Source organism: Anolis sagrei, chromosome 3 (assembly GCF_037176765.1).
Source record: "Anolis sagrei isolate rAnoSag1 chromosome 3, rAnoSag1.mat, whole genome shotgun sequence".
Taxonomy (NCBI): domain Eukaryota; kingdom Metazoa; phylum Chordata; class Lepidosauria; order Squamata; family Dactyloidae; genus Anolis; species Anolis sagrei.
This window is the reverse complement of record NC_090023.1, coordinates 142,106,537-142,250,715: the sequence shown is the minus strand read 5'-3', so window position 1 is coordinate 142,250,715 and position 144,179 is coordinate 142,106,537. Positions and strand designations below refer to the sequence as shown.

The following is a 144,179-nucleotide window of genomic DNA, read 5'->3' as shown; positions in this document are numbered from 1 at the left end:
AGGACTTTAATGGTCAATAAACAACATTTTATACTTTGCCCGGAAACTAATTGGCAGCCAGTGGAGTGACTTTAGAATAGGTGCAATAGGTTCACTCCTAGATGTTCCTGTAATCAATCTGGCTGCCATATTTCAAGCCAAATGGAGTTTCTGAACTTGGTACAAAGGTAGCCCAATGTAAAGCACATTGCAGAAATCCAACCAGTGCATGCACCACCATCTTAAGGTAGGACATTTTCAGTGTTCTGCCATTGAAATGAAATGGACTGCCTGCAACTTGAGTTTGTCTGACAGTGTTCTCCCAATGAAATGAAATGACTGTCTGCTACTTGATAAAGTGTTTCTGACAAAGCATTCTGCCAATCAAAGGTGGTGGAGTGAGAGAAGATGATTTTCCAGAAGCAGAAGTACAGCTAGTGAGTGCCTGGCTGAACTTGCGAAAGTTTTTCTGACAGTGTTCTACCAATGAAATGAAATGAAATGAGTGCCTGCCAGACTCATTTCAGCTTGAGGTCCAGCTCTGGGAAGCCCAGAAGGGGGAGATGGGCCTGCTCGGGGTCCTCAGTGTGAATGTGGGTATAAAGTGGTGGCTCTTAGGCTGATCTCACAGCTGGCACCAGCTCAGCCTTCCAGCATGCAGCCGAGTTGCCGAGACTAATGGTGCCTTTCATGAGCAGATCATGGACTTCTGCAATGTCATGCTACCTCTCTATTCTGCCTTGGTCAGACCACAACTAGAATACTGTGTCTAATTCTGGGCACTGCAATTGAAGCTGGAAAGTGTCTAGAGAAGGGTGGCTAAAATGATCAAGGGTTTGGAGAACAAGCCCTATGAGGAGTGACTTAAAAAGCTGGGTGTGTTAGCCTAAAGAAGAGAAGGCTGAGAGGAGACATGATGAGAGCCATGTATAAATCTGTGAGGGGAAGTCATTGGAAGGAGGGAGCAAGCTTGTTCTCTGCTGCTCTGGAAAATAGGATGCGGAACAATGACTTCAAACTACAGGAAACGAGATTCCATCTGAACATTAGGAAGAACTTACTGACTGTTAGAGCTGTTCAGCAGTGCAACTCTTTGCCCTGGAGTACGATGGAGGCTCCTTCTTTGGAGGCCTTTAAACAGAGGCTGGATAGCCATCTGCCGGGGGTGCTTTGAATGTGAAGGTGGTGGTTAATGCCTCCCTTCGGGAGGGCAAAATTCCAGCCAGCTTAAAGCAAGCTGTGATAAAACCGCTGTTGAAGAAACCATCACTGGACCCCACTCAATTCGTCAACTATCGGCCTGTTTCCAATCTCCCCTTTTTGGGCAAAGTCATGGAACGTGTGGTGGCCTCACAACTCCAGGCATTCTTGGTAGACACGGATTATCTGGATCCGGCACAGTCTGGCTTTAGGCCGGGGCATGGTACTGAGACAGCTTTGGTCGCCTTAGTGGATGATCTGCGTCGGGAGCTCGACAGGGGGAGTGTGTCCCTGTTGGTGCTGCTCGACCTCTCAGCGGCCTTCGATACCGTCGACCACGGTATCCTTCTGGGACGCCTCGCGGGGATGGGTCTTGGAGGTACTGTTTTGCAGTGGCTCCGCTCATTCCTCGAGGGTCGGTCTCAGAAGGTGTTACTGGGAGACTCCTGTTCAACCCCACAACCTTTGTCTTGTGGGGTTCCTCAGGGTTCAATACTGTCTCCCATGTTGTTTAACATCTACATGAAGCCGCTGGGCGAGATCATCCGGAGTTTCGGATTGCGATGTCATCTGTACGCAGATGATGTCCAACTCTGTCACTCCTTTCCACCTGCTACTAAGGAGGCTGTCGAGGTCCTGAACCGGTGCTTGGCCGCTGTGACGGTCTGGATGGGGCGAACAAATTGAAATTGAATCCAGACAAGACAGAGGTACTCCTGGTTAGTCGCAAGGCCGAATAGGGTATAGGGTTACAGCCTGTGTTAGACGGGGTCGCACTCCCCCTGAAGACGCAGGTTCGCAGTTTGGGTGTGATCCTGGACTCATCGCTGAGCCTGGAACCCCAGGTTTCGGCGGTGACCAGGGGAGCATTCGCACAGTTAAAACTTGTGCGCCAACTGCGACCGTACCTTGGGAAGTCTGACTTAGCCACGGTAGTCCACGCTCTGGTTACATCCCGCCTTGACTACTGCAACGCTCTCTACGTGGGGTTGCCTTTGAAGACAGCCCGGAAGCTCCAATTAGTCCAACGGGCGGCAGCCATGATACTAACAGGAGCGGGGCGCAGGGAGCACACAACTCCTCTGCTGCACCAGCTCCACTGGCTGCCGATATGCCACCGGGCTCAATTCAAAGTGCTGGCATTGGCCTTTAAAGCCCTAAACGGTTCTGGCCCAACTTATCTATCCGAACGTATCTCAGCCTATCAGCCCACCAGGACCCTAAGATCTTCTGGAGAGTCCCTGCTCTCTATCCCGCCGGCTTCACAAGTGCGGCTGGCGGGAACGAGAGACAGGGCCTTCTCTGTGGTGGCCCCTCGGCTTTGGAACACCCTCCCTATAGAGGTACGATCAGCCTCCTCGCTGATGGTGTTTCGGAAGAGACTGAAGACATGGATGTTTAAACAAGCATTCGGTTAATCCGTTGCAACGAATTTTGATGACTAAAGGCTGGTAATCATGGACGACGAATTTTGGATTGTGATTTTAGTTACGAGATGCATGGGATTATTATTGGTGGCCCAATAATTTGTATTGTATATGTGTTTCATGTTTTAAATTGAATACTGTTTTTAATTGTTTTTAACTTTTTAGTTGTTGTAAATTGCAATGAGTCGCCGACTTAGGCTGAGATATTAGCGATATACAAGCGCATAAATAAATAAATAAATAAATAAATAAATAAATAAAATTTTCCTGCTTCTTGGCAGGGGGTTGTACTCGATGTCCCATGAGGTCTTTTCCAACTCAAGGATTCTATGATTCTATGCATGTCAGCCAGTATGTGTGTCCGGCTGATGAAGAGTGGCTCCAGGTGTTTTGTGACAGCGCCAGTCAAGCATGTCACCACCACCCGCACCTGGTGTGTCAGCGTCTCAGATAGGTTGGAAAGAGTACTGCGCTCCCCTAGCCCTTCCCAGTGCACCTTCAGTCCCAGCACCCACTTGAACCAAAGAAATTTTTATGCGGCCCCAAGCTTATACGTATGTGCGTATTTCTTTCTCAAATGCTTCTATATGGCTTGGTGGATGTGGAACAAACCTGGTAAAAATATCAACCCTGACAGCATTTTAAGCTGGATAATGAACGGTATGCTAAATTATGTTCAGATAATTGGAGAATAATTGTAGTGCAATAGATGAATACGGTATATGTACAATGGCTACTGGAATGGTTTCAGATTAAGATTGTGGATGGCATGGTTTTAATAGTGAATGTAATGTTTTAAAATGTTTTAATGTGTATTAATTTTAATTTTAATGTTTATTTTAATTGTATGTTGTTTTTAAGGCATTGAATAGTTGCCTATGTGTAAAGCTGCCTTGAGTCCCCTTTGCAGTTGAGAAGGGCAGGGTATAAACATGGTACATAAATGAATACAGATCTATCAAGCCATATAGAAGCGTTTGAGGAAGAAATATGCATGCACACACACAAGCTTGGGACCGCATAAACGTTTACTGGGTTGCAAGTGGGAAGAGTTTGAAAGCCCTGCTCTAGAGAAGGGATGCTAATTTCAACTCTGCTGCCAACTTACGAAAAGTCTTTTCTGTTTCAAAAATATGTGCAGCTACAAAAGAAGTATTTTATACCATTAACTAGTTGTTAGTTACAATTAGAAGATACTTTATTGGGGGATTTGTTACAATGTTAGGGTAAGGGGGAAGAAGCAACTCAAAAGTGGTTCCTTTAGTTGAGCTGCTACTGTGGCCAAAGTCCCTTTGTTGCTGGGCCAACTGGACATCCAGGAACTGTGGAACTCCCTGCTGCAGTTCAGATCAGCTTGAAGGCAGGGGTCTGTGTGTTGCCCAGTATCCGTTGCTTTCAAGTCTCATGAAAGTGTTTGGGTGTCTTGTAAGCTGTCCTCTCTCTTTTCATTTTTTCACCTCTATGCATTTCACATAAATTACTCTTAGCACTTGTTTCCTACGATTGAACATAAGAGAAATTTGAGCCCTGATTCAATTGTACTTCATACTAAGGAAGGCATTAGCCAAACTGACAGCACCGTGTACACCTAAAGCATATCATTTGTCTTCATTATGTTCTACCTTCCTTCAGTACCTTGACAGGAATTTCTCATTTAAAGATGATAAGAATCATTATTGTTGAGAGAGAAAATAATGCATCACAGGCCCCACATGGAGACTTTGGGAGCAATCTGTATTCATTAATGTTCTCACAAATTATCTTTCCCTGATTAAAATGTGTGTGAGAGGCATCACAGCTGGACTGCTTAATTTGGCTTGATGAGTCCACTTGCATCTCTCCAGGTTGTCATTAAAGGCGGCTAATAGAAGGTAAGCACTACACATTTTTCACAAGTTCGTCAATCTGAAACTTCAAAAGAAGTGTTTTTTTTTGTATCTATATTTGGGAGGGGCAGGGGTGGGGAAGAGAAAATAATCACAATCATGATCATAATACACGTTATTTATATTCCACTTTATCTCCCCGGAGGGACTCAGAGCGGATTACAATATACACATATGAGACAAACATTCTATGCCTTTTACACACTGTGAACAACAACATACAACACAGACAAAGATAAAGGCCTTCCCCTTTTTCCATCTCTGGCATCTGGAGGTGATGCTCAACTCCAGCTATGGGGAGGTGCTCTTGTTCCATTTTTCCATGCCAAGGAGCCTGTTGTCCATAGACATCTCTGATTGTGTTGCCGGCATGTCTGCATATCTGCATGGGGCACCCTTTTACCTTCCCAATGAGGGAGTACCTATTGATCTACTCGCATTGCATACTTTAGAACTGCTAGGTTGGCAGAAGGTAGGGCTGACAGTTGGGAACTCACCCTGACTTGCGGCTTTGAACTGCTGACTTTCCGGTCAGCAGATTTCCTGCAGCTAGCGGTTTAACCCACTGTGCTACCGTGGCCCCTGGGTTTCTTATAGTGACATTTCCTAGAGATGCTATCTATGTTTCATTAAAAATATACAAAGATTTTTAGGCCCAACATCTGGAAACATTTTATATTTCTAGGCTTCTGTGTGCCCTCCACATTGTTGTTCAAGTTGTAAAATTGTCACAAACGAGGTTGGCGGGGACGAGAGACAGGGCCTTCTCAGTGGTGGCCCCCCGCCTGTGGAATTCACTCCTTGGGGAAATTAGATCATTGTCATCCCTCCTCTCTTTCAGAAGGAAATTAAAAACATGGATATGGGACCAGGCCTTTGGATAATCTGGCAGACTGACAATGGACAATGACGACTAAAGCTTTGGAAATGGACTATGATAAGCAGAATGAATTTATTAATTACAGACTTGGCAAAACGATGGCCACCAGGCTGGCATTTTATTGTATTTTTATTGTATTAATGTAATGTTTTAACTGTTATAATTTATTGTTACTATGTATTTTACTGTGTGAATTGTAGGCATCAACGTATGCCAGTTGGAAGCCGCCCTGTGTCCTCCTTCGGGGATTGAGAAGGGCGGGGTAGAAATACCTGAAATAAATAAATAATAAATAATTTTAGACTGGTAAATAGGAAGCATCCCTGTTAAATGAATGTGAAGGCTAATTTTTCTTCTCAGTATATCAACATGTCTTCATTCTACTTCTCTGAGAGCTGCTGCATGAGTTTGTGGATGGAATGTGTGAAATGGAAAAGATCTTCATATTTTGAATATAAAGTCTGGGCACTGGGCCAGGACAGAGATATGGCAGGTGCCAAGTTTTTGTAATCTTGGTGCAATTAGACCAACTGCTGCTTTCTCCAGCAAAAAAAGCACTGAACTTGGATGGAAGGCTATTTTCAGAGAATCTGTCAAAAGGGGTCATAAGGACTCAAGTGGTGATAGTGGAAATTCTCTCTCCCAGTGAGCAGAGGCAGAAGCATTTATTTATTTACTTACTTCATTTATATCCAGTCCTTCTCAACCACACAGGGGACTCAGGGAGGCTTACAACAACCTGTTTATTGAATCTTATGTTTTTATTTCCAAATGTTCTAACTGTCATGTCCCTGCCATCTGTCAGGGATATTTTGACTGTGCCTTTCCTGCATGGCAGGGGTTGGACTAGATTACCCATGTGGTCTCTTCCAACTCTATTATTCTATTATTCTATGTACAGGCATATGTCAGTTCAGGAAACAAGGCTATCAAAATCTGAGAATATGGATGCAGTGGTACCTATGGTATGATATAGTTAAAATTAAAGCTAACTTTACTAATAATTATGTTAGACAAACTGCTCACTGGAGGGAAAGATACTAGAGACAAAGTTGAAGTACTTTGGCCACATCATGAGGAGACAGGAAAGCCTAGAGAAGACAATTATGCTGGGGAAAGTGGAAGGCAAAAGGAAGAGGGGCCGACCAAGGGCAAGATGGATGGATGGCATCCTTGAAGTGACTGGACTGACCTTGAGGGAGCTGGGGATGGTGACGGCCGACAGGGAGCTCTGGCGTGGACTGGTCCATGAAGTCACGAAGAGTCGGAGACGACTGAACGAATGAACAACAACATGTTAGACAAAGTGTTTTTAGCATTCAAAGTTTCAGAAGTGCTCAGGAGTGCATTTGCACAACTAAAACCAGAGGCGGCCCTAGATAATTTTCAACGGTAAGCAAACAGTATTTTGCCCCCCCCCCCCCAAAACCAATCACTGATATATATTTTCTGTTCGTGGTGGGAGTTATGTGTGCCATATTTGGTTCAATTCCATCATTGGTGGAGTTCAGAATGCTCTTTGATTGTAGGTGAACTATACATCCCAGTAACTACAACTTGCATATGTCAAGGCTTTTTTCCCCCCTCAAGAGCGCCTCATGAGCGCCCCTGGGCAAAATCAACTATACTGCAAATGCTTACTTTGCGTAATGGGTTGAGCCGCCCCTGGCTAAAACTAATGTGCCAGTGATGCCTACTCCTTAAGACATCAGAGCTGGCTACAGTGACACGTGCCTGGATTGTATTCTCTTTGGAGCAATATAATGTGCTCCACATGGGTTGTCTTTGAAAACTGTTCAGAAACTTCAGCAGGTCCAAAGTATTGCTGCCAGAATGATGGCTGTGGTCAGTTATACGGAGCATATAATTCCCTTGTTAAAACAGTTGCACTGGTCATCAGTTCATTTCTGGGCCCAATTCATAGTGTTGATCAAGACCTATAAAATCCTCTGTGGCTTAGATCAAGACTAGTGAAAAAAATATGTCTCCTCACACAAGTCTACTATGGTTCTGACGAAGGTTTGCGCTCAGTCTCCCAACATTGCACACTCGCTTGGTGAGGACAAAATAGTCTTCTCAGTGGCTGCTGCCATCTTCTGCAGGAAGCTAGGTTTGCCCTTTCATTGTTTTTCTTTTCCCAGCAGGCAAAGGCCTTTTCGTTTAAGCAGATTTGAAATATATAAGCCAGGAAGTTTTTTTTTAGTAAGAGCTTTTATTTGTCTTTTTAAACTTTGTATGTTTTTTTACATTATTTTATTGTTTTATGTAGTGATTTAAATAGTTTTAAAATTTATTCTGGGAGAAGACATACAAAGGCATACAAATGAAGCTGATACACACATACAAACAGGCATCCATAATAATGTTGTTTGTTATATAGAGCTAAAAAAGATCTCCAAAGTAAGGGTGGCTTGTATCATATGAAATCAGGAAGATTCATAGATACATAAACCTCACTTGCCTAGTTTCCAACAGACCTCACAAACTCTGAGGATGCCTACCATAGATAATAATAATAATAATAATAATAATAATAATAATAATACTTTATTTATACCCCGCCACCATCTCCCCAAGGGACTTGGAGTGGCTTACATGAGGCCAAGCCCAACAACACATCAGTAAAAATAACAAGCAATAAGCAAATAAACAATACAATTAATATAACTCACATATAGACAATAATACAAAAAGATTTAAAAACCTATGGCCGGGCCAGACGTAATAGTTAAAATTTTAAAAATAACTAGCTGTGCCCTGCCACGCGTTGCTGTGGCCTATAGTAAAACTTATCAAAGTTGAGGTAGATATCTGGACTATTATGAAAGAGAGGTCCCTACCTATTCCTTCCCCCTTTTCCTCCCCCTTTCTCTCCTTTCTTCCTTCTCTACCTCTTTCTTTCTTTCCTTCTTTCACTACTTGGTTTCATCCTTCTCTCTTTCCTTCATTCCTTCCCCCTTTCTTCCTTTGCCTTTCTTCCCTCCCTGTTTGCTTCCTTCTTTCACTTTTTATTTCCTTTTATTTCACCACCATCATAACAATAACAATAATGCAATGCATTGCCTCCGGGACCTGACACCTCTCCCATCATTCCCCCTAAAAGGGTCTCATAGGAACAATAGCATAATAATAATAATAGAAATAACAACCTTTACCCGCCACGTGTTGCTGTGGCCAATCTTCCCTCCTTCTCTCCTTCTTTCCCTCCCTCCCTCCCTCCCTCCCTCCCTCCCTCCTTCCTTCCTTCCTTCCTTCCTTCCCATCTTTCCTTCTCCTCTTCTTTCTCTATCTCTTTCCTTAGTTCCCCCTTTTTCTTTCTCTTCTGCTGTCTCTCTTTTCTTTCCTTCCATCTTTCCTTTTCTTTCCTTTTCTTCTTCCTCTAACTTTCCTTCCTTCCCCCTTTTTGTTTACCTCCCTTTCTCTTTCTTCCTTCTTTCCTTCCTTCCTGTCTTTCCTAGATTTTGACAGGGCGGGAAGGGGCGGGGTGGGGTTTGGAGGTGGCGTGAAGTAAAAGGCGGTAAGATTGGGGCAGGGGAGTGATGGAGCGTGGGGTTGCGTGTGTGTGTGCGGCAGCGGGGGAAGTGATGGAGCGTGGGGTTGTGTGTGTGTGCGGCGGTGGGGGGAGTGATGGAGCGTGGGGTTGCGTGTGTGTGTGTGTGGCGACGGGGGGAGTTGGGTTGCGTGTGTGTATGCGGCGGCGGGGGGAGTGATGGAGCGTGGGGTTGCGTGTGTGTGTGCGGCAGGGTGTGTGTGTGTGCGGGAAGCGGCACGGCGGGGCTTGGAGTGGGAATGGTTTCCGCAGAGGGAACGTTGGCCGGAAGGCCATGTGCGCGCGCCAGGGAACTTGTGGCTGGGCGCCAATGCGCATGCTCAGTTGTTTTGCCGTTTTGTGAGTGTGTTGTTGTGTTGTTTTTCATTTTGAGTAGATATGTTTGTACCTTGTGGGGTGTGTTATGGGCACGGGAATTTTGGTTAAGTTTCGTTGGGGGATTTTTGAGTTTTGTTGTTTTGCTGTTTTGTGAGTGTGTGTTTTTCATTTTGAGTAGATATGTTTGTACCTTGTGGGTTGTGTTATGGGCACGGGGATTTTGGTTAAGTTTCGTTGGGGGATTTTTGAGTTTTGTTGTTTTGCCGTTTTGTGAGTGTGTTGTTGTGTTGTTTTTCATTTTGAGTAGGTATGTTTGTACCTTGTGGGTTGGGTTATGGGCACGGGGATTTTGGTTAAGTTTTATTGGGGGATTTTTGAGTTTTGTTGTTTTGCCGTTTTGTGAGTGTGTTGTTGTGTTGTTTTTCATTTTGAGTAGATATGTTTGTACCTTGTGGGTTGTGTTATGGGCACGGGGATTTTGGTTAAGTTTCGTTGGGGTTTTTTTGAGTTTTGTTGTTTTGCCGTTTTGTGAGTGTGTTGTTGTGTTGTTTTTCATTTTGAGTAGATATGTTTGTACCTTGTGGGTTGTGTTATGGGCATGGGAATTTTGGTTAAGTTTCGTTGGGGGGTTTTTGAGTTTTGTTTCCTCGTTGGATGCCCCTAACAAATTTATATATATAGATGTGGGAAAATTTTCAGGAGAGAATGCTTCTGGAACATGGCCATAGAGCCATGTTCCAGAAGCAACCCAATCAGCAACCCGATCAGCAACCTGATTGGGTTGCAACTCATAGCAACCCGATCAGACTCCCCTCCCCCCCCACAAACAACAGCAAGTCACTTGACTGAGAAATGAAAATATTTAAACGTTTATTTAACAATAATGGGATTATTTCTTGCCACAATAAAGCTCCTACATATGTGACTTTTTGAATGGTATGTCAAGATATTTTAGAACAGGTATTATTTCTTTCTTTTTATCTTAATTCTGTATGCTGTGGGAAACAAGAGGAAACTTCGTCCTAATGCCTTCCCCCAGACATCTTAAAATGAATATTGTTTGCTGGCAAGAAAATGATAAAGGAACATAATTAGGCAATGGTGACCGCAAAGAGGAACATGGATTCTTTTCTGGGTGCTATGTGCTTCTACCGACCATATGTACTTGTCTTATGTTTACAGAATATTCATTAGTGAAGAGCGCGGATAGATAAGAGACTGTGGTCAAGATAAGGGCAAGTGTATGGCCAATCTGCTTGATGATTCACAAGGGGCTAGCACTGGAAAAAACACGGCTGCAATGCAGCTTGAGAAAGTGGTCAGCCATTGGCATTCTGTGTTTGCATTTCAGACTTCAGTCAGCCTGCTCCCCTGGATCCTTACTGTATTATACCCTCGTTTAAAACAGGATTCATGAAAAATGTATTATTTCGGGGCCTTCACTCTTCTAAACATCATGATACCTTTGACAAGTGGGAAACCCATGGAAGCCCGGGACAGATTACTTACAACCCCAAACTCCCATGAATATTCTGGTGACATTGGGAGCGTGGAGGGAGAAGCCCAATTTGACTTTAAATCGTTTCTGGAGACTTTGAAAGCTGATTTCCTGAGGAACTTGAACTTGTCAGAAGTACCTTCAGAAGAGAAGATGAAAGAGGAACCACCACAATTCATGATTGATTTGTATAATAGATATAGCAAGGACAAGTCTACCAGCCCCATATCCAATATTGTGCGCAGCTTCAGTCCTGAAGGTAGGAGTTTTGGCTTTCCCCCACCCTCAACCCAAACATCTAGGCTAAGATCTTCCCCAGGCATCTTAGTGCCTTGTGTTCCCAGGAAATCTTAATTGTTTTTTTTAAATGCTCTACTAACAATTTTGTGTCATCTGTTTTCTTATATTATTTGTGAAATAGCCATTTAAAAAATCTTAAGGAGTTGGATGCATGAAACTAAGGAAAATAATATTTTTGACCTTATTTCTCCTCCAGCTCATTTAGATAGAAAGAAATTAATAGAAAAGAAAAAAAATCTGTGTAAAAACCATTTTCTCAGACTGGAACAATCTCCACATATTAGGAAAATGTCTAGTCCATATTAAATGACATAAAAGGAATCAATGTAATTTTCAGATGTTACAAAGGGAAATGTGAGAAAAGTTCTGCCTCAGTGGCCATAGAATAGAATAGGAATGAAGGCCAACCTTTCTGAGCTTTATGGCAGATAACAATGATCCCACCTCCAAACCAAAGAGTTATACTTTCAGCAGTGACCAAATTGAGATGCATCAAAAAGTTCATAATTAGTACAACTTATCAAGAAAGTACTCTTAGCTATTGGTAATTCTCTTTTGCAAACCACAGGAGGCAACTAGAAATATTTTCATTGCTTCACCTATGTGAATAGGAATACTTAAAAAAAAAACTCCAAGGGAATTCCACTTGAACATTAGGAAAAACTTCCTGATTGTGAGAGCTGTTCAGCAGTGGAACTCTCTGCCCCAGAGTGTGGTGGAGGCTCCTCCTTTGGAGGCTTTTAAACAGAGGCTGGATGGCCATCTGTCAGGGGTGCTTTGAATATGATTTTCCTGCTTCTTGGCAGGGGGTTGCTCTGGATGGCCCACGAGGTCTCTTCCATGATTCTATGAATATACCTTAATAATATCAGTATTAATCACAATCTAGGAAGAAGTGGAATAAATCAAAATTAGATGGCAGAACAATCAAAATATTATGGATTTAGCAATATTATGGATTTAGCAAGTATGCCTGCTGACAGAGAAAGGCCAGGAAGTCTTGAGGAAGGCAAGCAGGGACAGAGCTATCTTGGTCTCTCTTGGGAGGGGGTTCCACAGTATAAAAGCAGCCACCGAAAAGGCCCTCTCCTGTGTTCCCACCAAACACACTTGAGCAGGTGATGGTACAGAGAGAAGGTTGTCGCGTGTTGATTGTAGATGCCTCAGAGGTTCATAGAAAGAGATACAGTCCTTCAGATAACCTAAGACATATAAGGCTTTATAGGTCAAAACCTGCAATTTGAATGTATTAGCAGCCATAAGACCTGTTGTAACAGTGGAGTTGTACACTGCCTGTAGACAGTCCCAGTTAGCAGTCTCCCTCAGATAGCAGCGTTTAAAGCCCTCCTGGTCAGGTTTGTGTATTTCTTCACAAAAATCTTCCTGCTAATCTCTCTGAGGCACAAGCCATTCCTTGACAGAAGCTCAATGCAAGTAAACCATAGACCATGGACTCAGAAGCCAAACAGTTCCATCATCTGAGGATAAGGTTATTCACGTCTATTATCCTTTCCCTTCCTGGGTTGTTTCCTTAAAGTGGGAGGAAGATGAACTGGGATTCAAGGCCCATCCAACTTACTTCCTATGGCCTCATAATCCCATGTGATCTCTCAAAGGCTATTTCTTGTAGTGTCATTGGTTCCCACATGAACCAAAAGGAAGGAGTAATGGTCTGTAGGCTTTACAAGCCTTATCATCCTTTTGGTTACATCTTGGATTTTTTATCTAGGAAGACAGCACACTCTTGGGTCATCCTGTCACATCTGCAAACCACTGTTTCTGGTCCGCTATCACCATCACACATCTTTTGGCAGGGGTCATTGCATGTGCTGACTCTTCCAGGGGCATCCTGAGGAAATTGGTTGCTTCCACTATATTGGGTATTGCTGCAAGTAATGACAGTGTGAATAAATTGTCGAAATTTGCTTGAGATAGTGCTTGCAGTTCTGGAGGAACTCATTTAATTGTTGACAATGAAAGGGGGTTGCATTTTACATAAGCACAATATATCCCATCAGTGAGACTTGGGTACTCCAGGCTTGCATACATTACCCGTTTAGCCCACTTCCTGTCCCAAGGACTGAGATTAATTAAGTCTTTTTATATAGATTTGCAGTTCCAGATATACTTTAAGGGTTGATTTCATTTGATATAAGTCATACAATTTCATAAAAGTTGATTTCATACACAAGAGGAGATATAGCTGCCTGGACTTTTCCAGAGTTGAGGTGGAGAGGCATTTTGGAATTGCAAAATTGGTAAAATAAAAAATAAAATAAATTCATGTTTAATTCATCTCTGTTCATTTGTGTTTAATAAATTTCTCAATAACATTGTGACTTCCTTGGTGAAGTCTACTCATCTGAGAGACTATCTCTTTTTGTACTGCCCTCCCCTTTATCAAGCATTATTGTCTCTTCTTGTGGATCATGTCTTCTCAAAATATTTTATTTTAACCTGCTTCCTCCCAGGTTTTAAGTAAGTGTAGAAGGGCCCTAAGTCTCACTTTGGGATTTTTATTGTGCTTCAGCAGAGGTGGGTGTCTACAATGCATCCTACATTTTGCAGAACTATATTGCCCTGGATCCTGGATACATAAGGATCAGTTTCAGCATATTTTTTTGACTGAACACAAATTTCACTGGGACTTTTAAAGTGCTGTATCGCCTTTACAAATTGTAGCACACATTGCTATTTTAAGGTCATCGCAGCCTCAAGTTAGCTTCAAACCACATTATATGTTCAGTGCAAAGCACCCTAAGTTCTACCACTCTCATAGGTATCGTTGGTGAGGCCATAACAAAAAGCTTTCTCATACTATGGAAAGCTTCTAGCCTGGGTTCAACTCTGCTCTCCTACTGGCAGATAAACACCTTATGTGAAGAGTCTTGTGGGAGTACTGTTGATGGTGTTTTAATTCTTCTTTTGATGTTAATATGGCAATCGCTTTTTCCGGTGGAATAACCTATTGGTTATTACATTTATTCCCTTTGGTTTCTATTTACTTTATTATCTTCTATTTTCTATTGCTGTTCTAACTTACCATGGATCATAATCCCAGAGAAAAGTGGATAAAAAACAAATGAAACTAAATAATATTTAAATTAAAACAGCAAGCTATTGATCAAGGCACTGAAGATTCAAGACTAACATATACTTCCTGAGAAATTTCACATTATGGCAAGTAGTCATGATAATAGTGTTTATCGGTTTTCTTCTCCAGATATTACTTCTCTTTCTCCTCTGGAAATGAATCCATTTCAGAAATACATTTTGCTGTTCAATGTCTCCATCCCATGGCATGAAGATGTCACCAGAGCCGAATTCAGAATCCACACTGACTGTCAAAAGGGCACAAAGAGTTTGGTGAACTTTAAAGGAAATATAGCTGTGTATGATGTCCTTGAAGGAAACAACTGGGAGGAACCAAATAATGTCAAATCCGTCCTAGTCTCCAAAGAAATCCAAGAATGTGGTTGGACGATGTTTGATGTGTCTAGCACTGTGAAAAGATGGACTAAGGCAGACAAAACAATGAGTACTAATCAGCTGGAGATTGATATAGAGAGCGATGTTCAAAGTGATCTTACCTGTGGGAATGTACATACCGGTGTAACACCGAACTCTAACCATTTACCCTTGCTGGTTGTGTTTTCTAATGATCCCAATAACAGAATCAAAGAGAACTATATGGAACTTCAAGAAATGATTGTGCATGAACAGGAAAGCATGCTTAAGAATTTGGTAAAGAACAACACTGCCCATAAAGAGAACGCTTTACCTGTTAATGGAATCCATCATCTTCTGTCCAGAGGGAAACGAAGTGCCGAACATAATCACTGCAGGAGAACCTCTCTCCGAGTAAATTTCAAAGAAATTGGCTGGAATTGGATCATTGCTCCTCAAGATTATGATGCGTTTGAATGCAAAGGAGGTTGCTTCTTTCCTCTGACGGATAATGTCACACCAACCAAGCATGCTATTGTCCAGACCTTGGTGCACTACAAAAATCCCAAGAAAGCTGCCAAAGCCTGTTGCGTCCCAACGAAGCTTGATGCAATTTCCATGCTTTACAAAGATAATGCAGGGACCCCCACACTGAAATATCAATATGAGGGGATGAAAGTGGCAGAATGTGGCTGTAGATAGAGAATATCAGGGACCGCTCCATCACGTAAATATGAAATCATGCATGCAGAAAAATGTTACTTGTTTGTAAATAAATGTTTGATTATAAAGGGTGCTGGATTGCAGCTTCACTTCCTACTGGGCTTTCTCTTTTCTCTTCCCCATCCTACCTCCCCCACTACTTATGTTATATACTAACATATATACCCAGCACTGCCGGGTGTGCATATTGTTTGTGGCTCTTTCTCTTCTTCCTTCCTTTTCCTCATACACCTTGTCGCTCTCTTTTTTATTCCTTTCTTTTCTTCTTACCTTGCTTTCCCTCACTTTCTCTTCCTTCCTTCCTTCCTTCCTTCCTTCCTTCCTTCCTTCCTTCCTTTGTCTTCCCATGTTTTTTCTTTCATCCCTTTCCCCACTTCCTTTCAATTTCATTGTTTATCTTTCTTTTATTTCTTTCCCTCGTAGTGTTCCCCCCTTCCTTTCTCTTCCTTTATCCAGGCTTTTCTTGGAAGTCTCTCAGCCTCAGAGCAAGGTGCAGGAACACACACATACATATAGACATCTTCCAAAATATAAATATTATGAAATTTCTTTCTTATGGGGTCGATTATGGTCCTCAGGGCTGTGTTGTAGATTTCATGATGCAACCATTTTATCTATCAGTAGCTAATCCCTCTTGTGGTTGCATCCCAGCACTGCATACAGACAACCTGTAGGTCAGTAGTTAATCTTTTCTATCTATATACTACCATTTTTAACTTTTAAATAATGGTTGAAACTCTTCCATTATTTTAAGTTGGGTAACAAAGGATACATGTGCCAAGTTTGGTCCAGATCGATCAAGCCATGAAAGAGCCTTTGTGGGACAAGCAAATAAACAAGCATATATAGTAAAGGTTTCCCCTGACATTAAGTCTAGTTGAGTTCGACTCCAGGGTGGTGGTGCTAATCTCCATTTCTAGGCCGAAGAGCTGGCGTTGTCTGTAGACACCTCCAAGGTCATGTGGCCGGCATGACTGCATGGAGTGCTGTTATCTTCCCGCAGAAGAGATACCTATAGTTCTACTCACATTTGCATGTGTTTGAACTGCTAGATTGGCAGAAGCTGGGGCTAACAGCAGAAGCTCACCCCGCTCCCTGGATTTGAACCACCAACCTTTCGGTCAGCAAGTTCAGCAGCTCAGCGGTTTAACCCACTGCACTACTAAGGGGCCCACTATATTTGTACCATATATACGTATATATATAGCTCCAGATGAATAACCCCCCTCTAAACTTATTCTTGTTACAATCAAACATATGTAATTGTTCATATTAATAATGTAATATTACAGAATAAAACATTGCTGGAACTCTGGGCTTTATTGCTCAGGAAATTGCCTATTGGTCTCTTTAATTTAATTGTTCCCAAACTTTAATATATTTGAGAAGTCATTTCCCAAAGGGTAGGGAGGGTTTCTTGGTGTTTTCAATCAGTTTCAATCACAAAACTGAAAATTTGTGGTGAGGGGGTCGTATGAAACATTTCCTTCTCAAAAAGAGTAGCAAAATGGCATCATTGAAAAAAATGTGGAAATATGAACATATTTATTCGCTTTCATTGCTACATAATACATAGAACTACACGATATAATCTTATTTAATTCATAACTGGTACATATATTTGGATTATTTAAATAAATGTGTAAAATTTAACAATTAGTACATTTTTATTATATCAGCTCAATGAAACTGTAAATTGAAGTTTGCTTTTTTAAGATTTTGAAACACCTTTATTTGCATATTGAGTGAGAGATGGGGACAGGGGAGGGCGACCATATGTCTAGCTCAGTTCATCCTCAGCAGACACTCAAGACTCGGCTTACATAAGGGCTCTATAAAAAGCAGACACCTCAGACACTTCTTCAACTCTCAATACACTTCCTGCTTTTTAAACCAAGTATCTGAAGGGCTGCATATAGACAATGGCCAATACTTGCCCACTGGAAGCTGTTTCCAGGGAACCCGTCCCACTATATGCCACCGTTGGTTGGCTAGAGGACAAACGTGGAAGTGTCTGAAGCGCCTACCTTTTTTGGGGTTTTGTGTAAATGGTGTTCTCTTCTGCTTCCTCCTTTTTCCTCCCTCAGGGCTCCTTGAGGAAAACTTAGTTGGTGCTAAGTGTGTGACTAGCCCTCTTTCCCCAAAATAAAAGTGGGAATCTGGTGGAAAAACATTTGAGTTCTGGAGTATTCTCAATTTCAGATTATTTATTTATTTTATTTACAGTATTTATACCCCACCCTTCTCAACCCCAAAGGGGACTCAGAGCGGCCTTACAAAGGCAACAGTTCAATGCCATATACACAACAGACATAAACTAAACATATTTATGTCTGTTGATTAAGACACATTATTAAGCACATTATTAAAACAACACAATCTGAGATCATAGTCAAAAAGCTGTTCCAATTGTCATTGCACATTTTCCATCATCACTTATTGCAGTGTAAAATTAGCCAAAGGCAGGGTCTTAAAGTCATGTTTTTACATGCTTTCTGAAAGTCAGGAGCTGACCTGATTTCGCTGGGGGGGGGGGGGGAGTTCCATAGCCTGCAAAAGAGGTGGGACCGAGAGCAGGGCCTCCCCAAAAGATCTTAACCTCTGAGTTGGTTCATAGAGGAAGATGCATTTGGACAGATAAGTTGGGACAGAACCATTTAGGGCTTTATAGGCTAAAGCTAGCACTTTGAATAATGCTCAGTAGCAGATGGGCAGCCAGTGGAGCTGACGCAATGGGGTGGTATGCCGCTCTAATGAGAAATCTGGCTGCCACCCATTGGACCACTTGGAGCTTCCGAACAGTCTTCAAAGGCAACCCCATGTACAGAATGTTGCTGTAGTCTATTCAGGATGTAACAAGAGTGTGGACTACCCTGGCCAAGTCTGACTTCCCAAGGTATGGGTGCAAGTGGCGCACAAGTTTTAATTGTGCAAGAGCTCCCCTGGCCAGCGCCAAAACCTGGGGTTCTGGGTTCAGCTATGAGTCCAGGAGAACTCCCAAGCTGAAAACCTATGTCTTCAGGGGTAGCATAACCCTGCCCGGCACAGGCTGTATCCCTATGCCATGTTCTGCCTTGCAACTTATTAGGAATACCTCTCTCTTGTCTGGATTTAATTTCAATTTGTTCGCCCTCATCCAGACTGTCACAGCAGCCAAGCACTGGTTCAGGACCTGAACAGCCTCCTTAGCAGTAGGTGGAAAGGAGTGATAGAACTGAACGTTATATGCATACAGGTGTCATTGAACTCCAAATTCTGGATGATCTCTCCCAGTGCCTTCGTGTAGATGTTAAACAACATCTACAAGATTTCCAGATAAGAAAGACTTTACCTATGTAAGGTAGTGAGGTTGCTGTGAGTTTTCCAGGCTGTATGGCCATGTTCCAGAAGCATTCTCTCCCTATATTTAATTTTAAAAAGGAGAGAATGCTTCTGGAACATGGCCATACAGCCTGGAAAACTCACATTAACATATTTGTGATAGTAATAATAAAAACGTAACACTTTATTTATATTCTGCCCTTCTCATCCCGAAGGGGACTCAGGGCGGATCACAAGTACACATACACGGCAAACATTAAATGCTGTTTGTATAGACAGTATACAGACAGACAGAACAGAAGGAGGTGTTTCGATGCCATGGGTGGTTAGGCTCGAGTCCACATGTGTGCTGTCACTCCATCCTCTATGATGAAGAGCCATCAGGACATCCTCATTCCAGCATTTTCTAATCTTTTTTTATGGTGTTGTAAAACACCCCCCTCTCCACTTTTAGCAGTACCTAATTTCTCTAATTACAGCTAAAGCTGTTTTCAAACTGCTTAGGTAAACAGTGAGTAGGGCTGACGGTCGGCTGCTCACGCCGACGGTCGGCTGCTCACGCTGACTTGCCACCTTTTGGTTGATAGATCTTATAGTTGCTGATGATTTACCAGCTGTGCTAAAACCTCCGGCCCTAGTGAAGAGGATTCTAGGTGTGTCAGAATGAAACAGGATAAGGACACAACAGGAGGCATTTTTCCAAGTGGCTAGAAACAAATATTCAACAAAATGTCTCAAAGCTCAGCATTTCTCAATGGTCTCGTTTGCAGGAAATCCAGTGCAACTTCTCCAGTTCTCTGACCCTGCGTGTTTCTATTTTTAGCCCTTTGTAAGACATATTTGAGTGATAACAAACAGAGCCAGCCACTCCTTAAGAGAATGATTTCCTGTGAGGAGAAGCACTGACCTTCTGTACATCCTACAGAATGAAAGATGTCAGAGTGGGAAACGGCCCCAGGGAAACGCACTTGAGACAAAGGACTGGGAAGTATAGATTTACAGACAGCTAATTTCACATAGAATTAAATCCTACAAAAAATTGCAGACAAGATATATTCAGATAGCATTCTTTCACCAAAAATGTGCAGTCCAGGCAATGGTCACACTCAATTGACAACTGGTCACTGTCAATATTCATTGTTTGGTGCCTTTAGCTGAGTGGCATTCTGCTGCTTGAAATTCCCAGCTGTCCAAAGACATCTCTCCCTTCCACTTTCTCAACACTGTGCGTTCTTACTGGGCATTTGTGCTTATTGAGAGTGAATGAAAACAGTCCAGAGTCAATCACTGCCAGGCAGTCTCTTTCTTTCTACCTATGCTTGCATGGCTTGTTCTTTTGCGAATCAACGGCAGCAGCAAAACAGAAGAGAGAACTACAAATTGATTCAAGTCCTGTTAGGTCAGCTCGTTTTACTAAAAGCAGTAAAGTTGCCATATAACGCAGTTTCGGAATACATTTTAACCACATTGAACTGGATTATATAAGTCTACGCTGCCATATAATACAGTTCAATGCAGTTCTGAAACTGCATTATATGGCAGGGGAGACACCATGATCACATTATGTGGCAGTGTAAATCCAGCCTAAGATATTGAAACTGTTTCCCTCTGAATCTGATTGTTGAGTGATGTGGACAGGATATGAGATTTTTCACCCCAGTTACTTGATTGCGGAAATACCAGTACCTCCCAATGTGTTGATTTAAAAACTGGGAAGAGTGTAGTGGTGTTCATAAAGCTCCCCCATGCAAGGGACAGGGGTGTGATTTCAAGAAGTAAAAGGCTGGAATGTGGCTTACATTTTTTTCTAATTGCATGTGTGTGGTTTCAATCAGGAAGACAGAGGGTAATTGCAATAGACTTGCACACCTCTTAGGGAAAAGTAGAAGAAACAATAGGGATGTGCACAATGCCCCAAAACCATACTGTTTTCAGTTCCATTTTCGGATGCCCCCCTCTCCGTTTTCCAAAATTGGGAGGGGGGGGGTACCGTTTTTGTTTTGGTAAGATTCATTCCATTGGTGTCAATGGAGAAATTTGAAAGGCTCGTTTATCCATAATTTTATTTATTTATTTATTTATTTACCACCTTTGTATGCTGCCTTTCTCAGCCAGCGGCGACTCAAGGCGGTTCACAGTCGGCAGCAATTTGATGCCCTAACAAATATCAAAATACAGTTAAAACAATTATATAAAAACTATTCAACATTTAAAATGTAATATAAAAAGCAAATATATCTGTAAAACAAGATCCTCAGCATCTCCTTACTAAAACCGTTGTCCAGTTGCATTGTCAGTCATTCCATATATTCGTTTACGTCTAATTATGCTCCAGTAGAAAAAGCTTGCTCAAAGAGTCAGGTTTTAACCATTTTGTGGAATGTTAGAAGGGAGGGAGCTGATCTTATATCCCCGGGGAGGGAGTTCCATAGCCGAGGGGCAACCACTGAGAAGGCCCTGTCTCTCGTCCCTGTCAAACATCTGCGAGGAAGGCGGAATCGAGAGCAGGGCCTACCCAGACGATCTTAAAGTATGGGGACTTTAGGCCTATTTTAGGCCTATCGGAATCAAACTCACTTCATTGTAGGCCACATTTACAACTACAAACCTGCCAAGTTTCAGAATGTTTCACCAAATTCACTGATTTTTGGGAATTTTAAGAAAGTTTTTACCATAACTTTAAAAAGCCACAAGAGGGGGTTCTGGAAATTGAAGTCCCAACCAGTGCGTGCCACAAGAGGGGAGGAGAATGGACACAGTCAACCGGGTCTCTGATGGGCTGAGTAAGAAATGTGAGAAACACACAGAGAGAAAAACCTCAACTTCCATCATGCTCTGGGAAGGAGCGCAGAAGCTCCTTCAATGTCCAGACCTCACAAAGTGCAGCTGTGAAAGTGAGTTCCCAGTGGGGCCCTAGAGGAGAGACCTAGGAAAGCCTTCTCTCTCTCTCCCCCCCCCCCCCTTTCTTTCTTTGTTTCTGGTCTTATTTACCTCAAGTGGGGTAAATGTAACAGTTTTTGTCCCTGATTGATTCTATCATAAAATCATGGAAAAGGTTAATTAAACTGCCAAAAAAAATTGTTTTCCGGGACATCCTACAGCACATTTTGCTATAGTTTTTCAAAGAATATCAGATAAGAGTCTCAACTAATTTAACGTATTTTTGTGGCAATCACAAAAACAAAGCTTCTGGAGTATAACAACTACTTTCAAAGTAAGTACCACACAATTAAATAAGAAATAACACTATCAAACCAGGAACAGAACATTTTAAACATTTTGTTACATAGTGCGATACTTGAATTCCGATTTTACCGAATTCTGGTTTGTCTGAATTGTATCCTCGCTGGAAAATTATGTATTTCTTTAATTCCCATTGATTTCATTCCTCCTGATTTCTTAACCTCAGTTCTGCCAAAATTTGGATTAATCCAATTGGTTCAGAATAATCTACTCAGTTCCCTCAGAAGCCATTTGCCTTAGAGTTATTTGGTTTTCAATTAATCTGAAATATCAGTTATTTCCTTACATTGGTTTCACTTAAACACACAATTGCAGCAATATGAATTTGTTCTAGTTCCCCTATGGGGTACAGGTATTTACTTCTTGTTAGTTAATCCCCTCATAAAAAGTTTTATTATTGTGGTTGAACTCAGGGTGGCAGTAGAGCACACTTTCTCTCTTTCTGTGTTGTTTTTAAATTACTGTTGTTTTTAAATTACTGTTGTTAGTAACTCTCCCCAAAAGAAGGGAGGCATTATACTCAAAAAAGTTCAAATGTGTATTTCCTGTATGTCTTTATTCTGAGAAATTTCCATTGTTTTTGCTTCAAAGCAAAAAAGGCTGTAACACTTTATTGGGAGTGTAAACTTTTAACTGTTGCAACCATCCAATTGCACAAAATGTATTAGCATTGTCATTTCTCAAGAGTCTTTCTTAAGAGTCCAACAGCTCTGTGGGGGAGTTTGCAGTGGCTGTTTCTGATAGCAGCATTCCATTTAACTGCAGATAATAAATTTAAATTATTCACATCTCCAACAGTAGAAGATAATGAAATTGGGAGGTTAATTATTCAATAGACAGGAGTGAATTTCATCAGATAAAACTTTCAATTTCCTCTTAAAACCCATAATGGGACATTTCATGACTCTTTTCTAACCTTTGTGCTGCTGAGGCAAAATAAGTGCCTTGGCAAAGTATCAGAGACAGAAACTGGATAGGTATTGGCGTGCTGCATTTTTTGTGTTTGCAAATTTGAGCTTTAAATAAAAAGCAATTGATTTTCTTTTTTAAATGGATCAAAGTAGGCACATGTTGTCCTTTGGCATGAATAATAATATAAATGGCAGCTCCCAGCATCCCCTAGACCAAACCCTTTAGGATAGAAGAATGATCCAAATGCACTGCTTCCAATATGCAAACTTTCTTCTCCTTGGATTTCTTTGAGAGCACCCCAATCCCAGCATACTTCCAATTTCCTATTCCTGGACTGCAACTCCCAGCAATCCTCCAGATAGATAGATTAGGTAGAGATAGGTAGGTAGGTAGGTAGGTAGGTAGGTAGGTAGAGTGATCAGGAGGACTTCTGGGAGTTGCAGTCCAAGACTAATTAGAGAAGGATGAAAGGGGAGAAAGAGGAATTTAAGAAAAGGGGGGGGGGTAAGGAAGGGAAGAGGAAGAGAAGGAAGGAAGGAGAGAAGGAAAGAAAAGAAAGGGAAGGAAGGAGAGAAAGAAAGAAGGAGAGAAAGAAGGAGGGAAGGTTGGCCACAGCAACGTGTGGTGGGTGCAACTAGTAAATAAATAAATTTGAATGAATTTTAATTGACTTTTTTGTTCTATTTTATTTTTTTTTTTGCGCTGGAAAAATCAGGATGCAACTGACAAAACAGATTTTAGAGTTGGTATGAAATTTTGCTTCACTGTCACTCTAAAGTGTAACATGGCTCAGAATCAATTTTCTGTTTCTGGAAACTTGGAGAGCAACACACGGCCAAAAATGACCCCAGCGTGTCCATATAGACAGTCAATTCTTGTGTTGCCTGTAGAATGTGTTTGTGATGAAGAAAACACAACATTGAGTTAGTGAGTCTTTTGTTTCATTTCTTGATCCTAGTCCAATTTTTTTTGCTACAAGCTTTTGTTCTGTTTCCTATTTTTGCATTCTGTTGCCTATAGTGAACAAGAAGTCCTTTGAACAAAAATAGGAAGGATGTGATCAGTTTCCTCCTGGACTCCAACACAGACTTTTTCAATTTCTTTTTCTTCGGCCTTTGTAGTTGGAGCATAAATTTGGATTGAGGTTATATCTTGATGTCTTTTTTTGATATGATCAATTTCTTTTGCTGCATCTTTCCTCACGACAACCACATCTATTTCTTCTTAGATTTTCATTTCCTGAGTAAAAATCTGAGTCAAAATGTCCCAGTTCTAACCACTTTTGCTCACTCACGCCAAGTATTGCAATGTTTATACATTCCATTTCTTGTTTTACTGTGTCTAGTATCTCATGATTTGTGTTGTTCATATAACATGTGTTGTGCAGCTTCAGACTTTCCTTTCACCTCTGAGCATGTCAACAACTAAACTTTTTGGCTTGAGTCCTGTTACATCATTTCTGTAATGCTATTCATTAGGGCTGTGCAAAACTATTGTTACTCCTCGTAAGTTGTTAGTAATTCATTAGATTTTTGGAAATGAATTGCTATGAAGAAACATGTAGGAAAGAGGGAGAAAAAAAATAAGATTCAAAACACTCACAAATAATTTTCATTAAAATTCTGTAACATTCGGAAGCCTTCCAAAGTCAGTATAAGCATTAAGCAACTTTGACAAAGCCAAAGAGGCCATTGCTAGTGTCTAAATTAAGACTAAGGCTGCTTGCCGGTCACCATAAGGAAGGGCATTTGGGGTGAGAGATTGACAGCACCACATTCTGGGAACTGTAGTTTGGGAAGGCGAGGCTCCCTCTGTCAGGAAATTCAAAAGGCCCTGCCCTAAACTACATTTCCCAAAATGCAGTGTTCAGAATCAGAAAACCCCAATGAAGGCTGCAGCCAGCTGTTTAGAGTCAGTCTAACAATAATAAATAAAATTATTGAATCTGCAAAGAGGACTAAAGTAAGCAAGTAACAGTATAACTCTTTGCTAATTTGAAGTTCTATGGTTCATTGTGTGTCATATAGACACACTGTTATACAGACATTCAAGGGGATTGCTGTTGTGGCTCTTTGGGGGATAAATGTTTTTGTCTAAACTTTTAAAAATCCCCCCAAATCAGTAGATGTGTGACTCTTCCTGAAACTTTGGGGGGATTGAAGCCCTGGTTATCTTGTGTATTGAATTTGAAATTAAAGTAGCTTGTTCTTGTAGTTTTTTAAAAAATATTGTTTGTAATTTTTTTTCAAATATTAGTGGATGAGTGTAACATTCTGAAACTTGGTGAGCTAACAATGGACAATGTGTGATACAATTGTAGCAATTTTCTTTATGGCAGTTCTAAAAATGAGGGAGAAATGAGCCCCTGATGTTTCCCCGCTTGCTCAATTACTTAACAAATAAGTAACAGAAAATTTGTTACTTTGTTATAGTTACAAAAAAAATAGGCCCATAATTTCAGAAACACCCTCAAAAACAATTCATCCCCCCTCCCCAATTTTGTAATGAGTATTGAAACTTTTTTTCATTTATCACATAGGCCTACTACTCATACTAATCCTTTGCTGTATCCCGGGAACTTATTGAGTGACATCCAGCCTGAGATTTTGTTTAGACACAGCTGGAATCAGAGAGTGTTTCTGACGAGGATGATGGGACTCAGGTTCACTGCTATAGACAGTGAAGAAGAAGTGCAGTTTCCCACACCAAGGCACGAGAGTGTTGATACTGAAGATAGCAGCCAGGTTCAGATTGACTTCGAGAAGGAGGATAGCTCTTTGGCTGAAGCTAATGAGCAGATTGGCCTTGATGATATGGGAACTTGAGATAGGGCCGCCCAGTTGGAATTCCGTGTTTGAAGGAGTAAAAGGATAGCTAACAAGAGGGAGGCCAGAGGCCAAAGAAACGCCTTCATGTTTTGCAAAGGTCTTTGTCATCTTTGTCAAAGCAACTTTTGTGTTTACCTAAGGAGCTTGCCTGAGCTAGGCTGGATTTACCTTGCAGTCTTGGTGTTTATGGTTCCATGGTTCCAGGACTTTGTCATGTTCTCTTTGGTCTTGCTTTGCTGATGCCTATTGGATTAAGCTTCAAGTGCTATGTTATCCTGATCTTTTGAAACATTACCTTTATTTTTAAGAACTTTTTACCTTTTATTTTTAATAAACCATAAAGACTTTTGGCTGTGTGCAATTTGGTGTTCTTCAGCAAGGTGATTCTACTCTGGCTCTATTATTTCATTTTGGATGGCCTCATCATAGGATTTTTGTGGTAAATTATCTTTGAAAGGAGAGTGACTGTGCCTTCTTTTTTGTGCATTAGTAACAAGTGTTACTATGGGTCCACTGTTTTTATGCTATTTTAATATGTTATTTCTGTTTTTAATTGTATGTTGCCTTGGGGAGATGGAGGCAGGGTAGAAAAATAAAGTACTTCTCCTTCTCCTTCTCCTTCTCCTTCTCCTTCTCCTTCTCCTTCTCCTTCTCCTTCTCCTTCTCCTTCTCCTTCTCCTTCTCCTTCTCCTTCTCCTTCTCCTTCTCCTTCTCCTCCTCCTCCTCCTCCTCCTCCTCCTCCTCCTCCTCCTCCTCCTCCTCCTCCTCCTCCTCTTAGCTGCTGTTGTCTCTGAGGGATTGTCGACCAGTGTCACCCTTCACTAATGCTGTTTCCCAGTAGAGATGTGACACACTTAGTCTGCTCCTTCAGCAAAAGTCAGTCTGATTCTACCAGAAGCAATAGCGCCATCAGCATAGCCTCTTACCTCACAGGAGCATGCAATGCCATCACTATAGAAAGGCGGGCAAAGCAGGCTTACAACGTATTTAAAAGATGATCCTGGATACTTTTAACTGAGAATTACCCTCTTTATTTCCAGCCAGAAAAATGGCAGACCTAGTAATCTGGAGGTTTATCAATTTTAAAAACAGCTCTGGGAGCCTTATGTGATACCTATGTTATACCTGGCCCACTATGCTCTGTTTCTTTATCTTCACTGAAACTATATTCCATTGAAATAACTCAGTTTTTAATAACTGTTAGTGAATGATGGCACTGTCAGAACTGTTCTAACTGTTCTAACAACATGAATAACATCTCAAGTAAAGAAGACAGCCAAGGAACAACGAAGTGTATTTACGCCTGTGTGCATCACACACACACACACACACATTCTATTTCAGTCTATGAGATTAATTTCTCTTGCCTGGAAGCAGGGACCATATGTTCTATAGTGGTATTACAAGTAAATCCTAATTGATTGCAAATTATGAAGATTAAAGTCACCTTGGATTTAGCCCAATTCTAGCAAGTAGATATAGGTGTGCCATCCCGAAGCAAACATTAATGAATCACCAGTGTAAACAGTACAAGTGTTTTACTGTTAAGAAAAGTTTTAGAAATCCAAACTGCCAAATGCAAATTGACTGCAAGCTCACTGAAACATTGGAAGGACAAAAGTCATTCTGAAAGAGAGAGAGCTTAGTCATAAAAACATAGCCTCCACATCCTGAAGCAGAACCCCAATCCCAGACCAAGATCTTGGTGAGTACCCCTACCTACCACTAAGGTTAAGGTAGGAGTTAGGATTAAATAAATCAGTGTAAATGATGATTCAAAAGTAATACATACAATTATTATTATTATTATTATTATTATTATTATCCTATCATTATTTTACTGACACAAAAACACAGTATGTCACAGCAAATGAGATATATATGCTGGATTTCGTATCACAAAATCACATGTCGAACACTTCCCAAGTGTCTAGGACTGTGTGATGTTATTATTATTATTATTATTATTATTATTATTATTTACTGTACTTATACCCCACCCTTCTCACTCCGAAGGGGGACTCAGGGCAGCATACAAACTATGGCAATAATTCAATGCCAGATTCAGATAATAACAATATCAATAGAATACAATATTATAAAACTGTAAAAAAAAACACATACATATTAATTAAAATAGTAATTTATTTTAAATATATGGATTTATGTAATATGAACTTAGAATAATATCAAAAATTATGCTAAAATATATTTCCTAGCTTTTGTTAATGCAACCCTGCCCCCCCCCCCCCCCCCGCAATCTGTGGCCCCCAGGTTAGGAATCCTTGTGCAGAAAAATGTAGCTTAAGTGGATCTTTATGACCCCTTAGAATCATAGCCTCATAGAGTTGGAAGAAACCACAAAGGCCATCCAGTCCAACTCCTTGCTATACAGGATAAGTACAATCAAAGCAGCACACACACCCCACCAACAGATGGCCACCTAGTCTCTATTTAAAAGCCTCCAAAAAGGAGTCGCCTCCAAACTCTGAGACAGTGAGTTCCACTCCTGAACAGCTCTTATGGTAAGAAAGTTCTTACTAATGTTCAGGTTATAAGTAGTTTTCAATACCATTGACCATAATTAATTTCTGGGGTGGTGTCTGCGACGAACCTGCAGGTACTGTTCCAATCCTCCTTGGAGGGGCAAAATCAGAAGGCGGTGCTGGGAAAATTACTTTTCTATCCATTGGTCTGCTTAACACAGGAGTTCTCGAACTAAGGCCCAAGGGCTGGATACGGCCCTCCAAGGTCATTTACCCGGCCCTCGCTCAGGGTCAGCCTAAGTCTGAAACGACTTGAAAGTACACAACAACAACAACAATCCTATCTCATCAGCCAAAAGCAGGACCACACTTCCCATTGAAATACCAATAAGTTTATATTTGTTAAAATTGTTCTTCATTTTAATTATTATATTGTTTTTAAGTGTTATTTGCACTACAAATAAGATATGTGAAGTGTGCATAGGAATTCATTCAATTTTCCCCCAAATTATAATCTAGCCCTCCAACAGTTTGAGGGACTGTGACCTGACCCTCTGTTTAAAAAGTTTGAGGACCCCTGGCTTAACATGAAGATGCAAGGAGGAGTCATCCAGAATTTTGGAGTGTCACCAGCATGTTGTTGACGGCAAACTCTATCTCTCCTTTACAGTGCTAAAACAATATCTGTTCTTAGTAATTCACTTGATCAAGATAAACCAAATGAAGCTTAATCTAGAAAAGAATTGGTTGTGGCAACACATGCTTCCATGACATCCTAGTTGAATTTTGTAACACACTTTATGTGGTTTAGCTTTGGAAACTGTTGAGAAAGTAAAGCAATTCCAAAATGCTGTACTTAGTCTATTGTTCAGGGCAGTTACAGGGAACCTCCACGTTGAAATAGCTTCTCTGGCTACCAATCCTTTCCAAACAGAAATAAAAGTAATATTTATGACCTTTGAAGTCCTATGCATCTTTGTTCCACATTATTTGAAAGATTGTATCTTTCTAAATGAGCCTACTCAAATTTCTCTCAGATCTTTGGGGGAACGTTTTCTTTCTGAGTCCTTCTACACATGGCTAAAAACCCAAACATAAACGGTTAAAAGGGGGGGGAGGCGAAATAAGACTAACAGCTGAAAAACAAATGTTAAAAAGGTGCTTTAAACCCTTATTCTGCCCAAAAATGTGCACCTTTGCATGACTTTATATCTCCGCAGTCATGCGAAACACATGCTTCCCGTCCCTTCCCCCTATGGGGACTGCTCCAGTTCTTATGCACTTTTTAAAAGCCCGAAACAGCTGATCAGCTGATTGGGCTGTCAACACATGGAGCCAAGGACACACTGGTGGCTCAAGAGAAGCACAACTGGAAAGCAAACCTTTTCTTTTAAACTTGATAAGGGAGCTTGAATTAACAATTGGACAAAGAGAGAGATCGAACTTAAGTTTTTAAAAAAATCACTCATTATGTGCTGGACCTCATATGTGCACATACAAATCTACTTGTGTTTACATTAAGGTATTTGCACGTGCACATATGAGGTCCAGCACATAATGAGTGATTTTTTTTAAATGGCCCCATATGAACCTGCCCCAGATGTTCCCCTTCTGCCCTCCATCTTGATCTGCTACAAAGGAAAGCTGTGAGGGACCATTTCTTGGGACTGACAGGTCTGCGCGTGAACCTGCTGTCCAGTTCCAGGATTTTTTGTCTTAGATTTAAAACACGCATTTTGCCACTGTCTGGAAGTGCCCTCGGCCTTACTGCTACTACAGGCATCTTTTTGTGAGGACATAGGAGGCAGCCCGGCAACTCTCAGGTTATGGAATTCACTCCCATGGAAAGTTCAGTTCCCCCCTCTTTATGGCTCTTTCACCACAAAGCAAATAACTTTTTAACCAAGCAAAACATTGACTTCTTATATATGTGACAAAAACATTTAATGGGTGGTTTAGTCTCTTTTTAAGCCTGTTTTTGTCCTGTTTACTATATTTTAATACTGTAATAATATTGTTTTAATGATGTGTTGACATTAAAAAACTTAAAAGAATAACTTTAATGAAACTGTACCCCTTTTATGTATTTATAAACTGCCTTGGATTCTACAAAATGAGTAAGGTAAGATTTAATTTAAACAATTAAACAAATAAGTTAGTTCCAAATTATTTATCTCAAGCATTTAGTGTGAAGAAAAATATTATCAATTTGCAGTAGGCATGATATTAGGAAGTAGTGGCCTGTAGTCTTGTAAGGAACAGAAAATGCCTTATACATTATCGGGTTTACTAAGGTCTATTAAGAAGGTTTTGTAAGATGGCTGTTGCAACCAAGAAAAAACTGCACTTTATCTGTACTCTGGATGATGCCCTCCCATTTAATGAGATTAAAGAGTTACAGTAAGATTAAGTGTTAGTGTTAGATAAAAGGGATATTCTGTTTTCAGATTTAACGCTCGGCACTCAGCACTGATTCAGACAGTCCAGTGAGGTCAGCAGGAAGTTAAGCTCCTCTCAGTCTGCAACTCCTTGAGATTTTTCTCATGCTGCATTTCAGAGTGCACTTTCTTAACTGAATAAAAATGACGAGAAAGTGTTTATTGCTGTCAATAGTCCTGGTGTGTTGCAGCATCTATGCTGGCAGTGTGTTACAATCCACACTGGTGTTGGATATGGCCAAGCTTCTGTTGGATAATTACTGCTTTCCTGAAAACCTGGTGGGAATGCAAGAAGCCATTGAACAAGCCATCAAGAATGGAGAGATCTTGGACATCTCCGATCCGAAGCTTTTAGCAACTGTTCTGACAGCTGGGGTGCAAGGAGCCCTGAATGACCCACGGCTGGTGATCTCTTACGAACCCACAGCTTCCGCTGCTCCCAAGGAAGGAATTGAGACTTCTCTAACATCAGAGCAACTCTTAAGTCTTATCCAACATACAGTGAAGTATGAAGTGCTGGATGACAATGTGGGTTACCTAAGGATTGACTACATAATGGGCCAGGAAATTGTGCAGAAGATTGGTTCTTTCCTAGTAGAAAAGGTATGGAAGAGCTTATTGGGGACATCTGCTCTGATATTAGATCTGCGTTACACTACTGGAGGGCATGTTTCAGGCATTCCTTTCATTATTTCTTATTTGTACAATGGGGACAAGGTGCTGCATGTGGATACTGTTTACAATCGGCCTTCTAATACTACTGTGGAAATCTTGACTTTGCCAAAAGTCCTGGGTGTGAGGTACAGCAAAGACAAGGACGTAATTTTGCTGATAAGCAAACACACTATTGGTGTGGCTGAAGATGTGGCCTACATCCTCAAACAAATGCATAGGGCAATAATAGTGGGAGAAAAATCAGCAGGAGGCTCCTTGGATACCCAGAAAATGCAGATTGGCAGTTCCCAATTTTATATGACAGTACCTCTATCATGTTCTGTGAGTCCCTTAAGTGGCAGTGGGCAAAGCTGGGAAATCAGTGGGGTAATGCCATGTGTAGTCATCCCAGCAGAACAAGCTCTGGATAAAGCCCTGGCCATTCTATCTCTACGCAAAGCTATTCCTAGCAGTATGAGCTATTTGATGGGTGTTATAAAGAACAATTACTCCATGTTAGAACAAGTCCCCGTATTGCTGCAACACCTCTCCACTTTTGACTCTTCTTCTGTCTTATCAGTAAAGGACCTGGCCTCCAAACTCAATGCTGAACTACAGACCATATCTGAAGACCCACGTCTCTTAATACGAGTCCCTGCCTCAGATGAAGTTGTAAGTGCGCAAACTGATGAGCAGGTTGCAATGGCAACTGATTTGCCTAACAACGAACAGCTCATGAAAGCCCTAGTAATGACTGTATTCAAGGTGTCTGTACTACCAGGCAATGTGGGTTACATGCGCTTTGATGAGTTTGCTGATGCTACAGTACTGGTAAAGTTAGGACCATACCTCCTGCAGCACGTCTGGGAGCCACTGCAAGCAACTGATAATTTGATCATAGATCTGCGCTACAACATTGGTGGCCCGTCATCAACTGCTGTGCCAATCTTGCTGTCCTACTTCCAAGAGCCCTCTGCTGGCCCTGTGCACTTTTTTACCACCTACAACAGGCACACAAACCAGACCGGGGTTTATAGCAGTAATGCTGAAATGTTAGGCAAGCCCTATGGGGCACGGCGTGGTGTCTACTTACTCACTAGCCACAACACAGCGACAGCAGCCGAAGAATTTGCATACCTTATGCAGTCCCTTGGCCGTGCCACCCTGGTTGGTGAGATTACTGCTGGTAGCTTATCACACACACACACGTTCTGCATTTTAGAACTAGGAGGGGGTTGTGGCCTCCTTATTAATGTGCCTGTCATTACTCTCATTGACAACAATGGAGAGACCTGGCTTGGAGGTGGGGTGGTACCTGATTCAATTGTACTAGCCGATGAGGCTCTGGAGAAGGCAAGAGAAGTGTTGGAGTTCCATAAAGGCATGGGGTCACTTATTGAAAGAGTTGGACAATTGCTTGAAGCTCACTATGCTATCCCTGAAATGGCTAGACGGGTCAGTAGCGCACTGAATTCCAAACTGGCCCAAGGTGGATATCGTACAGCCGTGGATTTTGAGACACTTGCCTCTCAGCTGACGAATGACCTTCAGGAAACCTCTGGGGATCACCAGCTGCATGTCTTTCACAGTCATGTTGAGCCTTCTTTAGAGGAACAGTCCCCTTACAAGACACTCACTCCCGAGGAGCTGAATTTTATAATTGAAGCTCTCTTCAAGGTGGATGTGTTACCAGGCAATGTGGGATATCTACGCTTTGACATGATGGCCGAGGCAGAGTCTGTGAAGACCATTGAACCACAAATACTTAACATGGTTTGGGAAAAACTAGTCGAAACGCAGGCTATGATTGTTGACATGCGCTACAATACTGGCAGTTACTCTACTGCCGTGCCCATCTTTTGCTCCTATTTTTTTGATGCTGCGCCTCAACAGCACCTTTACACAATCATTGACCGTAGCACCTCTCAGAGTACTGAAGTGTGGACTTCATCCCAAGTATCTGGCAAACGTTATGGCTCAACTAAAGATCTTTATATTCTAATCAGCCATGCTAGTGGGTCAGCTGCTGAAGCCTTTACTCGCTCTTTGAAGGACCTGCATCGCGCCACAGTAATTGGGGAACCCACTGTGGGTGGCTCACTCTCTGCAACTATTTACAACATGGGCAGCACTCCACTGTATACTTCAATTCCCAGCCAGATTGTGCTTAGTCCAGTCTCTGGAAAAGTGTGGAGCTTGTCTGGGGTACAGCCACATGTCACTACCCAGGCTAATGAAGCCCTGGCCTCAGCCCAGAACATTATTCTCTTTCGCACCAAAATACCTAGTGTCTTAAACGCAGTTGGAAAACTGGTGGCTGACAACTATGCCTTTGCTGATATAGGGGCTACAGTGGCAGCCAAATTTGCTGACTACGCCAACAAAGAGACTTACCGAAAGATCAACAGCGAAATTGAACTTTCTGGGAAAATAGCGGCAGATCTAAAAGCTCTTTCTGGAGATAGGCATCTGATGATAGCCCATATTCCTGAACATTCAAAGGGCCGAATCCCAGGAATTGTGCCCATGCAGGTAAGTTTTTACTAGTCTAACTTACTAGTTATTTTCGGGAAGAGTTGTGAAATAGGAGTAGAGAGCTCCATATCCCCTAATCAGGAAAAAGGTCAAGTATACATAAGCTTATGTCCTGCATAAGTGGTAGAAATAGGATTTGTGCATCTGAGATCTATTGCAGGGGTCCTCAAACTAAGGCCCAGGGGCCGGATACAGCCCTCCAAGGTCATTTACCCGGCCCTCACTCAGGGTCAATCTAAGCCTGAAATGACTTGAAAGCAGACGACAACAACAACAATCCTATCTCAGCCAAAAGCAGGCCCACACTTCCCACTGAAATACTAATAAGTTTATATTTGTTAAAATTGTTCTTTATTTTAATTATTGTATTGCATTTAAGTGTTTTTTTGCACTAGAAATAAGATATCTACAGTGTGCACAGGAATTCATTCATGTTTTTTTTCCTCCAAATTATAATCCGGCCCTCCAACAGTTTGAGGGACTGTGACCTGGGTTTGAGGACCCCTGATCTATTGCATTAATGTTATTGTGTACCTTCAAATCATTTATGATTTATGGCAACCCTATCATGGGATTTCCTTGGCAAGATTTGTTCAAAGGTGATTGCCTTTGATAATTGTAATGTGTTTCTTTTTAAAAAGAAAAATGTAGATAGCAATTTGCCAAGCAGCAGAACAACCATAGCAGGAATATGTAAACCTTTCCACTCCTATGTTTCTGACAAACTTCATGAAGTTACTATTTGCACTGGAAATAAAGCTATACATCCTGTCCTGAGCACAAAATCCATGGTGATAGGTATCACTACACTAGGAATAAAGCAGCTGCTATTTAATTTTTAGGAGCTCCCAGTAGCGCAGCAGGTTAAACCATTGAACTGCTGAACTTGCTGAGCAAAAAGTTGATGTTTCAAATCTGGGGAGCAGGGTGAGCTCCCGCTGTTAGCTCCAGCTTCTGCCAACCTAGCAGTTTGAAAACATACAAATGTGAGTTGATAAAAAGATACCGCTCCAGTGGTAAGGTAACAACACTCCATGCAGTCATGCTGGCCACATGACCTAGGAGGTGTCTACGGACAATGCTGGCTCTTCGGCTTAGAAATGGAGATGAACAGCAACCCCCAGAGTCGGACCTGACTAGACTTAATGTCAGAGGAAAACCTTTACCTTTCCTTTATTTAATTTTTAACTTCAGTAGTAGTCTTGTCTAATTTAGTCTTCTGCAGCATGCTTCTAGTCAGGTTCAATCTTTAGCATCTTCCAATATAGCTAGGAAAGACTTCCAGATTTGAAACTGTGAAGGCTACTGCAAATATAGTGAACAATATCACACAGTTTCATGTCTCTTGTATAGTGTTAGGCTGTAGAGAACAGTGATGGGAAAACACCACCAAATTAACAGAGAGAGGGAGATGACTGATATCTCTTTCTCTGAGAATGTCTATTCAGATTACTGTACATAATGTGCATGTACTGTATACAATTCTCATGTCAGAAAATATGATATCTTTTCAATGTTCTCCCTGTCATATGTCTATTAGAGCTTTAGAAGACTCTAAAACGGCTATATTGGTCCTTATTTAGGGGAAGTTCTCCAAGAAAATAAAGGAAAGGTTACATAAAGGACCTAAATCCTTTCACAGAGATCAAGAGTGAAACTAGACCCTTCTTTCTCTCTTGCTTTTGCAGCTCTCAGAGGTGAAATCCAATGTTTAAGTCCAACTAGAGTGCATTCACTGAATCAGTGGGGGTTGGGTAAAGCAATACTCAAGCTACTTTTATTTATTGGTCTATTCTACTCTAAAAAAATACTTCTGCAAACGAAGAATGAAGGCAGGGGTTGTTTGTGCACTGGGAGAGACACATAGAAGTATGTGTTGTCAAAGGCTTTCGTGCCGGAATCACTGGGTTGTTTTGAGTTTTCCGAGTTGTATGGTCATGTTCCAGAAGCATTCTCTCCTGACGTTTCACCCGCATCTTGCCTCAAAAAGAGAAAAGTTCTTTCTCCCACCCTGGGCATTTGCCAGATATATAAACCCCACTTGCCTAGTTTCCAACAGACCTCACAGCTTCTGAGGATGCCTGTCATAGATGCAGGCAAAACGTCAGGAGAGAATGCTTCTGGAAATGGCCATACAGCCCAGAAATCTCATAGCAACCCATATAGAAGTAATCACTTGAAGGTCCATGCCCCATCTTTTCAAATGGTAAGGGTTTAATCCATGATTGGCTTATGGTTGCAAATAAATAGAAATTTCAAATCAAATCCATCTTTTTGAAACATCCCAAATTCTGCTTTGCCCAGGATTCACCTGTGTTCAGTTCTGAGCACTACCATTCAGGAAGGATATTGACTTGTCCCCCCCCCCCCCCTACTGTTGTCTTTTTAAAACCACAGTTTTTGAAGAGTATTTTGTAATTTGGAATGTCTTCTGTGCAGCATTTCCCCTTTGTGTGTGTGTAGAAAAATAACATTTTCTGTACAGGAAACATTTTCCATGTGGAAAATAATATCTCTATGCAGTAATATATGCAGAAAATTTCCTGTTCAGAAAATGTACTTTTGTATGCAAACTACTGGTTTTGAGTTTTACATAGACTAAATTCTCAATTACTGGATTTCAAGTGCAGAAAACAGCATTTTCTATGCAGGAATTAGTATGTCTGCAGTGTAATAATTTCGATACAGAAAACCCTGGTTCCTGTGCAGAGAATACTATTTTGTGACACAAAAACACCACTTATAAATTTTGCACAGAATAAGCTCTGAAATGCAATAATCCTTATCAATTCAGGATTCTTCTTGTGAGGACTTTCAATATTTAAAAAACATTTAAAACCCATTTTCAAATATTTTGACGATTCTTTTGATCTCTATCCTATGATTCATTCATCTACACAGAAAGGTCATTTTGAATTACAGTCTAATCCCACGCATGTCTGCTCATAGTTTACATTATGTTAAATAACATTAATTCCCAAGTAAATGTATAAATGTTTGCAATGACAGTATAGATGACAAAAGATTGCAAATCAGTTTAATTACTGCAGCCTTAAAATGGGAGTTTGAAATCCAGATTCCCCCCCCCCCCCCCACACACACCCACCAGCACCAAAAAGCAGGCCACTTTTCTTAAACCTGTTTGTTGTGAAATAAATATTTAGAAAGTTAAAACAGTTCCAATTCAACATTTTAAAAACCACCTTTTAAATTTAAAAGAAACACAGAATCATAGAGTTGGAAGGAGCTCCATGGGACATTGGGTCAATCCCATACACAATGCAGAAAATCCAGCTAGAGCAGTGGTTCTCAACCTGTGGTCTGCGGACCACCAGTGGTCTTCAAGAACTAAAATACGGTCCATGGCCTCACCTTTATTACACTGTTGTAACAAGAGCAACTGATCTCATAAAACCCTCTTATAGTGCCAAAGCAACAGTGATGCCAGGAGGGGAGAGACTGATTCTCCACGAAAGGTGCAACAACAAGCCTCTTGATTACTGCTTCTTCTCCCCCCTCCTCCTGAGTAGAGCCGTTCCATGTGGCACCAGGAAGCAGGGGCGCCTTGGTGTCTTCGTTTTTAGGTTATTTAGGGTGCTGATTCAGAAAATTACATTGGATAGACCACATCACCTCTAAGTTATTAAATATGGTTTTCTGTGGGCGAGCAGATGGCGACTACTAAATGGCATATGGCTTGTATTAGAAACTAGAGCTGATGTAGTCTATCCAATGCAATTTTCTGAATTAGCACCCCAAATAACCAAATTGAATCTAAAGTTGACCAAAAACTGATTTATAATCCTTTTGGTACAAAAGTAGTCCCTGGTCCAAGTGGTTCCTGTTCAAGTGGCCCCGGTCAAAGAAAAGGTTGGAAACCACTGAGCTAGAGCCTCTTAGTCTCATTTTAAATGCACCCAGTGAAAGAGATCCCACCACTCTAGCCAACTGGTTCCTTTGTCTGACTGCTCTTAATGTCAAGAAATCTGTTCTAATGTTCAACTGAAATCCACCATCTATTAAATAAACTAAAAAGGGTAGCAGAAAACAAACCTTTGACCCTCCTTTTTATGACAGTCTTTTAGATATGTAAGAAGTGCAGTTATGTTCTCCACCTTTTCATCAGGCTTAAAATGCCCATTCAACTTTTCTTCAAACATTTTGTTCTCCATATCAGTTATTCTGAGTTGCCCCCATATGAACCTGCCCCAACTGTCTATCTATAGCCTTCCAAATGCAAGATGTTCAGAACTGAACACAGTAGTTCAGATGAAGCCATAAATTTGTCCAACTTGATCAATAGTTAACAATTTCTGATGAGTGCAGAATTTAGTTGGTACTAAGCACAAAGAAACTGTGCTTTTCTTTTCATTTATTGATCTATCTGTTTCCATATCATTCTTACACCAACGTTATACAGTACTGGAAAAACAGGGCCTAATCCAAGGTCACCGAATATGAGGTTTGTGGGATGTAAACCCAAGTCTTTCTAGTTGATGGTCCAACATTTTACTGTAACCATGCCAGTTTTGTTTTAGTAAGACCAGTAATATCAACATATACTGGATTGTTGCTCTTGGAAGTTCATGGCTGTTTTTTCAAACTGTTTCAGGTCCCTTCACCAGAAATGTTAGAAGAACTCATTAAGTTTTCTTTGCAAACCAAGGTGTTTGAAAATAATATTGGCTACCTGCGATTTGACATGTTTGGATACTGTGACCTTTTGTCCCAAGTCTCTGAGTTGCTAGTAGAACATGTGTGGAATAAAATTGTCAACACTGATGCATTAATCATAGATATGAGGTGAGTACTGGACCAAAAATGAGACAAACACATTGATCGGGAACAGTGTGAAAGCAATTGTATTTTCAAAATGGAATCCGTATATTTAAAGTTATCTGAAAAGTTTAACTTATCTAGGGCTTTCCTGTGTATGCAACTACCATACATACTCATGTATAAGTCAACCTCAAGTATAAGTCAGGGGCAAATTTTGAGTCCAAAATTATGGATCTTAATATGATGCATAGAGAGGTTGAGGATCACTCCAAAGAGAGGCGAAAGCTGCCTCGAGGCCAGCCATTTCCATTGCCATTTCTCTACCTGAGAATTCAAAAATATCAGAAGCTGTGTATAGAGGGGATTAGTGCTTCTTTTAGGTTCCCCTGGCATGGTTTAAGCTCTTGTTTTTCACCATTCCGTTTTGAGAAGAGTGTGGTTCCTTTTGTTTGTTTTGTTAGAGTTAAAGTACAATACTCACATTAGCCCATGGATATTTTGACCCAGGTTTTAGGGGTTGATTTTTTTGACTGAAGTTCTAGACTTATACATGAACTTATACATTAGACTTATGCATGAGAATATGTAATAATGACTATGAGGCTGGATAAACTCCCTTCAAACCAAAGCTTCTTATACTTGGGGTCATGACCCAAATGGGTTTGCATAAGTGAATGGTGCAGGTGCAAACACTTTTGGCCACAAGATTGGAAGAGTCACAGCAACAACTGCAAGGCTGTAACATGTGTGACATTGGTGGCACTTTCTCCAGTCCTTCCTCCCAAGGAAGAGACTGACTTACTTGCCCACCCATATACCCCAAACTTCTGCAAGGCAGGGCAGAGTAGGAGGTGCTGCTGCTACTGCAGTTGCTGCTGAAAGAGGAGGAGAAGCCAAGCCTAAGATGCTGAGGTGAAGGAAAGCAGCTGGGATGAGACAGCTAGCCATGTAGTGGGTTGAGTGTAAAAGTGGAGGAGGAGGAAGAGGCGACAGTTGAAGAAAAGGAGACATGTGTGAGTGGAGGTGGAAGGGGGTGCTGGTTGTGAGAAAGGAGGAGAGAAGTGTATGGGCGAAGCGGAAGGAGCAAAACAGGAAGGGAGACAGCTGAGGAAAGGAAGAAGAGATATTTTATACATCTAGATTCCTGGGGTCACATAAACATTTCTCAGACAAAAAGGGGAAACAAAGGGAAAAAGTTTAAGAAGCCCTGTTTACAAATGACAGAAAAGTAGCCATATTGCATTTTAAGGGGGGGGGGGGGCTTCTCAAACCAGAGTATTTCTATTTCCTTTCTGGTGTGTTTTGGGGGGGGGGGGGTGAGGGAGGGTTGCCAGCTTTAGAACAAGAGGAATTGCAAAGTTCTTCTTTCCTACCAATGCTCCTTTAATTAGAAACTGGAATAATACCGGCATGTAAAGTTTCTCACAAGCAAATGTGGGGGCATACAGTCTTTGTATAACCTGGCTGCAACTTCATTTTGTACATGACAGGAAGGCCCAAAGATCTTTTAATTTAATGAGAAAACGTGCCCAAGGAACTGGTCTACCATATTCCTCTTGTTTCTACCTTTAGATGTTGAGTTTATGACTGGCCTCCTATCAGCATCTGTTACCACTTGGGGGACACCAATTGGGATTTTCATCAATTGTCCAAAATCTATTAGCTCGTCCTCATTTTAATTACTACCATTATTTGATCCCAGTTTCCCAGCTTTCTTCCTAACTCTACTTTTCAATTAAAATGCGATTATGATACTTTAGACTTTGTTCTTTTACTGTGTTAGGTAAAGCTTTGTGTAAGTGGTTCCCACCCAACATCTCATGAAGCATACAAAGTAGCCACTTCCATGTTTGCCATAATTTGACATCAAGAATGTATTGTCGAAGGTTTTCATGGCTGAAATCACTGGACTGTTTTAGGTTTTAGGTTTTTCAGGCTGTATGGCCATGTTCTAGAACAGTGGTTCTCAACCTGGGGTCCCCAGATGTTTTTGGCCTTCAACTCCCAGAAATCCCAGCCAGTTTATCAGCTGTTAGGATTTCTGGGAGTTGAAGGCCAAAAACATCTGGGGACCCCAGGTTGAGAACCACTGTTCTAGAAGCATTATCTCCTGATGTTTCGCTTGCATCTGTGGTAGGCAAAACGTTAGAGGACCTCACAACCTCTGAAGATGCCTGCTATAGATGCAGGCAAAATGCCAGGAGAGAATGCTTCTAGAACATGGCCACACAGTCTGAAAAACCTGTTGTTGTTGTTCATTCGTTCAGTCGTCTCCGACTCTTCGTGACCTCATGGACCAGCCCACGCCAGAGCTCCCTGTCGGCCGTCACCACCCCCAGCTCCCTCAAGGTCAGTCCAGTCACTTCAAGGATGCCATCCATCCATCTTGCCCTTGGTCAGCCCCTCTTCCTTTTTCCTTCCACTTTCCCCAGCATAATTGTCTTCTCTAGGCTTTCCTGTCTCCTCATGATGTGGCCAAAGTATTTCAATTTTGTCTCTAGTATCTTTCCCTCCAGTGAGCAGTCGGGCTTTATTTCCTGGAGGATGGACTGGTTGGATCTTCTCGCAGTCCAAGGCACTCTCAGAACTTTCCTCCAGCACCACAGTTCAAAAGCATCAATCTTCCTTCGCTCAGCCTTCCCTAAGGTCCAGCTCTCACATCCGTAGGTTACTACAGGGAAGACCATGGCTTTGACTAGGCGGATCTTTGTTGCCAGTCTGATGTCTCTACTCTTTACTATTTTGTCGAGACTGGACATTGCTCTCCTCCCAAGAAGTAAGCGTCTTCTGATTTCCCAATTACAAGAATGTGAGAATTGCTTTCCAAGTGGCTTCTTTGTTACTCCAAATTTTCTTCTTTCTGGCCCCTTCCACACAGCTGTATAAAATTCACATTGTACTGGTAGGCATCTTTCAGGAAACTTGTAGCTGCATCTGAAGCTGCATGGAAGACACTGGACTATCTGGCCCTAACTACCCCAGTTAACTCTCAGATTCTATGATTCCATTGACCAATGGATGTACATTTTAAGAAGGAGGAAAGCCAAATGTTCTATCTAAAGCAGTGGTTTTCAACCTGTGGGTCCCCAGATGTTTTGGGTTCAACTCCCAGAAAACTTAACAGCTGGTTAACTGGCCGGGATTTCTGTTAGTTGTAGGCCAAAATACCTGGGGACCCACAGGTTGAGAAACACTGATCTAAAGTTTAGTGAAGTGATTTGAATGCACATACAATCAATTATGAACCATTTCCGCATTAAAAGAATCACAGTATCCGTGAACATTTAAAACATGCACAATCAGAATCAGGCTTATTATTTCTGCTCCCAATCTTCTCTCTATCAATACTGCTTTTCGAAATCTATGTTGCCCTTCTCACTACCTGCAGAACTTCTTCCCCAAAGCTTTGTCCCCTTCACTGAACATAGAGACATAGTTAATTCATGCCTCCTCAGCACACTTTAGAATATATGTTTGCTTTTTCCTTAGTTTGACTATAATGTGATTTCTCCCCTCTTTCCTCAACCTTTGGACAGATACAATATAGGGGGGCCTTCATGTTCTGTACCACTATTGTGCTCCTACTTCTTTGACGAAGGACATCCAATTCTTTTGGACAAAGTATACAACAGACCAAATGATACCACCAGTAATATTTGGACCGTCTCAAAGCTTACAGGTAATAAAAGTTATGTTGTAGTATGTTGTAGTATATTTTTCCTTGGATAGACTAAAAATAGCACATTAGCTCATCATTTGCAAGAGATAATGCGGCAGAATGCCAAGAATATGTGATAATCACAGTTTATGCACATAATCTTATCTAACTCAACTCAATTTGCCTATTCACTTTAGTCTGAATTCAAGATGCTCGTGAAGACACTGAATACCTTAAATGGCTTGAGGACTCAATTACTGAAGAAATACATTGCTTCCTATAAACTTGCCTGGGGACTGAGGTCTGCATTAACCTAGGCCCCTTTTGCACTACCATATAAACCAAATTATCAAAGCAGATAAGCCACATTATCTGCTTTGAACTGGAGTATATGAGTCTACACTGCCATATAATCCAGCTCAAAGCAGATAACCTGGATTTTATATGGCAGTGTAAAAAGAGTCTGAATTAACTGTAGAGTTATTGAGAACAATCACTTTTTCTTCTTCTGCTTCTCCCAAGTTTTACTATTCTACTGCCAAGCACTTGCCTGGAAATTTAAAGGGCAGGGTTCACTCTTGCTATTGCACAAAGCTTTTTTTAAATCATTGCTTTTTAGCTTTCATTTCCTGTCAGTAGAATGGAAGAAATGGGGACTAGCTTAACAAGATTATTATTGGGAAGAAAAAGGGGAAAATACAGTGCATTTTAAAATTAAGACATTGGATATAATTCAGACTTATTACTTAGGGTAAATACATTGATATTAATGTGATATAAGGCAGTCACTAATGCATATTTGATTTAATTGAATGGAACCACTTGCATGCATAAACAAATCTCAGCCTAAGGGTCTCATCATATTAAACAAATAATACAGGTTGATTCGGGTTGATCTGGACTTTAGTAATAGTAATAATAATAATAATAATAATAACAACAACAACAATAATAACAATAACAATATACTTTAGGGCGGATTAGAGAACACATATTTGGCAAACATTCAATGCCATTATATAATTAACAAGGACAGACAATCATAAACAGAGGTAAAGGCTTTACCATCTCCCCCTCCCCATTTCCGGCATCCCACATCTAGGCATGTACATACAGCTGGAGCTGGTAGGTTGCCAGCTCCAAATAATGCAAGTTTTTTTTAAGAAAAGCTCCAAGGACCATTGAGCTACCACCGGACATAGGCTGGCGTCATGTGATGCCAACCTAGGCACTTCAATTTAACAGCATCTAGAAATGGGAAAATTATCTAAAGTGGTGAGGTCCTAACTCACAATATGTAATTGGAGGATTTAGGTTTGTTTACATGCCTGGAATCTGGTCATCCCTATTATTGTACACCTATTTTCTGACTCCAGGGTGAAAGGAAACTTTCTGACTTGCTCAATTTTGCTTTGTTTTTGAAGGTAAAAGATATGGCTTCAATAAAGGCTTGGTAATCCTCACCAGCTCTGTGACTTCTGGTGCTGCTGAAGAATTTGTATACATCATGAAGAGACTGGGTAGAGCCTTCGTCATTGGACAGAAGACCAGTGGGGGTTGCCACCCACCTCAGACATTTCATGTGGATGGCACTAACCTCTATATCACAACCCCTGTGTCGAGATCTGTCTTTTCTGTTAATGACAGCTGGGAAGGTGTGGGAGTGAGTCCTCACATGGAAGTTTCCACTGAGGTGGCACTCATCAAAGCAAAAGAAATGCTCAATGCACATCTTCACTAGTTTGGGGTAAGAAGGGAAAAATATTCATGGAAGTAATGAGTACAAAACAGGAATTAAGAAAGAAATATATCAAATAAATACCCCTTTATTTTCATTAGGAAATGAGCGCCCCATCCCTTTGAAAATCTACAGCAAGAGTTTTTATGTAGCACCTCTAAAGGTAGAAAACACAGAAAAGAAAAAGGATCATTATCCACTCCATAAATTGTAGCTTTTCTTTCATAGTCCCGAACCCCCAAACCCTTCACTCCTATGCATGATGATGATCTTTATTTCTATCCTAACTTTTCCCCATAGGGATTCAAAGCAGCTGACAATAACATGACAAAACCTAGTAAAAATTTAAGACAAGGCATATACATTAAAAAAACAAAAACAATTCATGTAGAATTAGTGAGAAATAATTGAAGACAGTTGCATGAAGACTTCAAGTTGCTTATATAATTTTCTATTTATCTGTTAACATTTTCTGTAGTGATGCAAATATCTTGACCAAATCGATGTAGCATATAGCCACCTATATCTCGCCTTGCTAACATATGCCCCTGATTCTTTCCTGATTTATGTATTTTCCTATGTATATAATTAAAATGCTATTCTTTTGCATCCCAAAAAGTTCTGTAACAAACTAGATGGAAAAGTCCATACTAAATAGTAATGTCTGAGAAACTCAGGAACATAATTGTTAATCATTATAACTGGGTAGCTGATACATATTGTAATACATTGAATTACAGAAAATAAGTTTGGATAGATACAGTAGCCACTGGGGTTATACATAGCAAATGTAAATTGCGGGACATTAGGGAGCATGGCAGGACCTAAGGACAGAACATTGCAAATATTCTTATGTCTTTGAAAACATTCTGACCTACCAACTGAAACAGTGCTATGCAGAGATACCCACACACAAAGAACATCAATCTCTTCATTTCCAGTATTAGAGAAAATCCTGGAATCATTGTTGGACAGAACCATAAAGGCCATACAGTCCAACATCCTGCCATGAAGGTATACACAATTATCCAGTTTTGAGACATTGACATCCCATGTCTGTTTAAAGACCTCCAAAGATCCATCACCCTCTGAGACAATTTATTCTACAACTGAATTCTTACTATCAAAATATTACCATTAAAAGGTTCTCCCTAATGTTTAGGGTGGAATATTATTTCTTGTATAGGCAATCCCCAGTTATGAACAAGATAAGTTCTGTAGGTTTGTTCTTAAGTTGAATTTATGTGTAAGTCAGAAACAGTACTTTTTAAAGTGTAACTCCAGCCTTGAACAGCTTTGAACAGCCTTGGGAAAGGTGAACACCCCTGTGGTGTTTGTTTTGTTGTTTGTTCCCCAATTCAGAAGATTTCACTTCACTTTCTGTCCCTGTAATAATTCGATTTTGAAAAAAATTGGCTTGTTTTGGAGATAAGGATTGGTGAGAAAGCTTCAGTTGAGACACCTTTTCCCCATGATAACTCTTTCAAAAGTAAATTTCCCTTCTAAGGGGCAGATTTCTCTCACTTTCTGTTGTCTCACGCCCATTCTTAACTATAAATTGTTTGTAAGTTCAATGTTTGTAATTCAGAGACTGCCTGCATATGGTTTGTCTTCTAATCTCTGGAACAGCCGTGAACAAGCTCACTTTCTATGTGACATCCCTTTAGGGACCACAATACTTTTTAGAGACCTATGTAAATATGTGACTAGAATAGGTTGTAAACTTATTCATGATTGAAACAAAAAGCACCAACATCTATAAAAATTATTTTCAGACACAGAAGTAAAAAGATACAATACTGGAAAACAGCAAAATGAATGTTGTGTTAAATAATAAACATAATTTGGCATATATATGTGGGAATCCTATTGAGACTGACAAATAAAAACAGATAAATGTCAAATCATTTTTTCGTGGTTACTCAGTCCATTTGCCCAACCATTACTGCCTATGGGAGATCCCCAGAACTTCTCATGAAAACATCAGCGTTGAAATTGCTCAATAGGAGGTTGCTCTGAGAAATTAATATTCGCCTAGGAAGATAGCATAACTATTCAAAATACAATCTTACAACTCTCTTCTTCAGCAACAGCAAAGTCTCATGTAGCTTAAATACACATGAATGAAAACAACTGCCATGCATACTTATTAATCTCTGATAAACTGGGGCAAAAAGTAACATTACAAAGGCTAGCAGAAGTGAATTCTGTTACAAGCACATATTTTTATATCTAAATTTCCTGCATATGTTGCCACTGTTCTGCCTACTTTGCCTAGAGAGTGCTTTAAAAATCAAATTGATACAGAAAATATAGCACAATTCTATTTATATAGCACTTCCTATTGTCCCTTGGACAGCTTGATGGAATGAGTTGCAGTTAATAAGATGAGTCGCCTGGAGATGTAAAAGTTGTGTTTTCTTTACTGTGGATGTTAGGACCTCATGCTCTGAATGTTCTTCAGGACGTGAAGAGCTATTTCATAACAAAACACATACTGTTCCTGGGCAAGAAGAGGGAAACAGACGGTTATATTTCTTGTCACAGGATTATAGGCACTGTAAAACAATCAGTTGTAGAAATATTCTAGCTATGGGAATGGACACATATATAGAACTAGCACTATTATAGTAACGTCAAGGATTACTACCTCTGATATAGTATGAACCTTTTTATACTGATTAATAATGTGGGCCCAATCCAGTGTTGTGGTGCATTATCCTCCTATTTGTGCTCCTTTATGTCCTTACAATTCCTAGGAAGTGCTATGAACAAAATTTGACAATGACAGTCTAAAAGTAAAGCGTCTTAAGACAAGGCTAGATAATACTTAACATCTTTCTCCATTTTGCTTTCTAAATTACCATACAAAGGCTGTGAAAAGTTTGAACAGCCCAATTACAGCTTTTTAAACGAGTGGAATTGAAATTCTGCTTTCCTGAAGCATTGTGGCCATGATTTCAGGTCCTTCTGGGCCATTTTTCAAAACAGGATGTAATGAAAAGTCTGGTATTGTGCGGGGATGTTCAATATAAACCCTAAAGATGGTTTTTTAAAATATGTCCTTACTTATAAATAAAAGTTAGCTTGCAAAATGTGAATGTAATAGGACTCAGTTCTGCTTGGAAATTACACTTTCAGACACGATGTCTATAGGACCTATTCCTTGGAGGGGGCCATCCTTTTTTAATGATACTGTTACAGACGAGTGGAATTCATTGTTCTATTAAAACAAGGCTAAGCATTAGCACACCTCTGCACACATGAAGTATGGTTTACCCTTGGCTAAATGTATTGCTAACATCCCTTCACAGAGAAAAACTTGGACAAGATATCAAGCTTATCTTCCTGGGGTGTATCTTAGATAAAGGTAAAGGGTTTCCCTCGACATTAAGTCTAGTCGAGTCTGACTCTAAGGCAGGGTTTCTCAACCTGGCGGTCGGGACCCTTGGGGGGGTCATGAGGGGGTGTCAGTGGGGTTGCCAAAAACCATCAGAAAACACAGTATTTTCTGTTGATCATGGCGGTTCTGTGTGGGAAGTTTGGCCTAATTCTATCATTGATGTGGTTCAAAATGCTCTTTGATTGTAGGTGATTGATAAATCCTAGCAACTACAACTCCCAAACACCAAGATCTATTTTCCCCAAACCCCACCAGTGTTCACATTTGTGTATAGTCAGTATCCATGCCAAGTTTGGTCCGGATCCATCATTTTTTGAGTCCACAGTGCTCTCTGGATGTAGGTGAACGACAACTCCAAAACTCAAGGTCAATGCCCACCAAACCCTTCCAGTATATTCTTTTAGTCATGGGAGTTCTGTGGTTCAGTTCTATTGTTGGTGGAGTTCAGAATGCTCTTTGATGGTAGGTCAACTATAAATCCCAGCAACTACAACTCCCAAATGACAAAATCAATTCCCCCCAAACCCACCAGTATTCAAATTTGGGCATATCGGTTATTTGTGCCAAGTTTGGTCCAGTGTATGAAAACACATCCTGCATATCAGATATTTACATTGTGATTCATAATAGCAAAATGACAGTTATGAAGTAGCAACAAAAATAATTATATGGTTGGGGGTCACCCTAACATGAGGGACTGTATTAAAGAGTCACGGCAACAGGTAGGTTGAGAAGGAATGGTGCATGGAGCATTGTTACCTTCCTGCCGAAGTGGTACCCATTGATCTACTCACATTTGCATGTTTTTGAACTGCTGGGTTGGCAGAAACTGGGGCTAACAGTGGGAGCTCACCCCATCCCACAGATTCGAACCACTGGCCTTGCGGTCACCAAGTTTTGCAGCGTAGTGGTTTAACCTGCTATACCACCGGGTGCATCTTAACAGGGCAAAAAAAGCAATGCTGATTTGGAGTGTGGTGCACTATTCACCCCTGATCTGGCTCAGGAGCTGGGTGGATGCTACACATCACGTCCCTGAGCAACACTTAAATCAGTTTCTGAACTTTACCTTGCTTTGCTTGGTCTGCCCATCAGGCACAAAAATGCTCCCATGCTCCCATGGCAATATAAGTGGAATTATAGCTCTATAACAGTGTGGTGTGATAGGGCCACAAGTCTTGAACAATTGAGCTCAGTATCTTTACCTTGGTTTGGATCATGCCACATCGCTGATGCCTCAAATGTGTTACAATCTGCTTGATGTCGAACTGTAGGAAAGAAAGATTATTTATTTCCTACTTATGATAACAAATAGAATAAGCAACAGGAGAATGTTATACGCAAATGCTAAAACTGAGTTAGGATTAAACTGAACTGGTTCTATTGTGGAACATATACACAATTTCCCCAGGACCCATTTCAAGGCTGGGACAGTGACCGCAGTATCTGCTGATTGTGGATTGGAACCAAACCAGGAAAGTTTTTTCTCTCTTTTCCAATCCACTGAGATGCACTGATGCACATTGCCATGCTTGTTAGGAATCAGTGAGAGACCATTGCAGGGCACAGGAAATAAAAACAAAGGAGCACAAATAAAACATTCCCATGGAATGATGTGGTTCCCTCTCATTTACCATCTGGTCAGTTGTGTTTCGGCACTTTTAAAATTCTAATAATTATCATTACAGAATCCCTAACCTGGGCATTGTCGGGTACCTAAGCAAGTTAAATATAAAGTGCATAATGTTAGGGTTCCGAAAAAAAATGGCAAAAGTAAAAGGTATCTGAATGTCACCTTGTGGCTGTTTTAGACATTCACATGAATCTGTTGTGCGATGTTTACAGTGTGTGAAGATTTGAAAAAGGATGCCATGATATGTCTTTGGCTAGCTGCTGAGGCCAATGGTTCTAGCTGTCTTTCTGCCATTGTTCTCACTTTGAACAGTGAAGAGAAAGTGCTGGCTGCCAACTATCTTAAGGATCGATCATTTTATGGCATATTTAAAAGGACTATTTAAAAGGGCTATTTTATTCCTCTGTTCCCTGCCTGAATTCAAAGAGACTGATTTATTATTTATTTATTTACCACATTTATATATCACCCCTCTCAGCCCAGAGGCAACTCGGAGCAGTTCACTATTGGCAACAATTTGATGCCTCAACAATTAAAACGAGTAAAACAATAATTAAATACTGTTAAAAGGATTAGCATGCAATATAAGAATATAAAAAACCGTACAAAGCCTTAAAAACATTATTGTGAGCATCTCCATGTCAAGTGGTTCCATGATTTTGTATAACTATGCCATATTTGGGAAGGCAGGCTCAAAAAGCCAAGTTTTCACCTTTCTTCAAAAAGTCAGGAGGGAGGGGACCGATCTTATATCTCTAGGCAGAGCGTTCCACAGTTGAGGGGCCACCACTGAGAAGGCTGTCTCTCGTCCCCGCCAAACGAATCTGTGAGGAAGGTGGGACCGAGAGCAGGGCCTCCCAAAAAGATCTTAATGTCCTAGATCGTTCATAAGGAGAGATACATTTGGATAGGTAAGTTGGACCAATGTATACATTGTTGCGATGTTTGAACCTTTGAGCTAAAGTAAAGATACAGTTACTTGTTTTACAAGCCTGACATTTTATTATACAGTAGGATATACCTTGGTTTAAATACTGTGGTAAAACTTCTACTTTTATTCTGCTCATTCACATTTACCAACTTTCACACAGTGGACTCTGCAGAAGATGCCTCAGCTTACTTCCGAAGAAGGATCATCGCCCTGTTTAGCAAGCCTTGCAAATTCTGATTTGTTATCAGTAAACATTTGATGTTTATAATTATTTTATATACCTATATATCTGGGGGTCACGTCAAAATGTATTGGGCTGAAAGGGATCATAAGTGTAAAAGTTCAAGAAGTGCTGATTTAGACTACCTGAACACAGAGTTTTATAACTTAGTTAAAGGATGACATCTAGTGGGTCATGGAGTCATTGCACTGGCATTAGTTTCAGTATGTATCCTAAAAACAAACTAAATAATTAAAAATAAGAATTTCTCCAAAATTGCAGAGTAGAAAAAAATCCAAAAAGCAAAACCAGATATTATTATAATTATATTACATATCTATATAATTATACCTGGTTTTGCTTTCCGGATTTATTTATTTTTTCTGCTCTTCAATTTTGGGGGAATTCTTATTTTTAATTATTTATTTTGTTTTTAGGGTACATTATTAATCCTTGATTTTTTTAAAACAATTTTTATTTTCTGTATTACCAGATGATTTTCATTTTTCATTGTTGTTTGTTATTTCTGTAGCTTCTCCTATGTTACAATCTACTTAATTATATAGTTTTCTTCTTTCTTTTTTCTGTTCTCCTCTACTGGACATTTTTGGACATTCCACTCAACTTGTATGTCAGCCTGTTCAGCCTGTGATTGTATCTAATGATCAGGTTGCTTTGGATGATGGGAATGACAATGTTGTTAAGGTTCAAGTTGATTCCTCTGATAGGAATGGGGATGCTGTCCATGAAGATGTTCCTGAAGGAAACATCTTCATGGACATGTTCCTGATGGTCTGTTCCTGATGGTCTGTTTCCTAGGTTTGTTTCCTATGTCTGGTTTTAGAGATGTGAGGTGTGTATGCAGTTCAGTTGATGGCTTAGAGAGGCCTGTATTGCTACAAAGAGATTCCCAAGATCTCGAGCCTGGGAAAGGCTCTGCGCCTGGTCAATTATCTCCAAGTGCAGATTTTAATGAAGCCTTGAACTGAAGAAGTGCTTTTAGTCAGCAGAGGCTCCAGGAGCTCAAAAAACTGGGAATGCTCTGGGAATTGACTCCTGGAAGTGCGGAAGCAGTCTTGGAAATCAATCTGCACAGGCCCAGCACCTGGAAAGATTCGGACCTTAGCTTAGGGTCCGAATCTTTCCAGGTGTCAAATTAATGTGGAACAAACTGGGAAGACCCAGTTTTCTCCACATTAAATCACTTTAACCTGAGGCATTGTTTGGACACCTCAGGTAAAAAGTGAGACTGGTCTCGTGTTTTGGGCCTGTCTGGAAGGGTCCTTAGTTAGTAAATGTTTACCTGTATAAATCTTTTGCAAAGCATGTCTTTGATATGTTTAAGTTGTATCAAAAATTTTAAAAAGAAACATTAAAAAAGAAAATTCATTGAAAAAAGGAAAAGGAGGGATGATGATACATAGATACAAATCAATGATTGAGATGTCATATTTTTAAAAAATATTGTTGCAAAATAACTTTGTATTGAACTGAAGTAGCTGCTCCCCCTTTTTGTAGAATTACAAAGAAGGGATTATTTACTTTTTAAAAAATGAATTTGAATGAACATACAGGAATATCCTTTTCTACGTAGCGCAACAAAACATCCACACAAAGCAGAACTCCACTCCTTCCAATGCCAGCACTGCAGTGTGCAATGATAGGGCCTGACCGGTGAATGTTTCTCATGTAACGAACAAACTTGAGAAGGTCTTCCGATGATCTGGGTGTGCCATGGTCAGGCCAGGTTGTGAGCTGGAGGTGATGCACCAGGCGCTTCTCCAATGTCTGCAAAGGAAAGAGGCAACAGGGGTCATGTATCCATGCATGAGTCAGTTCTTAGACAATTAGAGAGAAATTAGAGATGATTGATATATGTAATGTCCTGTATTTGTCCTTGTTCAAGACAAAGGGATTTCTTGTCAAAAGCTATATATATATATATGCTATCCAAAACTATATATATATAGTTTTGGATAGCATAGGGAAGGGTTAACACTCCCTGTGACATTTGCTTTGCTGTCTGTTCCCCGGTTCAGAAGATTTCACATCAATTTCTGTCCCTGTGACATTTGGAATTTGAACATTTTGAGTTGACATAGAAAAAAGGATTGGTGAGATAGCTTCAGTGCAGATATCTTTTCCCCATGATAACTTCTTCAGGAGTGAATTTCCCTTCCTAGGGGAATTTTTCTCTCACTTTCTGTTGTCTCACCCTCATTCTTAACTATGAGTCATTTGTAAGTCAGATGTTTGTAACTCGGTAACTGTCTAATTGTCTAAGTTTTTTAAATTAAAGCAAAGGTTTCATGATTTTACTTGAATAAGCCTCAACATAATATTGTTAGAATATTTTGGCATGAATGAATGCCACAATGTAATGCTTAGTGAAAAAAAGGTATAATGGTCTGAATGTGCATAGAAGGAAAGCATTATATCCATACCTGCTTGTTCATCACTTCTATTATTCTAATAACAAAACAATTCAGGATTTGGTAGTTATCCAGTCGCAACTGGAACTGGGTCAAATCAATAGAATCACTGGGAGGCTCAGGCCAGTATCGATGGCATTTCTGTATCCCATGCTCCTTTTCTCTTGTAATCATGGCAATGACATTGGAGTGGTTTTCCCAGACCATTTGCCAGAAGTCATTTGTGGTGAAAGGAAGAGGGCCTTGGGTTGAGATGTAAAAGAGCTCTTCTTCGCCCACTGGAACACGAATGTAACTGGCATTGATGAAGTCTTTCTTTTCTCCAAGGGTAACTCTTGTTAGATCATCTAAAAAGAGAGCAAGAGCCTACAGGTCTATTAATAAGAAACAAAGCATTCATGAACATTATTAATTCGAATTTTTAATTCATCATCAAGGAAATGTTAGGGCAATTGTAAAATGTAGGACCCTGTTACTGATTGGGGTGGGGGTTAACATAGGTAATTTTTTTATTAATTTCTATCCCACTTTTCTCCCAATAATGAAAATCAAGTTGGCTAACAACATATTTAAAATAATAGTTTTGAAACAATGTTGCTGTTGTGTGCTTTCAAGAAGTTTCTTGAAAGCACACAACAACCCTAAGGTGAATTTATCACTATATTTTGTGGGCTGAGAGGGTATCGCTTGTTCATTTCAGAACTTGCTCAACTGTTTGCATGCTCCCAAAGTTGCTTCGAATACTAGAGCAACCTTTGGTCAATACAGATCAAGGCTGTGTTAAGCTAGCATTTACATACATTATCCCATATCAGCTTCATGTGTAGTTTGCCCAACATGGAACTGATTTGGGTGCCCTTTGTAGTAAATGGTGTGCTCTACTAATACCAAACAGAAATCCTGTATTTTCAGGGAAACCCACATAACAGAGGTCAAATCCCGATTTCCAGATCTATCATTTTACTGATGATAAGCACCTCGAGTCATCCTGTCAGGTACATAAACCATTGGTTTTGTGCCCCTCAGCAGGGAGTCCCCTACAGTCTTCTTGGATGTTTGGCGGGGGGTTCCCATGTATTACTCTTCCAGGGGCACCTGCACTTTCCCCGAGGACAAGCTTTGTTGCACTTCATATTGTTCTGCATCATCAATGATTCTGGACAGAACCTCAAATTGATTTTATAGTTCCAAACTTCCAAAATGACTCAGGTGCTTCTATTCCTACGTGTAATCTTCCTCCAAGTGTCTACTTCCTATGTTTGGGGAGTAACCACCCCCTGACAGAGATCCCCTGTCTGGTTTTCCTACAAAACAATCTGCTCTGCTATGTCCAAGGCAACCTATTCCTCCCTAATATGTTGAAGTGTGGATTTATGAGCCCCAAAGCATTGGACCTTCTCTTCCAAGCATTCTCCCTGATCTAATAGTTATTTTTGCTTACATGGGAGGATATCTCGGTATCTGTTCTTTTCTCGGTTTTCTGGTGCTTTGGCAACATGGCAGTCATCAAGTGGTTTGATATGTTCTAAACTCTAAAACAAAATTAAATTAAACATGATCAATGTGCAAGGATATTACCATAGATGGTTGTACACCTAGAAGTGCTTCCAGACAGCCCCTTTAGAGTGGGAGTTCCTGCACTTTAAAGTGAGCCATCCAGATGATGTCCCAAAGAGTTGTGGGGGAAGTCCTTAATGTGCCCAGATATTTCTGATCATGAATTGTTGTTTAGCATCTTGTCTATTATCCTGTGGGATTTCACAGGTTCCTTATACGTACTTTTCCACGTTTACATGAAGCCATTGGGAAATATCACATGGCATTTTGAGGTCAGGGCTCATCAGTAAGTTGATGATACTCAGTTCTAGCTCTCTTTTAAGCCAAATTATGCTGTAGAAGTCCCTAACTGTTGTTTGGAAGCAACGCAGGACTAGATGGGGGTGATTAAATGCGACTCAGAGATCTATCCATCATCAGGTACAAAGAGAGGTTCCTGTGGCATTTTTTGTGGTTTGTTGCATTATTCCAATGTAGTGTTGAACCATAGTTTTAAATGTAAAATGTAGAGAATGTAACTAGTTCCTGTATAAACCAGTTATACCCTGTCAGAATATATATATATATATATATATATATATATATATATATGGGTGCATTAAATGCTTCTGTGCACACCTGATGCATGACTCATTAATTCTTATTTCAGAAGGATGCAAATATGAATGAACATGTATCACATCTCAAGATTGTATCTATACCTGCATATAGGTATTGGTAGGTAGGTAGGTATATATTGTGTGAATCTCTGAAATGTCATTGAGAATATGGAACCACAGTTATCGCATAATGAAGCTTTTTTCCTCAGTCCTTCCTGTCATCAAAGAAAAGCTTATTGCTGTGATTTTGTCTTTGAATATGCATCGAATATGTTTGAATGGGGTTTATTTAATTCTGTTTTAATGTTTGTATATTTGTATATTTTAAATTGTGTACTAATGCTTCTATGTTAAGCCGCTTTGAGTCCCCTTTGGGAGAGATAAAGCAGGGTATAAATAAGTATAATAAATTAATAAACAAAACTCTCACTTGAGCATGGGGAACTTACCATAAATTCTTTAAGGGCCTCCTGCTGTTCTATCTGTGTCTTAATCTTCTGTATTAGATTTTCAATATTACATCGTGAACCACCATTTGATTGTGGTGGTCTCACCTTAGCCAGCTGAAGCAATTCCTCTTCACTGACCAGTGTGGCCCCTCCTAAATGATAGATAATTTTTAAAACCATTTCTAATTGGAGAGGTCTTTTCAACAGAGCTTTCAAAAGGTAAATGTTTTCAGACTGGCAGTCAACTTTCAGAAAGATTGCTATCTTAACCTTAACATGGGGTCAGAGTGTGGAAACATCCGCACTTGCTTTGGAAAGTGGCAGGTTTTATTTATTTATTTATTTATTTATTTATTGCATTTATTGACCGCCCCTCTCAGCCCTAGGGGCGACTCGGGGCGGTGAACAACAACAAAAAGACAGTGTACAGTGAATAATGACAATACAAACCAGACAAATACAACATAACATATACTTATACTAAAAATCCGCTTCGTCAGGTCCTGGGGTCATAGCCGAGATTCATAGTCCTAGTTCATTCCAGAGTCGTTTCACGATACACTCAGTTGAAGGCCTGCTCGAAGAGCCATGTTTTCAGGCCCCTGCGAAAGGCCATCAAGGAGGGCGCCTGTCTAACTTCAGCAGGGAGGGTGTTCCACAGCCGGGGGGCCACCACCGAGAAGGCCCGCTCCCTCGTCCCCGCCAGACGTGCCTGTGAGGCAGGCGGGACCGAGAGAAGGGCCTCCCCGGAAGATCTCAAGGCCCTCGTGGGCTCGTAGGCCGAGATGCGGTCTGTAAGGTACTTTGGGCCGGAACCGTTTAGGGCTTTGTAGGATAACACCAGCACCTTAAATTGGGCCCGGTAGCGAATCGGCAGCCAGTGGAGCTGGGACAGCAGGGGCGTTGTACGCTCTCTGCGTCCTGCTCCCGTTAACAACACGGCTGCCGCGCGTTGGACTAGCTAGAGCTTCCGGGCCGTCTTCAAGGGCAGCCCCACGTAGAGAGCGTTGCAGTAGTCGAGGCGGGATGTGACCAAAGCATGTACCACCGTGGCCAAGTCAGACTTCCCAAGATACGGGCGCAGCTGGCGCACGAGCCGAAGCTGTGCAAATGCTCCCCTGGTCACCGCTGAAACCTGAGGCTCCAGGCTCAGGGATGAATCCAGGGTCACACCCAAGCTGCGAACCTGCGCCTTCAAGGGGAGTGCGACCCCGTCCAGCACAGGCTGTAACCCTATACCCTGTTCGGCCTTACGACTGACCAGGAGTACCTCTGTCTTGTCTGGATTTAGTTTCAGTTTGTTCGCCCTCATCCAGACCATTACAGCGGCCAGGCACCGGTTCAGGACTTTGACGGCCTCCTTAGTAGCAGGTGGGAAGGAGTGACAGAATTGGACGTCATCTGCGTACAGGTGACACCGCACCCCGAAACTCCGGATGATCTCACCCAGCGGCTTCATGTAGATGTTAAACAGCAAGGGGGACAAGATGGAACCCTGAGGAACGCCACATGTCAACGGCTGTGGCGTTGAACAGGAGTCCCCCAGTAACACCTTCTGAGTGCGGCCCTCCAGAAATGACTGGAGCCACTGCAGAGCAGTGCCCCCGAGACCCATCTCTGCAAGGCGCCCCAGAAGAATACCGTGGTCGACGGTATCGAAGGCCGCTGAGAGGTCCAGGAGCACCAACAGGGACACACTCCCCCTGTCTAGCTCCCGGCGCAGATCATCCACTAAGGCGACCAAGACCGTCTCGGTACCATGTCCCGGTCTGAAGCCAGACTGTGCCGGATCCAGATAATCCGTGTCTCTCAAGAATACCTGGAGTTGTGAGGCCACCACGCTTTCCATGACTTTGCCCAAGAAGGGAAGATTGGAAACAGGCCGAAAGTTGTCCAATTTAGTGGGGTCAAGTGATGGTTTCTTCAACAGCGGCTTTATAATAGCCTGTTTTAGGCTCGCTGGAATCTTGCCTTCCCGAAGGGAGGCATTAACCACCACCGTTACCCACTCGGCCAATCCCCCTCTGGCCTCCTTCAGAAGCCAGGATGGGCAGGGGTCTAGGATGGACGTGGTGGGTCTCATTCCTCCAAGTATCTTGTCCACATCCTCGGGTTTCACAAACTGAAAAGAATCCAACAAAATCGGACAAGCAGGTGCTTGTGTCACATCCACCGAGACTGCATCTAATGTGGCGTCCAGCCCAGAGCGGATCAAAGCGACTTTGTCTGCAAAGAACCGAGCAAATGCTTCACAGCGCGCTGCCGAGTTGTCAGGGCTCCCGCCTGAGATAGGGGGAGTTAAAAGACCTCTGACAACCCGGAACAACTCCGCCGGACGGTTTTTTGCAGACGCAATAGTGGCTGCAAAGAAGGTTTTCTTTGCGGCCTTTATTGCCGCGGCATATGCCCTTAAAAAGGACACAAACCGTGTTCGGTTTGACTCGCTTGGGTCCGAGCGCCACACGCTCTCTAGAACCCTCTTCCTTCGCTTCATCGCTGCCAACTCCTCAGTAAACCAAGGGGCTGGTTTAGCTCGGTTACTTGAGAGGGGACGTTCCGGAGCGATCTTGTCAATAGCCCTGGTCATCTCCCCATTCCAGAGAGCGACCAAGGCCTCGACATGATCACCTACCGCGGTGGCGGGAAACTCCCCAAGAGCCGTCAGGAATCCAGTCGGATCCATTAGCCTCCTGGGGCGGACCATCTTAATGGGTCCTCCACCCCTGCGGAGGTTAGGGGGCGCAGTGAGCCTAAATCTAATCAGGAAATGGTCGGTCCACGGCAACGGAGAGATGGACAGCTCCTCCACACCGCCACCCTGCTCCCATCCCTGGCAGAAAACCAAGTCCAATGTGTGTCCAGCACAGTGGGTGGGGCCAGTTATTTGTTGGGACAGCCCCATGGTTGCCATGGCGGACATGAAGTCCTGAGCCGCACCTGTGAGGGTTGCCTCGGCGTGGATGTTGAAGTCCCCCAGCACAAGAAGCCGTTGGGACTCCACCGCCAGGCTCGAGACCACCCCCGCTAGCTCAGGTAGGGAGACTGTAGTGCAGCGAGGTGGACGGTACACTAGCAGAATCCCTATTCTGTCCCGGTCACCCACCCTCAGGTAGACAGATTCAAAATTTGTGGTCTGCGGGATGGGGCTCCTGGTTAGATGGATGGTATCTCTATAGACCACTGCGACCCCGCCTCCCCGTCCTCCGGCTCTAGGTTGGTGTTGCACGGAGAAACCTGGAGGGCAAAGCTGGGAGAGATTTACGCCCCCCGCTTCATCCAGCCAGGTCTCCGTGATGCACGCCAGGTCTGCCCGCTCCTCCAGGATTAAATCCTGAATCCAAGTTGTTTTTCCGTTGACAGACCTAGCGTTCAACAACACCACCTTCAAGCCAGAGGGCCCGCTCACCTGGTTACACCAAGTTACCTTAGGAAACCTATTGGGAATAGTTAATTTGGAAAAACGGTCCGAATTAGGCCGAATTCGGGGTCTCCTTCTCCCGCATCTCCTCCTTCCCACCACGACCTCTATGGGGGCCCCTCGGCTAGTGGAACACCTCCCCCCCTCCATGCCGCAGCTATAAGCCATAGGATTGCTTTCTCCTACGTTTGTTATTAAGTTTATTGGTTCTTGCCAGCATCCTCCCTCCCCCTCCTCCCCCCTCCCCACCACACCCTCAAACACCGGCTCCGGGCCACTTCCTCTTCTGCCCCCTCCGCTACACCAGAGCAGCAGAAGCAGTATACAAAGGGGGGCAGGGGACCACATGGGTAACAGCAGTACAGATGATAGTCGGTGTTCCGACTGCTTCAGCAGATCAGTTCTTAAAGTGCTTAGATTTCAGGAGCAGTCCGTCAGTGAGCATAAATGAACGTAAATTACTTAGCAGCAACACACATTCAAAGGCACATTAATAAAGTGCTAGGTCTAAAGTGCTCTACTTAGCTATGTAAAGTGCGGCACAGAGGGACAGGGAAGGGGTGAAAGTGCTGGTGCAGTCTAGCAGCAGGTGGCAGGCGCCTAAGTGCTCTAATATGTTCTTATCACAATAATAACAGATGGCAATAATGACTACCAGGAAAGTGCTAGTTGATGCTCTACGACTACCCCCTTATGGGCGATAGTGATGGTAGTTAGTTAAGTGTTGCTATGACCCCAAAATGACACTCGACGGTTGGTAAACCAGCGGATAGGCTTCCGGAGTTGATAACTCGGTGGTGGGGCAGCACAGATGATCAAACACACTCTTGCTCAGTAAGATAACAGCGGAGAAACCAGCATAAGATCTATACAGAAATCCACAACGAATGGCCGGCCCAGCTCCACAAGGCGGTCTACACAAAGCGATCTACCCAAGATCCACAAAGCGGTCTACACAGATGGTCTACACAAGATCCACAAAGCGATCTACACAAGGTGGAGTGGCTACGCAGCCGCGGCCATGGCCGGGTAACGCTCAGCGGGATCGGATTGGCCCAAAAGGTGGAACAGCTCGATGTCCCAGCAACCCTGCGGCGGCCCAAGCGGCTCTCGGTGGTCAACAATGGCCAGCCCAAGGGGCAGGCAGCACGGAATCCCAGTCTCTGTGCCAGCGGGTGGGCTCGCCCGATGATGGAAAGGCGGGGCGAACCCGGCCGACGATGGAAGGCTCGGTGGAAACTGCACGCCCAGAATGGAAAACTCGCCTGAGATGGAAGGAGAGGGCGAGCCCGTCCGATGGCGGAACGGGCCGGCGGCCCAGCAGCCCAGCAGCAGCCGAGTAGCAGCCCGACGATGGCTCCCTCACCGACCGCGGGTGCGGAGGCCAGGGAGCGCCCAGCCCCCCACCCGGCGGCCGGCGGCGGTGGCTTGGCGGCCCAGGGAGGCCAGGCAGCACTCGGCCTCCCTTCCGGCCCGGCAGCACTCGGCGGCGGCGGCAGCGGCGGCGGCGGTGGCTTGGCGGCCCAGGGAGGCCAGGCGGCACTCGGCCTCCCTTCCGGCCCGGCAGCACTCGGCGGCGGCGGCAGCGGCGGCGGCGGAGGTTTGGCGGCTCAGGGAGGCCAGGCCGCACTCGGCCGCGATGGATGCCGACGGCCTAGCTGCAGTCAGGCGTCCCTCCCTTAACGCCGCCCTCCTTCAGCGACCCGGCAGCTCAGCGGCCCCACGCCGGTCTTCTTACCATCCACCGTGGCAGTGGGGGCGGCAGGGGCCAAACAGCGCGCGACGATGGTAGTCCGGGCCTCTCCGCGGCGGAGAAAGATCTTTGGGTCAATCCCCACAGCGATTCCAGTTCTTTGGGCTCCTGGAGTCCAAAGGAGCTGGATGTTACTCCTACCCTCTTCTCCCAGTCCTCCATTTCCCCCCAAAACTTACATGAGGTGCCTGGCTGCATGCTTAGAGCCTTTCCAGACAGGCTGTTATCCCAGGAGCATCTGTGTTTAAAAAATGTGGATGTTCCTGGGGGCCTGTCCACATCCACCCTAGAAAGCGTGCACTTTCTGGGGTGGGTGTCCTAATGTTCTTTTGGGACTGGCCCAGCAGAACATGTGGAGACCCTCCCCCCCTCCCCCAAAGCCCTAAAACCTCTTTTAAAAGTAAAATAAACTTACCCGGCCTCCATTACAGTGTTGCCGGAGCTCTCCTGGCACATAGAAGAGGAAAACCACTCTTCCTTCCCCACCCCCAGCTCTCCTGGAGTGTCATTTCTATGCAACAGGAGAGCTCCAGCAACACTGTAATGGAGGCCGAGTAAATTTATTTTACTTTTAAGGGGGGTTTGGGGGCTTTGGGGGAGGGGGTTGGGATTCCCAGAGTTTTCCGGGCCAATTTAGTCAGGAAAATTGTGGAAATTATGTCTGGACTGCAATCCAGACACCAAAAGTAGTGGGTTCCAAGAAGGCGCGGAATAAACCCATTATCTAATTAATTTGCCACAAATTTGCCACAAACTATGTTTTTCCTGGTTTGTGGCAAATTAATTCGGGGTTTTCCTGGTTTGTGGTGAATTAATTCGGAATTGTCCAAAACATTGTCTGGACAGCCCCCTTTTTATTGCGGAAGTTTCTGCAATAAAGGGGCTGTTTAGACCCACCCTCTGGCTCCTCTGAGGAAAAGTCCTAAAGCATCAAAAGGATACATCGGGAGATTGGGGGGTGGAATGGACGGAGGGATTTTCCTCCGTTGCCCTCCCAACTTCCTGACACATCATTGTGACACGCTAGGAGCTTTTCACAGAGGTGTCTGAGCATGCACTCAGGCCCCTCATGTAAGTTTTGGGGGAAATGAGCAGCTGGAAGGGGGGGGGGTGGGGGCGACATTTGGTTGATGCAGGAGGCCCAGGGTTTGGAGTGGCTGTCAGGACTATTATCCTAGTTCCTCCCAGAATTTAATTATATCTGGAAGGGCCCAAAATGGAGAGGAGAACTAGAAAGTATTTGCAGCTCAGTGCCACCAAGTGTACAGGACATACCTCTATGGGAATGTTCAAGTTACTGTAAAATCAATTGGCAACTGTCAAAGTAGTTATAGATTAGTGCTTATTTTGGAATATATTGAAAGTTTTAATGATTACAAGACAAATGGCTGCTAAAGGAATTAGAACAGTAGTTCTCAACCTGTGAGTCCCCAGGTGTTTTGGCCTACAACAGCCAGTTTACCATCTGTTAGGATTTCTGGGAGTTAGAGGCCAAAACATCTGGGGACCCACAGGTTGAGAACCACTGAGTTAGAAGAACATCTGTGGACCACCCCAAATCAACTGAATTAGCCCAAATGTTAAATGAAATGAGAATTGCAAGAAAGGAATTCTCTGCTGATATAAAAAATTCAAGTCATTTTTGAGGACTGATATCTAAATCCATATCATAGAAAAATGAAAAGTGTGAATATTTTGCCTAGAACAACATCAGATCATAATCCTCTTGTTTTAATTTGGTAAACAGAAAGAGGGCATTTAATTAGAGACACAATTAATCATTATTATTTGATAAGAAAGTAATTCTGAAAGAAGCAGCTAAAACATATTTTTGAGGATAATATGACTAAAGGGACTGAATAGTCTGGGATGCTAGTGAAGCCTTTATGCTAATATTTCCTCATGCCAGGAGGATCCGAGGAGGACCATAATGGCAGCCGGATACATTTTTTTCTTTTTCTTTTGAGGGGCTTCGGGGTGGTTGCATGCCATCCAAATAGTAGTCAGTAGGCCTGGGTAACAACGCAAAAATTTGTTTCTAAAATCGATTTGTATTTGGGGTTTTTTTTTTGTTTCGATATTTAAAATAATTACAAAATTTTCCTTTTAAAAAGTTCGATATTTACGAAATTTCGTAAATGGTAAAAAATTAACGAATCGATTTCCGAAACAATAACGAATTGATTCGTTAATGGCGGACGCGACCGCGAAATACGCTAAAAAACCTCCAAAAACTTCTGAAGCTTCCCTCTCCCTCTGTTCTTGACTGTTGGTGTGATATTATAATTTTTTTTCACTAATTAAACCATAAAACTGGCCCAGACATGCGGAAATAATAACGAAACGACCTCAGAACAATAACGAAACGAATACAATAACGAAATACGAAGCATTTACAAAACGTGTTTAAAAATTCGTTTTTTTTATGATTGCTCCAGAATGGTTCGTTATCGTTTTGTAATTGGAAAAATTAACGAATTATTAACGAATTATGAATTAACGAAACGAAACCGCCCAGGCCTAGTAGTCAGGATGGCATCTAGACACCCTCTCCCAAGAAAAACCCAAGTTTTTTGGGGTAGAGGTGGGGACTTAAATGTGCACCAAAGCAGGTTTTTTTAACCTGCTTTGGCACGTTTTTTAGTGATGTGTGAAAACACCCATAAACAATCAAAATCATAATTTCCTGTCATTTCTTAACCCATAGCCAGTTTAGAGACACGTTCCTACCAGTCAAGGTAGGCGCTTATGTAAATACCTTTGGGGAAGGTAGCCAGTCTCTGGGCTATGCTAACATCGTCATCACTCATATAACCATCTGACTGTCTTCTGTCCTGTCTTTGCTGTGTTTGGAGGCTGTACTTCTGCGGGCTTCAGAACAACATTATTCATTTAACATTGGGAATGAGAAAAGGTATAGTACTTTTGGATATACTTTCAATAGCACGAGAATGAAATTATTCCAAAACAAGTGTGCTTGTTTCTCTTTTTCCTTGCTCATTTCTGTAGAGTATTTGGGCCTCTCCCATTGCTAGGAACATCCTTGCCTGAAGCTATACTTGATCCAACAGGATATCATATATTAGGCACAGTTATTTGAACACAATTGTGATAGTACTTTGACTGTATTACTTTACTATACCGTATTTCATTGCATAATAGGCAGGTGACTCTTCACACCCTTTGTGTGGCTGCTCCTTTGAAATTGCAGCCGTGGAGGTGGATGGAGTGTCATCAGCTCACACGGGTGCTCCCTTTTAGGACACAGCCATTCAGATAGGTGGAGTGTTACCTGCCTATATGGCTGTGAGGCTGTGAGGATGCTTCACTCACCTGTGCAGGTTCTCTCTTTGAGGGAGCACCCATGCGGGTGAATGAAGCTTTTGGCAAAGGGGCACAGGCTGCCCCCTTGCCAAAAGGGCAGTCAAACTCTACGTTCACTTGCTCACGTGAATGAACTAAGGGTGTGACTACTTTGAGGGGGAAAGCAAAAGCATGGATGTGACTATTATGCGATGAAATACATTTTATCATCACTGATCATGCTAGCTCTGGTTGATGGCAACTGTAGTCTAACGCTGTCCTCAGAGCTGAAAGTTAACATATCCAATTTAAGTGCAGAGAAAGGGTTTCTCAAAAGGAATATTAGCTCAGAGTTATAAATAAGGCTGACGCTGAAAGTTTTCTCCAGATCACAGTATAGTTCTGAGTTGTTGTTGAAAATGTCTTTGCTACTCGGGTTGGTTTCCATCCACTGCTGTTCTGTGTTAAAAACCATGTTCAAGACTTTAAAATTTCAGCTTTATTAGGCATTATAAGGCAAAGGTAAGGGTAAAAGTAAAGGTAAAGGTAAAGATTTTCCCCTGACATTAAGTCTAGTTGTGTCTGATTCTGGGGGGGTGGTGCTCATCTCCATTTCTAAGCCGAAGATCCGATGTTGTCCATAGACACCTCCAAGGGCATGTGGCTGGCATGACTGCATGGAGTGCCGTTACCTTCCCGTCAAAGCGGTACCTATTGATCTACTCACATTTGCATGTTTTCAAACTGCTAGGTTGGCAAAAGCTGGGGCTAACAGTGGAAGCTCACGCTGCTCCCCGGATTTGAACCTGCGACCTTTTGGTCAACAAGTTTAGCAGCTCAGCGGTTTAACCCACTGCACCACCGGGGGCTCCAATGGCGGGAATAAAAATTCCAAAAATTGCCAAGGAGTTTTTTTACTTCTGCTTTTACTGATGTGCACAACAAGGGATCTTGTTATTTAGTTAGTTAATTTGTTGGGTTTTTTTGAAAAAAAAATAATTTTTATTGAAAGGTAATATAGTTACATGGAAAGGAGGAGAATATTATGAAGAAGATAGAAAAGTAGGAAATAAGATAGAACAAGGGTATATACAAATTTCCTATAATTAGCATTCCAGTTTCAGAATTTTGAATCAAAATGCCTCCTTGGAACAAGGCGACGTTCCAGCTCACCTAATGGTGGTAGTTGTGAGACATATATTTGAAAAGCCATCCCTGAATCCCTCTATAATGGACAACTATCAGCTAGTGTCCAACCTCCCCTTTCTGAGCAAGGTCTTGGAGCATGTGGTGGCTCTCCAATTCCAGAGACTTCTGGATGAAATGGATTATTTAGATCCATTTCAATCTGGTTTTAGACCTGGTTATGGAACAGAGAGAGCTTTGGTCGCTTGGTGAATGACCTCCACAGAGAGCTAGACAGGGGGAGTGTGTCCCTGTTGGTTATCCTGGAACACTCAGTGGCTTTCAATGCCATCAACCATGGTATCCTTCTGGGTCGTCTCGTTGGGATGGGATTGGGAGGCACTGTCTTATAGCGGTTCTGGCCCTTCCTGGATGGTCTTACCCAGAAGGTGATGCTGGGGACTCCTGTTTGATCCCTAGCCATTGTCTTGTGGGGTTCCTCAGGGTTCCATTTTGTACCCCATGCAGTTTAACGTATACATGAGAACGCTGGGAGAGGTATCCGGAGTTTTGGAGTTCAGTGCCATCTATATGCAGGTGACACCCAATTCTACTATTCCTTTCCACCTAAGGCCAAGAAAGCTGTCCTGACCTTAAACAAGTGTCTGTCATCCGTAATGGACTGGATGAGAACAAACAAATTGAAACTTAATTCAGACAAGAAAGAGGTACTCCTAGTTAGTTGGAAGGGAGATCAGGGGACAGGGATTCAGCCTGTGCTAGGTGGGTCTGCCTTTATGCCCCCACTGAAGACACAGGTCTGCAGTTTGGGGGTCCCCCTGGACTCAGCATTGAATCTGGAGGCCCAGGTATCTGTGGTAACTGGAAGGGCCTGTGCACAATTAAAACTTGTGCGCCAACTGCACCTGTTGGAAAAATTGCAAGCAAAACTGTATTACATAAATGGAAATGCATCCAGATGCCAAAACGATACCTTTCTGAAACGTTTTTAGAATGTTCCGGTCCATGGTCTTTTAACAGTGTGCTATTTTTATCATCTGTATCCTAAACAAAGCAAAAAAAAATCTTTATGAATATCTAAAAAGAACCTTAGGGTAATATATAGAATTTTCTCATTTTACTATCTGAATCCTGCTTTGTTCTAGAATTTCTCCAAATATAGCATTCAGGTGACAGATTTCCCAGCAAGCCAAGGGGAAAAGTGTTTTTCACCCAGGTGTTCCTTCAATTTGGTGAACATAGTCACTGGGTGCGAGATCGGGGCTGTGAGAGGGGTGGCTTAAAACATCCCAACCAAATGAAGTCAACAACTCTTGTGTTGCATGAGCGGTGTACGGACATGCATTGTCATGAAGAAGACAGACTCCCGTCATCAGCATCTCACAACATTTGTTTTGGATGGCTCTGCGAAGTTTTTTCATGGTTTAACAATATATTCTGTACCCATTTTGCCACATGCTGTCTTGACATTACGTCCTCTCCATAAACTGAAACTATTTTGTGATGAATCACAGCAGTGTTCATGCCCTTAGCATTTAGATAGCATATCACAGAGCAAGCTTCACACTTGGAAGGAACAGAATGAGGACGCTCATCTCTAACCTTCACCACAATGCCAGTCAATGAGCTATTGACGACTGGTACTGCTCGTTAGCTTCTGATGGCTTCCCGCTACATGGCAGTGATACCAACTTCCCCTGCGAAAATTCGCCACGAGAGCTACATGCCTTGTAACCTAACTTTCTGGATAACCCTCATATTACATAAGTGGTATTGTTCACCCTGCCAATTATAAAAAGGGAAGCAGTCAGTGCTGGCATGGATGTCTACAGAAAGGGTGGCATATGCACATAATGTTGGAATACGAAAAGGTACAATACATCTGGCAGACTATACATAAATGTATTGTTGAAGGCTTTCATGGCCAGAATCACTGGGTTGTTGTAGGTTTTTTCGGGCTGTATGGCCATGGTCTAGAGCAGGGGTCCTCAAACTTTTTAAACAGAGTGCCAGATCACAGTCCCTCAAAGTGTTGGAGGGCTGGATTATAATTTGAAAAATATATATGAATGAATTCCTATGCACACTGCACATATCTTATTTGTAGTGCAAAAACACTTTAAAACACTACAATAATTAAAATGAAGAACAATTTTAAAAATATAAATTTATCAGTATTTCAATGGGAAGTGTGGGCCTGCTTTTGGCTGATGAGATAGGATTGTTGTTGTTGTTGTTGTTGTTGTATGCTTTCAAGTCGTTACAGACTTAGGTTGACCCTAAGTGAGGGCCGGGTAAATGGCCTTGGAGGGCCGCATTCGGCCCCCGGGCCTTAGTTTGAGGACCCCTAGTCTAGAGGCATTCTCTCCTGACGTTTCGCCTGCATCTATGGCAAGCATCCTCAGAGGTAGTGAGGAACATAAATGTGTCAAACCAAATATTAGGAATGGTTTGGGTGATTACAAAATAAATGGCGGTCTTAGTACAAAGACGGGGAATAGGAAATTAAAGGAAGCAATAATTGAGTGCACACAAGTGGTGATAATATAGGTGTTGCAAGACAGATCCCTTAAAGCGCCAGACTAGTATTTAGTAAAAGTAAAGTTTATTAGTTCACAACCAAGAGAATCTTGCGCACGAGTAGTCTTTCTTCCCCTCCTAATACTCCCAGTAGAATCACTACTTGAAGACTTCATCACAACAATAGGGATGGAAAGAGAAATCAAAGTGGACAGTAAATAAATGGTATCTGTATATGGTGGATCAAATGGAATTTGAAATTATGGATGCAAAATTAAATGATTCTAAGGGTAATGAAAATAAATTGTGAAAAGTTGAAGAAAGATGAATAAGTCTACAGATCAGGCTATAAGAAATAGGATACAAATGTTATTTAATATGTAAATAATCTCAAAAAGAATTAACATGTAAAAGAAAACAATCCTTGTATTCAGGCATGTAGCCGGGGGGGGGGGGGGGGCTTGAGGGGCTTCAGCCCCCCCCCCCCCCCCGAAATTCTCATGGTGGTCCGTGAGAAGGCCTTACTGGTGCATTATTTAAACTATTATGTTTATTCATATGATCTGATCACCATACTCAATATATCCCATATGCATGGGGGTATTGGGGTAACAGTACAAAAGGTTTGCTAGTGTAGACCCTCTTTCACTCAGACTCAGCCCCCCCGAAACTCAGCCCCCCCCCGAAACCCCCCTGAAATTTTTTTAGCCCCCCCCCCCCCCGAAACGAAATTCTGGCTACGGGCCTGCTTGTATTGGTGGTGGGAATTCTAAATGTTGTGTATGTGTATGTCTTAAAATAAATATATATTACTAAAATTATATATATATGGAAAAAATTAAAAGTAAAGTAATCCTTAATGCAAAGAATAGAATAATTGTATTCCCATTGTATGTTGTACAACAAAATTAAATACAAGAAAATAACACACCCATCCCTTCACACTCCAGCCACCACCTCACAGCCCCCAATGCTACATCAATGTGAAATCATGGAGTTCAATAGAAAATCTTTTGACAGTGAATTAACAATTCCTGATAAGTCCAAATATTATTTCTCATTTCGGTTGGAACAACTTCTCCCACTAAAAAAGAAAGATAATGATACACAACAGAATTAATGTTTGATAACCCATTTTTGAAGACGACTTTGACTATATAGCACAAATGGAGAAAACAGTTATTGCAGCAAACGTTCCCTCTGATACCTGTCATCATACATCCTCTGTTTTATCATAAAGAGAAAAAAAAGTTAAGTTTGCGAACAGGAGAGAAGGAGAACAATAGAGGGGTGTTAGAATTCTTTCCCCAAAGTAACTGCCTAACTGGGCAACAAACTCTAGATAAGCTTCCACTCTGCACAAAGGTATGGTTCTAACTTAATACAATATTTTTTTGAGAAATAAAGAAGCAATTGGGCTAATACCTCGCTCACTCCTTTTGAGTCTTTAATTGCATTGTATAAGTCAGTCAGGTAGTACAAAGCGTGTCTAAGTTGCATCTCACCTTGCTACACATCTGACTGGAATATGTGACTGGCCTTGGAAAGTGAAATCTTACTGTCTTTCTAGTAGTCCCAAGTAACTGCATTCATCTAGAAATAAGAATTATTAGTAAACAAATGAAAATCTCAATGAAATCTAGAAGTCTGAGAAAGTTGTCTACTCAGATTGTAATCCTATAGACACTTAATTGTGGGTAGCCTCCAATGATTCACAGGGCTAATTCTGTGAAAAGGTATGTGTAGCATGAAGACATGTGTAGTGACATCTTTTTTCAATTTCTGGTTTCAAAATGTATAAGGAAAGCTGCCAAACAATGTATAACCTCAGCCCATAGAGAAGTGGTTCCCAGCCTTTTTTGACCAGGGACCACTTTGACCAGCGACCACTATGACCAGCGACCACTATGACCAGGGACCACTTTGACCAGGGACTACACTCCAATATTAGTACCAAAAGAGCTACGATTCAGTTTTTGGTCAACTTTATTTGGGGTGCTGATTCAGAAAATTGCATTGGATAGACCATGTCAGCTCTAGTTTCTGATACAGAACATATGCCACCCAGTAGTCACCATCTGCTCACCTACAGAAAATGATATTTAATAATCTAGAGCTGATGTGATCTATCTAATGCAATTTTCTGCATCAGCACCCCAAATAACCCCAGGAAGAGGCCTAAAAACAAAGACACCAAGAAAAAATTTTTTTTTTGGTTGGGCTGTGTTATTATTTGTAGTAGTAACAATGAGGGTGTGGACCATATTTTAGTTCTTGCAGACCACTGGTGGTCCATGGACCACAGGTTCAAAACCACTGCCGTAGTGCTATACGAGAAGATAAAGCAACATCCTAGGACCGAGAAGAAAGAGAGAAAGAATCTGATGTAGACAGAAAACGTGTTTTACAGCTCATTAAGATAAGTGAAAACCTGTCATCATACATTTAACTAACTTATCTAATGCATTTTGATAAATGAGCAAATGTAAAAAGGCAAAGAAATATGTCTTATTTCTTCAGTTAGGCCTTACTATACTGGATAATTAAAGATCATGTTCATGTTACAATACACATATTATATTACCCAGCTACAAGACAAACCTTATCTCAGATCTCTCTACAGTAATGTCATTTAAGAGAAATGGATACAACCTTATACAGAAGGTAGTATTCAGAGTCCACCTTCGATTCAAAGGAAGTTTAATTTAGGAAAACATTATCAGATATACACATAGTGCCAGAGTTCAGGATATTCCTCTTATGAATCTCACAAATTAAACAGATGCCATCGTACTTTGCAGCGTCATTGTCAACGGCCAAAGTCCCCTGTAGAATCTTTTTCCTGGGCTTCTGTGATGTCACACAAACTCAGATTACACATCTTTCCCTGAGAATAGTATGAATCACACTGCAAAGGACTTTCTGGTCCTGTCTTCTGCTGAAGCTTCACTGGGGCTGGTGAGGTAGACAGAATAATACCACCTTTCCGTAGGTCCCAAAGTCTGTTGTCATGCCTCCTAGCACCCTCAAGTCTCACTTGGAAGCACCTCCAAGCTTTCATATCAGGCATGTAGCCGGGGGGGGGGGGGGGGGGGCTCGGGGGGCTTCAGCCCCCCCCCCGAAATTCTCATGGTGGTTCGCGAAAAGGCCTTACTGGTGCATTATTTAAACTGTTATGTTTATTCATATCATGATCTGATCACCATACTCAATCTATCCCATATGCATGGGAGTATTGGGGTAATGATACAAAAGGTTTGCTAGGCTAGACCCTCTTTCACTCAGACTCAGCCCCCCCCCCGAAACTCAGCCCCCCCTGAAATTTTTTTAGCCCCCCCCCCCCCCCCCCCCGAAACAAAATCCTGGCTACGGGCCTGTTTCATATGTTTCTCCAAGCTGCTCATTTTCATTGGCAACAATCTCTCATGATCTTTGTTCCTTTTCCCTCAACAAATGTTGGGTATGTGTGCCACAATATGAATGAACGATAATTCCTAAAATCATGGGTCATTTCCCCCAGAACTCTGTCAGTATTCAAAGTTGGTCATGTTTGATAAATGTGCCATGCTTGGTCCAGATCCATCACTGGTGGGAGTTTGTTGGGAGAAGCACATGAGTGAAGCCGGCAAAGTGAATGAGCAAAAGGAAGACATATAGCAGCAAGGCATTACCACTGGCAAAGTGTACTCATATTGCACAATTGCTGTAGTTTGATGCCACTTTAACAGCCATGGCTCCACCCTATGGAATCCTGGAATCTGTGGTTTGGTAAGGAACTTGGAACTCTCCACTGTATTCTTACGCTGTAGGACAGAGAGCTGACAGTGAATTCTAAGTCCTTATCAAATTACAAGACCCAGAATTCTGTGGGATGGACCCATGACCGTTAAAGTGGTGTTGTAACTTCAACTATAGGGGGAACATAGATATATCCCAGGTTTCTTACTCTTAAAAATCTGTGGCACTTGAAGGTTGCTCAGTACAATGAACCACAATGCTGATAGGCCTATCTTGAGGTGGTCACTATGCTCAGTTGAATAAAAGATTGGAAAATCGAGTCTCTGCATTTATTTACAGATTTTACTGTTCATTTGTATGCTGGAATACAAACACAGACTTCACATTTGAAACAAAATTGTGCTGGATCAGGTTAATGATTCAGTAGAGCAGTGTTTCTCAAACTGTGCTCCTCCAGGTGTTTTGGACTTCAGCTCCTAGAAATCCCAGCCAGCATACAAGCTGTTAGAACTGTGGGAGCTGAAACCCAAAACATCTGAGGAAGCACAGTTTGAGAAACCCTTCAATAGAGAAAAGCAAATACAAACACCCTCTGGACAAATTTTGCTAAGATAACCTCACGATAAAGACCTACCTTAGAGTCACTATATTTATTTATTTTATTTATTTACTTTACTTATATACCGCTGTTCTCAGCCCGAAGGTGACTCACAGCAGTTCACAACAAATAATGTCAGAAATGACTTGAAGTAATACAAGAGATTCCTCCGTGGGAATTGCAAAGCAGGATATTATATACTATCTTAGGTACCCAGTGATGTAATTTGGCTATGTAATCTGGTAAGGATAAACATTAGAAAAAGTAATTGTGTGTTTTTGGATGTTATGAGTGGTCCCGTTAGAAAATGCATATGGATCAGGGTGAGCTGCAAGTCCCACTATCATCTGTTATTTTCCCCCAACGTTGGGCATGTTGAGTCTGTGTGCCAAGGCTGGTTCAGATCAGTTGCTGGTTGGGTTCACAGTGCTCTCTGGATGCAGGTAAACTGCAAGTCCTGAAATTCAAGGTCAATTCCCCCAAAACCCACCACTATTCAAAGTTGAACATGTGGGGTATGTGTGCCACATGAGGTCCAGATCCATTTTCAGCTGGGTTCACCATGCTCTCTGGATGCAGATGAACTACAACTCCCAAAAGTCAAGGTTAACCCCCGCTCCATACCCCACCGGTATTCTAAGTTGGGTATGTTGGATTTGTGTGCCAAGTTTGATTCAGATCCGTCATTGGACTGGGTTCACAGTGCTCTCCGGATGTGGGTGAATGGCAACTCCCAAAATTCATTGAAAGCCACTTCCCCCCATGTATTTAAAATTGGGCATGTGTAGCAAGTGTGGTTCGGATTCATCATTGGCTGGGTTCACAGTGCTTGCTGGATGTGGATGAACTACAACTCCCGAAATCATGGGTCAGTCTATTCTAAACCCCCCAGTATTCAAAGTTGACCATGTTGGGTATGTGTGCCAAGTTTGGTCCAGGTCTGTTGTCAGCTGGGTTCAGGGTGCCATCTGGATGTGGGTGAACTATAACTCCTGAAATCTAGAGTCAATCCCCCCACAAAGCCCTCCAGTATGTTCTGTTGGTTGACAGAAAAGGCTGCTGGCAAAAAAGATAAGACTGGTGAAATGTCTGCCCTTAGAGGCTGAGAAAGTATTGAAGAGAAACAACTGGAAAAGCTGACATGATACAAGGATTTAAAGATCGAACTGCAAAGACTCTGGCACAAGCCAGTCAAGGTGGTCCCGGTGGTGATCGGCACACTGGGTGCAGTGCCTAAAGACCTTGACCTGCACTTAAAACACAATTGGCGCTGACAAAATTACCATCTGCCAGCTGCAAAAGGCCACCTTACTGGGATCTGCACGCATTATTCGCCAATACATCACACAGTCCTAGTCACTTGGGAAGTGTCTGACGTGTGATCCAATACAACAGCCAGCAGAGTGTCTGCTGTGGACTCATCTTGTGTTTCTAATAATAATAATCATAATCAAATCATAATAAACTTTATTTATAACCCGCCACCATCTCCCCAAAGGGGACTCGGGACGGCTAACATGAGGCCAAGCCCAAAAATAACACAGCATAATTAGACACAAAAACAACAGAAAAATGTTGTTGTTCATTCGTTCAGTCGTCTCCGACTCTTTGTGACCTCATGGACCAGCCCATGCCAGAGCTCCCTGTCGGCCGTCACCACCCCCAGCTCCTTCAAGGTCAGTCCAGTCACTTCAAGGATGCCATCCATCCATCTTGCCCTTGGTCGGCCCCTCTTCCTTTTACCTTCCACTTTCCCCAGCATAATTGTCTTCTCTAGGCTTTGCTGTCTTCTCATGATGTGGCCAAAATACTTCCACTTTGTCTCTAGTATCCTTCCCTCCAGTGAGCAGCCGGGCTTTATTTCCTGGAGGATGGACTGTTTGGATCTTCTCGCAGTCCAAGGCACTCTCAGCACTTTCCTCCAGCACCACAGCTCAAAGGCATCTATCTTCCTTCGCTCAGCCTTCCCTAAGGTCCAGCTCTCACATCCGTAGGTGACTACAGGGAATACCATGGCTTTGACTAGGCGGATCTTTGTTGCCAGTCTGATGTCTCTGCTCTTTACTATTTTATCGAGACTGGACATTGCTCTCCGCCCAAGAAGTAAGCGTCTTCTGATTTCCTGGCCACAGTCTGCATCTGCAGTAATCTTTGCACCTAGAAATACAAAGTCTGTCACGGCCTCCACATTTTCTCCCTCTATTTTCCAGTTGTCAATCATTCTTGTTGCCATAATCTTGGTTTTTTTGATGTTTAGCTGCAACCCGGCTTTTGCGAACAGAAAAATACATCACAACAAAATACATAATATAACAAAATAAAATAAACAGTGCAAAATAACATAATAAAATCAAACACAAAGGGCGGGCCAAATGCATGAGATAAAATGTTAAAGCAGAATATTATATTTCAAACAGATTATGAAAACGAAGGCAGGTATCACACTAGAAGAAGAGGCAAGGAGTCTGCAAGCCATGTGGCTGCCTCCTCCTCCTGCGGAATTCTGGGACTTGTTGTTTAGAGGAGAGGCCTTTGAAAGGCTCAGCCAAGAGAGGCCCTGGGCCTCACTCAACTACAACTCCCAGAATTCTGCAGGAGGAGGCAGCAGCAGCGACAGGGTGACAGGTGGGCGGCCTCCTCTCTCAGCGCCAATGAGTGGGGTATAGCGTGAAGCCCCCTCGAGAAGCGCGCGCTGCGTGGCCATAGCAACCCATTCGGCGCCCTTGGACAAATCACAGTCTCCCATCTTCAAGGGGGACGCCAAGGCCGCGTTCAGTCTGAACCCAACCGGAAGGGGCTGGAAGGCGCGCCAAGCACTGCCCCCCCCCCAGGCAGCCAGGGGGAGGGGCTGCCACGCGCAGGTGCGGCGCCGGTGACGTCACTCCGCCTGGTCACCCCGAGCGGCGGATGCGGAAGCGGCCCACCAACCACCGCAGACCGGAAGCGCCGCCGCGGTGCCCATCCCGCCTATGCCTCAGTCCCTGCTTAGTCGCCCGGGGAGGAGGAGGAGAAGGAGGAGCGCCGCAGTCCGGCGCCGGCCGCCACCCGCCTCGGGTGCTCTCTGCCGGGTGAGCCAGCCTGGAGGGGCGGGAAGGCTTGGTCAGCGCGGCCTTGGCCGGCCTCGGGGTGGGAGAAGGAGGAGGAGGGGGGCGAGAGAGGGAGGCTGGGTCTGGCGAGAGGCGCAGGCAGGCTGGAGGCCCCGCCTGAGGGAAAGGGATAGCGGACCTGTGTTTATCTCATGGCTGAGGAAGCAGTGCACGTCCATGTGTGAGGAAGCGGACCTTACTGAAATCAAGATCAGCTGCCTTCACATCATTCCCTTCATCTACCAAGCTTGTAACTGTCGAGCAAAATACTCCTGTACTCCTGTACTGGGTTGCTGTGGGTTTTATTGTGCTGTATGGCCATGTTCCAGTAGCATTCTCTTCTGACGTTTCTCCTGCATCTATGGCAGGCATCCTCGGGGTTTTGAGGTCTGTGGGAATGAGGCAAGTGGGGTCATTGGAATGTCCAGGGTGGGGGAAAGAACTGTTTGTCTGTTTGAGGCAAGTGTGATTATTGCAATTGGCCAGCTTGATTAGCAACTGAAAAGCCCTGCAGCTGCAAAGCCTGGCGGTTTCTGCCTGGGGACGTGCTTTGTTTGAGAGATGTAAACTGCACTTGGTTGTTTTGTCGAAGTGAGACCTCACTACCTCTGAGGATGCTTGCCATAGATGCATGCGAAACGTCAGGGGAAAATGCCTCTAGAACTTGGCCATATAGCCCGGAAAATCCTACAACAACCCACTGGCACTTGATTGCTGACTAGAGTTCCCCTGCTTCTGAGAGCCCTTCCACACATTCCTATATCCCAGAATATCAAGGCAGAAAATCCCACAATATCTACTTTGAACTGGGCTATCTGAGTCTACACTGCCATATATTCTAGTTCAAAGCAGAAAATGTGAGATTTTCTGCCTTGATATTCTGGGATATAGGGATGTGTGGAAGAGCCCTGAATGGTGTTCTTTATTTGCTGTCTTGATTCTGGTGTTTTTTTTTAATACTGGTAATCAGATTTTATTTATTTTCATGGTTCTCTCCTTTTTGTTGAAATTGTCCACATGCTTGTGGATTTTGATGACTTCTCTATGTAGTCTGACATATTGGTTGTCAAAGTGGTCCAGCATTTCTGTGTTTTCAAATAGTATTCAGTGTCCAGGTTGGTTTAGCAAAAGGTGCCCCCAGGCAACAATAGCCAGGCTTTGCCACTGTAAGGCTACTCAGTTGTTAATCAAGCTGGCTAATTGCAACATTCACACTTGCCTCAAATAAACAAGAGTTCACACTGGATTTTCCACACACACACACATTTAATCTGAGAATTCCCACAGACTTCTCCCTCTAGTTGTCAACACAACTAGAATCCCCACAGACCTCTGAACAAACCTGTGAGGATGCCTGCCATAGATGCAGGTGAAACGTCAGGAGAGAATGCTTCTGGAACATGGCCATACAGCACAAAAAAATTCACAGCAACTCAGTGATTCAGCAACACATACTCCTGAACTGTTATGCAGTCCTGTCTTTTCTCTGTCCCGTTTTAGCATTTCACTATCATCTCTACACAGTCACCCTCCCTTTTCCTTGTTCTTCCTCTCCGCATATCAAATATGTCCCACATCTTATTAATCTGTGCACCATTTTTGTCTTCTAATGAATGGGTGCAATGATTAATAAGAGTGGGCCAAATTTTATATGGGAGAAGAAAGGTAAAAAAACCTTCAAACATACATTTATATTACCTAGTGAACAGAAAACAGCCATACCAGTGGCTCTTAAAATATAAACCATGAGCTCCATATCATTTTAAATTATCTTTAAATGTTTTTGTAACTTTAATAAGTTTTATTTGGTGTAAGCTATTGTGAAAGTGAAAATGTATTAATCTTTTGATTAGCCTGGAAAATATTGCCATTATTTGCTCTTCCCAAGTGCCACTGCCAGAACTCAGAATCTAATGAGGAAAGTACAGGTTGAGTGTTTTTAATTCTCAAATACTCCACAGTTGTACACGATAGTGACCTTTTGTGTACACATAAAATTATTACATTATTTTATAGGCTGTGTGTATAAGGTGTGTATGAAGCACAAGTGGATTTCATGTTTGGGCTTGGGCCTCATCTCCAAGATATCTCATTATGCACATACAAATATTCCAAAATCTGAAATCCAAAACCCTAATGGTCCTTACCAGTTTGAATCAGGGATACTCAACCTGTATTTTGTTCATTCTGTAGAGATGCAATCTACAAAGAGTGTTATCCCCAATCTGAAATCATTTCACTGGGAAACCCTACTCTGCAAAAGAGAGGTTACCAGTACATCTGCAACAGTGGTGTTTTTTTGGATTTGACAAGGCAACTGCTTCTGGGTACCAAACAACATAAGTGACTACGGTCAAAAGATAGGTATTCTTCCTGGTTGCTGTAGGGGCCCTTCCACACAGTCCTATATTCCAGAATATCAAGGCAGAAAATCCCACATTATCTGCGTGTTCAAAGCAGATATTGTGGGATTTTCTGCCTTGATATTCTGGGATATTGGGCAGTGTGGAAGGGCCCTCGGTAAGTGACCCTTAATATCTATGCCTACTCATTTAAAAGAGTCTTCAATCACAGGCATTGGATGGAGTTTTGTCTCTACTAGTACCTATTCATTGACCTATTTCAGAGGTTCCGTGAAAAATTACTAACTTGTTAACCCACCTTTGTTCAGTAAAAGTTTTGAGTCAGATGGTGGGATGGCTTACTTATCGCTCATTGTCAACCGAAAGAGCTTGAGTGAGCCATCTCCAGCATCCTTTCCTTATATTTGGTACCACAGCAAAACATATGGATTTTCCCACATTTTTAATAGCTGTCTTGCAATATAGCTTGCCTTGCAAATATACAGTGATACCTTGACTTACTAATTTAATTTATTTTGTGACTGAGCTCTTAACTCAAATTGCTCTTTTTTCAAAGTAAATTAATGCATTGAAATGCAATTAATCCGTTCCGGCCTTCCAGAAATGACAGCCTGCTAGAAATTGGAGCTGGAGGTGGAAGAAGAGTGGCAGCAACACTAGAGCTGAAAACAAGCAGAGACTGAAAATAGTGGAGTGGAAGGGGCAAATGGAGGAAGCGAAAATGGGCCCCACATTAATATGGGGGAGAGGCTAAAATGAAATGGAGGGATATTAAGATGTAAGAGGGGGCGCAGATCTGTCTCCCTCCCTCCTTGTGAGCTTGGCCTGTCTCATGCATTCCCTTCAGTGGCAGATATCTGCTCGGGTGGCTGAGGTCTACAGTGGCATTGCTGCTCTCTGGCTGGATGAGAGGAGTTCAGGGCCACCACATATTCTTCAGAGATGGAGAGAAAGGAGGTCTCCAGTCTCCTGTGCCAAAGCCCTGTGGAGTTCAGGGGCTTCAGCCAGCCCTTCCTTCTCTGCCGCCATGTTCTCTCATCTCTTGCTCTTCTCGCCACTGTGAAGGTTCCCTAAAGCTCCATTGCTGGCCTTGCATGGTCTACTATGGGCCCGAGCAATGGGCCTCACCACGAAGTCCCTTGCGGCGAATGGAGCAGTCTATGCTTTGATTGTTGGTATCCTTCTCTCTCTACTTCGGTCTCTAAGTGTGGCTGCCATCTTGCCAAAGGTGGAAAAGGGCTAGCTTGTAACTCAGATCTTGGCTCAGATTTCAGATAAAAAAAACAATCAGAGATGGCTCGTATCTCGAAAAACACATAAGTTGGTGCACTTATAAATCGAGATTTCACTGTCTATGGATAGGTTTGCTGTAGTCACCTTAGTGATTTGAAGCTGCTACTTCTTTAAGTAATTTTAAATTTTCATGCTTTTGTTACTCAGTAATGAATTCACAGGGACTCTGCTTTCCTAAGGAACATAAGTTGATCAGTTCCTGACAAAGTGAAATCCTTTAATTCATCTCCCTCTAGATGTCAACACAACTAGAATTATTTGATTCCAATTCTCAGATTTGGATTGCAAAAGTTGTCTCGTTCACCTTAGTGATATAGTTTCCCCAAAACCATGGGTAATTCACCCTCCCCACCCCCACCCAATCGAAAGCTCTTTGTCAACTCAACACTCAACTCAAACTTCAAGCCTTGTTTGCTGAAATCAAAGCTCTGTCTGCTCCCCTCTGCAACCAAGCTTCTCCCTTTAAAAACATTGTATTGTCCCACAGCCCCCTTCACAGCTGCTCTGAACTGTGATTGGCTGCCTCAAAGCCAGTCTACTCAGCAGTGCTTTCACAGCCAACAATACTAGCAGACAGTTTTACTGTACAAGTGAACCAGATGTTTCTTGACTGACAAGGAAGACCATGTGAGAAGGATCAGAGTTACTAAGCAAATCATTGAGTTGAGTAGCCATGAGCAAGCATGATCTATTCTGCTGCCTTCTTCACTTGCTGGCAGTGTCTTTTCATTTCTCTGAAGAAGGAAGGAAGAACATAGAAATTTGTCAGAAAAACAGGCAAAATTGGCTTGAGGGCTAGCTGATGTCCATGGCCAACATAATTCCCATCCAATTTATACTTTGTTTGCCATATATGGAATATGGACAAGCATTCCCGATAAAAGGTGTAATAGATCCTTTCTTAATCCTTTCCACTTGCGACCTGTTTTGGCCTGAGAAATGTTTACTTGACTCCAGGTGTACAGGTATATAAAATACATATAAAAAATAAACATTTCCTGATAACAAATTAGCATTTACAAGGCTTGCTAAGCAGACTGAAGCATCTTCTGCAGAGTCTACTGTAAACACTGCAAAACAAATTCATGTAAATGTCTAAAATTGCCACTAGATGGCATTAAAAATATGCTGTTACCAAAATTTTGGGGACCCCAACATTGAGCTAAGGGGACCCATTTGGGGTTAGAACCCACAATTTAAGAAAAACGGAATAGATCACATTGGACAACAAACAATCTCAGTGTACCACTAAATGCATTAACCAGAATAAAGTTTCCTTTTGAACTAAATAAATAATTGGCTTATTTACTGCCAGTTTAAAAATATACAAAGAGATTTTCTCAATCTTGCCTTTCAGACTGAGAAAAATGTCTAGCACAAGTTTTTTGAGCTCCAGTCCACTCCATCAGATGCATGTAGTTCACAAAAGCATATGCTAGAAAGATAGCCAGAAAGGTGCTATAGGATTCATTTATCTTTTTCTGCTGAAGTAAACTGACATAGCTGGGTGTTTGAATTCTGCTACCTTTGTTAGGATGTTTGTGTTACCTGCAATGATTGTGTACATTACCCATGTTACTAATGTTGTTTTTATTGTCAGTACAGACGGTCCCCAAGTTACGAACAAGATGGGTTCTGTAGGTTTGTTCTTAAGTTGAATTTGTAAGTTAGAACAGGTACATTTTTAAAATGTAACCCAAGCCAAATATCTATATATCTATATCTAGGACACAAAATAAAAACAAATACTTACAGAATTCTGTAGTCTTTGGTTATGGTCCAAACTGGAGAGGTGAAACAGCATATTACTCATGATTCTCTTGATCCATTTATATATCTTCCTCAGATTATTTTTCTTTTTAAAGGGATTGAAATCAATGGCAACATAGTTAGAACTGCAACATCTAAAAGTATAATAAATAATAAACACGATATTTGGACCCTCATGGTTTTCAGCAATGACCTGTACTGTCTCTCCCTCTAAGTTGGACTTGGTGCCAAAAGAGAAATGAAAATTTGCCTTTGATGTTTATGTTCAACGTTGCAGAGTATTTTTGTTATTTTGCATTTGATGAAAAGACAAATATGTTTCTATTTCTCTAGTGATATAGATGGGAGAAATGGTTTGTACTTTCTTGAAAAAATATAATTTTGTTTTGTGTTTTTACAGATTCATGTCTTTTAAGTTAAGGTGTTCATTTAACGGAATCATGAGCAGAAGTAAACATGAAAACAACTTCTACAGTGTAGAGATTGGAGATTCTACCTTCACTGTACTCAAAAGATACCAGAATTTAAAACCCATTGGCTCAGGTGCACAAGGCATAGTATGGTAAGGCCCTTCTTTTTTCAAAGCAGTTCAGTGACTTTTAAAAAAATGGGAATGGACACAATTGAAAGTTTCATGTTAAATAACTGCTGGATAACCAAATGTGTGTGTGGAGAAAGTAACTGTTCAGCATAACCTCATTTTGTGTATAACAGTATACTGTGGGTTGAAATTAAATAGAAAGAAAACAGGTTTTTTTTTTCTTGGAGGGCTAGAGGGAAGAGGCATAACCTCTGCATCAAGAAGTTCTGTCTTGACATTGTGACTGAGCCTTTGACTTAAACAGTTAGATTCTCCCTTCCCATAAACAATCCATAGCATTTGGCTATATGAAATATAAATATCAGACTCCTGACTGACTATGTATTATATATCTTGAATCTCTTTCTGACTCCATTCAGTTTTATTTTAATTTGCATAAATGTGATTATAGCAATTAATTTTTATTTACAGTGCAGCCTATGATGCTATCCTTGAAAGAAATGTTGCAATCAAAAAGCTAAGTCGGCCGTTTCAGAACCAAACCCATGCAAAAAGAGCCTACAGAGAACTTGTTCTCATGAAGTGTGTAAATCACAAAAATGTAAGTACAACTGTGTAATGTTTTAAAGTTAAATATGAAGTTTAAACTAAGTGTCATGAAAAGAGTTTTATTTTATTCATGTACTTTGATGTAAAGGTTTGTATGTCCAAAGGAGTGGTGCTATGATGATTTTAAACTCTGCTACCCAGGGTGGAGTAGATTGTTGAGAAAGTTTGTAGTGTAAGTGGGATGTGTAAAATTCCTTACTTCACCCCCATGTACTTAGGGGGAAAAGGCAATTTAGTTCACTTAAAATCACAGAGCACTCTGAACCCAGCCTACAATGGATCTGGACCAAACTTCGCACGCATGTCCAACTTTAAATGCTGGTGGTGTTTGGAGGGAATTGACATTGGAGGGTGGGAGTTATAGTTCACCCATATCCAGAGAGTACTCTTAACTCAACTAGCGATGGATCCTGACCAAACCTGGCACACATACTCAACATGACCAACTTTGAATACTGGTGGGGCTTGGGGGGAATTGATCCACAATGTTGGAAATTAGTTCACCCGTATCTTTATGCATTTCCTAAAACAAAAACAAACAATGACTATTTTTAATAAATAATATTACAGTAGACCTAACCCGCATTGCTGGGTACTTAAGCTACTCATTAATCATTCTGCTCAGGTCCATGACTTTCTTGATTGAGTGTATATCCATCTAGAACAGTGGTTCTCAACCTGTGGGTCCCCAAATGTTTTGGCCTTCAACTCCCAGAAATCCTAACAGCTGGTAAACTGGCTGGAATTTCTGGGAGTTGTAGGCCCAAACACCTGGGGACCCACAGGTTGAGAACCACGCATCTAGAATGTGATCTTCCTCTTTTCCTAGTGCTTTCTACCTTACCAAGCATTATTGCCTTTTCTAGTGAGTCATGTCTTCTCATGGTATGGCAAAGTACAACCATCTGAGGTTAGTACAATCATCTTGGCTTCTAGGGGGAGTTAAGGTTTGATCTGTGTTGGTTTTTTAAACATTTCATGGTATCTGTGGAACTTTTCTCCAGCAACACAATTTCAAAGGTTTTTCTTACCTGTTCAGCTTTCAAAATCATGCATAAAAATAGGAAGTATGATATGTAGATAATCCTAATTTCAGTATTAAATTACATATCTTGTTGATTGATTCAGGATCTTAACTAGTTCCTTCATAGCTGTCCTTCCTATATGACTGCTTGATTTTTGTTCCTTGCTTTTTAAATTTGATTTTAAAGTAGTTTCTGAATTTAATTTTTAATATATTAACTGGCATGTTTAATTGAAAATAAATTATTTGGGGAATTTTGTTACTTTTTAGATTATTGGCCTGTTGAATGTCTTCACTCCACAGAAGTTGCTAGAAGAATTTCAAGATGTGTAAGTATGATTTATTTCAAGATATGTAAGACTTTTTAGTTTATGATATTATGAGTGCATACTTGATTGATGATCAAAGATATTGCTGCCATCTCATTTGATTTTTTGATCTCCCACAAAAGTTACATAGTGATGGAGCTCATGGATGCAAATCTCTGCCAGGTGATTCAGATGGAGCTTGACCATGAACGCATGTCCTATCTCCTCTATCAGATGTTGTGTGGTATTAAGCATCTTCACTCAGCTGGAATTATACATAGGGTTAGTGAGATTATTATGGTAGATCTAAAATGCTTCTTTGTGTGTGTGTGTGTTGAGGGGGGTATATTATCTTTCCCCTAATCTGTTTATGTTCCCTTAAAAGCAATATAGTGACATTTCTGAAGGTATCTACTTAATTTTACTTAATTTAAATTAATATTTGCATTACTCTTCAGAGCTTGTTGCTCTTTTGTGTGAATAAAGCAATTTTACTTTTTGCAGAACTGAGTTTTTATACTTTTGAGACGAAAACATAGGACACTTTATCTGACAAAGAGATTAATAGACTGAAATTGCACTTGGTTGAATGAAGTCATACATTTAACCTCAAAACAATTACATATTTTCATATGTATAATTGTTTGCATGTGGCACAGGATGCTGCATATTTCTAGCTTTCTATTAAAACTCTCAAAAGTCTCAGATTTGTACTTTCTGCGAAGATTCCTTCTTTCTCTATAAAATTACTATGAACATTTCTTCCAGATCTCAAGGTTCAGTGCTGCTATGACAGTCTCAATTCTGTTCCTTATATTTATAGAATTATTATCATCAAATGGTATCTCTTATACAGAGCTATTTTTTCTTACTTGCCACATTTTAGTGCTTTATGTTCACTTCGGGCTTGTGAAAGATATTTGAGATGCAAATGGAAATCATTTCTGTCACATTTGAATTACATTGCTAATTTTTTTGAGCCATTGGATTGGATTCCTCTGAAAAAGGTATCTTGTGTGAAGTGCCTACTACTAAAGGTCTACTACTTTAGATTATCAACCTAAACCAATTTATTCAAGTAAATATTTTCTAAAATTATTTAACAGGCAAAATTAATACACCTTTAAAAGGCAGATTATTTTGCTATGAAGTTTTATGAGTAAGGTTCTGTACTCTGGCATCTCAGAATTTGCTTTACGTATTTGTCAGATTCACTTCAAGTTATCTAAATATTTGCTGCTGATTTACCTTATAGTTTACCATCTTTTTCACTATTTATAGGAATTAGTGATGTTTTATTGATGCAGTTGAATGTAGAAAACAACTGTATTTCTTTGGTTCTAAGACACACCTTTTTCTTATATACACATTTTGTTTTAGAATTGTAGTTGTGCCTTAGGTATTTTTCTTGTTACTGAAATTAGGGTGAGTCTTACAATTGATGGCATCTTAAGACTGAAGATATATGGTATTTAGTCTGTTGTACTTTAGATTCTACTGAGCTACATTGGAAATTAATACTTGCCTTAAAATTATCTCTCTCTTTTGTGAAGGATTTGAAACCTAGCAATATAGTGGTAAAATCTGACTGCACTTTGAAGATTCTTGACTTTGGACTGGCTAGAACAGCAGGAACCAGCTTTATGATGACACCTTATGTAGTGACTCGTTACTACAGAGCGCCAGAAGTCATCTTAGGAATGGGATACAAAGAAAATGGTCAGAAACTTTAATTTTATTCCTGTATATAATATGCTTCATAGTTCCCTCCTGTTCTTGCCTTCTAAAGCTTCTGAAATCTTTAAAAATATAATAACATGAGCTAAGTATGCAGTAATTCCAATATATTGTGTTGAAAACCTGTTATGAGATGTACATAAAGAAGGCAGTGTAAAATTTTGCTTTGATAAAATTGACTTATATAAAGTAGGCTACTGCTTTGCTTTAGGGAAAATATTTTTTCCCACTGAATGTCAAATTCTCACAGAATCTTAGCTTGGGTTTCCATTGTCTCATAAACATTTACACAGGGCCAATTGTTGCTTCTGTTACTTCTTCAAGGAGAGACATCCTGCTCTCCAGTGGCTCTGCCTAGCGCATTGCGAAGTGGGACTTATGTAGTAGTTCTAAAAGCTCTGTTCTTGCTTTCTTTGGGCTTTGCTATGTTTTCTTTCTTTGCACTTTCTTTGCCATAAATTATTTAGAAGTAGTTGGTTCTTACACTCTCCTGCCTTTTTAGAGGTGTCTGCCAGGTACAAAAAGATCCCGGAGGAATTAAAAAGCTCCCAGTAGGAGTCTCTGTAACAACATTGTTGTGGATAGCTCTGATAGCAAGGGTGAGGAGATGCAGTTCGAAGGTCCAATGTTTGAGCTGGAGTCCAGCAGTGCCCAGCTGGTAATTTCAGACCATGAGATAAAAGATAAAGATGTCTCTTTTAGTTGAAAAAGGTAAAATAGGAAAACTTCCACTGAGCTAAGAATATTCAGATTTCTTCCTCGTGTAGATTCTCTTAAGACATTTTGTTGAAGCTCCAATACTCCACCAATTATTCCCTTTCCTTCATAGTTAAAAAAGGACACCAGGGGAATCTTAGATCAGATGTGGCTCAAAAAGCATATCCAAGAAATTTTTAAAAAGGAAAAAAAACCCTCTCAGATGCATAGCAAAAGTTATAGCACCACTGGAGTTCCCATTATGGGAGAGTAGCTATTTCTTCTTCATGACTGCTGTGCATCACACAAATGGGTTTACTGCTCCAGTGCAGAGCCTTCTCAGAACCTGCAGGAAAATATTTTTGGTGGTAACGCCTCCTCCATCCTCCCAGGGGTATAAATCCTTTAGTTCCTTTTCATCTGCTACAACTGCCACATTTGGAACCTTGTGCTTTTTCCTATTTTGCTTTCTCTTTTCCATACAACTGTGGCTTGACTCAGACTCTGGTTCCAACCACTCTACAGTATTTAGGATAGGTTTTGATGATTTTTTCTGTTGAGCCACTAACTTCAGGAGCCCTTGTCTTGTTCAACCGATTTAAGCACTGTGAACGTTTCAAAGGGAAAAATGACTAACACTTATGGCCATAGTAAATGCTTACAATGTTACAGAGAAGGCCATGTGGTGCAGTCCTGTTCCTACTGCCAGACTTTTTCGCCTCAGGCAAGGAAAAATTGGGTGGCTTGACTGAAATTGCTGTTTTATCAAATATCTTGTTGCCATCCTCACCATCGGTATTATCTAAATCATCATCCAAACAGGCCTAAAGTTTGAAACCTTCTGGCTCAGAACTGTCTTCTGTACCTCTTGTTCTGCCGAGCTCCTCAATACAGACTCCTTCTGTGTCTTTGGCTCTTGCACCTGAGCTGATACTGACTGCTCCCCCTTCCATTTATTTGATGAAAGTGCCAATAATAAGGTCGATGCAAGAAGAGGACTGGCATGTTCGGGCGAAGACTCCGAGAGGCTCATTTGCTAAAACCATGCTTATGAAATGAAAGGAAGAAAGAGAAGTGCCACAAGTAAAAAAACCAATATTGGAAAATCACTCTGCTATCATGATGAAGGTGGGATCCCCACACCCTTCTGTTTTTTTGCTCCCATTGAAGACCCAAACAACCACTACTTCTCTGGCCAGACACAAAGAATTAGGAATAGTTGATAATTCCTAAGGAGAACTTTGGGACACTCCTATAACTTCTCAACTGACGATGATAAGAGACTTGTCAGAAGCATGCTTGGAGCTTCTCCTTCTCAAGTTGTGTCAACACCAATTGGCCTTTCAATTCTGCGACATTCATTTGATCTCATGGTCAAGATCTAAGCATTGGGCGAGAGAACATTATCACCATCAATACTCCGGTTCCCTGTTGAGATCATGGCGATTGTAGTCACCAACTTCCACCTGATACCTTGCTGCTGTCATCGCCAGTCACACAGGCACCATAATGTCAGTAGTTGCCTCTTAGGCCCCCTTTACACTGCTATATAATTCAGATTATCAAAGCAGATAATCCAAATTATCTGCTTTGAACTGGATTGTTTGAGTCTACATTGCTATACAATCCAGTTCAAAGCAGATAATCTGGATTTTATATGGCAGTGTAGAAGGGGCCACAGGGTCACATACTGGACGGGCCCTGACACAGCCTCCAAGATTGCCTCAGGCTCCTTCATCACTACCTCTGAGGATGTTTGCCATAGATGCAGGTGAAATGTCAGGAGAGAATGCCTCTAGAACATGGCCATATAGCCTGAAAAAACCTACAACAACCTAGTTTTGACTTTTTGATAATAACATCTCAGCCAGTTTTCCATATAAGGCCTATTATCCTCCAGTTCTTTGACTGTTTCACCCTCTAAGAGACCCACAATCTATGGACCTCTATGCCATTAGTAGAATGTGATTGTTGTGGATGGTGAACACCATCTTCCTAGCAGTTGTGCAAGTCTTAAAAGGATGCCCCATGACTTTGCCTCTTTGCTGTACTGTATGTTATTTAGCAACCCAACAGTGAAAAGCTACCTCAAGGTTTTAGCTCACATATATCCTTCCATCTGCCTCCTATAACACCCCTCTCACCAAGTTTGGGTTTTTTTTTTTCCAACAGCTGTCAAAGCCACTTGAACTTTTAGCCCCTGTTGATGAGTGGTTGCTAATACTGAAAGTCATCTTTTGGTCACCATCACTTCAGCAAGAAGGACAAGTGAACTTTGCTTTGGAGTGATGGATCCGTCTTCGGCTTTCACAAAGACATGGTCATATTATGACCTAACATCACTTTTTTTGTTTACCATTTCCATGTCAACCAGCACATTGTTATGCCCATCTTTTACCAGAATCTGTCTTCTGTTTTAGAGACTGCTTTTCATTCTTTGGATGTTTGTAGAGCCTTTGCTTTCTATGTTTCTCCCATTTTCACAAGTTAATCACCTACCACTCTGGTCCCAAGAAAGATGTTTCTTCTCAGCATCTTTCTAGATGGGTAATAAAGACCATAAAATTAATATATATACTTGTAAATAAACCTTTTCCGGAGAGTATCAAAGGATTTTCTGCTATAGCTATAGCCTCTTTTCTGCTTTTTTGCCTTGTGTTTCCATACCAGACCTTGGCAAAGCAGCTCACTGATACCTTTATTAAGCATCACCACTTAGATTCCAGGTTTAAAGCTAGTGCTTGTTCAACTGTGCCATTTTATCATATTTTTTCCAGTGGCCTTCCCCACCTCTAAGAGTAATATTCACCCAGTTTTGTGAGGTACAGAGACCACAAAAGAGAACAGGTTGCTTACCTGTTACTGTGGTTCCTTAAGTGGTCATCTGTGTCCTCATCCCACCTGCCTTATTTCCCCTCTGATTCAGGTCCCCATTCATTTTCTCCTTGGCATGCTTTGCAGCTGAAGAGAGAGTAGTATTGGAAGTCTAGGGCCTGTACAGTTGTAGATGAAAGGAGAGGGCAAGATTCCTGCCAAGCTACTCAGTTCTAGAACATTCCAGTCATGGTTTTTGTGCGGGCACAAAACCATTTGTTTGAGGGTACAGATAACCCTAGATGACAGGTAAGCAACGTTTTATCTTGTGACACTTAATTGCTTCCATTGGGTTTTTGTCCATAACGTGTTCTTGGCAAGCAGAGCCACGTATCTGTTCTAAAAATGCATCCACAGCTTGATCCCATGATTGCTTATTTCTTTTGTTTGTGCTTTTCATAAGATGCACTCATGTCCTGCTGCTTCTCTTAATTTTCAGTGACTGATTGTCTTGCTTCCTTTTTTGTGCTTCAAAAATAGTGGATATATGGTCTGTTGGGTGCATTATGGGAGAAATGGTTTGCCACAAAATCCTCTTTCCAGGAAGGGACTGTATCCTTGTGCTGCTACAGTATGCTGAATTTTGGTGACTAATGTATCATGATTGATCTGTTTATTTATTTGATTATTTATATATTTATAAATAAACAAATAAAGTGTCATTATTGATCTGTTTTTCCCCTATGTCATATACTCTTTCTTAAAAGTACTTCCTGGTCTAGTTTTCCTTTAAGGGCTAAACTTTCTTTTTCTGATAATTATAAAAATTGTTGAGGCTACATCTAGCAGTAGAAAATGATTTGTTCTGTTGTAACAGGCACATCTTGACTCTCATTCATTCTCAACCTGCACAGTTCTTTATCATCAGGTGTTACTATTTTTCCGTCCTCTTTTAACGTCCTTATTTGTTTTTCTTTCAATCAGTTAATGTCATTGCATTTTATTTTCAGTTGATATTTGGTCAGTGGGGTGCATCATGGGAGAAATGATCAAAGGTGGTGTATTATTTCCTGGTACAGACCGTATCCTTACTGTGGGACTGTAACCTTAAAAGTGAAATGTACTCTGGCATATTCAAAGCATGTTATCTTCAACTACCGAGTTTTTATGTTAATTAGATTAATTCAATTATACTTTTTATGTTACATTTTACTGTTTGTTTCTTTCACAATTAATAACATCAAAGATGCTTCAATGGGTCAGTTTGCTTTGTAAATAAATAGCTTCAATGCACTCCAAAATAGGAAAAAAGTTATTTATGGGATTAAGAGATAAAGCAGACAGTAGAATCCTGTGTGATTATGTTTCTATGTACTTTGGGATTGAGCAGAAAGTGTTGGAAGCCCCCATCTGAAAAGCAATTAGTAAAATCCATTTGCTATAATACATCTTGCATTTTGGTTTTTTTCCTACCATAATTGGTTTTGCATGCACCTCTTTCTATTGTTCTCAAGTGCAGCATTCAGGTGTAATTGAATTTCATGAATTTCATAACTTACTAGTTCTCTAAAATCCTGTTATTCTGCTTTCATTGGTTTTGTTTTTATTTTGTAGAATTAAAGAGTAGGAAGGGATCCCAAGGACAATTTACACTAACCCCCTGCCAATGCAGGAATCCACAGATAAAGCATTTCCGAGGTGGACATTCAAAATCTATTTAAACAATTCCAGTGAAGAAGAGTTCACCATTTTCTGGAATAGTTCGTTGTATTATTGAACAGCTTTTATCATCAGGAAGTTCTTCCTTACATTTAATCAAAACCTCTTTTCTTGTAATTTGAATACCGTATATACTCTAGCCAATCCAAATATAAGCCAAGGCACCTAATTTTATCACAAAAAACTGGGAAAACTTAACTGACTCGAGTATAAGCTAAGGGTGGGAAATGCAGCAGCTACATTAATTGAGGCATTAGTAGGGTAAATGTTTTTGAAGATTTACATAAAACTGCAATTTAAGATAAGACTGTCCAACTCTGACTAAATCATTATTCTAACCTTCTTCAATGTAAATGTGCTTACATATCCTTTCAATAAAACAGAGTAAAATAATAAATGTAATAATAATAGAGTAAAATAAATGCAATAAAATAATGTAAATGTAATAATAATAATAATAATAATAATAATAGAGTAAAATAATAAATGTAATAATAATAATAACAGAGTAAAATGATAAATAACTTAGACTTGAGTATAAACCGAAGGGGGATTTTTCAGCCTAAAAAAGGGCTGACAAACTCGGCTTATACTTTAGTATATACGGTACATTGCTTTAGGTCCTTTCCTCTGACATAGCTCTGTCTTCTATTTGAGAGCCATTCAAATATTTACTGAACGTTATCAATTATCTTTTAATCTTCTCATCATATTAAGTGTATCACACTCCCTCGCCTATTCTTCCTTGGGAATGAGCTCCAATTTACAGTTCAGCAGAAGCATCTGCTTTGGATACAAGCTAGAGAGTGCTATGAAATAGATATTTTCGATGCAATGATTACTCCTTTTCAAATAATGGATGTTAGTTTTTCTGTTGTTTTTCTGACTGTTCAGTATAATGATCAGCAATCATTTTAAAACTGTAATGTTTATTTCGTTAGTTCTCTAGTTTTCATTTCTGAATGTCATTGCTGCAGGCTGGTAATCAGCTTTAATGTACAGCATTCAACACATACTTGCAAGTCAGAGCAAAAAATGTCTGATCTTACAAAAAAAAGGGATAAAAGGAGTGACTCTGTGGTGTTATGTGACATAAATACTGCTCTGTGACTCACAACCTTGTAACTTTCTGCACTGCGATTCCTGGGGTAATCGGCATTTAAGGTTCTCTTTTTCTGGGTTGTTGTAGGTTTTTCTGGGCGATATGGCTGTGTTCTGGAGGCAATTTTTCTCCTGATGTTTCACCTGCATCTATGGCAAGCATCCTCAGAGGTATGCTTGCCATAGATGCAGGCGAAACGTCAGGAGAAAAATTGCCTCGAGAACATGGCCATATCGCCCGGAAAAACCTACAACAACCCAGTGATTCCGGCCATGAAAGCCTTCGACAATATGTTCTCTTTTTCCTTACATGTTTCCCAGTTCATTTATGATTGGAAGGGGATCAATAGGCCATTGAGTCCAACCTATCATTCAATTCAGGAAATCCAATCAGAGCATTCATACCATGCAGCTGTGTAGCTGGGATGTACTTTTTCATAAGAACTAATGCTTTCATTTTAGTTTGGATTTCCACCTCATATCTTGACTAGATGGATTATTGGAAGTTTGAAAAAAAATACAAATCTTCTATTTGTAAACAGCATATATTCCATTAACAGGAAAAGGCAAGGCATCAGAAGAATGCATTAATCCTCCAAGCAAACAAAAGTGATGCTCAAGATTGTATAAGAAATGCCTTTATTTATATAGAGTGATAAATGCTAGACATTTAAACTGGGTTTAGAACAGAAAGAGACACTAGAGTTTTTCTTGATGGTCTCTGTGACTCACAAATGGGCTATTCTGTACTTGCACAGTGTACCTTTGGAACCTATTAGAACTTTAGAGAGAGATTTTTGCAGTAATCTCACACATTCTCCCTCCTGGTATAAAAGGACAATTGCTGTGAAATCCCCAGTTTCTCTTTGTCTGCTATATCAATGGCAACGAAGAAACCTTTGGCTCGTACCCAGCTCTCTTTTCTTTGCATTTTTGGTTATGAACTTTAAGTTTGATTTTGTACTCACATACTTTAGATAGAGCCTCAGAGATTATCCCATCTCAGTTCATTAAGAATCTTGATCTTGTCTACCATCTGGATTCCCTACTCATTTGCTCTCAAGGGACCCACACAGCCAACACCAATTTCAGTCTGCATCTTTGACCTGATGGGAATTTAGATTCTGTAGGTCAAGGTGCAGGAAATACTATTGTCAAGACTACTCGCCATGTGATCCTTATAGTCAGGCCCAACATCAACATTGTGAGGACCATTACAAGGACTGTGATTATTCCATTACAGATAGCTACTAAATAAATTGTGTGAGCCACCATCCTCACTCCCCACCACAAGAATCTACTGTGCCCAAATTAACTCCCAACGGACAGGTCTCAATGGCTGACGGACTTCTACGACCAGTACTTTTTCCTTCCCTGCCCTGCCCGCACACACAACATCTAGCAGTAATCATCGATCCCATGGGCTTAGTTACATTAACTTGATGATTTCCCCATGTCTTCCTCATCTTACTGTCTAGGCCCATCTCCTAACCCTCTGATAACCAACTCATACCCTCCCTCCCTCACACATGATGATGATAATGATGATAATAATAATCAACTTTGTTTATATCCCACCTTATTTCCCCATAGGGACTCAGGGTGGTTTACAACTAATCAGTGACATTCAGTGTTGTAAGGTGCTGGACAAAGAATAAAATAACCAAAACCACCCAAAACAAATTGACATCCACATTAAAATAATAATAATAATAATAATAATAATAATAATAATAATAATAATAAAATACAGAATGATGTCCGATTCTTCACACATCAGACATTATGGATGGCCTCTTCACTGGAATGAATCCAACTGACTCTATATTCAATGAAATAAATAAATAAGTACAATCTCCTATAATATTTCACATTTTCCCTTATCCTCTGAGGTTCACTAATTCTCATGAACCATCACTTCTTTGATTCCACACTAGCCAGGAGAAAATAGAAAATCTAAATAGGATTCAGGACTCTTCTCTTGACTGGCTACTCAGACACCCAAAGCCAAATTCGAATATAGTAGATGTGGCTCAGTCCTGAACCTTTCAAAAGGTTCCCTCAGCCCCTATGGACAAGGAAGGCAGGAAACTTGACATGATGAGGCATAAGGTATACTGCTCTGCCTCCCCGCTAGCCAAAATATCTGCAATTACACACAATGTAAGGGGGAGTAGCAGAAATGTCTATGGGAAATAGTGGTTCCATACTTAGAGCAACTGGATGAAGATGATAAGCATGTGATCGTGGCTCTCAAATTCATACTGCAGATTGTTATCAAACTCAGTAGCTATGTGGTGTCTGTAGCTAAAGTTATCAGGAGTCTCTACATCTGCAAGGCCTGCAATTGAAAACCTTCCCTTTGATAATGTTCCAAAGACTGATTCCAAATTGGAACACATTCATAAGATGCTCACAACTGCAGAATGTTTCAGTTTTTCATCAGCTCAGCCTTTTACATCATTCAGATCCCACTGGAACTGAGGATTTAGCAGCATCTGCCCTTTTATATTGAGAGGGAGACTGGGTGGGGTTAGATTGCAGCAAAATCTTTTACTTTGTAAATCATGAAATTATAGATACTCAAAAAAATGTAATTGATCAAATACATAACTGTAATTCCTGGACAAGATACCACTGTCTAGCTAGACTAGAAGAATAAAATGTTCATATTAACAAGGGATGAAACAAATATGTATTTTTTTAATTTTTATGGACATAACATATCATACGTAAATAGAGAGTGTGGTGTAAAAAATGGTAAAAAAGCCTCAAGAATTAGGTTAACACTTGAAAAGACAGCTTTGAGATTCTTATATATAAAAGATACATCATGAAAGTTAGGAACATCCATGCCATAGTATTTCTGATTTCTTTGTACAATTTGGGAAACTGCACAGACAAGAAAGCTTATCTGAAATGCCATGCTGGAGTATTGTGAATACCATGGACTTGGTTTTTGATGGGGGCTTGGTTTTTGAAGGCTGTTTCTGAAAGAGTTGGAATCTAGTACAATATACATTTGTATTTTGAAATTTTGCGAAGGTCCATGTTTGAACAGATTTCAGTGCACTTGGATTATAGAGGGGAAAACTCTCCATGTCATTTCTTAAAATTAATAATTAGTATTAACTTTTCATTACCAAACTTAGTGTTAAATGAGCATTGTTTTTAATCTCCTGATGATGATGGAAACAGAATTGCTTCCATGTTCTCAGCAAAGATGATAAAAGGTGAACAAATTGCAACAAAAAGTAGAATGCTTCCATGCATAAATTGAAACCTTGGCTAGGGATCTGAATTGTAAATCAAGATGGAGAAGAATCACTTAATTAATCTTAATGCGTTCAAATCTACAGGGTTAGACAAACTGCATTACTGAAGGAACTGCTGTCTGAACCACTTGTCATCGTTTTTCAGAAACCCTTGAGCACAGGTCAGATGGCAGTGGGCTGAAGAAGGGCGGATATTGTTCCTTCCTTCAAAGATGGCAAAAAACCTTGAAAAACTACAGACAAATCAACTTAATACCAGGAAAAATATTAGAACGGATTATAAATTGGATTGTTTGCAAGTATCTTGAACTCAATATAGTGATCAGTGGGAGCTAACATTGGCTTGTTAAGAACATATCCTGCAAAATAAATCTTACATCTTTTGTTCGTTTAAGTTACTCCTTTAGTAGATGGTGGTCATTTCTGTGGATTTCAACAAAACATTTGATGAGATCCTGCTTAATCTTTTGATTAAATGGCTGCTTAAATGTGGAATAGATGAAAACATTTAGGAGAAGACTTTCAGTCTCACACCATCACAAACTCGCTAGGTGAGGACATGAGAGGCTTCTTGATGGCTGCTCCCAACCGCTGCCTTCCTTGAGAGGCTAGGCTTCCCTCCCTCCCAATCTTTCTTTTCCTATTCAAGAAAGCTTTTAAGGAGGAGAGCTTTATATGAGAATGGTTTATTCTTTTAAAATGTGTGTTGTTTTAACAATGCTTTTATACTGTAGTTGTACGTGATTTTACTTGTTTCAAATTCTTATTGTGAAGCCACCTTTGGTGCCAGTCTAGGAGAAAGGAAGCATACAAATAAAATGAATAATGAATAAAATTAGAAAACAGGAACATAATTCAAAAGGACTTTGAAAAACTATAAATGGGTTGAAATTGAAAAAACGAAGTTGAATGCAAAATTCTGCATTCTGGGCAAAAACCAAAATGCACAGGAATATGATCAGCAGAAAACAAGCTTGCTCCTTCAGTATGGCAGCCTCTCAAATATTTAAATGTAAACAAGGTTATTATGTCCACTCTCAGCTGTCTCTTCTCCAAGTTAAAAATGCCTAGCTCCCTAAGCTAGGTAGAGTTTGGCTTCCAGGACTTTTAACATTTTGGTCGCCCATCTCTGGACATGTTCCAGCCTGTCAATATGCCCCTTGGATTGTGGTGCCCAGAACTGGACACTCTTATTCCAGGTGAGGTGTGAGCAAAGCAGAATAGAGTGGGGCTATGACTTCCCTTGATCTAGACATTACTATTGATGCAGCCTAGAATTGCATTGGCCAGGCCCGTAGCCAGGATTTCGATTCGGGGTGGGGGACTGAATTTGGTTCCGGGGGGGGGGGGGGGGCTGAGTCTGAGTGAAAGAGGGTCTACTCTAGCAAACCTTTTGTATTGTTACACCAATATCCCCATGCATATGGGATATATTGAGCATGGTGATCAGATCATGATATGAATAAACATAACAGTTTAAATAATGCACCAGTAAGGCCTTTTCGCGAACCACCATGAGAATTTCGGGGGGGCTGAAGCCCCTCAAGCCCCCCCCCCCCCCCCGGCTACATGCCTGGCATTGGCCTTTCTAACTGCTGCATCACACTGTTAACTCATGTTCAGTTATGCTCTACCAAGACTCCTATATCACTTTTACATGTACTGTTGGCAAGCCAAGTGTCCCCTATTCTGTATTGGTGCATTTCAGTTGTTCTGCCTAAGTGTAGTATGTACATTTCTCCCTTTTGAAGTTTCTTTTGTTAGTTTTGGCCCAGCTGTCTTATCTATTGTGGTCATTTTGTATTCTGATTCTGTTTTCTGGGATATTAGCTATCTAATTTGATGTCAACTACCAATTTGATAAACGTAACTTCTATTGTTGTCTATGAGATTGATAAATATACCCACCTGATCAATTAATTCCAGGAGGAAGAGGAGCCATTCCAACCCCATTCCCACTCCCTACCTCTGCCATCTAAAACACAAATAATATCTCCTCTTTTCTAAAAAAAGAGACATTAAAACAATAAACACCACTGACTTTCCTTCTCCTCAAGCAAATACAACTATTGTGTTATACCTCTTGTTTCTACTTAATTGCATTTCAGCTTCTGCTAAAGAAAAAACAAATATATTTCAAATTAATAATTAATGCACAAGCAATATGGATATAAACAATTTAACCATTTTAGCTGAAATTCAAATACTTATAATTCCATCTTGTATTCAGTATCTACCACCTTTCCACCTCTTTAATTTAAATTAATCTTGTTTTATCTCATATAACGTTTTAATTTATATCTCATTCTGTTCCATCAGAATTGTTCTACTCTTCAGTTTTTCTGACATGTTCCCTACACATGCTTGTTATTTGCTTGATTTCTCTCTTTACATCTCTTTTAAATCTTCTTAAACACCTTTATCTTTTGGTTTTTGTGATCATGGGATCACACCCAATATTTTCATGTTTCCTGAAATTACCTGTCTTAAAGCCTAGAATGTGTGTCTGACTATGCTTGGCTTCCCTTTTGTGCTGTATATGAAACTTCATGAGAACGTGACCACTCCTACATAAGCAATCTGCCACTGCCACCACCATAAACTATGTCATTGTATTGGTCAGCATTAGATCTAAAACAGCTGGAACCCTTTTTTCCTCTCCCACATTCTGGACAATGAATTTATTGGACTTGATATTCTTAGCCTTATTTGAACCCAAACAAATACCAGGATAGTTAACATCTCTCATTTTTCTTTCTTAATTTGTGTTCATCTGTTTCTCAGTTTGGCTGTATGGTTTGTAGTGATCCCCACAATGAGATCCCTGTTGTTTCTTTCCCCCTTAATTCCCCCCCCCCCCCCCCCCCAGATTCTCTTAACATGACTTGGGTTTAAATCATGGATCTCTGCACAGGCATAGCAATTTTTCACTGAATGCTACTCTTCTTTTCCTGTTTGGTCTCTTTCTCAGAAACTGTTTTTGTCTATTAGTCTGATGCTATTTTCCACTGATCACACCTTTTAATAAAGATATAGACAGATTGAAGTAGATTCAGGGTGCATCTTCACCATAAAATTAATACACCACTATAACGGCCGGGCTTTAATTAAAGAATTATTGGATTTGTAGCCTGGTGAGGAACCAGCACTGTTTGGCAGAGAAGACTACAGACTTTGTAAAACTATAACTCCCATGATTCCATAGCACTGAATATTCTACAGTGCTCAGAGGAAGGCAACCAGAATGGTAGGAGGGAGGAAGAACAAATGAGGAAAGATTGGAAGAATTGGGTGTGAGCAGCTTATTGGAGATAAGATTGAGGACAACGTATCATCATTGTACCCTTTATATATTTCAAGAATTGTTACAGAGAGGAGGGCAAAGACCTATTTTATGGTGTCCCAAATGGTAAAATTGTTTTATATTGCAGGGGAGTGTGTTTTCATTGGACATTAAAAAGAACTTCTTGACAGTAAGAGTGGTTTAGTAAAGGAACCAACTACTCAGAGGGTTAGTAGAGTCTGTAGGGATGCTGTAACTGGAAATTCAGTATTGCGCAAGGTGTCAGATTTTATGGGCCCACATGGCCCCTTCCAACTCTATGATTCTGTTATGTTTATAGTTTGATAATGGCTTTAATACTATTTTTTATACACTTGATAGATGAATTCATATAACAAATAGGTTGTTCTGGCAAGCCTCTGTCTAGCCTAAGCTTTAAAATGCACAAGATATTCATATTGCAGCTATTCCAGACATAATCTGTGTGTCAGGCATGATTCTTCCCAGTCCTGATTGAGGTGATGTGGTATTAAAGACCACAATAGCTATAGAGAAGCTGTTGGATTCTGTATGTAATAAGTACACTATGTAACATGGTTTTTGTTCCTGGATTATAAACATCACTTCCTAATTCTGTCATAAAACATGGAAAAGTTTTATTAAAATGCAAAAACTTTGTTCCCTGAGTTTCCATCATGCAGCACGTTTTTGCTATAGTTTTTCAATGAATATCTTGTAGATTCTCAACTAATTCAACCTAGTTTGTGGCAGCAATAAAAACAAAGTTTCTGGAATGTAACAGCTACTTTGAAAGTAAGTACCACACAATTAAATGGGAAATAACCCTTTCAAGCCAGGAACAGACCATTTTTTCAAATTTTGCTACATAGTATTATAATTATTATTTATTTATTGCTTGCCTCCTTGTGGCTTGAGGTAGGATACAACTGTTTTAACTGTAACCGCGAAGTAGAACAAAGCACTGTTAAATATAAATACTATTAACCATTGCTCTTTTGATATGGTCTTGTTGGGTCATAACTGCTCCATTCATTGTGTTTTTAATATCACCTTTGCCCTGAATACTAGATGTGCCATTTTTCTTAACTCCTTGATGTCAGATATTGATCAGTGGAATAAAGTCATTGAGCAACTAGGGACCCCATGTTCTGAATTCATGAAGAAACTACAACCAACAGTAAGGACCTATGTGGAGAACAGGCCTAAATATGCTGGCTATAGTTTTGAGAAGCTTTTCCCAGATGTCCTCTTTCCAGTTGACTCTGAACACAACAAATTTAAGGGTAAGCTTTCATTAATTTGTGATAAATTTACAGTCGCTACCATGGAAACATATTAGATTATGCACTCTTGCAAGTAGGGGTTGTTCTTAACAGCATAGCTTTCCAAACGGTGTGTAGTAACATTGTGGTGTGTTGCCTTCAGCATCTAGATGTGTTGCTAACAAATGTTGCGAGACAAAATGGGGAGAGGGCAAACCCATGTGCTCTCCAGGCCGGGCCCTTCTTGGCTCGCCAGAGCAGCACCAGTTCTAAGATGTCATTGGTTGCTTTAGGTCAGGCAGCCAGAAGAGGCCCTGCCCAGCCACAAAAGCCTGCCCTCTACTCCGTAAGCCTCCTCTTCCCAGCACTGGAATGACTATAGAGGAAATCATGAGAGTGTTATACATTTTTTTCCATTTTTTTTGCACATATTTACATATTGTTACTCATAAATGATAAATGCAATCTTGGAAATATTTGTTATCTTAAAAATCGTATATAATGGAAAGGTTTTCATGAGATATATTGTATCCCAATCCATTTTGTTATTACAAGTTATGTATATGTCCACATCTCTTATAAGGGGTTGGTTGAACCTCCGGTTTGCTATTAAAGCTACATTACCGTATCATGAAATTATGCATGCCTAAAAGGGGTGTCATCAACATGACATGTTTGGAAAATTCTGCTCTTAAGATATGCTGGGAAGGCTTCTTTTTAGTCCCAACACCATCACAGGGATGGTGCAATGAGGTCTGCCTTTTTATTTAAGGCGGCATTTTTGTATTACGTTGCAACCATTAGAGCTTCTAATGGGGTTATAGCATTTTTCTTGCTGGCATTCTGAGTTTATTCTGAGTCAAATCTATTGTCTATTTTCTAACTTTCATTTCTAGTACTGTTTTCTCTATGAAGATTCTACAAATTTAGTCTGGTCTGATGGCAAAACTAAAATTATCAATAATGTACTTTATCCTCATATCCTGGCCATTATCTTATGCTTTGACATTATATAAAGTCAGGAAGAATCTCCTTCTCTCCTCTCTAGTTCTAAGCTTATTGATATGCATAGGTGAAGAACTCTACTTGTTTAATTTTGCCTCTGTCTTTGTAATCTGATAGTCACAGAGCCATTTTGTTGTCTGCATTATGTATTTTATTTTGCTGTATTGTATCTTTGGGCTTGGCCACATGTTAGCTGCTCCGAGTCCCCTTCGGGGAGATGGTGATGGAGTACAAATAAAGATGATGATGATGATTATTTCAAATTTGCTCCCATTTTGTGTAGGGGGTCATATCTTTTCCCCAAGTTCTAGTGTTAGAACAAATGTACAGTGGGATTTTGGCCTGCATCAATAGGAGCATAGTGTCTAGATCTAGGGAAGTTATGCTACCCCTCTATTCTGCCTTGGTTAGACCACACCTGGAATATTGTGTCCAATTCTGGGCACCACAATTCAAGAGAGATATTGACAAGCTGGAATGTGTCCAGAGGAGGGTGACTAAAATGATCAAGGGTCTGGAGAACAAGCCCTATGAGGAGTGGCTTAAGGAGCTGGGCATGTTTAGCCTGAAGAAGAGAAGGCTGTGAGGAGATATGATAGCCATGTATAAATATGTGAGAGGAAGTCATAGGGAGGAGGGAGCAAGCTTGTTTTCTGCTTCCCTGGAGACTGGGATGCAGAACAATGGCTTCAAACTACAAGAAAGGAGATTCCATCAGAACATGAGGAAAAACTTCCTGACTGTGAGAGCCATTCAGCAGTGGAACTCTCTGCTCTGGAGTGTGGTGGAGGCTCCTTTGGAAGCTTTTAAACAGAGGCTGGATGGCCATCTGCCAAGGGTGCTTTGAATGCAATATTCCTGCTTCTTGGCAGGGGGTTGGACTGGATGGCCCATGAGGTCTCTTCCAACTCTATGATTCGCAGCAAGGCCAGTTGACACCTCATAGGGCTACTGATAGCCATGTATAAATATGTGAAAGGGTGTCATAAGGAGGATGGAGCAGGCTTGTTTTCTGCTGCCCTGAAGACTATGACTTGGAGCAACAGGTTCTAATTACAGAAAAGGAGATTCCACCTGAACCTTAGGAAGAATCTCCTGACTGTAAGAGCAGTTCAGTAGTGGAACTCTGCCTCGGAGTGCGGTGGGAGCTCCTTCTTTGGAGGTTTTTAAACAGAGACTGGATGGCCATCTGTCAGGGGTGCTTTGATTGTCCTTTTCCTACAGAGCAAGGAGTTAGACTAGATGGCCCACTAGATGGTCTCTTCCAACTCTGTGATTCTGTCTTAGTTAATCAAATCAGTAATTGATACAAAGGGTATTACTGTACCTCAAAATAAATTATATGCAAATGTGTTCTCTTTCTTTCTTCCCTTTCTTTCTAAGCTTATCATTCTATCTTCATTTTCCGCTGCTTGAATCTTTAGGCATGACATGCTCTATTAAATTTTCCTTTTGCAGCCAGTCAGGCGAGAGATTTGTTATCCAAAATGCTGGTGATCGATGCCTCAAAAAGAATCTCAGTAGATGAAGCTCTTCAGCACCCTTATATCAATGTCTGGTATGACCCTTCAGAAGCAGAAGCGGTACGTTCTAAGGTTTTTGAATTTGTGCACGGAATAAGAGAAACCATGATGCAGAATTTCAAAGGGTAGCCCAGTAAGGATGCTCCGTTTTGCTGTGCAACCAGAAGCTAATTCTATTTAATTGGGCTGGAGTTCCAGGAAGCATGGAATAAAATGTAATCTTTTTATGTCAAAGTAATCTTTTTCAAATGCTGAGCCCAAATAGGGAGAGAGTATGTCTAACTAAGTTTCATCAGATTCAAAGGTTTTCTCTGTTTTTCTTAATTTGTGGGAGGTGCTCCTGAAAGCTAATTGTTCAATTCTTGGAGTAATCTCTGTCTTTCATTTGCAATTAGTGATTTTAGCACATATCTAAATCTGATTGGCTGCATAACATGATCATGTAAAGTGTTCTTTTATTAGCCTAGACTACTTAAGAATTAATAAAAAATGAGTTAAAAGTTCTGTCAAAGCATCAGCAATTGGAGAATAGGGCTGCAAAACATTGCAAATAACTATGAAAAACATGGTCTTAGGGGATATTCCCTTCCCTCAGATTTAGTGGCATCTTTTGGTTCAACACATTTTTTTTCTTTGCTTTTATCTACATAATCTTACTTGCATTGTCATCTTATAATTAATTCATTTTTTGATTTTTTTCAAAAAAGTCTTAATTGGTTATTTTGTTGCCGTATAAGTTTACCTTTGGATATTTTAAACTTAATAGTATGAACATTTTTTGCACCTTCAGTGAAGATGTATCACATGCATCATGGAGCAGACAGTCAATTTGGATACCAGTATCTTTCTTTGTGTATTTGGTTACAACTTTCAATGTTATGTTATTGAGAATTTGTTTGAGGAAATACCTAACCACAATTGTTGTATCGTATTTCACCCTGAAACTATTCTCTCTGCATTTGAAAATCAATGATTTTTTAAAGAAATTTTAGAAACCTAGTTAGTTTTGAAAGTGCTTAAATGTCATGACATAATCTAATAACAGAAACTGAACTTGAATTCCTGACAATCCAAATAACCTTGAACAGTTTAGAGGTGCAAGTCTACTTATGCCTATTGTTGTGAGAATGTCCATATAAATTATTTTTGTTTGACCTTGTAAGCAAGGGAGTGGAGCCGTCTTAGCCCTCATCACAGGGCTAAGAAACCAAAATGCTGTTTCCCAGCTCTCTCCAGGGTTCTAGATGGTGAAAAATACTGTAGAATTTTCCTGACTAGAATCTAATACAAGAAACAGGGTAAAATGAGGCACACCCATCAGTATACTACATTGAGAGTGTGAATTTATATTTATAGTGATATCTGTCAACTTTATTGAATTTTAACTGTTTGTTTTATCAGCCTCCTCCAAAGATACCAGACAAACAGTTAGATGAAAGAGAGCATACAATAGAAGAATGGAAAGGTAAGAGTACAATGTGGTTGAGTGTCCCCTCTGGTAAGGTTGATCATTTCTGTTTTGCCCTCTCCTTCTGCAGGCTTTTTAATATATTAAGGTACAGCTGATATTTATATATATTGTTTTTTATTACTATTTTGTTTTTATTACTTGGTATGTGATTATATTTGTACATTTATTGCATCGGTTTTTGTAAGCTGCCCGAGTCCCTCCGGAAGAGGGGTTAGAGTATAAATAAAGCTTATTATTGCTATGTATTAAGGTATTGTAAACTGGACTCTGTTCATGTGGAGTCTGTAAGACTGAAAACATCTGAAAAAAGCCAGTGTAGCTAAGTAGTAAACTCGAGGAGGAAGTGAAAATTTTAAAAAGGATGTATAAAGAATAAAAAGAATCACTCAAAAAGAGTACACATTAACAGAAATAGTTTAAACTCAGACTGAGCTGATACTACCTAGACAAGCAAGCAGCGGAAAAGGAAGGTTTTCAGATATATTTGAAGCAACAAAAATACCAAAGAGACAGTTGGGCAGCTACTCAGTAAGGATGCTAAATTGGTAATAGATCTCAGCAAAAAGGTAGAATGACATTGATTTAATCCCCAGACTTGGATTTGGTTTTAACTGGCGTGACTAACTGTTTTAATGAACTGTATTAATGTAATTGATTATTATTTATATGATGATAGCATGGTTTAGGGGCAGGGCGGCATTCTTGGCTTTCGGTGGAAAGGAGTAATAGAGTTGGGTGTTGTTGGCAAAAATTTGGCACCAAACTCCAAAGCTCTGGATGATCTCTCCCAGCAATTTCATGTAAACAATCTTTGGCACATAATTCATCAAATAAACATTCAAGCATTTCTGACACCTGCTCCTTCTGTGCTGAAATTGGCAAAGGATTGCTAAAGCTGAGATTTTCGCTTTCACATTTATCTTCATCCTTGGTATGGGGAACAAAATTGAACCGAGGGACCCCACAGGCCACTGGCCTGTGTGTTTGCACATATGAGACATTTTCCCTAGTTTTTTTTCCTGACCAGGTAACACTGTATCTGATGTTTTTCAGAACTGATTTACAATGAAGTTATGGAGCTGGAGGAGAAAACCAAGAATGGAATTATACGTGGACAGCCATCTCCTTTAGGTTGGTTGCAATAAAAGTACAAATCGTTCTTCATATCTATGCATCAAAGAAAGGGCTTTTACACCAGTCTAGACACACTGTATAGAGCTTTTTAGCTAGTACGGATTTGGTGATAGCTCCACCCTCCCTCATTAATATTTCAGTGACCTTTTCCCCAGTTATTATTTGTCTGCCTCAGCAGCAGGACCGTAGTTGAACCTCAGCTAATTTATTTTTTTCACGTTAGTGCTACCTTTTTTCTTTTTTCTCTTCAAACTTTGCTCCGTATGCACTAAGAAGATCTCCACCCAGATTTTGGCATGCACAGCAGTATCATTCCTGATCTCCATGCTTAACACCATGATCCTGTTCTAGATAACTGAGTTCTGTCCTCAAAACCACTTCCCTTACCCTCAAATGTGCTAATTGTTACCAAATGCACAACTGATAGAAATAATGAAGGACAGGTTATTTACTTGTAACTTGGAGTGGTCTTTTGTGCATTTACACAGCCCTTTTTTGCACTTCTTGCTAATTTTGACAGTAGCCACTGTGCCAGGCAAGTCAGAACTGCAGAAACAGCCACTAAAACATGCCTATTAAAAAGTGAGAGGACAGAGCTTAAACTTTTGTAGCTAGAAGGATCTGGATATTGTGAGTGCACAGACAATCACTCGAAGGGCATTATAGATATATATTATTTCTTACCTACCTCTCCTTGTTACTTGAGGTGGGTTAAAATATGAGAACATGAGCATTGATGCCACTTAATTTTCTTCATTTATGTGGGTTCATACATACTCTCGCTCATGTAATTTGAGCGTATATACGTAACATGAAGATCTTCCTCCACAACCAGATGATCACATAGATATCTACATAGAGAGTTTACTGTATGAATAGCCATGTTCAATTTTTGAAAGTCAGAAGAGCTTAAAAGTTGGAGGTTTCTATTTTACAAGGAGAGCAACAGATTGGGGATTTCTGCTGCACACTCCTCCAGAGATAGAAAAGTAATAGCTAGAAGAGACTGAAAGTTTGTTAATCCAAGGTTTTACTCATACTGTTATATGTAGGAGCTGCAATCTGAGATGAAATAGACAATTTTGGAATCCTAAATGAATTTGAGTTTTTATATCTGAAACTTTGAGTTTTTCCTTCAGTCTGTAAGCCATCTCTAGGATTATTGCAGGTTTTAGGATTGTTCCTTCAAGCAGCTCATCATAAAAGCCAAGCTTAATTTTACTGGGAGGATGGAGCATTAATGGGAAAATAAACCATGAATACAGTGACGGTAGCCAATCACTATGTAACTGAATTGATATTTTGTTTCTCATAGCACAGGTGCAGCAATGATCAATAGCTCTCAACCTCAGTCCTCGTCATCGTCTGCCAATGACACGGCTTCCATGTCCACTGACCCAACACTGATCTCCGAGATAGACAGCAGCCTAGAAACATCAGCCGGCCCCCTAGGATGCTGTAGATGATAGATCAGTTAGGGATAATTAGTTATGGAATTATATTATTTTGTGTTAAAAAAAAATCTTTAAAAATAATTATGGGGTACACTACTAATTTTCAATTGTAAGTTTTAATGACGGGCCACAATGCTTTCCTGTAATAAATTGTACAGTATTAAGCTTAAATTTTTTTACCACAGATTTTAAAAATGATGTGTTTTACTACTGTGATGCTGACTTTATTTTTTAAAATTGAATTTGTAAGAAGTTTTATTAAATGTAACATTGTTGTTCAGTTTATTTAAGTTTATATTGTCTTTCAAAATAGTTTTATTAGATTATCTGTGTATATTTGCAGGAACTTTCTCAGTTCAAAAGCGTATTTTCCCCCTTTTAGCCATGTTTCTGGGGTAAAACAGCTAAATGTAGGCAAAGGCGTGATGCTTAGGTTTCTTTCTGTGAGCTCCTATCTAATCAGGTCTCTTTCAGGTTATCTAGAATCAAAAGTATTCTATATGATGTGAGGGAGTTATTGATATTCAGATGTTTAGCATGACAGAGCTTCTGATTACATAAAAGATGATGGCACATGATAAAACATACTGACAGTTGAAAATAATCCTTCACTTCTAGTTCCATTAGCCTTTCTCTTCATTCACAGTGAAATTAATTAACAATGCAAATTCATGTTTCCCTCACTGTAGTAGGAAAATCGTTCATTTCTTTGTTCATTCTTCTGTAGTCCTTTCTTTTACAAGCCATTTTGCCTTTGAGCACTTTTTCCTAAGTTCTAGTCCTGTAGAGAATGTATTATATAAGTGGATAGATACACAATGCTGCAAGGGAGTTCGTCCTACTGGATCAACAGCTTTAATCTTTTGGCTCATCACAGCGTTGGACAGCAGAAGTGTCAAAGGCTGGCCGTGGGTCATTCTGAAGCCATGAGATTTGAGTAGCTTTCAGCACTGAAATCCCAATTTTGTAATGCCCTCCTGTTTAAAAAAAAGTAATAATGATGTGTGTAGAAATGTTATATATGATGTAAAAAGGTGCTGCTTCTCTTTGAAATATCTTAACTCCTTACACTATACGTTATTGAATGGGGTTATTGTGCAACGGATTTACATTCTGTGTGAGTAAAACAATCAGTTGAGAAGTTGTGCTCAGAAAATGCAACGTTTTTGTGAATTAAGGCTGTACTGACTGCCTTATGTAGATAGAAGTGTTTGTGTATTGGGTTTAAATGTGAACAAAACTGTAAATTCAACAAATATTAAACAGAATAGCACAAATATCTTGTTGGATAATACCACAAAGACTAATGTTTAAATTTTTAAGCAATACGTCTTACTGGCTTGTTGTAGGTTTTTCGGGCTATATAGCCATGTTCTAGAAGCATTCTCTCCTGATATTTTGCCTGCATCTGTGGCAAGCATCCTCAGAGGCTGCAAAGGTTGTGAAAGCCTTCGACAATACAATACATCTTACATTTTTAAAATTCAGATTTGCTTGTTAGTTTGTTTTTTAAGTGAAGCTACTTTTCTGTATATGTATGCACATATGCATGTTTCAGTAGTTAAAGATGTGTTAAAGCATCATTGTTATCATTCATTCTGGAAGCCAAGAGAAGAAGGCAATAGGTTGCTTCTTGGTTTTTCTTTTTCTGTTATGTCGCAGTCACATAGAGTGTGTCTCCTATACACATAAATTCTCTCCATAAAAGTAATGATCTTGATGGTTTAATTCTGACTACATGAAGACATTGTGTGAAAGGGAAACCAACCTTTCCAGGCATGTCATTTTTCAGGTTAGAAGATTGACAGAAAAGTTGTTGGAGGGAGCAGAGGACTCACTGTCTTCACTTCTTAACATTGGGCCAGTATACAACAAGATACAATAACTTAATATTGCTTGTCCAATATCATGAGAATTTCCAGTGAAAGAAAAACAAGCAACTGCAGTTTCACTTTGTCTTAATAGCTTATTAGGAAGCAAGTGTGAAGAAGGGTAAAAGCCAACTGAAATCTCTGGATGAAGCTGCCCAACTTCAGCCATTGTGACCATGTTTCTATGAGGATGACAGATTTGCTCAGCTTAGTACCCTATTTGGGCTTATGTGAAGAACTAGCGTGTAATACAAAATGGCAAAAGTCTGTTTTAGGGGCATTTCAGAAATCCCAAGGCAAAAATAATATTTTAGGAAACAAAATTTGTGTTGCTTGATAACTAGGTAAATTCTTGGGAGATGACTTAGCCATCAAACAAAATCAGCATTTACAAGTCTTGCTAAACAAGGCAGGCAGTTTTCCCCCTTTTATGAAGCCTTTCTGCTGGAGAGTCCCCTGGTCACACTTCTCTTGTTGTTGCTACTAGATTTGTGGAAAGGCCCGAAGCAGCCACAAGATGGCATCATTCTGAAATCTTGCCAAGTTAAAGCCAGGGAAAGAGGAGAAGAAGGTTCAGAAAAACACCAGGCACTGCTCCTGTAAAACACTTCAAAGTTTTAAGAGAAGCTCTGGATCATGTGCAGAATACAAGGAAAAACACAAAACAGTCAAAGTACTTTGTAAATGCTACTTACTAAAACAGCGTTTCTCAACCCTGAGGGGGTCACAACAGGGTGTCAGAGGGGTCGTCAAAGACCATCAGAAAACACAGCATTTTCTGTTGCTCATGGGGGTTTTGTGTGGGAAGTTAGGCCAGTTTTATCTTTGCTCTTTGATTGTAGGTGAATTATAAATCCCAGCAACTACAACTCCCAAATGTCAAGGTCTATTTTCTCCAAACTCCACCAGTGTTCACATTTGGGCATATTGCGTATTCATGCCAAGTTTGGTCCAGATCCATTATTGTTTGAGTCCACAGTGCTCTCTGGATGTCAGTGAACTACAACTCCCAAAGTCAATGGCCACCAAACCCTTTCTGTTGGTCGTGGGAGTTCTCTATGCCAAGTTTGGTTCAATTCCATCGTTGGTGGAGTTCAGAATGGTCTTTGATTGTAAGTTAACTATAAATCCCAGCAACAACTCCCAAATGACAAACCAACCCCCCACAATCCCACCAGTGTTCAAATTTTGACGTATCAGGTATTTGTGCCAAATTTGGTCCAGTGAATGAAAATACATCCTGCATATCAGCTATTTACATTACGATTCATAACAGGATTAACCTGAATTAATTGATTTTTGTAAGACCTTTGACAAGGTGATCCATACATTCTTGCAGGCAACCTGGTGCAGGCTAAGCTGTGCTACTATTCGATTTGTAAGAGGTGACCAATTCAACTCGGAAAGCAGACACCAGTGGTTGCTATTCATTCTGTGAGAAGTGATTAGGGAAATCCCTCAGGGTTTTGTCCTGAGCCCCAGTGTTGTTCAACATCTTTATAAATGGCACAGGACAACGGTTCTCAACCTGTGGGTCTCCAGATGTTTTGGCCTTTGACTCCCAGAAATCCTAACAGCTGGTAAACTGGGATTTCTGGGAGTTGTAAGCCAAAACACTTGGGGTTCTACAGGCATAGAACATAATAGAAGTCATACTCCTTTGTGATCTCTGTAAACCACACAACTGTTTTACCATGCTTCTTTGTAAATGTCCAGTAAATGTAAATGTCCCCAGTTTCGAACCATCAACCTGTCAGTCAGCAAGTTCAGTAGCTCAGCAGTTTAATCCACTGTGCCACCCTCCTAACAAACCTGCAATTTCCACACCAGTAAACAGGTTATCACTGTTGGTTAAGATCCGATCTAAAATAATGGATCCACATTCTGGAGCATGACATTGTCTGCAAGTCAAGTAAGAAATTTGCAGGTTTTGGAGGAGTTTGTCTTCTAAAAAATACCAGACTAGTTGAAACCTCCAATTACTTCTATATTTGTCCTTTCTGAATTTGTGGTCATCTTGTTGTTAAACATAGCAAAAGAAACAAAACCAAACAAAAAACTAAGAAGTGATTCCGCCTTCATATAATCCATCTTCTTGAATTTTAGGAGGTGGTGGCATTCCTATAAAACAGACAAAGAAGTTCAAAGTTCTGGTTTCCTTTTTCACCCTTCAGTGATGGAGAACTAGGGATGGAGAATTGAGGGCCCTTCCACACAGCCCTGTATCCCAGAATATTATGGCAGAAAATTCCACAATATCTGCTTTGAACTGGGTTATCTAAGTCCACACCCAGATAATGTGGGATTTTCTGCCTTGGTTGTCTGGGATACAGGACTGTGTAAAAGGGCTCTAAGTCTGTAAGCTGAAGCTATCTAGATGGATGAGGATTTACATATTCTATATCATTTAGCCCCCAGCAAAGGATATAGAATATGTAAATCCTCATCTCAATGATGCCACGAGCAAAACTGTGAAGGGACACCCAAGACGGGACAGTCATGACAAAAAGGTCAGACCAAATGCAATCCCTGGGGAAGGTAATGGCAACCCACCCCAGTATTCTTGCCAACAACCAGAGATATGTCAGTGTGCCATCAGAAGGTGGGACACTGAGGTAAACTTATATCCCCATACCAAAAAAGGAAAATGCCAAAGAATGCTCAAACTTTCATACAGTGGCCCTTATTTCTCATGCCAGTAAGGTAATGCTCAAGATCCTGCAAGGAAGACTCCAGCAATACATGGAGAGAGAGTTGCCAGATGTGCAAGCTGGGTTTAGAAACGGCAGGAACAAGAGACCAAATTGCCAATATCCGCTGGATAATGGAGAAAGGCAGGGAGTTTCAGAAAAACGTCTATTTCTGTTTTATTGACTATTCTAAAGCCTTTGACTGTGTAAATCATAATAAATTGTGGCAAGTTCTTGGTAGTATGGGCATACCAAGCCACCTTGTCTGTCTCCTGAGGAATCTGTATAAGGACCAAGTAGCAACAGTAAGAACTGACCATGGAACAACAGACTGGTTCAAGATTGGGAAAGGCGTACGGCAGGGTTGTATACTCTCACCCAACCTATTCAATTTGTATGCAGAACACATCATGTGATGTGCGAGGCTTGACGAATGCAAGGCTGGGGTAAAAATTGCTGGAAGAAATATTAACAATCTTAGATATGCAGATGATACCACTTTGATGGCCGAAAGTGAGGAGGAGCTGAGGAGCCTTCTAACCAAGGTGTAAGAAGAAGGTGCAAAAGTTGAGTTGCAGTTAAACATAAAAAAACCAAGATTGTGGCAACCAGACTGATCTACAACTGACAAATAGAGGGAGAAAACGTGGAGGCACTGACAGACTTTGTATGTCTACGTGCAAAGATTACTGCAGACACAGACTGCAGCCAGAAGACTTTTACTTCTTGGGAGGAGAGCAATGACCAATCACGATAAAATAGTGAAGAGTAGAGATATCACACTGGCAACCAAGATCCGCATAGTTAAAGCAATGGTATTCCCTGTAGTAATCTATGGATGTGAGAGTTGGATCATAGGGAAGGCTGAGCGAAGGAAGATAGATGCTTTTGAACTGTGGTGCTGGAGGAAAGTGCTGAGAGTGCCTTGGACAGCGAGAAGATCCAACCAGTCCATACTTTAAGAAATAAAGCCTGACTGCTCATTGGAGGGAAGAATAGTAGAGGCCAAGTTGAAGTATTTTGGCCACATCATGAGAAGACAGGAAAGCTTAGAGAAGACAATGATGCATTGCTGGGGAAAATGGAAGGAAAAAGGAAGAGGGGGCAACCAAGGGCAAGATGGATGGATGGCATCCTTGAAGTGACTGGCTTGACTCTGAAGGAGCTGGGGGTGGTGACGGCCGACAGGGAGCTCTGGTGTGGGCTGGTCCATGAGGCCACAAAGAGTCGGAAGCAACTGAATGAATAAACAACAACAACAACAATATCATGTAGCATAAATAAAGCAAAATTGGCAGGCATCTACCAGAAGATAATACAAAAAGGATAAGATGTGAATATGTATATGAAAACACACACACATATAGTTATATTGCTTAATGTGTTTCAACACAGTATGCACACTGGGGTGTTCCTTGGGGACAAAAGGAAAGTTATTAAATATAAGTGTTATTTAAGAAATGGTTGCACACATTGCTCTAAGGCCTATGTGTGTTCAATCTTTAAAACTTGCAGAGACCTCAGCAGACTTTTTAATTGTGAACAATTCTGCATTATCTTTATGGCAATGTGCATTTGTTCTTTGCATTCATGAATGTTTTAGTATTAAATGTGTTGCTTCCTTGAACTGAAAAAAATAATAATAAAAGGAGTTTTGAGGCCTAACTCTAACAAATTATGTGTTAATACATAATGTAAGAAAATGAATTTATCTTTAGCTGTTGGGCCTGCAATTACATTATGCATAAATTCAGATTGATTTACTAATGTATATTTAGCTGTTAAACCCTAAACTCTAATGTGATTATTTCTACAATATTCCAGAGTGGCATGAGAGAGGCATTTATGAAGAATAACAAATAATGCAGTGTGAAAATAAATTCTGTTAGCTATAACTCAATTGGGGTTTTTACTGTAGGCAAAACTTTTATAGATTCAACGCAGATAGACAGACAATTAAATTGTAACAGAGTCGGAATGAGAACAAATGTAGTTGCTGCTGACCTCTCCAAATAAGTGTCAAAATCATTCTGATACTCTGAAGTCCAGTTTATTAAATTTATGCCACATTCAGATATGATTGCCTGGTGTGAACAGCCTTTGGGATTCTCGAAATCTAAATAGTTCTTCGTGGCTGAGCATGTGGAACTGCTGCATACTGTGCTGCATAGCGTGTCCAACCACTGCTTCAACCATCTTCAGCATTATCTAGTCTATCTGGCAATAGTTTCCTGGACCTGAGGTTTCTAACCTTGTGTCATTATCCACAGCAATACATGTCCTCTGCTCTTCCCCAGTAGTTCTTTGAGTGCACACCAACCCAAGAGTTTCATCTTCTGACACAATCACTTGTGTTTTGGATTGCCTTATCATACTGGACACTAAAGATGAGGCGTGGATCTGTTGTTTGGTGTGGCATGCTACCTTGATAGCTAGATGAAGAAATGCAGACTGGATTTGAAGGCAACGAACAGAGACTTTCAGGCTTTAAAGTATGTCTGATACAGAGTCTCTACACAAAAGGAATCTGACATAACCATGCAATACAGAGCAAGACATTTTATCTCCTTTGACAGCCAACGAAAAGACCCGCAGCCTTCCCTGATTGTTTAGAAATGGCCAAGCCAGGATCTGGGCTTTCATTGGTTGGGGACTCCCACTGATGTCAGAGGTGGAAGGATCTTCCCCCGTGGTGTGAAGAATGGAGAGTTCCTATCTTTCCTTTTGAGGTTGGAGCCATTCAGAGTATCGAATCAGATTTTATAAAGTTTTAGGCAATGCAAAGAGTCCGTGATAGGATTATATGAGTCCAAAAAAAGAAGCTAGCCTGAGAAACATATGTAAATATAAACAACTGAATGGAAAGCAAGCCAAACAATACAAATTCTATTGAGGAGTTGTTTACATCTGATATTTCTGAAACACCTGAATGTTTCCCTGGAGCCCGCTCCTGATTGCATCTTAAGTGGGATACTTTAATGTTATGTTGTTTATTTTACTGCAATTTGTATTTTTTTATATTGTCATTTGTTATTCGGGCTTGGCCCCATGTAAGCCGCTCCGAGTCCCCGTTGGGGGAGATGGTGGCAGGGTATAAATAAAAATTATTATTATTATTATTATTATTATTATTATTATTATTATTATGTTTGCTCTGCCTCCCTGAGATGATTCCCTCCCAGCAGGACACCTGACCAGTTTCCTATATGTACAAATCCCAACAGCTTCACAAGCACATGCATCATATGATTTAAAGTTCTTCACTAGATCATTTCTGTTGCTGCCCCTGCAAGTGCATCCCAATTCCAGTTGATATAAATTATGTGTGTGTGTGTGGGGGGGGGGGGGGTATCAGGAAAGTAAGGTTACAAGGCACGTAGCTCTCGTGGGCAATTTTCTCAGGAAGTTGGTATCACTGCCGTGTAGTGGAAAGCCAGAGGAAGTGAACGAGCAGTGCCAGTCGTCAGTAGCTCATCGACTGGCGTTGTGGTGAAGGTTAGTGTGAAGAAATAGCCAGACACATAGTTTTCCTTCAATCCCCATCCCAGTTTTCCTTCAATCCCCATCACAGAGATGAGCATCCTCATTCCGTTTCCCACCAAGTCCAAAGTTTGCGCTGTAGAACGTTTCCTAAATGTTAAGGGCATAAACGCTGCTGTAATTCATTGCGAAATCATTTCAGTTTATGGAGAAGACATAAGGTCAAGACAGCATGTGACAAAATGAGTATGGAATATATTGTGAGACCATGAAGAAATTTCACAGAGCCATCCTAAAGAAACATCGGGGGATGCATCGGGGGGGGGGGGGGAAGTCTGTCGCCTTCATGACAATTCATGACAATTCCCCCATCTACACCAGCTTCATTCAGCCAGGTCTCCATAATACAAGCCAATTTGGCATGTTCATCCATGATCAAATCATAGATCAAGAATTATTGTTATCCATTCACTGGCTTGGTTTTGAACAGCAGCATTTTAACCCCAGATTTTAAGGCTTTCAGTGTGGGACATTTTGGGAATAACCAACACCCTGTGAATCTCTTTTCTACCATGATAATAAGACTCTCCACCCATTTATTGTCCTTACGGCTGCTCCCAGAGCTGCTTCCCCTCTATGTGACAGATTCCTCCTTGCAAGTAGGCAATTTCCAAGAAGATTAGAATATCCTGATTTTTGAGTTCCTATGGAGTGTTTGCTAGGTCACGAACATGGCTTTATTCCAAAAAGTGAGTGGCTGTTCCATTTATCTTTCCCCCTTGACAGTGTAAATGTATCCCAATTATTTTATTTTGAATATTTAAATTTCTCACCTGCTATTTTGAGTTGTTTTATAAGTATATTTTGATGCTGCGTATTTGATTGTTTATTGTTTCAAGTGCTTTATGATGTTATTGTCGAAGACTTTAATGACCAGGATCACTGGGTTCCTGTGAATTTTCCGGGCTGTGTGGCCATGTTCCAGAAGCATTCTCTCCTGACGGTATAGGACGGTATAGAAATAAGGTATTATTATTATTATTATTATTATTATTGGGTATAGTTTGTGACAATTATTAAAATGATGGACTTGACTTTCACAGTTAAAGCAACATAAAGTGAAATGTGTAGGGTTTTAAATATATATATTTAAACATGGAAATTTTAACTTCTTTTGCATGGCAATTTGTGAGGAAGCAACTGGATGAACATGTAGTGAGATGCCTGTGGCACTAGAGGGCAGTATGTGTGTGTACTATATCAGGAGTTTGATTTCACAACTGTTTTATCAACTTTCACTGATTGAAAAATGTATCTATTGCACTTATTACTGAGGCCCCTTCTACACTGCGATATAATTCCAATTATCAAGGCAGATAATCCACATTATCTGCTTTGAACTGGATTATATGAGTCTACACTGCTATATAATCCAGTTCAAAGCAGATAATCTGGATTTTATATGTCAGTCTAGAAGAGGCCTCAGTTTAGGGCAATCCCACATTTTTGGTTATATTTAAAATATTTTATCTTTATTTCCAAGCATATTACATTTTACAAAACACTTAGGCAATATGAGTAGATGAAAGAAGAAAGAACTTGGTGGGTTCACGATGCTTAATGAAAGTTAGGGACAGAGTTAGGATTCTGCAGGGAAAAATGTTTTCCGAATGGTTCCATGACTGTAGATCCAGCCTTAGGGCCCGTCCAGACAGTACCTTTATCCCAGGAGCTTCCACAGCAAACAGGAGGGTGGCCAAACACTGTTCTCCGTAAACACAGAAGTAATCACTACAAATGGCAAAAAATGTGAGATTTCCAGGTACATGGTTTTGAGCTAAAAATCAGCATCTTCAAATGTTTGTATGCCACTGCAATTAGAAAGCACGGGACATTTTTTTAATCTGCGGTTTGTTCCTGGGTTTTAGATGTTTATTCCTGATTGGTTGGTTCCTAAAAAGAAAGTAACGCTTGAGTATAAGGCAAAAACTTTGTTTGTGTGTCAGAAACTTCATGAAACGTGTGGAGGGCATGTTTTCTCTGGCCAGGACAAAGAAGGGAATTGCAATGATTCGCTGCAGTGATTCTCTGCATATCTTCATCTGTAGGTTTTTGTTGTTTGTTTTTTTTAAAAAAAATGCTGACATTTCCGATGGAAGTTCTGCAGCAGCTATATTGGGAGCCTCTAAAATCTCGCAACAAACCATCAAATCCGGACAACAGAGGAAGAAATCCCGGGACCAACAGGTCTGTATGTGGACCTCTTTTGAAGTCCAGGGATTTTTTTGCCACTGTTTAAACCCATGATTCAATGCTGTCTGGAAGCGCTCTTAGCTATCCCAGTTTTTTTTAAATCAATCTGATTTATCAGTTTACAATTGGAAACAGGCTTCATCTGCACTGCCATATAATACAGTTTGAATTATATTGTGAGTGTAGAGTCATATAATGCATCTGTGAGACCTGAAGCATTGTTAAAGAGTCAATGTGCAGATTAGAACCTGAATGCTACCAGGAGAGGCTTTTATTGTGCTGAAGTCATGGAATTTTATAAAGGGTCCAGACACCACAATTTTTCATTTGTAACCTTCTGATGGTGTTCTGCCACTTCTTAGGTCCCATCTAATCTGCCATATAATGGCCCAGCATTATTTCCAATTTTAACTCTACATTTGGCCTTCCCACTGTTTTAATTATGTGTTGCTTTTTTGATAATGTTGTTTATTTTATTGTCTATGTTTTTTAATTGCTTGTATTGATGTTTATTGCTTTTGTTGTTGTGTTTAGGCTTGGCCTCATGTAAGCCGCACCAAGTCCCTTGGGGAGATGGTAGTGGGGTACAAATAAAGTTAATAATAATAATAATAATAATAATAATAATAATGTGGTTTGGGACTACCTTACATTAACCTACACTGACCATATAATGCTGTTCAAAACTGCATCGTATGGCAGTGTAGATCCAGCCAAAGTTCTTACCAGCGAAACTGTGGTCCCATCTACACTGCCATATAAGTGTCATTTGAAACTGCATTACATGGCAGTGGAGATGAGAGCATACAACCCCCCTGCTGTACCAGCTCCACTGGCTGCCGATCTGCTACCGGGCTCAATTCAAGGTGCTGGCTCTGGCCTATAAAGCCCTAAACGGTTCCGGCCCAAGATACCTAACTGACCGCCTCTCGGCCTATGAGCCCACGAGGACTTTGAGATCTTCCGGGGAAGCCCTGCTCTCGATCCCGCCTGTGTCACAGGCACGGCTGGCGGGGACGAGAGATAGGGCCTTCTCGGTGGTGGCGCCTCGGCTGTGGAACACCCTTCCTGTGGACATCAGGCTAGCTCCCTCCCTGTTGATATTCCGCAGGAAATTAAAGACCTGGTTGTTTAAGAAGGCATTTGAACAAGAAGTGCAATGATTGATCATTTGACCATAGGAATGGAACAACGGAAATGATATCGGATTGTGGGTTTGACGATGAGACGACACGGAATGGCTTTTGTAGTAATGTTGCTATTTTGATTAGGATGTTTTTGATAATGATTAATTGTGGATTATTTTTTACACTATGTCTTGTATTTTGCACCTGTTTTCTATGTTGTACACCGCAATGAGTCGCCCCTGGTCTGAGAATTGCGGTATATAAGCGCAGTAAATAAATAAATAAATAAATAAATAGTTAGACTGGATGGAATCGTGTATTTGTAAAAAGATTAATAACACAAGGAGTCATAAAATAATAAAATAATAAAATAAAATAAAAACACAAGGAGTCATTAGTTTGAAACCATATTTAATTATTCATTGGCTTTATCAGCTCATTAATATTATGATTTAACTCTTTGCTAAAAATGTGTGATGTTTTTTAAAAAGCTATTGTGCTTTTAACAAAAAGTGTGTTCTAACTGTTTCCATCTCCACCAAAGCTTAATACATTAACTGCCCACTCAAGACCATACCGCCCCAAAATACTTTGATTAACAGCAGGGCAAGCTTGAAACAATTTTTACATGCCTGTTGATCTAAGAAAAGTACATAAAATTCAGATTCAAAGTAAATTCTTTTTATATATATACAGAACAAATCAAGGAATGTATGGTGAAGTGGGCTACAAATATAGGGGTCTCGATAAAATTAGAGGAATGGGAATCAATTTGGAAAATAAAAATAAAATATACCTGTTCATCTGATTTTAAGGAAAACTGGCTATAAATGATTTACAGATGGTACATCACCCCACATAGATTGGCCAAGTGTTACTCAAATATGTCAAATAAGTGCTGGAAATGTGAAAAACAGGTGGACTGGTGGACGTGTGACAGAGCAAGGGACTTCTGGAGAGAAGTACATGTTAAGATTCAAAAAATGCTACAATTAAAGATAAAAATGGAACCAAAATATTACCTCCTAGGAATGTTAGATATAAAGACAAAAATAAAGTTCTGTTTAATTATTTGATTTCAGCCACTAGGATAGTTTACGATAAACAATGGAGATGTAAAGAAATGCCGGCAATGGATAAATGGATATTAAAAATAATGGAAATAATGAACATGGACAGATCAACATTTTTGCTGAAAACAAATCAAGGATGTGCAAGTTTTCAAATGGACTGGCAACCGGTCAAAGACTATTTCAAAAAGAAAAAGATAACTTTATTAATATGAAAGAGAAAGGAAGAACAATTATTACAAAATAACTTATTTATTAACGAAAAATGTCTTTAAGAAGGAGAAGTTGGTAAAGTATGTAAAAGAAAAGGGAGAGTTAAGCAACAATGTGATCACCACGAAGTAGATAGAAGTCAATTCTTTTTTAAGCAAAATTTTTCTTTTCTTCTTCTTCATATCTGTTTTTGTCCTCTCTTTCACCCCCCTTTCCCTCCCCCCCCTTTTTTCCTTTCTCTTTTTTTGGGTTATTTTTATTGTATGATTGTTTATTTTGTTGTTATTCACCACTATCCACCATCAAGATTGTGTGTGTATATATGAAAAGCGTTAATAAAAATTATTTATAAAAAGAAACAAAGTAAATTCTTGAGAACATAAATTGAAACATTTCTAAAGCATGGGGAAATGTCTATTCCACTTCATAGCCATTTCCAGCAGTCTCGGATACATGGATTTAATTTAATGTACAAACCAGAAATTACTAAGAATGATACAATCATAGTGTTTGCAAATTGAGGATACAGCAGTATACTTCCCAATTATGAAGGTATCATATGTAATGGAGAAGAGTGGAGCGAATTCTCACAAAGGCCTGCTCTGTTGTGGAGTGACACTTTTACCCTTACCTGCAGAGTTGTGAACTCTGGTGATTTCTAATTGCACCTCCATTATCCCTCATGGATTGTGGGAGTAATATGTAGGAAAATCAATCAATAATAACTGGGGAAACAGACTAGTTTCCTGTTAGCATTATCATTTTTTCACTAAAACCCCTTTTTTACTGGAATGAGCATCTCTGAAAACTGCACATTTTACTCAAAACAAGACAATCTTGGTATTGGCAGACCAGCTGTCATAATGAGTCCAATCAATTCCTTGTACTCCATTACTGCTATATTGAATTTATTTGGAACAGAAACACTGATTTACTTAGCCAAGAGCTATACGGCTTTTTCGCCTCTGACCTTCTCTTTTGCTGAGGCTAAATAATTATTAGAAAGAGGAGACATGAAAGAATGCATTTGCACTATGGCCAACTTCAGTTCATTAATTAGATCGGGTTTGATAATCTGAGCCAAACTTCTCAACCATATTCTGTACTCAGGTATCCTAGGCATCAACACCATTTCTGCAGTCTCCAAGTAGCAGCATTAATCTAAACATGGATAATTCACTTAACCATCAGACTATACATTCTTGAGGTTCCCAAATTTATTCAGCCTATCAACCCCTTTTCAGAAAAAAAATTTACTCGGTCCCCCTTGAACATCTACCTTCTTTAATAGAAAAAAAATGGAAAGGTGCAATGACACATTTGCATTTTTTATGAATCTATATTTCTACCTACATCCCTCAACATGGTAAAAAAAGAGATGCTGTTAAAGTCTGAAATTATAAATTTATTTATTAAATGCAACCATGTTACATTTACATTACACACAGGAAAACAAGATAACAAAGATAACAAATAAGATTAACATTAAAATTACGGATAACATTAAAAATAATCCTAAATGAGAAGGGTCAACCTGGTGCACTGCTATCAATGTATTAACATTCAGCTCTGTTTTTGTCAGCAGCATGAAATATTTTTAAATATATATTTATTGCACTTGCCTATTATTAACGGCTTGTCACACCATTCAGAAACGATCTAAATTAGATTTCATCCATGATGCCTATTTACATATTATATTGTAAACAAGTTATTATATGCACATATTTCATGGTGCAGCGGCTTAAACTGCTAAGCTGCAGAACTTGCTGACCGGAAGGTGGGCGATTCAAATCTGTGGGACAGGGTGAGCTTCCATTGTTAACCTCAGCTTCTGCCAACCTACCAGTTCAAAAACATACAAATGTGAGTAGATGAATAGGTACTGCTTCGGTGGGAAGGTAATGGTGCTCCATGCAGTCATGCTGGTCACATGACCCAGGAGTCATCTATGGACAGCACTGGCTCTTTGGCTTAGAAACCACTCCCCAGAGTCGGACCCAACTAGACTTAATGTCAAGGGAAAACCTTTACCTTTACCTTTATAGTCTTGCTGATGTCTGCTGTACTTCCTGACAATGCACGATATGCTCACCTGCCAATACTTGTGTGTTAAGATCTGTTGGCAGACTTGGCCACTGATCAGTTATAACTTGCATGTTATGTGTTCAGTTGGAAAATAAAGTAATCACAACAGATGAAACAGGTATGAACATTTTTTGGAAATGATTTTCTCTTTTTAATTAGTGAGCTGAACAAACATACAGAAGGACGTATTAAAACAATGGACTGGTCTTTAGTAAGAGACTATATGAGAAAAGAAAATATAAAGTTGATAATAGAATCAAGTTGAAGAATATAAGAGAAATTGTCCCCAGGAAAGAAAAGAAGAAGGGGGACAGCAAAACAAAATAAAGAATTAAGACCAGAACAGAAAATACCATGGTGAAGAAGATTGGAAGTTGTCGTCCCCCTCCCACTTTTTTCTTTCTTTTTTCCCTTTTTTCCTATACCTATCCTTTTACTTCTTAACTACCCAAATTTCTTTTTCATTCATTCAGATATATATATGTTTTGCTTAGACCTTGTGCATGTTAGATGCCCTTGTCTATTCCTAGCTCTAACTGTGCTGTCGTGCGCTGGGCTCCTATAAAAGACTATAAACAGGACTCAATTTCTGTGAGCCCAATGGGACGCTGGGGTTGCCTCAGAGAGAGTTTTTTTGGGATTTTCCTGAAAAGATGGGCATCAAAATCTTTAAAGATGCAACAAAATCTTTATTACTGAACAAATAACAAGGCTTCAATGATTGGATCAAAGTTTTCTTAATAAGCTGTTGGCTTTCTCGATCTTGCCCCCAAGGGGAGGCAACTGTTCCTTCACTGTTGGGAAAATCCCTGACCTCTACCCTGGGCAATCTGTCTTCTCTTCTGTTGGCATGGGGCCCCTACACCCGGTCCAATCTGCTTTATGGTTGCCGCGAAGGGCCCTTACCAAACAGAGACCTTTGCAGAACTTCCAGGAGGAGGAAGATGTTCACTTCCCAGTGATGACTGGCTGAAGCGCTGTGGGACTGGATCCCTAGCAAGAGAGCTGAGAGTCCCCAGCAAAGGCTGTGCTGAGACTGTATATCCCTGGCCAAGCTATGGGGCTATTTCTCCCTGGCCAAGCCATAAATGATGAAGCCTTTTACAGGAGGTCCTGGTTTAAGTCCTGTAAGAAAGACTTCTCTGTGTGGACTGACCTAAAATGGCTCCTATTCCCTCCAAAATCCAAAAAGGGGGTGGAACTAGGGAACCTAATGATAATTGACAGGACATTGACCCAATAACTGCAAAGTAAGGAAAGCCATCTAACTGCAAATGCACAGAACCTTAAAATACATGCAACAATCCACAAATGGCAAGGTAAGCTGGAGCTCCTGGTACGACCGTACCAGAGCACTAACTTTACCTTTTTTCTCTCTTTTAAATGGATCGTATATAGGAAAACTAATAAAAAACTATTTTAAACAACTATTTTAAAAAATAGTGAGGCACATTTTAAAAAATGGAAAAAAGATTTTACTAAATACATATAACGAGGCAACAGGACTAAAATTAAAATTAAAACTTTACAAATTGGAAAGCAAAGGGGAGGATTGGTGTGACCAGACCTAAAATTGTATTTTGAAGCATGCACATTAATTTGGAGGAAAAACTGGAAGCTATATAAAGTATTTGTGAAGATGGAAATAGAACCAGAATAGATAAAGGAATATATAGATAAATGTGCACAAAATATTGGACACAACATAGAACTAGATAAATAGGAAAAATATGGATTATTGGCTTAAAGAAAAAATTATGTTACAACTGCAGAGAAAATGTTTATAAGAAGATTTTTTCATCTTCTTATAAACATTTTCTCTGCAGTTGTAACATAATTTTGCTAAAACTTGCTAAAATGTATAAGGAAAAAAGTAAGAGTAAATAACATGTAAATGTAAAGGAATGTAAGAACAAGAAGCAATGTTCCATCACTTGTGGTGGTCTTGTAAAAAAGCAAGGAAATTAGAACCTGAATTATTTTTTATTGGGAATATCAAATAAATAAACAAAATCACCAAACTACTCTGCACTACATGATGTTTGCAGCATGGATGCTATATGCACAATATTGGAAGAAGTCAACTCTTCCAACAATAAAAGAATGGGTTGTAAACATTTCTAGAATAGCAGAAACGGATAAATTGGCAATTATAAATAAAGAAAAGAGCACACAAAAACTTTATGGGAAGCATTTCTAAATTTTGTAAAAAAGGTGGAAAAGATTTTATAGAAGACTTCATAATTTAATCTGCTAGAATTTTTGTAAGAAATTTTAAAATCACTATTATGCTAGAAGGAATAATGGAAAAATATTGTAATAGGAAGGAAGCACATAACTGTACATGACTGTCTTCAACCCAAAGGACACCACAATGAGATGGGTGGGAGGAGGGAACAGCATAGTTAGGTACAATCACTGTCAGGAAATATTGCATTGATGCTGCAGGTGCAGACCTACTTGAACAGTGAGCCTGATAATAGACTCTAAATGTGTTGTTTGGAATATAAACAGAACTAAAGCTGCAAAAAAGTGCAGAATTATATTCCTTTATTTGAAAAAAATAATCACGATTTAGTTTGCCTTAAGAAACATGTACTGCAAAATCAAAATCAAATCAAATACATCATTAATAAGAAGTTAGGGGAACAATTCATTTCTACTGACCAGAGGAAGAAAAATTGAATTATCTTGTATATAAATCCACATTTGGGCCCAGAATAACTTTTGATTGAAGATAAAGGCAGAGGTATGGTTGACTTAGAAGGAGTAAAAACTTTGTTGTTAGAGGTATCTGCTCCTAATAAGGATAGAGCGACATTTTATGTAGCACTTATAAACAAGCTTTGTCATATGGTAATGACAGGAAAATTGAATGTGGTGGCATGACCTCAAAAAGGGAAAAATATAAGGAGAGCTCAAACATAAAGACATATCAAGAAGATCCAAGCACTTACGTTCCATTCAGCCTGACATTAATACCAGGAAAGATTCTAGAGCAGATAATTAAACAGACAGTTTCTAATAATTTAGAAAGGAATGTCATGATCACAAAAATCAACATGTTTTTTTTCTAAAATGACTCATGCCAGAATTCTCTTTCTTTAATAGAGCTACAAACTTAGTAGATGAAGGGAATGCTGTGGATGTAACATATCTTGATTTCAGTAAGAACTTTGACAAGGGGGCCATGATATATTACAATAGATCCATGAAATTTGTAAATCAGTATGTATATAAGTCTCTTTTATATAGTAGATTCTACTTAGGACTGATTATTTTATTTAAATCAGAGTTTTTAAAGCCAAACCTTGATGAAGAGGATGGGGTACCCCTCATGATTCCAGTCTCGCTTTGTATCTGAGCAAAGTAATTCTGTATTGCTAAAGGATTCTCCCAAGAGCTGTCAAACCATGCCTGCTTACTGTTTATAGAATCAAGACAACATGGCACACCTTTGCTTGTTCTAGGCACTCCATGTGGGTGTATGAATGGTAAGCAAGCACAATTCGTGGCATTGCACATCATAATTACAAATCATGGAGCATATTAAGAAATCAGCTTTAGCTTCCAATCTCCTGGTCTTGTAAGGTTGTAACCCAAAATCTGATAGTTTTAATTCCAGATTTTAAAATAATAGATTCTGAAATATCTGAAGGACATTTCCAGCAATACAAAATACCGTAAACCATTGGAGAGTAAATACGATACTTGTCCTTTGCTTCCTTTTTTGGAGTTAGAATGAGTCACTTCCTTTCAGGTGTGCTGAGTCCATGATACCATACAGTGTTGGCCCCATCAATTTGCCTTAGGGTCTGTTTAATTATTTCTTAAAATTAATTTTGATTATTACAGCTGATTGCACATCAGTGATTAAAGTAATTGATATTTGTTAATGCATCCCAAAGAACATTTTGTACAACATGCTTTTTGCTGTTGAAGGTTAAAGACTGTTATTAGATTTCCCCTAAATATACCCACATCATTAGTTATTGCAGTAGAAGGGGGTTGCCATCTGGAAAAGCCAGCACAGAGACATCATTCAGGCACAGTGCATGAAATTAGTGTTTTTGCATCTTCTGTCTTTCTTTGCGGAAAGGGGGAGAGAGGCTTATAATTAAAGAAGCTGGATTTCTGGGAAACATTATTCATGTTGTGTTATTCCTTATCATGTCAGTGTCTGACAGCTCCAAACCTGATAAATTGTTCTTTGTAGTGTGACATGCAAGTAAGATTCCAAATCTTTGTTTCTAATGCCGCTTAAGGCATTACAGGCAAAGATTTGTGTGCTTTTCAGAAAGTGCTGCGGGGCCTGTGGAGTTCCTCAGGGGTCTGTTTAGACTCCCATGCTATTTAACATATACATAAAACCACTAGGAGAAGTCATCAGGAGCAGTGGTATCAATATCTGGATGCCCGCCATTTTTATCCTATGTTAGCAGGAGTCTCCGAAATTCCAGAGCTGTCCTGAACTTCAGGGTTGGTGTGGACAGCTTGACCAGTTCTAATTTTAACTGGTCTAGCCTTCCACATGTGCCAATGCCATCATTCCCTTTTCCCTGTGCTATGCATTGCAAGGGGGAAAAGGATGAACCTATCTGAGATATCTTTTGTTGCTGGCCATTAAACTCTGGAGAAAAAGAAGAAAAGGAGGAGGAAGAAGAAGAAGCATCATGAAATGTAGAATAGTAAGTACATGTTTTTATGAAATACTGCACAAATATTACAGATATAGTTTTCTCCGTCAGACTTCCATATCTCTGGTAACTCTTGGACCCAGTGCAGCTCCAAATGAGGTTTTATATATATTACAATGAAGGGAGAGGGGAATTCGTTACCTGACTGTAGTGCTCTTGTGGTTGCTTTGTCAGTGAGTCCAGAAATTTAATTAAGTCTCACTAAGGTTGCGTATTCACCAGTCACCAGAGATTGTTCAGGGAGCCATAATTAGTCCTCACTGCATTTTCCCAGCTGCCAACTGCTCCTATGCAAACTAACATCATACAATTTCCCAAGCCCTTTCACATCTGGAATCACTGGTGCAATCTATAAGAATAGTTCACATAAATATGTGAACAGAGAGTGATAAGAGCAATGTCTGAGTTTACTTGTTGGGGGGGAAAGCTGTGCCAGGCACTAACTCTCTGGAGGATCTTTGCAGGATAAAGGGTTTGATAACAACAATTAACTCAAAATTACTCCAAAACAACAACAACAACAACAACTACTACTAGTACTTTATTCTTACAACCCACCACCATCTCCCCAAAGGGACTTGGGGCAGCTTACAGACAAAGTGCCTAAAAACAAACATAAAAGTGAACACAATATAAAATACAATAACATAAAAAACATGCATATGTAAAAACAACAAAAAGAAGACAAGTAAATTAAAAACAATTATTTCTTTATTAGGAAGACAAAACAAATGAGTAGAAACACAACAAGCAATTCTTAAAAAATTACTCTGGATCAAACTAAGTAGCTTATGAGTAGTTTACTGGTGCACAGTACCATTGTTAACTAGTGCACAGTATTATTTTTCAATAGAGTTGCAAGCTTGGTAGATGCAGGGAATGCCGCGGATATAATATATCTTGATTTTAGTAATACCTTTAACAAGGTCTCCCATGATCTTCTTGCAAACAAACTAATAAAATATGGGCCCAGTTACTTTTACACTATGTTGACAAAATGAGGACAATGTATTGTAGAAGGCTTTCATGGCCGGAATCATTGGGTTGTTGTAGATTTTTCTGGGCAATATGGCCATGTTCTAGAGGCATTTTCTCCTGACGATTCGCCTGCATCTATGGCAAGCATCCTCAGAGGTAGTGAGGTCTGTTGGAACTAGGAAAAAAGGGTTTATATATCTGTGGAATGACCAGGGTGAGACAAAGGACTCATGTCTGGTGGAGCTAGGTGTGAATGTTTCAACTGACCACCTTAATTAGCATTTGATGGCTTGGCAGTGCCTGGGGGAATCTTTTGTTGAGAGGTGATTAGATGTGCATGATCAGCCCCGAGTCCCCTTCAGGGGACATTTAGGGCCCTTCCACACAGCCATATAACATTATCTGCCTTGAACTGGATTATCTGAATCCACACTCAGATAATGTGGGTTTTACTCGTTTGATATTCTGGGATATAGGGCTGTGTGGAAGGGCCCCGAATCCACACTCAGATATTGTGGGATTTTCTGCCTTGATGTTCTGGGATATAAGGCTTTGTGGAAGGCCACTCAGAATGTCAAGGCAGAAAATCCCACAATATCTGCTTTGAACTGGGTTATGGTAGTCCACACTACCATATATCCCAGTTCAAAGCAGATAATGTGTGGAAGGGGCCTTAGTCACTTAAAGTAAAGGGTAAATAATCATCTTATTTGACTACACAGTCTTAAAGACAAGAAGAGTTACTGATTAGTATGCTAATTTGACTGTCAAACAATGTCTATTTCTGAGGAGATATTAAAGGTAAGAGAGGCCTTAACTTTTCATAATGACTATTTTTTCATGGTCATTATTCTTTTATGTTGTTCTTTTTTTGCTGAAAAGTTTGGAGCAGTTAAGCTTCTTCTAACAAAAGAGCAAGACCATTGTTTCAAGGAGACTGATTTGACTTAAATAGTTACAACTGTTTGCTGCCTTTATTTAGATTTTTTCCTAACTCCGTAGAACTACATCAAATATGCCAGAAACATTTCTTTGGCAAGAGCAAAGTTGACACAATTTTCAGAAAACTGTATGGAGATAATAACATTAATTTATGCTCAGTTAGCATGTTGATTCAATTTGGGACTGCTGAGAAAAGAACATAGACAAACAGCAGTGTTCCCATCAATCATTTTGACAACCTCAATGCAGTGGGTCTTTAAAAAATGGTTTACATTTTAAGTTATAATCTGCATCACATGAAACTGTAGACATTTAGATTTTCATATAGATTTGCAAATTCATAAACGTCATAATGACTTTTGTCGGATTTTCCCTGAGAGGGAGATTTACAAAGGTGGTCAAATTCTTCCATTCTGGAAATACCTTTTCTGAGACTGTGTTTCATGCATTTGCAATACTGAGTAATGGAACTGCGTGATAAAGCTTTGGAATAGGCAGCAGTTGTTTGAGATGAGCAATACTCTATTTCACAGAGTCTAAGATGCACCCCTACCCTCAATAATAATAATAATTGAAGTTCACAAACTGGTGTTATGTGATTTCAGCTTCACAGAACTGTAGATTTGGATTCCTGGTGTGCCGAGGTTCTGAAGTTCCAAATCAGACACAAACAGGATGTCGAGGAGGAAGTACTACCAAATCAAACTAAAAGGCAATGGATACATACAGAGCATCTATAGAGACTTGACAGCAATCTGAAATAATGGACCTTTGGTGCTCCAGATGCTGATTGGTGCAAGTTACAATCTGTGCACTCATTGGTGGAGGTATGCTGTCAGTTGCTGCAGCTAATGGCTTTCCTAGTCTGGCAGGATATTTAATACTGTCATTGCTCAGTTTGTAGATGTATTCTGCATCCATCTCCTTTGGGTGCTTAAGGGAAGGAATATGGGCAAGGTCTGAGACTGATGATCCTAATGTTTTAATTCTGTCAGCAAGAATTTTACAATGGGTCCTGGCTGAGAAAACACTGGATGGGTTTCCAGAGAGAAAGAAAGATAGGGTGATGGGTGACTCGGTGAACTTTCAAGCTGGCTGAACCGAGGGTTCATTGTTGGCCAGGAAGGATATCTGGTGATTGTATCAACTGCCCAGAGGAATAATAGGATTAGCCCCTAGGGATGCTTGTGGAGAAAGGGTCATTCTTGAGTGTCAGCCAGTGGGACCCTGTTGGAAATTATAACCTTCTTCAAACCTCTTCTAGTGATTTGTTTGTTTATAATCCTGTTGCTTACTTAGTGTATGTATGTTCTGATATGCAGCTTTATTTCCTTGCTCTATGTTTTTCCTGAGAAGGTGTGGGAGGGGCTGAAGACCACATGATCCATTCTAGGACGAGCACACAGCACAGACTTTTTTAGACTCTGGGACTGCTCAGATTGCAGACTTGCAAACATTTGCCTGCTGTTTATTCTAAGAGAGATGTTGTGATCGGATGGCACAGAAACTATCTCAAACATATCTGTAACTGACGGATAAGTTGTGCATTTATTTATTTATTTATTTACAGCATTTATATTCAGCCCTTCTCACCCTGAAGGGGACTCGGGGTTGATCATAGAACACATACACGGCAAACATTCAATGCCATTAAACAGACAGGACAGACAACAGATAGAGGTATTATGTTGGCATTTTTCTCCCAACTTAGGTGTCCTGGAGGTGTGGTCTATTCCGGCCACAGGCAGGTGCTTTCACTCCATCCTCTATGATGAAGAGCCCTTGATCACAGACACCCTCTTTCCTTTGATCACCAGCATTTTCTGATATTTCGTTTATGATGCTATAAAATACCTCCCTACTTAAGCAGTGCCGAATTTCTCTACTCACAGCTGTTTTGGAACTGCTTAGGTGGACAGTAAGCTGGGCTGAAGGTTGGGTGCTCACTCTGACCTGGGCTTCAAACTGCCAATCTTTCAACTGGTAAGATCTATTGCTGCTGGTGATTAACTAGCTGTGATAAAGCCCAGCCCTGTGTACCTGTGTATGCTGAACACATGAAGGTTGTGAGTAAACCAAATATGTTATTTTTATCGAAGTCTACTTTATTTTGTCTCGAGTGTTAATGGGATGGTGTGTGTGTGTGTGTGTGTGGCACTGAAAAACACTTTGGAAGAACTGCTATTTTATGCATTGGCATATTCTCTGTTCCTAACAGATGAGAGACAATAGGTTGTTCAGTCTAACAACTGTAGCCAATTGCCTTGCATAGTTACATTTGGTTGTATATCATTTGAGAAGATTCTACTCAAATGGGTTTTTGGCTTTTCTCTAAAATGTTATGACTGCCATTTTCTAAAAGGTCATGCTTTTCTAAAAGACCCTCCCTGACTATATGATTGGACCTCTCCTGGTCACGGATTTTGGGGTCCCGGTTTTTGGTAACAGGTACATCTTATAATCAATGTCCTAGACTCGTGGGATTTTTTTAAAGGATCAGGTGTGGTAGTGGGGGCTGAGAGGGTGAAAGGAAAGGTAGGGAAGGGAAGAGTGGGGGTGGTAGGAGTGAAGAGAGGAGATGGAAAGAAAGTTGTGCGTGCCAGGAGCATGAGGCAGCAGCTCTCCATTACTTCTCCATTGTGACTGCCTCATGATCCTGGCACACAGAATATCTTTTCACCACTGCCACCTCCACTCTTCCACTCTCTCAGCTGCCCCCCCTTTTATCTCAGCTGGTTTCCCCAGCTCTCTCAGCTACTACTGCCATTCTCTTTTTTTCCAGCAATGACAGTGACAAAGAGTGTCAGCCCAGAGAGACAAAGCGGTGTGTATTGCTGTCTTACAATTGATGAAATATGTTCATTCCTTCTTCATCAGAAAAAGAATCATTGGGTGAGAAACAAAATATTTGGGTTAAGGTGTTAGTGTCTTTAAAGAGAGAAATTGAGAAAATGAAGTGTCAACTTGTTATCTGGGAAAATCATGAAAATACAAGAAATGAAAGATGAGTAACAGGAGTATAATTGTGTGGAAATCTCATATTTTTATATGGAAATACCATTTCCCTGTGGTCATCTATTTGTCAGGTGATGAAATTTGTCAGAAAGAAGTTAAAACTTTTTGGGCACATGCCACTGCAGAAACAATGGCCATAAGTGAGGCCCAATTTACCTGTCTGTACGTATCTCCCTCTATGAGCCAGCTAGGAGGTTAAGGTCTTCTGGGGAGGCCCTGGTCTCGATCCCAGCTCCTTCGCAGGCATGAGAGACAGGGCCTTCTCAGTGATGGTCCCTCAGCTATGGAACTCCCTCCCTAGTGAAATTAGATCAGCCCCCTCCCTCCTGACCTTCAGGAAAAAGTTAAAAACTTGCATGTGGGATCAAATGTTTGGTTAGTAATCTATCAATGCAGTAAGAAAGCATAGAATTATGCAATGACAATCTGGAACGGCCACAAACTACAATATTGGACTGTGTGATTTCAAACGAGTGGTTTTTAATGTTGATGTGCTTTTAATGATTGTTTTAATATATATGACTAAGCAGGGAGAGAACATGGCCTCTGCAACCTCGCTGCCCTGCTACTTTAATGGCTGTGCCACCCATTGCCCGGCTGCCAGAACACCTGCGCGAGGTGCCTCCATGGCCACGCTGCCCATCATTTGGACATTGGAACACCTGTGCGGGCACTCATTTTCGGGCCTCTCCTGTTGCTTCTGACCACTTATTCCATCAGCCCACTTTGGTTGGGATTGAATGTTTACTTTTAAGCTTTTTTTGTATTTATATTTGAAGTATTGTATGTTTACTTTTAAGCTTTTTAATTGTATTTTTATTTGAATTACTTCTAAACTTTTTATTGTATTTATATTTGAATTATTATGTCATGTTTATTATTGTATGTTTAAATTGATATGTTAATTGTTTAAATTGATATGTTAAGTTTATTATTATATGTGTAATGGGGCATTGTATGCCATGGATTGTAAGTCACCCTGAGTCCCCACTGGGGTGAGAAGGGAGGGGTATAAATGTAGAATAATAATAATAAATATTTTTCCATGGGATGAAAAAATTGAGCATTTGCCCATCTTCAGTTTGTTTTGTGACATTTCAGTGTGGGCTCGCATGTGGGCAGGCTTTTCATGCCCCGCAATGCTCCTTTTGCTGCCATTACTCCTCAGACACAGAAACAATCTTGTACATAATTCTAACCTTAATTTTTTTTGCTGGTACTGCACAATTTTGAACCTTTGAAATTCTAACTTTTTCCTGTTTTGAAAGCTCTTCTGCAATTGTGTAATTTAAAAAAAAACACAAATTAAAAGCTTGTTACATGGGCAGGTGACGGAATGGGAGGAGATAACAGCCACCTGTGTGGTGAGGAATGAAGTATATGGTTTAACTCAAATCGAGCAGAGGCACATTCTGTGTGATGGGGGTAAATTCTCTTTTTTCAAGATGAAATGCTACAAAATGCAACAGGAAAAGACACTACCTCCTGCTTCCCCCTGCCTGTAATGAGGTCCTAAAATAAATTCTACAGCCAGATCACATATAATTCTAGACTTACCCTTGGTCAGAAACCCTGGAATTATAAGCTGTATTTCTTTGATTCTAAGACACACTTTGATTCCTAGCTAAACATCTCTAAAATGGGGTGTATCTTAGGGCCCTTCCACACAGCCTTACATCCCAGAATATCAAGGCAGGAAATCCTACAATATCTGTTTTGAACTGGGTTATGTAAGTCCACACTGCCTTGATATTCAGATATAGGACTGTATGGAAGGGCCCTTGGAATCACAGATGTATGGTGGCAGTCCTGAAATTAGTGTGTGTCTTACTGTTGATGGCATCTTACAACTGAAGTTTGGTAAAAGTTGACATCATTTAGACTAGAAAGTTGTGGTTTCTGATCTCAAAATAACTTCTTCTTCATTATTTAAATTACAAATTTGAATTCCTACTTGCATTTCCTACTAAATTCCATTTGCAAAAAGTCATATTTTACTTATTTATTTCCAACTGAGGAACAAGATGATTAGACTGTGGTTTATAGCACCTTACTATGCATGTTTACACAGAAGCAAGTCCCACTGGCTTCAATGGATTTATTTCCAAGTAAGTGCATAGGATTGCAGCTTTACTTAAACATTTATGTCATATATTGAAACAGCACATGGAGTTTTTGTACCAACAAAATTGGTATGACATAATGACACTTTAATTCTTTTTATGCACAAGTAAATCAAGCAATTCAATGTTCATTTTCCAAAGAAATATGTAATTTTGCAATAATGTCATGTCATCACTGAATAATTATTCTGGCAAACAATGAACTTGTTCTTTTTTTTTTAAGGCAAGTCTAGTTAATCTATGTTAATTACAATTTTTCCACTGCTTCATTGGGTAACAATACTATGCTCTCAGTGGGGATACTTTTACAGTGCTAATTCGTTTATCTCATGGCTATGACGCTTGTTGGACTCAATATTGCTAAGACCACTAACTGGGAGAAATGGTTGAGCTTTGCAGCATAATTTACATAGCCAAAAAAATATGTAAATAGTATGTGTGTGTGTGTGTGTGTGTGTGTGTATTCATTGATAGAAGGGTTTTGCTTCAGTGTGCCTTAGGAAATGCCAAGTTGATAGTAATAGATGTTTTTCTGGGGTTGAAATGCCAATTCAGCCTGATGAAATGCCTTGGCTGTGTTCGGATGCTGCATAGATCACTTTTGATAGGCCAGATTGCTCTTTAGGCAAATGCATTTATCCTTTATCAACATATCCTGTGAAGAAGAAGAAAAAAGTTTGGATGAAAAGTAAATAGCAAACAAAGACAACAAAATAAAAACAAAAAGAGAGAAGGGAAGGAGACTTATATCAGCTATGTGTAGTTTTAAGCCACCTATTTGAGAAATGCCAATGGCTACTCAGGGGTTGTTTCTATGTTATTAAGATATATTTGAAATCACATATTCATTTGACATCCAGAGAAGATTGTAAGCTAAACTTCTTTCTTCTATTGCTTCTGGTTCATTATTATAGAATAGAATCCTAGAGTTGGAAGAGACCTCGTGGGCCATCCAGTCCAACCCCCTGCCAAGAAGCAGACAATCGCGTTCAAAGCACCATCAACAGATGGCCATCCAGCCTCTGTTTAAAAGCCTCCATAGAAGGAGCCTCCACCACACTTCAGGATGGAGAGTTCCACTGCTGAGCAGCTCCCACAGTCAGAAAGTTCAGGTGGGATCTCCTTTGCTGTAGTTTGAAGCCATTGCTCTGCGTCCTAGTCTCCAGGGCAGCAGAATACAAGCTTGCTCCCTCCTCTTTATGACTTCCCCTCACATATTCACACATGGCTATCATGTCTCTTCCTAGTCTTCTCTTCTGCAGGCTAAACATGCCCAGCTCTTTAAGCCACTTCTCATAGGGCTTGTTCTCCAGACCCTTGATCATTTTAGTCGCTCTCTTCTGGACACTTTCCAGCTTGTCAATATCTCTCTTCAATTGTGGTGCCCAGAATTGGACACAGTATTCTAGTTGTGGTTTGACCAAGGCAAAATAGAAGGGTAGTATGACTTCCCTGGATCTAGATACTATAATCTTATTGATGCAGGCCAAAATCCCATTGGCTTTTTTAGCTGCAGCATCACATTATTGGCTCATGTTTAATTTGTTGTCCACAAGGACTCCAAGATCACTTATCAGAGTACCACAGTGCACATGAGATACCGTGTAGATTGTAGCCATGCACTCATGTACTCAATCTGTATCTTAATGATATTTCCATGTTTTTCATTTCAGAAGATTTATATTTTCCAAAACTAGACACAGCCAGTATCCCTCGATTCCTGTTTGCATACAATGCTGCCTTTTTTGCATGGATTAAAATGGACCTAAATCAAATTTCGAAAGAGTCAAGAGTGTTTATATGCTATAGTAATGAAACATGTTGACCATTAATTTCAGCAAAATGAATTTATGATTGTTATCAAGAGGCTCTCATTGACTAAATGCATTATAGCTGACAAAACAGAACAAGTTAGACTGATTCAGTATTTAGATGTAATTTTTCAATCTTCTGACATTTGGGTATCTCATTAATCTTCTGCTTTTCAATCATCATCTAATAGACTTTTTATACTAAAAAGGACAGTTGGGGGAATGGGGGGGGTTGACCCACAATTTTGGGAATTGTAGTTCACCCACAATCAAAGACCCCCACTAATGATGGATCTGGACCACACTTGGCACACAGACCCCCAATGATGACATACTGGAAGGGTTTGGGGGAACTGAACCAGCATGATGGAAGTTGTAGTTCATCCTGTATCTAGAGAGCACTGTGAACCACACTGATGATGGATCTGGGCTAAACATGACACACATATCCCCCATGACCAACAGCAAATGCTGGAAGAGCTTAGGGAACTGACTCAGCATGATGGGAGTTGCAGCTCACCCTGCACCCAGAGAGCACTGTGAACCCCTCCAGTGGTGGATCTCGACCACACTTGCCACACGGACCCAACATGGTGGGATTTGAGGGTAATTAACTTGGCATGGTGTGAGTATGTAGTCCACTCATATTTTATGCATTTTCTTAATGGGGGCATTCATAAAATCCAATTAGTTTTTCAAATAAATAGTGTTACAAATTACCAGAGAACTAATCCAGGCATCGTTGGGTATCTAAACCAGTTAAGAAATACAGAAAACAAGATTGTTGGTGCTGTTAATGTACCAAGTATTCAAGGGGACAGCCATCCCTTGTCACTGGGCTACCTGAGCCCAAAGAGCTGCCTGTCGAGACAACAAGAAAAGAGAAGGTTTAGGATTACCAAATTTTAAAATGTATTTTTCATTTTGCTGTCTCACATGAATAAAGGACTGGATAATGTTGAGAGATCAGAACTTGTTAAATTTAGAGGGGCACAATCTGAGATTTGGTTCACATGCATATTTATGGTATGACAATGCTACAAAAATGCAGACTTTGGAAACTATTATATGAGGAGAGCTCTGTTGAGAATTTGGAGTAAATATAAATGAACCAAAACACCATTATGAATTTCAGTACAGGAGGCACTTCATAGAATTGAGAAAAAATATATAATAAAAGATTTATTTAAATTGGACTGTAAACCATCTTAAGACACCTTAGGGCTGAGAAAGGGGGTATATAAATGTGGCAAAATAAATTAATAAATAAAATAGCCAAATTAATTTCAAAACAAGTGAAGAGCTGATGGCAGAGGGGTGGAATATAACTTGCAGGAAAGATATAAAATGGATTTAAAACTGTTTGGCTATGAACTAAGTAGAAGTGTATTTGAGTTACAATTATGTGTGAATGATAACCACTTAATTGATAAAATCTATGTGTCTGTGGAAAATAGAAATGGAAGAAGAAGTAATTAAAGAATGTATGACTAAATTGACACAGACATTTGGCTATAATATAGAACTAGAGAAGTGGGAAAATGTAGCAGAGGGGACTAAAATTTATACTAGCAAATAATCTTAAGGATAATTACTATTAAATGATATTTAGATGGCATTTAACCTTCCAAAAATATTAAAAATGCATAAAGGTGCAAATAATAAATGTTGGAAGTGTGAAGTCCATGAAGGCTCCTACTATCATATGTGGTGGTCCTGTAAAAAGGCTAAAAATTCTGGAGACAAATTTGTGGTGTAATCCAAAAAATCCTTAAGTCAAGAATCAACTTTAAGACAGAACTTATATTACTAGGACAGAAGAGTGATTTCAGCTAACTACGAAAAGCAGTTTCAAGCCTGGCACACTTCACTACTGCCAATGTGCCAGATTGAAGACACCAACTGGGTTTGATGGTAACAAACAGATTAAATCTGACCAGATAGGATGTCAGTACAGAGTCTCCACGCTAAAAGAACTGACATAAGAGAAGTAGAGAAGATTCAAAATGCCCATGCCCTCCCCTGATGGACAGAAAAGCTGGTCCACTATTGATCTGGGTTCCTGTTGGCTGGGGAACCTTCCTAACATCACTGTCTGAAGGAGGTTCCCTCATGGCAGGGAAAAAGTAGCAGCTGTGGTTGGTGGATTCAAAGTCCAAACCCGTTTAGAGATCCGTCCTCAAGAGAGGTGCGATCCCAGGAATATGTCAATGAAAAAGGTAAATAGCTCCGTGATTGATTTAAATGTCCATTCCGGTAAATATAAAGGAAGGAGCTCATAGAACACAATGACTTTTAATGCAAATTATGGGGGGAACTGTATATATTTATGAGTGATTCTCAAGGAAATATGTGAGCAGCTTTGAAAATGTAGGCAAGCCTCTTTTTGTTAAAAGGGCTTGTCAGTATAGAGATAGAAAAAGTACCAGCCTGGAATTGGGGGATGTGGGCACATTTCCTGTCCAGACCCCCTGAGGTGATGTATTTATGAAAGGTGAGTTGCAGTTTGCATATACACAAAGGAAATCCCCTCAAACTAGTTTGGGGTTTGGGCGTACATACATTATCTAGCTTAGCCGTTTTCGGTCCCCAGGCAGGGGATTAAGTAAAACAGATTTATACATTTATAGTTCCAGTTCCACTTTTAAAGATTTGATTCCATTTAATTCCATACAATTTATATAATTTCATAAAAGTGGATTTCATTTACAGGAGGAAATATAGCTGACAATTAATATAGCAATTGAAGCTGGGCGCCACTTTGACATAGCAAAACCTGAGAAAATAAAAAAATAAAAATTAAATCATTTTTTATATCTCTTTGTTTATGTTTAATCAAGAGGGGACATTTTTTTCAATAACAGGACTATTGGACAATCAAATAAAAAAACATGAAAGAATACTGCACGTCTGTCATTCATGGGGGTCTCAGTCATCTGTGGAAGTCAGAGCTGAATCGGTTGAAGGTACTGCAAATCCCATCATCCGTTGTCCATACTTTCCCAAACATATTGTTTTTGTGATTAATCAATATGCTTTAATTATGTTCAATGTGTAATAATGAAAACACAGCCTGCATATCAGATATTTACATTACAATTTGTAACAGTAGCAAAATTACAGTTATGAAGTAGCAACAAAAATAATTTTATGGTTGGGGGTCACCACAACATGAGAACCTGCATTAAGGGGTCGCGGCATTAAGAAGATTGACAACCATTGATCTAAGTGGTAGTGTAGATGGGACCTCTCTTTGTTACACATAAAAATAACTTTGAATTGGAATTGAACACACAAGGAAACATAAACAAAAATATTGGCACTCAACTGCAAAACATTTCAGTGGGTCAAAACAGCAATTTATCACTAAAGTAAGTCCTCCAGAAATGTGAGAAATCATCACAGCCCTAATGTCAGAGAATAGAGTAGAGAAAATATGCCAAAATATTCATTTTGAGGCATTCAGAACATTTCCAAAACTTGGCATTGACTAGATACAATACAAAGAGAATTTTATATAATTTCCTGGAACTTGGAAGCATGCAAAATAAAATGGCAGAAAGGGATTTATTGGAACTCTGCAAAAATATTTACCTGCAAGAGACTTTGACACACAAAATTAATCCATCATACCTCAAGGGCTATAACATATTTAGTTACCCAGTTGTAAGGAAGTCTAAGAAGGTTGAGGAAGTGTTAGTTTGGTGCCCTTTATTTCAATAGAATTGGCAGGAGAATCTCAGATGGTGGGTTTTTGATTGCAAAATAACTTCTGCCAGTACAAATTAATACAGGCAAAAAAAATATTTCTGTATAAACGTATATTTTCCCCTATTAATGATCTCCTGCCAACTCCCAAAGTATGAAAAGATGGTTAACTACAAGCCTTTGCTGTCTCAAAAATGAATGGGGTATGGTAGCTATTACGGAGACTATAGTATATAGGTTTTAGTAACCCTGTGTTAGGTTGATGAGGGTTGATGTGGATGGTGTTGGAGGATTTCAAAGAGAGATTGTACGTACTGTGTTTATACTGCTGTAACTAAAGAAAAAACCCTTCTTTTAGGAAAGAACAACTTTGTTTGTGTGTTCTTGTTCCTGGAGAAGATACACTACAGCTACCTGAAGGTATCTGGCTCCTTAACTGGAGCTAATAGAGTCCCTTCCACTCTAACAGGGAATTTTATGACTGCATAGAACCCCTGACACCTTTCACACGAGAAACACCTTGGGTAGAAAAGTGCTGTCAAAACAAATCCACAAGTCATCCTGTCCATTATCAGCAGGTGTCTAGTTAGGGAGATATGTGGTACCAGCCTCTATTGACCATTAGATTTAGCGAGCAACTTCTAAAATATACCTGACAATAAATATAATCAACAGGGATTTAAACAATTTAGACTTTATATACCAACACAATGCATGTGACTTCAGCGGACATAACTAAGAATCATTATATCAATTTGAGCAAATGAAGTGACCATGAAGCAAAAATAGCAAACTTAGCAGGTCATCACCATCAGGCTGTCTCTTGAGGCTGAGTATTATTGCCTTCCAAGAGTAGAGTCTTCAAAGTGAGTCCGTATACCTCCAACGGTCTGGATCTTCACGGACGATCTTCAGGCTAATCTGTTTCCCAGCCTAAATTTTAGGGCTGTGTAGATGGAGTCTTAGACGTCTACTAACAAATTGTCCCAAAAGTTAGCTGTTGTCTAATAACAGCAGCAGATAAAAATACTAAGGCTGCAAAATATGGCTGTTTGATGCAGAATGCATGGTAGATAAGTTGTTTTTCTACTCTAGAGGAGAGGCGCTCAGCTCGTTGCAGGCAGACCGCGCTTTTAAGGAGGCTTGTTACCTGTTTCTACTCTAGAGGAGAGGCATTCAGATGCAGGCAGCGTCCTTGCAGGCGGTCAATTCTTTCACACCAGAAGCAACTTGCAGTTTCTCAAGTCGCTCCTGACACACATACACACACACACATACACACACAAAACCAGCCTGCTGTTTACCTTAGAATTAGTTCAGGCAACGTTGGCTTTCAAGGGAGAAGCAAGGCCTGAATTCTTTGGTCCCTGTGTCAAGTCAATCAAGTCCTGGTTTTGGATTCAAGTATCCTGGAAGTTTTCTATATAATTGTTTTATGATTTCTGCTCAGCTTTTTCTAAGTATACCTTTTGTTTATGCATTTATGCTGTACTTGTGATTTTTGGCTATTCCTGGACTGTGTTAAATTTGGCTGTTTTTGAGACAGTTGGATTCCTGTGTGGATATCATTTATTGCTAAGTCTTTTTGGGATTATTCCTCTATTTTCTTTAGTCCTGCTTTTTTGTATATGTTTATATATGTTTGTTTACAATAAACTGTTTGATTAAATTCTGTACTCTTGTGTGGTGCTATGGTCATAGGTGGCTCCAGGCCTGGGGTTCAACACATATCCTTAATTAAGACCTGGATTCAAAGCATTCAAAGCATCAGAGTTCCCAGGGAGCCCCCATTAGAAGAGCACATGGAGCGCCCATGTGCTCCCGAAAAGCAGAGGAGGAGCCAAGATCGGCTCCCACTTACTTTTGTGTCAGGCGAGTTTTTTTGTACTGGGAGGGCCCTTCCCGTTTTGTTGTCCTGAAGGTGCTGAAGGAAACAAGGGTACTGAAGGAAAACAGATCCATGCACAACTCTACCTCAGACCTCAGGGAATGACCATAAGGTAGTTAGTATAATTGCTTCACAATACCCTGAGAATACATACAGAACACAAAATGGATTTTAGGAAACACCACAGGGTTTTCCCAATATAATCTGCTTTTATCCCTGAGGATGTTTCCTTACCTCAATTGCTGAATCTCTGTGGTCTCCACTGAAATTGCCAACACCCTGTATTCTTGATTATTAGGAACCAAGCACTCCTTATTCTGTGTTGTTCTCATTAAACTAAGCTAAATAAAGTGTGACCTTTTACCTTCCAAAAGACAATGAAGTGTTCTTAAAGTATAGATTTACAAGATTATTAAAGGTATTTAAAAGGTCCCCCATGACTTTTTTGCAGACAAGCTGATTAATTGTGAGTTAGAAAGTGCTACTGTTAGGTGGTATTTGGTTGAAGGGCTGAACATAACAAGTGTTCACCAATTGTTATATTGTTTGGATGGAAGGAACAGCCCTTGTAGTCTCTTCCAATGCTATGATATTTAGTCTGCATGTGCTTGGCTTTACAAGCTGGTGTGCTATTATGCGTGCATCTACACTGTATAATTAATGCAGCTTGACCCTACTTTAATGGCCATGGCTTAATGCTATTGAATTTGCAAGATCTTTTGACTTCTTTGCTGGTGCCTCACTAAACTATAAATCCCACAATTCCACAACATCGAGCCATGGCAGTTAAAGTGGGATCAAATGGTATTAATCCTTCAGTGTACATGCACTCTATGGACTTCATCCCACAGGATAAGTCAAGCATTTGGGAGAGTTGGTTTTCTCTTAAGCTTTACCATATCCTGTTTGGAAATTAAATGGAAGATTGTCCTACTTCCATCACACCTAATCTTTCTCTTGGATTTCTTTAAGATTTATCTGTTCTATTTGTCATCACATGGTAAAAATTGTTTCCCTTACTGTCCCTTCTGTTTTCTTTCTTTTCTTATTTTTTAAACTTCTCTCTTTGTATACTTCCTCAGTCCCAAAACGATAATAGCAACCGAAAGGAATAGATTCTGCCCATTTTGGCTCCTCCTTCCATGATGACATCATCATTTTATTTACAAATGGGCAAGGGGGGATTCCCATCACATGTTAACTTGGGTGTTTTGACGTGTCTCTACATAGGGAATTGTGGAATAATTTGCATGCCAATCAACTTGGGAATCATAGGAAAAATCCACACTTCAGAAACAGCAAGATGTCTCTGACTTGGGACTATTGGGAAGTAAAATATTTCCTTTCCACTTTTACCTAATCAAATCAGGAGCACCCCTAATTTTGGGTGACATGGTGATCATGTTCCTGACTTTGTGTACAGTGTCTGGATGGATGAGTTACTTTTAGCACCCAATGCTGTTTGGCCACTGAACAGCTAGTTTGAGTCTCTATATGTAGAAGACAAGGTTGGTTTATTTTGGTGCTGAATGGACAAGAATTGCCATCCAGCATCAAACCACAAAAAACAGAAAAATCCTCTCTGAAGGCCCTTCTACACAGCCCTATAACCGAGAATATCAAGGCGGAAAATCCCACAATATCTACTTTGAACTGGGTTATCTGAGTCCACACTCAGATAACGTGGGATTTCCTGCCTTGATATTCTGGGATATAGGGCTGCGTGGAAGAGTCCTGAGCCAGAAAGCATGGGAAAAGCAAGTTCTCAGAATACTACCACAATTCAAACTGTCAGCTATACCTTCCTGCTTGCAGTTAGAGCCAGATAAAAGATGTTTTGCAGTCTACACACTGTAAGCTCCATGTCAGTGTTGTCCTAATCCTTGCCCACTCCTAGCTGGCAAAAGCAAGGGTCAATCTCTTTTCATCTCCTTTAAATGAACATGGTTCACATTTTAGTAATATACCTGCCTTCATATTTGATGGTTTGAAAAATAATTACATAGACTGCTATGTGGTCAAGAGCAGTTTTATTGCTTGCGATCACAAATCTTAGAAGCAAGGTTGCCATGCTGTGCCCTTACCTCATGAATGGCCATGCATCTATGGATAACAACTATGATCCACTTGACCTCCATTCTTGTTGATTCTCCTTTGCCAGGGAATTGGGTGCCATGAGGTTTGAAAAATTTGGCTTTCTAAGAGATGCAGGCACTGTATTCTTCAGTTTATTCAACTTGTCTCTCTCCTCCTGACATTTTCTCAAGCATGGTGCGCAAAGGTCTTTGTCTTCCACCAGGTAAAGTGTCTCAAGTCGCTTGATACTGTCAATAAAGAGTTCTTCTTCTGTGGGCCCAGGGAAGGGATTTCTTTTGGCATTCAACTTCTTGAGTTTGGGGAGTTTTGCAATACTATTTGGGATGGTAGTCAGCAAGTTGTCAAATACTCCAACTTCTTGAAGTTCTTTTAAAGCCCCCAGAGTGGTTGGGAGATTGTCAATATGATTTAGGCCAAGATTAAGGTTTCGCAGGATCTTGAGCTGGTTTAGCTCCACTGGCAAGCTCCGAGCTGTGAGTTTGTTGTTGCAGAGGTTCAGAAAAACAAGGTTCTGTAGATTTCCTATTGTTTCTGGTAGTCTGTCGATTTGGTTGCTATGCAAATCCAGCCAACGTAGATTTTCAAATTTTTCAATTGAGTCTGGGATTTTCTTGATCATGTTTCTGCTGAGGTCTAATTCGTCCACATCAGCCAGTTTAAGGATGCATTTGGGGAACGTTGTGAGACCCATTTTGCTGAGATCAAGGCGAAACTTCCCATCAAAAGTTACTTTGATGCAAGTCTTAGCGACTTTAAGAGTGATCTTTTTCCCTTTGAGGGCTTTTGCTTTTCCCTTTCCCTTGGCCATTCTCAGTTAAAGTAATGTAGTTGAGAAGAGATAAATGGAAAACAGCTGATGAAGGAGTTCTTGTGAGGTCTGCTGCAGCTTCGATGTTGAGCCTTAATTAAAACATACACATAGATACAGAACAAAATTAAATATATGCAGGTCAATCTTTCTTCCTGAAAGTCACAAATGCTTGTTAGAAAGCCAAGACATTCCTGCCCTTTCTATATCATTCAAAAAAAAGGAGTGAATAAGCAAGAGCTCTCTCTATAAATTAATCAGGCTTCTATAAACATGCTCATATCAGCTTAACAGCACACAATTATCAAATATAATACAATACAAAAGCAAACATTTTCAGAATGCTATTCTATATAATACAATTGGACATATTTTTCAATATGTATACATTCTTCATCCAGTCTGAGGGAAACAGACATAGCTAAGAGAGAGACAACAGCAATTCTTCACCAACCCAACTCTGGTCATGTACCAAAACTCTTCCAAGTTATTTTTGCACCTAAATCAGAAAATGTGTAAATGCTGCTCTCCCTCCAATAATAATGTACTAAATCACTAACAATGTGCTGCCTTTTCATGATAACCAAAATTAACTTTCTGGGATAGCTGTCTTCCACTCTGGCTGAATCTATACTGTCATATAATCCAGTTTCAGAATGCAGATTAACTGTATGGATTACATGGTAGTGTAGATCCAGCCTCTGTCTAAGGTTAGACAGATTTAATTTTGCTGGCGGTTGTTAGGCACACAGGTTTTTATTGTTAGCTGCTCTGAGTCTCCTTTGGCAGAAAAAGGCAGGTTATAAATACATATAATAAGAAAAAGTTTGGGTTCTCCTGGGAGCCCTTCCACACAGCCCTATATCCCAGAATATCAAGGCAGAAAATCCCACAATATCTGCTTTGAACTGGGTTATCTGAGTCTACACTCATGTGGGATTTTCTGCCTTCATATTCTGGAATATAGGGCTGTGGAAGGGCCCTGGGACAGATGAAGCTCTTGTTTTTCACCATGCTACTCGCAGAAGGGAATGGTTCCTTTTAAAATAAGAGTTAAGGTACAATATTTCCACTGACCCATGTATAAGCTGACCCCCGTTTTTAAATAGTTTTTAAACAAAAAAACCTAGTTTATCCATATATATATATATATATATATATATATACACACACACACACACACACATACATATATACAATAATTATAAAAAACATTTAAAACTATCAAAAACATGCCTGTTAGAAAGAAAAGAGAGAAATATAGAAACTTTAGCACATTAAAGGTCCTTTCCCTTTGAGATGTCCTGCTGAAACAAATTAAAAGTCTTCACTTGTTTACAGAAGGATAACAAGGAGGGATCCTGTTCAATGTTTCTCGGAAGAGAGTTCCAGAGACTGAAAGCAACTACTGTGAAGACTTTATCCTACGTTCCCACAAAAGGTGCCTGTGAAGGTGGAAGAATAGAGAGAAGGACCTCCTCTCTATGTCTCCAAATATGGGCAAGATCATATTTGTAGATATTGTGAGTTAGATAGTCAGATAGGCCTTTGTAAAGACATAGTTACTGCTCTAAAGAGTGTGCATAAATGGACTAGCAGTCAATAAAGCTGTTGTTATGAAATTATTTGTTCCCTGCTGCTTCAGTCCTGTGAGCACTGACTTACCACTTCATCACACAGGGTTTTTTTTTTACCTGTCATAGAATGCATCCAGCACAGTTCAAGGGCAGAGCTTGCTGGATCCCAACAGATCACAAAGAGCTACTTCCAGCAGGGCTTTGTCCTTCAACTGTGCTGAATATATCCTAAGAAGAGACAAGGAAAACATGGGACGCTTCGTGTGTTCTCCTTGCCAGCAATGGGGTGAGTGCGGGGGGAAGCTGGGCAGTGGCGCTTTCTTCCATGTGATGGGGAAGGCAGCGCTATGGGAGATGTTGGGCACAGAGCAATGGATTCCCCTGCTGTCCACTAGATTCACCATGTTGCCTGGCAAATCCCCCCCCCCAATCACCCGCATTAAGTGACTTCATGTGATGAGGTCCTAAATTCCGCATACAAAAGTTGAGATGCTACCAACATGATTCCACACATTACTCCTCAGAAGACAGCTCTCTTCTGTAGTTATCTATCCCGAAGAATTGTAGGTTATTTAGGCTTCTTCTCTGTCACATCTTTGGATATAAATTCTTCTTTTCCTCACTTTTTACCTTGTTCATGAAATATATATAGTGGGTTCTTTGTATTCACTGGAGTTTGGTTGAAAAAGGAAAGGAAGACATGTGGCAGCTGAAAAGAACTAAAGGAACCACACCATAGAATAGGATGGAAGTT

The 144,179-nt window shown here is 40.4% G+C and overlaps 5 protein-coding genes across 7 annotated transcripts in view; 3 read left to right on the top strand and 2 right to left on the bottom strand.

Moving 5' to 3' along the window:
- Positions 1-10,506: 10,506 nt before the first annotated feature.
- GDF2 (growth differentiation factor 2) lies at positions 10,507-16,039 on the top strand. Its single transcript, XM_060766866.2, has 2 exons — positions 10,507-10,997; positions 14,262-16,039. The coding sequence occupies exons 1-2, from the start codon at positions 10,661-10,663 to the stop codon at positions 15,185-15,187; spliced, it is 1,263 nt and encodes a 420-aa protein (XP_060622849.2). The 5' UTR covers positions 10,507-10,660; the 3' UTR covers positions 15,188-16,039.
- Positions 16,040-30,437: 14,398 nt separating this feature from the next.
- Positions 30,438-45,707, top strand: RBP3 (retinol binding protein 3). Its single transcript, XM_060769325.2, has 4 exons — positions 30,438-33,622; positions 38,238-38,428; positions 41,941-42,083; positions 43,487-45,707. The coding sequence occupies exons 1-4, from the start codon at positions 30,581-30,583 to the stop codon at positions 43,801-43,803; spliced, it is 3,693 nt and encodes a 1,230-aa protein (XP_060625308.2). The 5' UTR covers positions 30,438-30,580; the 3' UTR covers positions 43,804-45,707.
- Positions 45,708-46,202: 495 nt separating this feature from the next.
- Positions 46,203-68,753, bottom strand: PTPN20 (protein tyrosine phosphatase non-receptor type 20). Its single transcript, XM_067466928.1, has 9 exons — positions 68,670-68,753; positions 65,618-65,688; positions 62,954-63,066; positions 55,025-55,176; positions 53,861-53,951; positions 52,432-52,766; positions 51,560-51,775; positions 48,409-48,471; positions 46,203-46,303 (listed from the first exon to the last, which is right to left on the bottom strand). The coding sequence occupies exons 1-9, from the start codon at positions 68,751-68,753 to the stop codon at positions 46,235-46,237; spliced, it is 1,194 nt and encodes a 397-aa protein (XP_067323029.1). The 3' UTR covers positions 46,203-46,234.
- Positions 68,754-74,412: 5,659 nt separating this feature from the next.
- MAPK8 (mitogen-activated protein kinase 8) lies at positions 74,413-106,476 on the top strand. Of its 3 annotated transcripts, none has more exons than XM_060769318.2 (12): positions 74,413-74,568; positions 80,413-80,574; positions 81,025-81,154; positions 82,457-82,515; positions 82,638-82,776; positions 84,048-84,213; positions 88,752-88,823; positions 98,241-98,423; positions 100,866-100,990; positions 102,332-102,395; positions 103,455-103,532; positions 104,856-106,476. In XM_060769318.2, the coding sequence occupies exons 2-12, from the start codon at positions 80,417-80,419 to the stop codon at positions 104,999-105,001; spliced, it is 1,320 nt and encodes a 439-aa protein (XP_060625301.1). In that variant the 5' UTR covers positions 74,413-74,568; positions 80,413-80,416; the 3' UTR covers positions 105,002-106,476. The 3 variants fall into 3 exon arrangements, with proteins under 3 accessions (XP_060625301.1, XP_060625299.1, XP_060625300.1); XM_060769316.2 differs by lacking the exon at positions 88,752-88,823 and adding an exon at positions 88,282-88,353; XM_060769317.2 differs by having other exon boundaries at positions 74,414-74,568; positions 104,851-104,960.
- A 25,140-nt stretch (positions 106,477-131,616) lies between these two features.
- Positions 131,617-144,179, bottom strand: part of LRRC18 (leucine rich repeat containing 18) — a 24,892-nt gene continuing 12,329 nt past the window's right edge. Inside the window, exons 2-3 of the mRNA XM_067466316.1 lie at positions 141,028-141,940; positions 131,617-132,191 (exon numbers count right to left, since the gene is read on the bottom strand). Of these exons, the coding sequence (XP_067322417.1) occupies positions 141,060-141,848 (789 nt within the window). The 5' untranslated portion in view covers positions 141,849-141,940 and the 3' untranslated portion in view covers positions 131,617-132,191; positions 141,028-141,059. The remainder of the gene's footprint in view (positions 132,192-141,027; positions 141,941-144,179) is intronic.

Excerpts from the sequence above, each read along its gene's own strand:
- MAPK8 (XM_060769318.2), top strand. The coding sequence starts at position 80,417 with ATGTCTTTTAAGTTAAGGTGTTCATTTAACGGAATCATGAGCAGAAGT. Across the intron at positions 82,516-82,637 it reads CTAGAAGAATTTCAAGATGT|TTACATAGTGATGGAGCTCA; the intron begins GTAAGTATGATT and ends CTCCCACAAAAG. Across the intron at positions 102,396-103,454 it reads TACAATAGAAGAATGGAAAG|AACTGATTTACAATGAAGTT; the intron begins GTAAGAGTACAA and ends GATGTTTTTCAG.
- RBP3 (XM_060769325.2), top strand. The coding sequence starts at position 30,581 with ATGACGAGAAAGTGTTTATTGCTGTCAATAGTCCTGGTGTGTTGCAGC. Across the intron at positions 33,623-38,237 it reads CAGGAATTGTGCCCATGCAG|GTCCCTTCACCAGAAATGTT; the intron begins GTAAGTTTTTAC and ends AAACTGTTTCAG. Across the intron at positions 38,429-41,940 it reads GCATTAATCATAGATATGAG|ATACAATATAGGGGGGCCTT; the intron begins GTGAGTACTGGA and ends ACCTTTGGACAG.
- GDF2 (XM_060766866.2), top strand. The coding sequence starts at position 10,661 with ATGTATTATTTCGGGGCCTTCACTCTTCTAAACATCATGATACCTTTG. Across the intron at positions 10,998-14,261 it reads GCGCAGCTTCAGTCCTGAAG|ATATTACTTCTCTTTCTCCT; the intron begins GTAGGAGTTTTG and ends TTTCTTCTCCAG.
- PTPN20 (XM_067466928.1), bottom strand. The coding sequence starts at position 68,753 with ATGCAGTTACTTGGGACTACTAGAAAGACAGTAAGATTTCACTTTCCA. Across the intron at positions 65,689-68,669 it reads CCAGTCAGATGTGTAGCAAG|GATACAGATGATAAAAATAG; the intron begins GTGAGATGCAAC and ends TGCTTTGTTTAG. Across the intron at positions 48,472-51,559 it reads ACGTAGAAAAGGATATTCCT|TTCGACATCAAGCAGATTGT; the intron begins GTATGTTCATTC and ends TCTTTCCTACAG.